Here is a 144,179-nt window from a genome sequence, read left to right as displayed (position 1 = left end):
CTATAAAACTTCAAGTTCTAAAACTTGGGGACACTCAATATACTGTCATTCCATCAGGAAATAATTCCGGGAAGTCCTATGACCTGTGTTGTTCAGGAGCTCTGACTAGATGGTTGCTGTAGTCTCTTCTAGCCTTATAATCTTTGCATTTAGAGCTTTACAAAGAAAAGGTTGCCAGAATTTTTAACACGGGCAAAACAATATTTTTTTTTCTAGCTTAGCTCTCAAACAGCTGAACTATTTTCACTGAAATTTAAAAAAAAAATCACCCTGAAGAAGACAATGGCATGGAAAATTTCAAGCCCAATGTTAAGTTTGGCAAAGATCTGAACAACTGGGAAATGTCAGGAAACCTTAATTATGGGTGATGCTACCAGTCCTGCCTACAATGTTCGCTTTGTCGGATGGCATAGCCAGTCAGGCTCCACAGCATCCTGCAAATTCACCAACTAGTGCTGTGTGGGCTGGCCCAAAGGCCTAGCTCTTCCTCCAAACACAGGCACACATCACATTCTGCTGCCAGGTGCAGAAATGGCCTACCCCACACAAACCGGGAGCATCTCATTGATGGGAGAACACCAGGCCATAAGGCAGTGTCTCTTCATGTCTCGCTTCATCTAAGCCCCACCTCAGTTACCAGGGGTTGGCATTTCCATCTGCTCTTTCCAACTAGAAATATGAGGCTGACTAGCAAAAAAGGGAAGAGTGGTTCAGGAAGGTTCAGGATAAATCCAAACAGATTGGACAAATGCAAATAAATAGCACATTCTTTTATTGTGAGGCATTGTAGAAGTGCAACAAGAGAAGAGTTGACGCCAACAGTATGGTTTATTGCTATCTATACTTTACTATATAGATTGATGACACTGTAAGGACAGGAAATGGAAATAATTGATGTCTGTTCCTAAAAAAGTGAGATGCTGGTAGTGGGCAGACTGACAGATTGGGAGATGCGTCTGGAATCATCACTATATGCATCAATTTAGATTGAATTCCTCTTTAGTGGTATCAGTCAACTGCAATTGTGGATCTGTTGCCTACAGCTGAGGCACAAGGCAAGATACTATTTCTTGTAATGACCTTTCTTATTTCCTTCTATACATTTCCATTAGTCATCTGAATCCTGTTAATGTGTGTATATGTTAAATGGCTTTGTGTAAACTAATATTACTTTGTCAGTATTTTCTAAGCAGTATGAAAGTTTGACAGCCGTTGCTTTTCAAATCAAAGAGTAGTATTTATTATTCAGCATACAAACTGGTAGGGGCAAGAACACGTAGCTTTCAAGTTCCATGCTGATTTCAGATGAGATTCAGTTGTTTTTTAGTTGCTAACTTCAAATGCCAGTTTTTAAGTGAGACATACTGAAGGTTCAATACTTGTCTCCTAGTAGCAATCTGAAATTGGATGAGGAAAGTAATAGCATCATATGTTCTCCTTTGGCCCCTTTGAAACACATTTTCTAAAAAGATGTTTCACATACCCTTGACTTCAAATGAAATATTCAATTGTCCCAAGCTTTACCACTAAGTTTAAGAATATAAAGAATAATTAAGGTCTTCTGTTTCATTATCTAAGGTCACCAGTTAGGTGCTTGATGTGCAAGTTTTTCTGCACTGGCTTGCCACGGATCTTGGTTGATGCTGACTTAAAATGACTGCACTGTAAAGGATATGATGAATGGTAGTTCAGTTATCACACTAGCTTTGTCTAGGCTATTCCTTTGGTTAAAAATTGACAATTGTACTGAGTTATGACAGAGATTATGTGAACTTGACCGGTGCATGGTACTGAAGGTGGATTCAGCAGAAACCATTAAATTCATTTTATGAAGGAAACTAGGTTGGCTAGGTTTAGGAACCAAAGTTCCAATGTCTAGCTCATGTAGAAATAGAAAAATACAATATACTAACAGATAAATTCTGCCTTTGCTGGTCTGACTGACTTCAGTGAGAGCTGCATTAGCCTGCATATGGGTTCAGGGCCTACATAAGTAAATAATATGATTAGCAATTAATTTGACTGACTCCATTGAGAAGTACAAATGGTTTAGAATTTTAAAGGCAGGTGATTTAAGATTTGTGGAATAATTTTATGAAATAAGTCAGGGAAACGTCAGTAATATTATTTAATCAAAACATGATATTAAAAGTATTTTGATGACGTGTTTCAATTTTTAAAACATAATTTGTTAAATGTCTACACATTAAGGTCTAATTTTCCAAAAGTGCACAGCTCCCAGCAGCACCAATTGCTCTCTATTGAGCACTCTTTAGTAGTGGGTGCTTCTAGGTGCTGACACTCTTAGAAAACTTAGCCAGTTAGGTGCCTAAATTTGAGCTGCTGGTTGCTATCCTCTTTTGAAAATTGAGAGCCAATTTTATATATGTATATTTTTACATCTACAGACTTACTATACATTTTTCTGTAACATTTATCTTTGCAAATGGGTAGAAATCTGACAACCCACATCTATCCTCAATAGTTATAACTGAGCTTAAACATCATACAAGTTTGTTGGACATTTTAATTTTTAAAACAAATTTTCTAAGATTTTCATATTTTTAAGTTAACTTCAGGGACTTCTGTCTTGTCCTTTTTTAAAAAGATATGATTTAGGGGAGTTTGCTTTAGGTGTTCTTTTGGTTGTGATGGGGTTTACAACTCAATATTGTTGATATTATTTCTGTCAGTTTTAAGGATGTGTGAAAGGCTGATTAATTGTTCAAAACATTCATGATTCTAATTGAGAATTTTCTATGATTGACAAATTCACATGAATCATATGCTATCAACTTTAGGGAAACCAAAACCAGCAGTTTTCAACTGGGTGACTCAGGTAGATTGATTAATTTAACCAAATACATTTAATTCCACTGAAATCAATTTAAAAACTAACACACACACTCTTACCCTAAATTTTAAAGGAAAGAAGATTTGTTTTTAGAGACTGACAGAATACCAATTATATTTTGACATATCCTACTGTGAGTGGCTATACTATGTACACAATAAATAGTGATTTAATAGTATCATATACTGTGCAACCCACAATCTCAATACTAACATAAACAGTGAGTTTTGGTATCTAACCCCAGCTGATACATTCAAAGCCTCATTCTTTCTGCCCTCCAGCAAGCACAGGGGGAAGCTGTGCATGAGAAGCCTTCCAGTCTTAAACCAAATTTTAATGAACCACAGCCAGTATCCCTAGAATTGCAGTTACTTGTCTCTATGATGTACAGGCATTCAATGACCCACAACAGTAAGTAATTTCTTACTACTTTATACTTCAGAGACTGCCTCTGTATGTCCCTGGTTTAGGGAACTAAGAGCCTGGGTGTGTGCTGTAGCATTCAATCTTGACAGTTTCCCTGGCGATGGGTATGATTGTTGTCTCTCCTTTTTTTTTTCTTCTTACAATTGCATCCTTGATTTCAAATTAACCCAATTCCTGCAGTTAGTTGGGAGGTTACATCTTCTAATGACACCATTATAAACTTTTTCAGAACCTGAGGTGTAATGAGTTATCCCAAGTCTTCCTGAATTTAGGTGACTCCCTTCTTAGGATTAGCCATATTGGCATAAACTTGCTTAGTGTCACTACTAGACCCTGATTTGCCAGCCGATGGGGAAAGAGGGCAATGGCCTTAATCCCAATAGTATGGGAGCATTGACATTTGCCTGCAAAGGGCAGGCCTATTCATTCCATCTGGCACTGTCCTGCTGACTCCCCTGGCTGCACAAAATAAAAAAAACCCTGGGAGAACCTGCTGCAGGACTCTGAACTGTGCTCAAAGCAGAAGAATGATTCTGTGAATTTGACCAAAGTAGTCCTAGAAGCTTCCAGACTGATTTGAGGTCATGGAAATGTAACTATGTCTTTTGTACTGAGAGTTGATCTCGTGGCAATAGACAGGGGCAAAAAAAAAATCTGTTATTTCTCAGTCTTTTTGCCTGCTGATGAGATATTTGGTTCAAAGATAGGGGTGTCTGGTGTCTAGAGGCCCCAGTGTGTATTAGATCACATTGTACTAGTTGCTGTACAGTGTGATCTAATAATGCTGAGGAGTTTACAATCTAATATTTCAGTCCTGCAAAAATTTACATGCACACTCATCTGAGTAGTGCCATGTGCACAATGAGCAATTCCATTGCTTCAAGACCAAATTATAAGCTTCAGCGCAACTGAATACATATCAATATTGTACTTATGATCCTGAATTACAGGCAGGATAGGACCAGGCCATCTCAGAGACTGGCTTTTTAAAGGACCCATCATCGCAGCTGAATTCATCTGCTGGCACATTAAGATTAATGGAGCTCAGATATAAACTTGAGGAGACTGAGGTTAAAGCCTTCTCTGCAGTAGGTCCTAGGTTCTGAAATACCAGCAAAAATAAATCAGAGTCCCATCCATGCCATCTTAATGTCCTGTGTTAAGACTCAGTACTGTGCCATCCCATTCCCCAAAGAATCTGAGCAGAAGAAAATACAGCAGTACACTCAAAGATAGAAGGCTACATTTAAATGAAAAACAAAACTGCCTCTGGTGACAGATGCTCTAGAAATGCTTACAGATATAGGGAAGACAAAAATGTGGAAGGTGTATAATGGGTACAAGTAATGAAGACCGGATTTTGACATTAGACTTACTCAAAAAAGCTTTAAAATCAACCATCTTAAATATCTTCTCAACCACAGCAATTCTCCATCTTCAGACATAAATGTATTTCCATGTTTGTGTTTGTGTTAGTGAGCTTTTTAAAAAGGAAGCCTATTTTCTGGGAAATATGGGTTTGTACAGAGTTCTCCCTAGTGTGGGAGCACAAACGGAACAGAGGTCACAAGGAACCTTCATCCCCAAAGTGACAGGGAAAGGACAGAACTATGTCCTTTGCTTCTCTCTGCACCAGCCAGCAGAGAGAAGAAGTCTCTGCACCCTCTACAGGGGTGATGCAGTGTCCATGTTCCCTGGAGGTACTCTTGGGATAGTTCAAGTCATACCATCTACAATATGGGACTGTGCCTTAAAGGTTAAGTAAAAGTACATTCATGTGGTATCATATTCCATCATGGCAAGTTTTAGTCCTGGATGCTTAAATTATAGTGTAACTAAGGGTACATCTGCACTGTAGCGGCACACCTATGGCACTGCAGCACTGTAGTGTAGACTCTTCCTACGTCAACAGAAAGGGTTTTTCCATCAATATAGATAATCCACATCTGAGAGGCAGTAGCTAGGTTGATGGGAGAATCCACAGGACCCCTGCCTCATTCAGTGCACAGGATGGACGGTGCTTACTTAATGAGCAACTATTCTTAGCCTCATTCTCAGACACTGCTGAACTATTTTGGCTGAAATTATCTTGTAAAAACCCAGAAAGCCTGTGACAGACACCTAGCATGGAAAATTTCAACCCAAACAGTTGAAGTTTGGCAAAATTATAAACAATTAAAAACAGGGTCTTATAATGGGAAGTGTTGGGTAATCTTAATGGGCAGTGCTATCAGCCCCATCTATAAAATGTAAAGCATCTACATATAATAAGGGTCATTTCTGTAGTTATAGATATTATTTCCAGTAATTTGCTTTCTAGAAATATATGTTGTGTCAGTCTGACCAATTCTTACAAAAAGAGGAGATGCTTTTGGTTGTGACTTTTATCATGGAATCCCATAAAAACTTGTCAATGCCTATTGACATCTAGCCATTTTATTTTTGTGCCTTCAGTCTCTGGAAGGATCCAAGTTCATAGTGTCAGCTTTGTATTATGTACTACCTTTATACATAATACAAGTCAATCTGTGAATTGACAGTTGAGCCACCTGATGAGTTGAGCCACCTGATGAGAATAGATGAGATGTTTTTCAAAACATCATCCACAGTAATTGCATTTGGTACCTCTTTGTTGATTATGATACATTCTATTTCTCCATGAATATTATTCTTACTGTTTCATTAACAGATATCACATAAGTAGAAAACATAGTACAAATCTGGGCCCGTAAACCTGAATATATCCAAAGAAAGAAGGGAAAAAATCCAAGTTTTGAAATAGACAAAGCAATTAGTTAATGTTAAGATTCGATGGACTTAAAAATTGTGCTGTAAAAAAACAAATCCTCTGAATTATTGTCAGGGAAACATAATCTTAAACTCAAAATCTATTGCATTATAACCCAGCTCACTCCCCAGAATAGATTTTGTACATAGGGTGATTTCTTTTTTAGAGAAACAGTCAAAAATTCAGTTATTGATGATTTTACTGCATTACCTTAACTGTTGCATTGTAAGTTTCATGCTGTATAGTACAGTAGACTCAGCAGACTAAATTTCAGGCAAAGCCTTTAAATATATAACAACAAAGATACTTACAATGAAATACAACATGGACATACAGAAGTGTACAAAAGCACAGGAGAGCTTTACAGTGTGCTTCTAACCTAATAGACTACTGTAGACTTCCAAGGATTGAGTCAAGGGCTTCAGGTCAAAAGAATAAAGATTTACCAGAGCACTTTTGGCAGAAGAAATGATATACATGGTTGTACTTGAACTTCCTAAATTATAATTACCAGTCAGGGGAATACATTGCATGCATGAAAAATAGATTTTCAATATATGGAGTTAAAGTGAAAAAATTTCCCTTTGCCTCTGTATTGAATCATGACACATTTAAACATATTTATGAGAATACGTAAAAAAACCCCACAGATATTCTAGTGTACAAAGTTCTTACCTGCTTAAGTTACCCTTTTTTAATTAAACAAAATGAGTTCCTATTATTAAAAATAATTATATAGCACCCATTGTGACTCCATCAAAGGCTACACCTACAAGCTAGGGCTGTAATTCCCACTCATGTACACATACTAATGCTAGCTCTCATGTGAGCTAGCATGCTATAACTAGTTGTTTAGGCAGGGGCAGCGGCAGCAGGGGGTACCTGGCCCAAGTACAAACCCTCGTGAACCTTGTGGTACATACTCAAGGAGGCTAGCAGGTGACCCTGCTGCCCATGGTATTGCAGCTATACTGTTATTTTTAGCATGCTAGATCGATGAGAGCTAGCACAAGTATGTCTACATGAGCTGGGAATTGTCCCTTGCTTGCAGTGTAAACAGACTAATAAAAAATAAATCTGTGCCCTGAAGAGGTTGCAGCCTAAACAGAAACAAGGGCACAGCAGCTTAAAAAAAAAGGGGGGGGGGGTGCGGGGGATGGATAGGAGAAGAGAATGATGCTATAACAGAAAAATGTTTTTGTTTTTCATATGCCTTTAAGGGATACCTTGGGTCAAAGTTTTACTTTGTTCGTGTTTAATATTATTGTTGGGGACTTTTTGTGGGTATCACAGGAAAAATAGTTTTTGGAAGGGATTTGAAAAGAAAAAGGGGGGAAAGCTTGATGGACTGGAATTGGTGGCATGGAAAAAGGCAGCCTACAAAACCAAGAGAATTGTAAGTAAAGAGTCTGACAGAATTCTTAAACCATCTCCTTATTCCTGGGTTTTCCCAGTTGAAGGTATTCCTAGTGTCTCCTAATGCTTGAGGAATATTCCTCACCCTTGTTTGTGCTTCACAAATAAAACAGGAATATAGTACAAAAATATATATCAGAATTTTTTCTTCATCATTTAAATTCCAAATTTTGTATAATTTAAGGAGCTCAGCAAAATTCTGCACCTTCACCATTTGTTTTCATCCCAAAATGGGATAAAAACTTTGAAATTTTAAAAATTTTCTTGGAATGGAAATTTGGGAAAAAATTATTTGGAAATGTCATAATGTTTTCTTTAAACATTTTTTATCAAAATTAAACAGTTCAACATTCACAAAATTGAAATGTTTAATTTTCCTTTGTTGAAATGAACCAAAATGCCTTGAGCCAAATCATTTACTGTAAAGTGGGCACATAACTTTTTGAAAGACCATGTTCAGAACAGTTCTCAATAGTTTGCTGTCAAACTGGGAGGATGTAGCTAGAGGAGCCCCACAGGGGCCAGTCGTGGGTCCAGTACTAGTCAATATTTTCATTAATGACTTGGATAGCAAAGTGGAGTGTGTCCTTATAAAATCTGTGAAAGACACCAAGCTGGAAGGAACTGCAAACACTTTGGAGGACAATTAGAGAATCAGTATGAAATCAACAAGATGAAATTCAACAAAAACAAGTACAAAGCACTACCTATAGGAAGGAACAACTAAAGGTACAAATACAAAATTGAGAATAACTGACTAGACAGTAGTACTGAAGAAAAAAGGATCTGGGGGTTATCGTGAATCAGAAAGTGGATATGAGCTAATAACGTGACGTGGTTGTGAAAAAGGTGGATATTCTGGGGTGTACTAACAGGATTGTCATATGTAAGACATGAGAGTTAATTATTCCACTCTACTTGGCACTGGTGAGGCCTCAGCTGGGTTACTGTGTCCTGTTCTGTGCGCCAAACTTTAAACAAGATGCAGAAAAATTAGAGAGTCCAGAGCAGAGGGGAAAAACTGGTAAAAGATTTAGAAAACACAACTTGTGCGGAAGGGTTAAAAAACAAACAAACCTGGGTATATTCAGCTTGCAAAAAGAAGATTGAGAGGGCACTGGATAACAGTCTTCAATTATGCGAAGGACTGTTATAAAGAGGAGAGTGATCAATTATTCTCCATGTCCCATGAAAATGGGACAAGAAGTAATGGGCCTAATCTGCTGCAAGGGAGATTTAGGTTAGATATTAGGAAAAACTTTCTAACTATAAGATATATGATATAAATATAGAAGGGCTTCCAAGGGAAGTTGTGGAGTCCTCATCACTGGAGGTTTTTAAGAACAGGTTAAACATCTGACAGGGATGGTCTAGGTATACTTGGTCCTGCCTTAGAGTGTGGGGATGGACGTAGATGACCTCTTGAAGTCCCTTCCAACCCTTCATGTCTATGATTTCAACATTAAACAATATATCCCTATGGTGCATTTTTTTATGGGAGTTGTAGTTCTGGCCCCCATTTTCTCCTATAGGCCAGGTTCCCTGGTTGAACTACATTTCCCATAATGCACCCAGTCATGTGACTCACATGCAGCACCACACAACTTGCATGAAGGAAATTGGTCTTTGTGGGAGGTAGTCTTCCTGTAAGCCTGACCTATAGAAAAGCATTCTGATAGAAAATTCCTGTCCAGATCTAATAAATTACATGATTTTTTTTTAATGATAGGGTCACACGAATTGGTCACTTTGGACCTAAGAGTCTGTTGAAGAAGGAAGAGCCACAGGAAATTACAACAGAAAAACCTTTAATAAGGTGGTTGGAATGGTGCCTTTGTAATATAACCTTACATTTATTAGCTGGAAGCCTCCGAATTTTGCTGTCTATTTCCAGCCTGGAGAGGAAATAGACAACAGCTTTTACAACTCAATTAAGACATAATTCCCAAATAATTCATGAACATTTCAATGACACTGTATTTGTAATCCATGAAAAAATATGTCCTTCAAGATGCTTCATGCTCTGTTCATTTTAATCCCTTGGCACTAGAAAGGTAAGCATTAAAAACTATGCGGTGAAATCCTATCCCTATTGAAGTCAATGACAATATTCCGACTTACTTCAATGGGGCCAGTATTTCACACATCCAGGCCATACCCACTAATCTCAGATCCCACCCCAGAACATGCGTTCTATGATTCTGGTCATAGAGGACCTGAAGCTGCCCTGTGGAACATGTACATCACCATTTTTCGTGGAGAGCAGAGCACTGAATTTTCCCTTTGGATTGTCTCTTTTGGATGTATTTTTTTTTTAGCCAAGGGCTAAATTGAATACTTTGTTTTAGTGTTTTGTCTCCTTCATGGGAGAGTGAGGATACTGAAGTATGTTGGAGATGAAACAATTAAAACTGAAAATTCTATTATCTTTTTTCCAGCATGTATTCCCTTCTTTATTTAAAAGATTGAAAATCTCTTATTCTCCTTTCTGCCCTTTCAAAGAACTTGTCTAGTGGAAAGAGCGAAGGATAAATAAAGCACTGCCTCTTAACTTGGAAGGTTTTTTCGTTTAAGCTTCTGTGTCACAGATATATTATGAACAGTATTGATTTTTCTGACCGCAGTCAAGCAACATGAAGACTTCGCCTAGATTCATCCTTGCCTTATACTTGTCATAAATCTCAGCTGTGCCAATACTGTATATTTGAATGCTTTGTGCACATTAGCAATATTGTAAAATCATATTGTATTAAGTGACAAGCCACAACATTTATTACACAATGGGTTCATCTTAGCACTGCATGCATTATGAATAATAAAACAGTTATGGATTCTAATGACAGATTATTATAACATTATTTTTAGTTTAGGCAGGGCATTTGCCCAGTTATTATTGAACAGATATTTGCTAAAACAGCAGAGCCACAGGAAGCTTTCCTTTTGCTATAATGTTGTTTATCATAATTATGTTGTGTCAGCGCACACATATAGGTCAACTTGAGTTCAGAAACATAGTTATATTTTCTTTGTGTGTGTGTGTGTGTGTGTGTGTGTTTGTGTGTTTAAATGCTTGACTCCCTTTAAAACGAACAGTAGTTACTGTAAATAATCTCTGTTGAATGAGACGAAAATATAGTTTTGCCTTTATAATTTAGAAAATAGAGTTGCCACAGAAAACACTGACAGTCCCAACTAGAGTACCAGCATTGTTAAAATGAAATGGGAAGGTGCTCTGCTGTAGTATTTTAGTAATTAAATGTATCTGCAATTTGTTGTTGCCTTGATTTATGAGGAATAGTAGTAAATGCATGTTGAAGTCATAAAAGGATTCTTAGGAGAACTGCAGTGAAATAGTCTACAAATTTCGGGACTTATGTTCCAATTTCCTGCTGGTTTTGAAATTCTGCAGGAGAAAACATGACATTTTTACGATGTATGGCTTACTAGTAATGAGTTTGGATAGTTGCAACTTCTTTCAAAATATGCCAAGAATAATCCTCCTGCTGGCTAAACGATAAAAGGGTCCATCTTCAATTCAACAGACATGATATTTGTGCATATAATTAACAAGACTAAATATAAATTGTCTGGCTTCCATGCTGTGGAGCCAAATTTCCAGGGCATGCATACGCTTTCTTTGTTGAATTTTGTCCTGAGTATTCTGGACAGTGTGTTTCCTGGCAAAACCTAGATTTCACAGGTAGTGAGAACATTTGGCACTTCAGACTGATCTATATACTCTATATAATTCAAACTCAGATTTAAAAAAAAAAAAGAATTATGGAAAATTAGCTTGAAAATGATTGTCATTTCTGACCTGTGCTGCAGTACAATTTATGTTTGGAATCACAGAAAGAGGGAGTAGAAACAATGTAAGAAGGCTTTAAACTTGCTGCTATGATAATAATGGAAATGGATGCTTTTTAAACCATGAAACTGTCTTTGCATTGCTTTGAAACAGCCAATTAATTTACATTCTACCTTGGCTTAAGTGAGCTGATCAAACAGTGAATCACTCCATGAATTCTTAGTTCCTTGGTTCTCTAAAGGTTAATGCACCATCATCTTTCATTGATTTGAATAGTTCAATTGTTAATATGGTAAAAGAAAATATATACTTTAACTAGATTTCAATTTAGTTTTCACTTCTTCAAAATGTGATTAGCACAATTCTGTTCAGCAAACAAAACTGAGTAATAATTATGTATTAATCTTTTTTTCTTCAGATACCTTCTCCCCCTCCCCCACCGCCTCCCCACAAAACAAACAAAAACAACCCACCACAGCAACCCAAAAACTCGAGAAGGCTGTGTTCTTGGCTAGAAATTACAGACACTATACACATTGTCTTTCAATTATTTTATTTTACCTTTTGCTCAGTAAGATTTAATATGTACATTTCTTAGCACTCAGCTCATTATAAAAGATCAGGCTTCTTTCAAATGGCAAAAATCCATGCAGCGGAGACTTTGTATAAATTGCAGTCTAAGTCCTCCACCAGCACTGCTTCTAATTCAGACTGGCCCTTTGTTGCTACAGGAGCTTGTACATTCCACACTTATTTTGGTGAAGCCCTGCAATTACCTTAACAGGAGTCAGAGTTGGGGAATCTTATACATATAGATATCATATAGTCATCTATAGTGATAAATATCAATTTGAATGACATGTTGCAGCTCTCAAATTGATTGGACATGTGCCCAAGGGCATAGGTGTCAGGCAAAGATGATTTTACTAGGACAATTTGCATAACAAGCAATTGTCATCTCATTAGCAAGCATAGTCATTTTTGCCACATGCTATTTAACACATCATCACACCTCTTCACACTTCATTGTCTTCAGGATTCCTCTAGGTGGCTTTCTGTTGACTTTATATGTTCATTCCTCACTGATGCTGGTCATCCTGTGTCAAATTCAGAGGTGTGCAATTGTTGCTTTAGTAAGTGGGTGAGAGTTACATGCTGAGTGGGTGAAAGGCAGGGTTATGGCTGGAACAACAACCAGTAGCAGTGGCTTGCGTTGCTGTTCTTGCCATAACTGCATCATCTGTTCCCATAGCATAGAAATTATACGAGTATATAGGGACATAGTCGTATGTATGAGCAGGTGCCTTTCCCAATCTGCAGCAAAACAGTCCACAGCCTCTTCTGACATTTGGCTTTATTAAAAGAAAATTAATAGACTAACATCAAGTTCAGCTCCAGACTTCTCCATTGGCTTGGCTGCTCCTTGAATTTCTGCCTAATGATAGGTCAGCCCACACCCTGTGTCCTACAATTCAAATGCTACTCACGCTTCTCTTATTCCTAGCTTGGATATTCAGTGAGTCAGCTGAACCCAATTAATCCTTTCCCAGAAAAATCAACATTGGCTAACTGGGTGTGGTTTTCCAGCAAATATTGCCGGTCTGTTAAATTATCTGAAACATTTCTCACCTCTGATTTTGGCCCTCTGAGAGTATCAAAAAGGCAAACTATTCTGTGTGTGTGCCTTATGGGTCCATCAAGCTGCAGACATGTTGTTTAGTATATACATGCTTTCCTATTAAAAAGAAAAGGAGTACTTGTGGCACGTTAGAGACTAACAAATTTATTTGAGCATAAGTTTTCGTGAGCTACAGCTCACTTTCAAATAAATTTGTTAGTCTCTGAGGTGCCACAAGTACTCCTTTTCTTTTTGTGGATACAGACTAACGCGGCTGCTACTCTGAATGCTTTCTATTGTATCTTGTAGGTAGAGTACGTAGTTGTTCTGCATTTTGTCAGCTGTTTGCTACAGACACTTCTTATCCTGCTCCTAGACCTTTTACAAACAGAAATGGATAAGCAATACAAACTGGATGCATTGTATAAAATACATTACTTTTCCACTATGTGAGTGTGATGCACGGATACATGCTATATTAACTTTAACAGCATCTATGTACATTGTCATACTTCAATGGAAAATTGAACTGAATGGTGATTAGAGTACATTTGATCCAAAGTCGGTAATTTAGGAAGACTTTGCCCACATAACACCTTCTTTCTTTTCTAAAATAACTCTTGAAAAACAGGGAGTCATTTGCTGCTGTTGGCTGTACATTTGTAATATTGCCATGAATTCTGTGTCAAAACCTGGGACTTTTAGGCTACTTCTTACAGAGTCATTTACTTTTTTCACCCTCATTGCTGAACAACTCTTCATTATGAATCTTTGCATATTTGGCCCTTTTTGTACCTAGAATAAAGGGGTTTTAATAATGCAATATCATTAAATTATCTTAAACCATTGGTATTGTAAAAGGAAACTTATTTGACTTTTTTCATAATTTCTTTTGACAAACAACTAAGACCTGACGGTAAAACCCTTACTCATGGTATGAATGAGCACTTACGAGTAGTTCCATTGATTTAATGGGGCTACTCCCATAAGTGCTCACCAACTTGAGTAAGGGTGGCACCACTCAGCTCTAAGATACTGTGCCCCAGGACTATTTAAAAGTAAAGGAATGGTATTTGCATTTTTTACCATGACTATTCCCTTTTTTTTTTTTTTTTTTTGACAAACAATGAAACTTAACTGTTGCCTATTGTAAACAGGATGGTACTAAGCCCTCTGTAATATCTTGCATCCTCAGTCAAAAAGAGCAAGTAAGAGAGCACAGTATTCACAGAGAAGGTAAAGATACCCTCTTCTTTGACTTGTAATTGCCTTTCACTGTTTTTTTCCTCCAAAGGGTCACATATGGCAACAGCTAAACACAAGATAGAAGCTTACTATCTGATTTAGATACTGTACTTATAAAGACTACAGAACGTATATTCTTCAGTACATTTCTGAGATGGCAGATAGTTTTCTCTCTTTTGCTTGAGGACAACTTACTGTCTAGGGTAGGAAATACATACCATTAATCCTAATTTCTTTCACAGCAACACAAAGGGAATGTAGGGAATTATAATTGTCACCCTCAACTTGCTGAGTATGTTCAGCCTCCAGGTCATATTTCTTGGACCTATGAGAAACATCGCTGCTCTGAACATGCACTCAGAGTTTGGGAAACAAGTGGATTTCATTTCCATGTGAGGAAGACTATGCAATCTCAGACGTCCCACATAAGGTATGGATGTCTGAATCTGAACCATTCTTCTTCCCATTCATAATGAGAAACCTCGTAAGTGAATGGGAACACTGGCATTTAAAACAAAGTATCCTGGGCATCAGTCCAACAGACCTGCTTCTGTCATTCCTAAAGGAAATAGTGTCGTCATCAGCAGTCAAGTAATATTCTGTGCGTAGAGACAGATTTCAGAGTAGCAGCCGTGTTAGTTTGTATTCGCAAAAAGAAAAGGATTACTTGTGGCACCTTAGAGACTAACAAATTTATTTGAGCATAAGCTTTCGTTAGAGCTGTAGCTCACAAAAGCTTATGCTCAAATAAATTTGTTTGTCTCTAAGGTGCCACAAGTACTCCTTTTCTTTTTGTGTGTAGAGAGATGATCATCTTTGCATTTCATTATCCTTCCACCTCTTCCTCATCCTTGCCTTCCTTACACGTGCTGATATGAAATGAATGTCCTTTTTTAGAGGAGAGATTCCTGTGGTCCATGTGTGGCTGTCAAAAATGTGGCACTTGTTAGGACTAATACTACATCATTCTCTAATGTGTTAAGTCATCATCTATGCCACTGGGAATTGTGCATCTCTCTTGATTCTTGAAGTTCCTCTTATTCCTTAGATAATTCTCTTCATTGTCTAATCCTTTCTATTCCCTTCCAGCCAGCTCCTTCCCCACCAAAAAACCCCACAAATTATATAATTCATAGTTCAAACATCACTGTGCAAATGCTGTTTGGCTTAGAGGGGAGAAATAATGTTCCAGTGAAAGAGGAAGAGGTGGCACTGAGTTAAAATATTTGTTAATATTTAGTATATAATGCTTTAAAAAATATAATACCGAGGCCTATGTGAGTGTGAGAGGTTTTGTTGTGCTAGGCACAATCTCTGCTCCAAAGACCTTACAATGTAAGGGTTCAATCATGGCTTTGCCTTGAGGTCTCTGTAGGTTTTTGCTTTATGTGTATAGAAATACCATACCGTATAGAAATACTTCCTCCAACTGTCCCTCAACCTAGCCATCACACACTGTCTAGCTCTCTGTCAGCTCTGGCAAGAGGGGATCTACATTGTTCCCTCTCACTCACCTTATGTCCATATCTCTAGAAAGCATCTTACTTTCAATCCATCAGTCCCTGGATCTAATTTTGCACCTGTTAACCATCTTCATCCATCTCAGAAGCATATTCATGGTTCTCTGCTGGAGAACTGGAACAGGGGGGTCAAAGGGCAAAGCCCCATCACTTTTAAAAGTGCCCCCCCCCACACAGACACTTCTAGTGAACTTCCAGCGCTCCTAGCACAGCCTTACCACTGCACTGTGAGGAAGCAATAAGAGTATAATCCTATGAAGCTCAGAATGATCAGTAAAGGGATTGACTATAACTGAGAAAAATAAATTGTAATTGAAGGAAAGTGTGCTCTTTTTGTAGAGGCTAGGGTCAGAAACTGAGGGATATGGATAGAGACATTTCTGTTTAAAGTGCATTATAATTCTGTGCATGTGTGAGAGAGAAGATTTTTGAAGAAACAGAATAAATGGGGGGGCAGTAGCATTTAAGGAAAAATTCTACATATAAAGGTATAAGTGCTGAATTGAATGTGCATTTTCCCTAAGTAAGGACTTCAAGATTTGTCCCACAGAGCAGGAACTTAGATTTCCCCATCATCTCATAGGGGGCAAGGTATTTGTCTGGCATGATGGAGGCACAGACAGACAGGATGCCCTCATGCTGTGGAGTTTGTGTAGCTGTTCAACATACAAAATCAGCATGTGAGAATATCTTACCCAAACTATGAAATGAAAAACTGACACTTGAAAACTGCAAGAACATGATTTGAATGCCATTAGAGGCTATCCCTACTCATTTTGTGTGTATAACCCAGGAACATCAATTGTATTATGTTTGCTTCAGTAAACTGAATATAGATCCCTCAAGCACATTATTTGCAGGCAATCCCATATGAGACACAAGCAGCAGGGGAGAAACTGAAGCAAAGAGATCTGATGGCAGAGGACCTTCAAACAAGTTTTTTTGATTGATGAGAGAAATGGGCAACTTACTTCTAACCTCTAAGCCAAAATCAGATTACTCTGTAGTTTTCCAACTGTTTGGCCAGGTTGTTTTCTTTTCCATTGAGAGACACTCAGAACTTGTGTGGCTTAGTTGAAGATTAGTGCAGAAAACATAGAATCTCTCTCCCCTAACTCCTAAAAGGCTGTTTCAAAAAAGCTGATTGCAAAACTCATGTTTTCAAGTTCAGTCCATTTGCACTGCTTATATGTGTACAAGGAGGCATAGGTCTGAAACCTGAGTAGTTTTCTTTTTGAATGATCTTGGTGTTTTTATTTAGCTTTCGAGAGCCTTTCCCTATGTGTTGACATCCGTACTCTTTCCCAACATATCTAAAGGAGAGGAAGGGTTAGGGATTATACAGCGTTGTGGGGAGACACACATTTGAGTTGAAAAACTCGACAAAGATGAAATCAAGGACAGCCTGTGGGGGCTTCCCTGAAAAAACAGCAAAATTCCTAATTTTGAATAAAAATCTTCTTTTCCTAGACACACATGCTCAGTGTTTATAAATTATTTAACTACAGAGTGACTCTCCACTGTAACCTTGTCCTTTCCCCTACATTTGTCTGTTATTCACGTGTTGGTGCTTGTGTAAATGCCAGATTATAGTATTGCCAAGACCAAATGTTCAAAAACATGAGTCAGGCTCCAAAATATCATGAATTTGATTTAACAATCACAACACTTTTTTTAATGGTAAAGGGAATTGGGGCTTGAAGAAAACATCAGATATTGTGATTGGCATTGTGTTATTGACACCACTGGGAACTCTTTGGGGCAGAAACTCTTTCCATTGTTTTGCATAGACATTATCTAATACAACCCTAATCCCTTTTTGGAGCCCTCAAATGCTACTGTAACCAAAATAATACATTACAGCAATTGCACATGTAAATTGATGTCACCAGGACAAATCCAGACATCCTCACTCAGTTTCTATTTAGGCTTTACATTGAAGACAATGGCGCTCTGCCTGAATGACCACTTCAGGATTTGGCCCAGTAGTTGGTTTTGACCACACTATTTTTAATTGGTTGCAATTTGTTGTAAAGTTCCATTTTCATTACAAATTTAATGTCTTTGTCCTGCTGATGACTTGTTCGAGTTAAGGGCTTTAACAGCAGGTCTAGATGGTGTGTTAATGTCACTTTGGGGTCATATATTCCCTTTTCAATTCACAGAACTGTGCCTCTGTAGTGGATATCCTCCTGTCAAGGTTCCTTCCCCACTCTGAATTCTAGGGTACAGCTGTGGGGACCTGCATGAAAACCCCCTAAGCTTATTTTTACCAGCTTAGGTTAAAACTTCCCCAAGGTACAAACTATTTTACCTTTTGTCCCTGGACCTTATTGCTGCCACCACCAAGCGTCTAACAAATATATAACAGGGAAAGAGCCCGCTTGGAAACGTCTTTCCCCCCAAAATCCTCCCCAAACCCTACACCCCTTTTCCTGCGGAAGGCTTGATAAAAATCCTCACCAATTTGCATAGGTGAACACAGACCCAAACCCTTGGATCTTAAGAACAATGAAAAAGCAATCAGGTTCTTAAAAGAAGAATTTTAACTGAAGAAAAAGTAAAAGAATTACCTCTGTAAAATCAGGATGGTAAATACCTTACAGGGTAATCAGATTCAAAACACAGATAATCCCTATAGGCAAAACCTTAAGTTACAAAAAGACACAAACACAGGAATATACACTCCATTCAGCACAACTTATTTTATCAGCCATTTAAACAAAACAGAATCTAACGCATATCTAACTAGATTACTTACTAAGTTCTAAGACTCTATTCCTTTTCTGTTCCCAGCAAAAGCATCACACAGACAGAGAGAACCTTTGTTTCTCCCCTCCCCCCCACTCCAGCTTTGAAAGTATCTTGTCTCCTCATTGGTCATTTTGGTCAGGTGCCAGCGAGGTTATCCTAGCTTCTTAACCCTTTACAGGTGAAAGGGTTTTTCCTCTGGCCAGGAGGGATTTAAAGGTGTTTACCCTTCCCTTTATATTTATGACACGCCCCCCAAATCACAGATAGGGTGAAACGCTGACTGTGATTTCTTCCTGGAGCTCTAGGGGAAAATAGAGTTAATAAGACACATGCATCTCTAAATATACTACCAAGTATATAAAGACTAACAATATTTTCCACATCTCAAGGATGATTTTAACAAGTTGATTCTGGGAAACTTTCACGAGAGAGTGCATCAGCCACTTTGTTAGACGCTCCTGAGATGTATTGGATGTCGAAATCAAAATCTTGGAGAGCTAAACTCCACCTAGTAAGTTTTTCATTATTTCCCGTGGTGGTATGAAGCCACTGTAGTGCATCATGGTCGGTTTGCAGGTGTAGCTTTTGTATGGGCGTAGCTTTTCCAGAGCGTAGACAATGGCATAACATTCTTTTTCACTGACTGACCCGTTGCTTTCCCTCTCAGACAACTTCTTGCCGAGAAACACTACAGGGTGGAATTCTTGATCCGGTCCTTCCTGCATTAAAATTGCTCCCACACCACGCGCGGATGCATCTGTGGTTACTAGGAACGGTTTGTCAAAGTCTGGGGCCCTCAGCACAGGGTCAGACATGAGTGTTGCTTTAAGCTGGTTAAAGGCCTTCTGACACTCTTTGGTCCACTGAACGGCATTTGGCTGTTTCTTTTTGGTTAGGTCTGTCAGTGGGGCGGCGATTTGGCTGTATTGCGGTACAAATCGCCTGTAATATCCGGCCAAACCTAAGAAGGATTGGACCTGTTTCTTTGACTTTGGGACAGGCCACTTTTGGATAGCATCCACTTTGGCCTGTAGGGGGTTGATAGTTCCTTTACCCACCTGGTGTCCAAGGTAAGTCACTCTGTTTAGGCCTATTTGACACTTCTTAGCCTTAACAGTTAGTCCGGCTGCCCTTATGCGCTCAAAGACTTTTTGTGGATGTTCCAGGTGTTCTGCCCAGAAAATCCGGCCACATCGTCAAGGTAGGCGACTGCATATTCTCCTAATCCCGCTAGAAGACCATCTACAAGTCTTTGGAAGGTGGCAGGTGCATTCCGCAGCCCGAAAGGGGTACATTAAATTCATACAGCCCAACATGTGTGGTGAAGGCTGACCTTTCCTTGGCGGATTCATCTAGCAGTACCTGCCAGTACCCCTTGGTTAAGTCCAAGGTAGAGATGAACTGGGCCCATCCCAGTTTCTCTAATAGTTCATCTGTGCATGGCATTGGATAGTTGTCTGGGCGAGTTACAGCATTTAGCTTACGGTAGTCCACGCAAAAACATATCTCCCCATCTGATTTGGGAACTAGAACCACTGGAGATGCCCATGAACTGCCAGAGGGGCGGATTACCCCCATCTGTAGCATATCCTGGATCTCCCGTTCTATAGCAGTTTTAGCTTGAGGAGACACCCAGTAAGGTTGGACTTTAATTGGGTGAGCATTATCTGTGTCAATGGAGTGGTATACCCGTTCAGTCAGTCCTGGGATGGCTGAGAACGTCGGTGCGTAGCTAGTGCACAGCTCCTTGATCTGCTGTCGCTGCATACGCCCAAGGGTCATGGAGAGGTTCACCTTTTCCACTCCACTAGCACTTTTCCCTTCGTAGTAGACACCTTCAGGCCACTAGCATCATCTCCTCCCTGGGCTGTAAATTGACAAACCTTTAATTCTCTGGAATAAAAGGGCTTTAGAGAATTAATATGGTACACCTTAGGCTTTCGGTTGGAGGTGGGGAATGCTATGAGATAATTAACAGCTCCCAGGCGCTCCTGGACCGTGAATGTCCCTTCCCACGATGCTTCCATTTTATGGGCCTGGAGCGCCTTTAAGACCATGACCTCATCCCCTACTTTAAAGGAACGCTCTCTGGCATGTTTATCACACCAGGCTTTTTGCTTTTTTTGAGCATCCTGGAGGTTTTCTTTAGCAAGGGCTAAAGAGGTTCGGAGGGTGTTTTGTAGGTTGGTTACAAAGTCCAGAATGTTAGTTCCTGGAAAAGGTGTAAACCCCTCCCATTGCTGCTTCACCAACTGTAATGGCCCCTTAACCTCGTGACCAAAAACTGTAAAAATGACACGCACATATAGACAGCATAATCATAACCAGCAAACCATAACCTTGTCTTAGACACCTCATTTGACTCCCTTTATTCAAGATTTGGTGCCACTACAGGACTTTGGTTGCAACAATGATCTATACGGTCCCAGCTTATGCCAATAACGTCACACCCCCAACGCAAAATTGATGCAGGAAGGGATGACACAAATACAGGAATATACATTCCATTCAGCACAACTTATTTTATTAGCCATTTAAACAAAACAGAATCTAACGCATATCTAACTAGATTACTTACTAAGTTCTAAGACTCCATTCCTTTTCAGTTCCCAGCAAAAGCATCACACAGACAGAGAGAACCTTTGTTTCTGCCCCCCTCCAGCTTTGAAAGTATCTTGTCCCCTCATTGGTCATTTTGGTCAGGTGCCAGCGAGGTCGTCTTAGCTTCTTAACCCTTTACAGGTGAAAGGGTTTTTCCTCTGGCCAGGAGGGATTTAAAGGTGTTTACCCTTCCCTTTATATTTATGACACCTCCACTGCTGCACTCATCCTCTGTCAGGGAGGCAAAACATCCTCTGTCATTGAGGCAGTTGCGAGTATTGCTCTTTAATCCAATATCAAGAACCACTACTTGCATAGATTCTTCTCCACAATGTGCCTGTCTGTCCGTTGGTAATTTATATTACATTCAACAATTGTATCCATTTTTTTGTAATGATCTGATCTTTTTGGCAAAGTATCCATGAACTTGGGATTTTTATATTTTTTTAAAATTATTTGATTAAAGTTTTTATGGAAACAAATTTCAAACCATGGTTTGTTTCTGAACAATTTGCTGCCACTGTTGCTTCTAGCATTAGCCATTGATAACTCATCATTTATCCTGTATTAATGTTCATCTAAATCATGCAGTATTGCTTCTGCAACATAATTGGATGACTGGGAACTAGAGGAAGGCTTGAATTAAATCGCTGGGGCTGTCTGTCACTGAATGTGCAGCTTTTATTCAAAGGAGTGTTTGTGACCATTTATTAGCCCTTGTGGTTGGTAAGTCACTGAACTGGCTTGTGTTGCAGTTCATTGATGCATTTTAAGTACTAAATTAGAAATAATTTACATAAATTCTCCTATTTAAAGCTTTGTGAGGCTGTATGGAATGATCTCTTATCTAAGGTTCCACAAGGACTCCTCATTGTTTTAGCTTATAGTATGTAGATCCAATTCCTGTTTTGTTTCTTTGGGTTTAAATGATACCTAGTGAAGAGCCTGATCATTTTTGAAAGTTTATGGTCCACTCTTGCAGACAAAGTGCACTTCCCTTAGTTAAGTGGGCCTGTTGCACTCCAGGAAAGATTCAGGCCCAGTGGGCAGCAGGTGGCATTTTCATGTACTATAACTAAACCTAAAGAGTGCATAAGGTGCATCCTCAGCTGTCCTAGACATCTCCCCTCTCCAGGAAGCCCTGTCCACTTTTGTGTGTTAGCTGACCATATCTGGACCCCATGGGGGAGATAAAGTTGCTGCCACCTTTCATAACCTCCCCCTCTCCCTCTAACTGACTTTCTGCCTGACCCTCAGCAAGAGTGAATCTCAGGCCCAGGGTAAGTACAGCTCAGAGTTTTCATGTATACCAAAAGGTGAGATTTTGAGACAGGAATGAGTATACCAATGTAGGGGTGTAGAAAATATCCCCTTTCAATAATATTGTAGGATTATTGCTGATTTCGGTGGTTGAAGAATACTGTTCCTTTGGAAAGAATGTCAATATATTAAGATAGACTATCAAGAAAAAAGGGAAAATTGTAAAGTTTTTTAAAATCTAGAATTTTGCTTTCTATTTCTCAGCTATTTCTATTTCTATTTTCTTATGGCCAGAATCTTCAGAAGAAATTCTAATGGTGGCTTCAATTTTGTGCATTAAAACAGCTGACAGTTAACTTTAGCCATAATTACTAGCTTTTTACCAGTATTTAGAGATGTATTATAGAGATCAGTGCTTTGAGCTGCCTTGTTTTAGGTTTATCTACATTGTACCATTACTTTCCTAGAGACCTTTTCATCACCTTTATTTAGATCTTGCAAAAGCCTATAATTACTTGAAACTAAAAATTCCCTATGGATTGATTTCTGAAAACTATAAATATGTCATGCATTATGTTACCACATAAAAGATCAGCAAGCCAGTTTGTTACTCTACTAGTATATTTGCCAAGGATAAGACAATGATCCTTTGTAGGACGCTGAGTGGTGTAATTCTTGTTGTTAACTCTATCTAGGATCATCATTTAAAGCTGGTTGTGGAGTAGAATTCAAAATCTCTCTAAAACTTAGGATGTTCAAATATCTTACCAGCTCCAGGTGAATATACTTAGATTAGTAACTGTTAGGGGGCTTATTCCTTCACCCACTTACTTCCCTGGTCCTTCTCGCATGAACAGAGAGCAACAATACCCAAAGTCCAAAGGTGCAAACAATTCGATGTTTATTGGGGTGAACTTCCAGCAAGCATGATTCCAGTTTCCTTCCTTAGTGTCCCCCTTCCCAACTCTGACACCACAGAGCCTTACCTGTGTCCCTGTTCCCATTCCTGCCGTTAGCTAAACGTGATTCCAATTTCCCCACCCCCATTCCCATTTCCCCCCGCCCTCACTTCCTGATTGACTGCAGACTATATAGTAAAACTTGAGTTAAGAGTTAAGAGATTGCTTAACCAATCATTTTACTGAAATTTAACAAACCAATCCTAACATATTGTAACATGATTATGTAACCAATTATATCCCACCACCTTAATTAGTTTACACCCAGCAAAATTAATTATACAGCAGACAGAAACAATCACAGAACCAGACAGAGATTATACAGACAAACAATAGGGAAATAGGGACTACAGTGATAGAACAACACAGAAATGAGGATTTCATATCCCAGCTATTCATAAGTGAGTTCTTGCCAGACAGGATGCTATCAAACTAAGTTTTCTTTTACATCTTCTAGGCACGTCCCTTTCTCTGGAGGTGCTAGGCATTATCAGGACAGGATTGTATTCCTAACAGCACAATAGCACCTTCTTTCAATGTGACTAGTTTGGAATGTGAGGAGGTGACCAGTCGCTTCCCAGTTTATGGCTGCCTCTGCTGCTTAGCCAAAAATCTTAGCCTAAGCACAGAGCCTCAGACTGTCACAGTAAGAGAAGGCCCTTACACTGGCAGACAGTGATTTTGATTCTTTCTTTTATATCTCTATAACTAGCTAAGTGATAAGAATACACCTAAATTCTTAGAGTATAGGCCTTTACAGACAGGCCTGAATATCTATATCCTAACAGTAACATCGAGCATCACCAAAATGTGAGTCTGTTAAAATTTGTTTCTCTCTATAGAGATGTAGTAGCACAGAGTGGTAGTCTCTTTTAAAAAAAAATGCTGCATCTATCCATTTATTATTCCAACTCTGATATACATTCCAACTCTTCTTGGAAAAACTTGGTTTAATTAAAATGAATGGGATCTCTTGGGTGAGTGAGGACTGTAAAATATGGAGAGGTGGTGGGTTTATCTGATTTACCCATCAGCTAACTAAAATATCTTTAAACATACGAATTGTGAGTGTCCCCTGTATGGACACAGAAAGAATGGACTTGTGGTAAAGGATGTTTTTTCAGTTTCCCACTCTGCCACAGACTTCCTGCTTGTCTTTGGAGAGACCAGGTGGATGAGGTAATATCTTTTATTGGACCAACTTCTGTTGGTAAGAGAGACAAGCTTTTGACCTTATAGAGTTCTTCTTCAGGTCTTTGGACAGTCAGACAACTCCTTTGTTCCTAAGTTCATCATTGGTAAAATGAAGATATTTACTTTCCCCCACACTTAGCCTATGTTTGTACAGTGCTAAGCTCAGTGTGCCCCTGACCTTGGTTGTGGCTTGTATTCACGGCAGAAGTACAAATAATAATAGGAACAGAAGAACAAGCAAGAAGTAAGAGGCCCCTGATCTCTTAGGGGACTACAAGAGCAGTCCCTGTGTAGAGAAAGGAGGGGATAGGGAGAGCAGGATGCTGGAAATCAGTGAGAGGGTCTGAGAGGAGGCCTAACAGCAGGTGTAAGGTGCAAATCCTGATGCACAGCAAACAGCTCCAATACAGATTTGTCTCTGCCCCTTATACTGGGCTATGATATTATAGCCACGCTCTCTAGTCCTGTGCTGTCAACAGATAAAATATTTCATGCAGCTACATAACTGAACTACCAGAGTCACCTTACTTCTAGTGTTAAGATTAATTTTTTATAAGTAGGTTTGAAAATAAATTGCATATTAAACTATATAGCATTGCCTACTGAAAAAGCACTATAATGGGATTTCCTCTCTCTTTCAAATGTGCAGATATTGATGGATAATTGCAATATTTATTGGTGTAATGGTCTGGTGATGGCTGTAAAATTGACAGTCTTTCCTTTGTGGCTAGAATTCTGAGCTCTAGCTCCCTGAGAGCAGATCAAAGGGCCAGGCATTGGAATGGAGCTGTTGATAGTCTGAGTGCTTTAAAAACCTTGTTCTACTCTGAGTGACAACTGATAAAATATTTTGTAATGCTCCAGTACCCTAGTGCTGTCAGAAGGTTAAAGGACAGTACTGTGTTCGCCATATAGAATTTAGCACTGCCTTAGAATTACTGATGTAACAATCAAGCTGTGAGGCTGTTTCAGATACCTCTTTGTCTTCCCTGCAATTGTGAACCTTTCATGCGCTTTTTTTTCCCCAGCGATTTCCCTCCCTGCTCTCTGCTTTACTAATTAAAATTCTAATCACTCTGACAGCCAGAGCTATGGAAAAAAATCATTCTTCCATGCTGGAGAAGGTAATTTCAAGGTGTTTTAGCTGCCAAAGAAACAAATGGAATTTAGACAAAGAAGCTAGTTGTCATAAGAGGATGAGCTAGTTGTGCTGTCCCATTTCACAATAATAAAATATTAAACTTTAAGGAAAAAAAGAGAGTTTCCCTCTTGCTTTACATTATTGCCAGAGAGACAATGCAGCTTGATTTAGCTTTTTGTGTACGTACAGATTTTGTGTACATTTGTTAACATCAGTATGATTTACCTTTCTTGTAGTGAATTGTGGTGCAATGAGATGTTAAACATTTAACTTGGTTTGATATGTGATTTGCAGATGATACATATTCCTTGCTTGTCTGAGTTGTGGTCTGGAGCATTCATTTAAATGTACAGGAGCATGCAGACATGTATTTAAAATAATAAACAGTTCTTGATGCAGTGATATAGGTTTGCACATATTGGAATATTTAAATCTTATAAAACATAAAATATAACAATATTCAAATCTCACTAGGTAATTGTATTAATGAAGGATGACCTAGTACAGCAAATTTCAAAACTTAGTCTTTCTTTATTAACAATAATGATGAGGCATATAAAACTGTTCTTATGCATGCTTGTGTGATGCAGGCTAATAGTGACTTACCATCATACCACAACATCCTGGTACACATCTATTTTTTATGTTATATTAATATACATACACATAGGTTATCTACAAACAAACATATTTACACATAGCAAAGTGGACACACACAGCACCAGTCCGGCCCTCAGATCTGTACCATGTATTTTTCATAAATGGAATAAATTAGGTGATTAAGGGGTTTACATCCATCTCCATGCTTAAAAACTAGGCATGAATGAACCTATTTAGATATAATAAAAAAATGACTCCATCTTTCAAACCCACCGAGAATTTGACTGAGATTTTGAAAATATTTGCCAAATTTCCATTGCTGTTTTATTAAACTGAATGGCCTTGTACTTCCTATGCTCTGGCCCAAATGAAGAATAATTTGACTGAGAGGTTTTTGGAGCAAGTCCAGTCTCAGGGATTTTGCAGCCTGATTTTTCTACTATGTTTGGCCATTTGTCTCTTATCTCAGGTAGTGAAAGGGGGAGAGAGGGGAGGAAATTCTCTGGGAATTGCAGGTTGTCAATAGCACTGTGTTGTATTGGTTTGCTTCAGGACTACTTTTAGGTAGCATATAGAGGGGCTACACACCCCCAACTCTACAAACAAAAGAGTGAGAGAATTCAATTGTACTGCACATCAGTAATGGTTTCTGAAGGTGACAGCAGGCACAGAAAGCACATGCTTCTTCTCCTCCCCCTCACTTCCTATTCACCCTCCTCAACCTTTTATTATTGAAGAACAGAATTAGTTATTTCAATTATTCTGACAACTCCTCAGCTACTCTGCTAGGGCCATCATTCATTTGCTATTGACTGTACATGTTCTGCATGTGATTCCCACAGCACATTCTTCACTTACGTGAGGCTCAAGAGCAACAGGGGATCTGAGCTTTACCTTGAAAATGCCGGACTTCTGGACCTTTGCTTGCAGGAACAGATACTAACTGGCTGAGGTAACATACACTTGCTATAATCACTTTACCAAGGTTCATGAGACTCTTGCCGAAATTCATCTCCTTCCGCTTCAACAGCTCATTCAGCCAGATGAAACTCTAACTGCTATTACATGACTGAACATGTTCTTTATACAAAAGTAGTAATCACTGAATATTTAATTTGAGAGGGAATTTGAGAATTCCGTGCTAAAAAGCGTTCATCACTAAGTGAAGTTATCCTTCTCACCCAATTTCTGGAGAATGAAAAATGGACCAAAATGAAGGAAAACCAAGATCTCAGCCAGGCCTCCTTACATTAATTTACAGTCCAGTTTTCTCCTCTTCGACACAATAATGGACAATTAAGCTAAATTTTCAAACCCAGGAACTTTAAGAGAAAACACAAAATTCTGTGTTCAAAAGGGGTAATTGGGAAAGCAAAACATGTGGTTTATCATGGACCATGGGTGTGGGAGGTCAGGTCTAGTAGTCAGAATAGTGGTGGTCATGCCTAATTATTGGTGCTGGAGTCAGGAACTGAGCAAGGATGGAGTGAACTAGAGCAAGGCAGGTAGAGGAGCAATTGCAGCCGAGGCCTGAGCAAGGAGCAGCCATGGGCCTAAAGCTGGGCTTAAGAGCATATCTGTTGGTTCCGCTGGCCAATCAGGTGAAAGCCAACTGTGATTCAGCTGCAAGTCCTCAGTTGCTCACCAGGCAGGTGGAGCTAGCTGGTCCCAGGCTCAGCTGCAGGCTTTAATTCCTGATATGGTTGCACAAACAAGCATCTATTTTACATGAAATTATTCATGGCAGTAGAACTTCATATTTTACTTGTGAAATTACTTGATTGCACCTGTCTGTGCATATTTTACAGGTTCAGTGATGTTACAATAATCGAGGTGACATTTTCAAAACTAAACATGTTAAATATCTGTATTTTTTTTTAGCTCATTACATTTATATAGACCTTAAAATTTTAGATAAGTTGGTGAGCTTCTGACTACAAGGTTCTGGTGGGTCCTTAGCTGAACATTATAAACATTTTTTAAACAGTTTGGTTTACAGAATGAACAAATGTTCAGGAAGATTCTTCTTTTCTCTGAATTAATGCATAATGAGTAAAACCCAGCATTTACATCTTAACGAAAAAGCAGGTTTCTAGAAAGCAAGCATAATAGCTACTGAGTATCAGTCAATTAAGTTACCTCCAGTGTCACAGTCCCTCTATCTAACAATCAATTGCTCCATATATATGGCCTTTGAAATCAAAGTGTAAAACCCATCTAAATAGTTTTTGTCCTGGAAGAGTAAAAACTTTAAGTAAATAACTTCCAGAACTCTCTGTTGGATGCCACAGAGATTAATTTGACACCAATCATCAATATAATATCAAATGTTGATGCCAAATACATAATTTAAATTATACCAGTTCAGATTCTCAGCCAGTGTAAATGAGTGTAGTTGGAGCTACGCTTGTTTATGCCTACTGAGGATCAGGCCATTATATTGGCCATTAAAGGCCTGAAACAGGTTGTGCATTGGCTCTTGACTTTAAGGACAGCTACAGATTGATCATGGCCAAGTTCCAGTTCAGCTCAGAACAAGGAAATTCTGGGAGATGTAATTGTCATGCTGTCTAGAGTGGCTCGAGACCATGAGTGCCAACCTCAGGGAAGACACCCCAAACTGGTGGTGTGTTCTATACTTAAATTTCACCAATCCAGTAACAAATTTGAACTGCTGTAACAGTCCTACCATGGAGTCACAGACAGCCCCTTATACCCTTCAGTCTATCTTGCCACCCAGACAAACTGAGCTTAGTGATAAATGATCACTTACACCAAAAATCACACCACATTCAAGTTGCTTCCAGTCTCAAGAGACCAGTCATGTACTCTAGAGATTTTACATCAAAGACCACGCCAATAGCCAATCCTGTAATAAACTATCTGAAAGTTTATTAACTAGGGAAAAATGAGTTATTTACAGGTTAAAGCAACCAAACATATACACACAGATGAGTTACCATCTAAATCCTAAGAGTCACAGAGTTGTTGTGATCTGTCAGTTCAAGGTATCTGTCAGGGCAGACCCAGGGGTAACTCCTGAGGATCTCTGCCTCAGTTTAGGGTCTCTGTCAAAGTTCAAATAGCGAAGAGAGCTGGAAATTTTTCCTGTCATTGTTTTATTTCCTTTATTCCACTTCCAAGTCCACAGGAAGAACTTCCTGGCACGTAACTTCCCAGGTGCGTTAGGGCTATTAACCAATCCTTTGCATTGCGATGTTCCTTGTGGCCCATCTGATTCTGATAGTCCTTTTGAATGCGGGGGGAGGAGTGGAACGATTCCTGTGCCTGGATTCACAAGTTCAGAGCAAATATTTTCAAAGTTATAAATGAAAATGTACATATTTCCTTATAGCATGGACTACAGACATTACAAGTGAGATTAGTGCATGCAGCAACTTACAAATATCTAAACACAAAATACTTTCTTATAAGACTAACACCTACTTTGAGCAAAACGAACATACAGGTGACCTGGTCTGGTCTCTAGCTATGAGTCTGTCAGTTCTTAGTGCCTGCAGCCTGGGCAAGAGCTGGCATCTGGCCTGCCAGCCTCACAGTAATTCCCAAAGGAATCCTGGGAATTGTAGACTGCTACAAAGCATGGGGAGGAGTATAGAGCGCAGCCTTCTCTCACAAGAGGAGAACCAAGAACTGGTGTAGTGCTTTCCACCAAGAGAAGTGGGGAAATAACCCAGGAAAGGTTGTGGGAAAGGGATTGTAAAGAGGCCTGGAGATAAACAGTAGAAAGGAAAGAAATCTTGGGGAGGATTAAACCTAGTCAAGGAAGAGGCCCAGGACAACAAAAGTAATAGCATGGACTTCAAATCTGATTGTTTCACTTGTCCTTGTTTAGAAGCCCCAGGCTGCCATTTCCAGTGAGGGGTGGAAGAAGCCCTGCTTCACTTCACTGTGTCAAGTGAGGATGACTACTTTGGCCTGGAGCTGGCAAAGAAGAACTTTAGACTTGGGAGAGTTAATTATTATTGAGTAACCCTTCCTCAACGAGAGCTGAAGGATTTTTCTGTATTTGCTTCTAAAGGGAGGGCTTTAGTTTGGCCCACAGCCACACTGTACTCTACCAAAAGGGAAACTGAATCACAAATTATCCTACCATCAAAAGACTGTCTCCAGAAGGAAAACCAAGGAGCACCAGTGGAGAAAGGGAAGTTGCCATGCTGGTAAATTCAGGTCCCCTAATCCCCTTTGATCCATGCTTCAGCTACTGTTGTTTTAGAAATGCATTTTTCCCTTTTCCTCCTCCTCTTTCACTGCCAACTTATCCCTGAGTTGCTGGGTCATTCTTCAGTCTTCCATCATTAAGGGGAAGGCTTTAGTGAACGGATGCATCTTGCCTCATGCACTGAAAAATTGTTGTTGCAGCCATGTCGGTCCCATGATATGAGAGAGACAAGGTGGGTGAGGGCATATCTTTTATTGGACCAACTTCTGCTGGTGAGAGAGAGAGAAGCTTTTGAGCTTTCACAGAACTCTTCTTCAGGCTGACCTGAAAAGTCAGGCTTGGGCTCATTCTGGTCTCTTGTGCTTAGGAGTAGTGACATTACCTTCCATCAAGAATGCTCTGCTCTTTACATCTGAGGGTCAGCTTGGGCTTCCTCAGCATTTTTGTTGAACACAGTGGTTGATGGGTGGAGAGGGAGAGTCTAAGGAAACCAGGCCATAGTCCATTGAGGACTGAAGTACTAGAACTAGGATGGGTGCTAGTACAATCACATACAGGGCCATATTTTGGGCTTTTAAAAGGCTTTGCATTTTCTAAATCCTGCAGTTGGGGGTACGGCTACCTGTTTTGCATATACGTTCCAAAGTGTACAAAAATGCAGATTTTTGCAAGCACAGATAGGTGCACCTGCAGTTTTTTTGGGTGCATTTCAGAAGCTCATTAAATATATAGCTCATACTATGCCTGCTTGTGTGTGTGGGGAAAAACTCTATACAGTACACTTCAAAATACTCTATCATAAAATTACTTAGATATCTGTATCCTCCTCAAAAATATGCAGTGATATAATGAACATTTTAAATCCACTTTTTGCATATTTTTGTAAGCTCCTCTCAGTATCTGAACGAAATCTGTATGTTTATGTTGTTTGGAGATTCGAGGTGATGAAATAGGGTTTTGGCAACTCTTCACATAACAGTTTGAGCTCTCATTCTCTTCATTTCCTCTCTCAGCAGCCAGCAAAATGAGCTGATGTGAGGAAAATGTCTGCCAAGGAACTTTAACAGGAGGCAGTTTTTAATTAACAGAGGCCAAAGAAGGTGATAACCCCCAGGGTAGTGAAGAGAAATTAACATGGAAAAGCAGTTCCTCGCTTCTGTGGGTCCCAAAAGGCCAGTCGTATTAGTGGTGTCTGTTCTGATTGAACCTTTGCTGTGTCTTTTTATTGATTCACTTGTCAGAATCTGACAAAAACACTGCTGGCCGTCAGTTGTTTGTTCACAGTGGCAGCTTATGGCTAGAAATGGCTTCGTTGTAAAACATTCAGCATAGCGAGGTCTGTCACTGTGGTTAGCATTTCCCAGAAATGATTAATGTTGTTAGACTTAAAACTAAACTAAACTAGACTAAAAGCCTACTGAAATGAATGCAAATACAATCCACAAATTCTCTCTAAGTAACCATTTCATCCTATTAACTATTTGCCTGAGCTTAGAGTAAAATGTTTTAATTATTAACCTATTTTAAAGTGAGATTTCAGGGAAGATAATCACACTGGCTGTTTCAGAGAGATTTTAGCCATTTAATATATCTGGCAATTGTGAAAAGCATTTTTTAAAATATCCTACGAATAAATATTTCAAGTTTCTCTTCCTAAGATGAAAATGAATAATAAATAAAGCTTGTAAGTGCTTGAGGAAAAACCTGCCTAGAAAGCTAAAATAAAAAATTAGTAAATAAATAAATAAGTAAATAAATAATGTTTCCACATTTATGAGCTTTCGGAGCCTGATCCAAAACCAGCTGAAACCAGTTGGCTAGAAGAGCTCCTGGATGAACTCATGCTCTTACTTTGAATATTTCTTCTTCACAGTTGATTCCAGACAAGAATGAGCACAGTTCAAATATATTTGAACAGCTTTAAAATATAGTGCCCAATGTTTGCCTTCTCCCTTCCTGCTTCTTAAAGCCAGGGAATGCAATTGCCTCTGTTTCAAAAGTACTTTTCACACATTCCCATCCATAATGCGAGACCCTAGCTATAATCTTTAGTTAACTAATTGGTTTATTCAGAAGAAAGTGTGCTCCTCCAACTCTAATCTGAGGAATACAAAGCACTGGTCCATATTTTGTATTTAGCTCCTGTTTTTGGATAGCCAATCATTCACAACATGATTGATTTAAGTTGTATTTGCTATTTGTAAATATTGGCTAAATAGTTTGGAGTAGTAATTCTCAGACTATCAGTTGTCAGTGATCTGTTTGCTTTGCTCTTTATTATTTCTCTAGTCTGGTTGGTCATCTAAGTTGTCCAGTGTTTTTGTTTCATGATTTGATGACTGAAACATTTTTAACAGCAGACTACAGTTCATAGCTAATAGTGAATACTAGATAATTAATTTCTAGCGTGACTTTTTTTGTAAAACTTGTGAAAACTTAGGGACTCACAAACAATGGCAATATTTATAAATCAGTTGGCTTCCTATTCGACAAGCTCTAGTGTTAAAGTAGCTTCTGTGCTTATGAAGACTTTCCTGTTCAGAATTCATACTCTGAAATATTTTAAACCCTTTAAAAATTCACCAGTCCATAGTGAAATAAGTACGAAAAAAGCAGGGTTGGGTTTTGTGAACAATACATTTTAGTGTCAGTGAAAAATGCCAGGTGGAAAATCCTCAGCACTGTGTGCATCCTCAGTTTATCCCCAGGGCAGGCACAGAACGGGCAGCCATAATGCTTTTTCCATGTTAATTTATGAGTGTACACTAGTGCCATTCTGGAAGGGCTAGCTCCAAAGGTGAGGTGTTAATTCCAGGTGTTCAGCCTTGCTCTCTGTCTTCCACCAGTGGTGCTGATTAATTGTCACTGAAATCTTTTTGTAGTATGGTCGGTCACTTGTTCACCGCTAGAAAGTGGACTTATTTCATGTTCAACAAACAGCCATCAGATATTTGTTTTTGTTTTAAAGGTGGCTTTAAAAGCATTTTTAAGAAACTTTTTTTTCCTGAATATAAGCTCATCTGTCCATGATAACTTGCTTACAAAGATTTAGCTAAATATGATGGAAAGTGGCTAAGATACAATCCACTAAAATAAAGGGTGGTTGTTTTAATGGAAATGGCAAAGGACATTTAATAATAGAAGCATTGGTAACATTAGGCATAATACAACTAGGGAGACATGACAGATATTTGTCCAAATTTACTTCTGAGCCCATAAGACTTTACATATTATTTGGTGATTCATATCTGTAATGATCACACTTTCTGAGCACAGAATGCAGACTGGACCCGAATGCAGTAGACATATTAAGGGAAACTGCCAGAAGATAACTTTGGGTCACAATCCTTTCCAGTTCCAAAACAAAACCTTATATTAGTTTCCAGCTGAAAAATGTACTGTATCTGGTCATGGTGGAGGTTGTTTTTTATTCTTAATTCTGCATGTCACCATTTAAGTCAAGACAATGGATGCTGAGAACATTTATCCCCCTGAAAACAAATGCTAAAGAAAGGATTGACAGATGATATTTTAATTGGTTTGACCTCTAAAGTGATTAAATAATAATGAAAACTCTTCTGTTTAACAACTGCTTGAGGTACTTTATATTCTTGCCTCAAAGTGTAGCAATTTCTAGCTAGTAACAGGGTGATTGATTTTTCCATATCAAATACAATGTTATAGTCTATTGTTTCCATAGCAAGCATATAGCATCTGTCTTCAAACTCAGACTGCAGTCCTGCACTATCCAGTAATACTTTATCTGACCACATCCTTCCATTACAAGTATGAGTGGATTAATATTGATTTTTTTCCTCTTGTCCAAGACTTCAGGTCCATCTTAACAGCAATAAATTACACAGCTGAAACATGAGGATGTTCTTGCTCCTCCTTGCTCTTCATAGTGTGGATTATTATTCTGGCTGAAAAACAATTTCTGATGTTCTTAACCCATTGCAAGACTATAAAGGAAAGGCTGTGCACAAGTTTAAACACTTTTGTTTGGATTATGTTGCCAATAACAATTCAGAGTTTCCAATAAACCCAGAGCCCTGGGTTGCAGTAAAAAGCTCCTGACTCTATCCTGTCAAGAGCAAATCACTACAGTTTGCACATGTCAAGAATTGGAAATAATGCAGGTTATGAGAAGCCAGAGAGTAGGATTCCAAGTTGTGAGAATTTACTACTCTGATTATAGGAAAAGGGAGGGAGATATAGGGCAAAGGGTAGAGAGGGTGATAGGTTTGTTATTGCAAATCAGTATTTATTCTTTCTCCCTTGATTTAGAGGTGTAAGTACTTATTGGCTTAAAAGGATGTGTCTATTGATAGTGAGGCTCAAATGAATGCCATTCTTGGCACTGCTGCTTTAGGTGTACAACAATATGAATTAAATGTCCCTAAGCTGAAGCAGTCTTCAGCCATCTCTTTTGCCTGCCACGATCGTCTGTCTCTCTGTTCAGGCCAACAAGAGACCTGAGGCAGAACCCTGGATCTGAACACTCTTGGCCAGAAGAACAGTGTTCAAAGTTCATATTTAGATCTAAATTTTGCATGTGGGCTGTAACGGGTTGTGCTCACTACCATGGCACCTCCTACTGGTTGCTCCTGGAATTAGCTCTGTCCGAGCCATGGAGCGCCCTCTGCGGCTGGTGTCCCGCCCGTTGCCCGCTCGGCTGTGCTGCGTGAGACCCATGTTGCTCCCTGGCTTGCGGCATCCTCTTCTGGCCACAGTCTTCTGGCTGTGCCCCTGCTCTATTCTCCCCCATTCTGGGAATCAGCAGTCCTTAGTCCACACTTGCCTTCATGGCCACCTGCCGCCCCAAAAGTCTAGTCCCTTGCCTCAGGGACAAGGCACAGTCAATCGGCCACGCTCCTCCTTGGTAAGGTAAGGTGAGGTGTAAGGGGGGAGGGGAGGACAAGGTCCGCTCACTATTCTGGGTCCCGACCCAGGGACCCTCTAGCGGCAGCCTCCCACTGCCCTCCTTCAATCCCCTTTTCTCCCTGTGTACCCTGGGCCACTTCCCCTTGGGCCTTGCACCTTCTTGGCCCTTTTCGTCAGGGGCTGCCACCTGGCAGGTAGCAGGCCGGAGCTCTCTCTCTCTGTTCCCCTGAGCCTTCCCAGCACTGCTGTAGTCTAGGTGCTCTGTCTGCAGAGAGCCAGTCCTTCTCCCTTGCTTGTCAGGAAGAGACTCCTGTCTCCTGTGCTTTGCAGCCTTTATATAGGGCCTACCTCGCCCTGATTGGCTGCCTTTCTGCCCTTCTCTGATTGGCCGGGTTCTGCACAGGCTTCCTCCAGCCTGCTTTAACAGCCTGCCCCACTACATGGGCCCATATCTACATGAAACCACTTGCTACATATAGGAACCTTATTATATCATGTTCTTTGGAAATGATTAATTAGATTTTTCTACCATTTAACATAACCCTCACTGTGACCTGTGTACACAATAATGCATTGATAGCAGTGTGTGGCTGCACTGCAGTCTTGCTTCCACAGTAGTTTTAACAAATGCTTAATTCAGAACAGTAATGCTTTTATGCAGCTGGAGACAAATTTGCAACAAATTGATCACCATTATGGGTTTTTGAATGCTGAATACATATTTTTTACACTAAAAGTGCTACCATATGTAGGCCAACTATTGCACCTGTTAAAGGGGGCTTAAGAGCCCTGGAAACTAAGATGAACCTTGCAGAGCTTCTTAAAACTCCCTCCTCATGGTGCAGGATTCGGGGGGCTTTGGCTCTCAATCTTGTGGTTCCATGGGAACAATAGTCCGCCATTCCCAAATAGAACTGCTCCTTGGGCTTTATGTTTGGCCCTTTATGCTTTGCCTCCTCTAAAAAGGAAGCTCCTATTGGGCAGCAGACCTATGCCCATACAAAACCTCACTCAGAAGAGGGGTGCAGCTGCCGAACGTGAGTTTTGATTACTTCAAACAGCAACAAATTAGATGCAGATGTCTTCTGACTAGGGAAGAAAAATACTATGGAAAGTGTTTCCTCATACTCCTAGCCTCCATGCCAAAAGCCATGAAACGCCACCAGAGAAGATTCCATGGTCCAGGTACCCAGGGAAGTGAATACTGAGAAGCTGGGATTCCATATACCCGTTAAGCTGAGATCTACTGATTTCTGCTACTTTCCTTCATACAGGTGATGTGAACCCAGTTTGAACAACTCAGGAGAATCCAGGGCAGGTAGCATTCATTCAGACTTTTATATTCTGTAAATATGTTTCTAACCAAGCAGCCCATCTATAAATGTATCTAAGAAACACATAACTGCCTTTCAAAAAGAGCTAGAAAGCATTATTGGTTTTGTTAGTTTACAATAAATGTCAGAGATGTAGAAAAATGCTATTATTGAGTTAAAGAAAAAGAATCCTAACAACTCAAACCAGAAAATACATATATGGTAAACACTGTTTTCCGTGTTTCAGAGTAGCAGCCGTGTTAGTCTGTATTCGCAAAAACAAATTTGTTAGTCTCTAAGGTGCCACAAGTACTCCTTTTCTTTTTACTGTTTTCCATAGATCTTTTTTCTTAAATGAGTACAAATTACTATTTTTCAACTGCCATTCACATGTGATCAGCACTATAAAAATACATCATGTAGCAACAGCAGACTTGAAGTTGTTCTAACAGAAACTCTGATCCTTCTGTTTACCACAGATATCTCATCCACTCTAACAACCCTGCACCTGTTTATGCCAACATTTTTCTGCTGGTATGTGCTTTGTGCAATATGTAGCGTATTAACTAAGCAGGGATTTGCCAGGGATTTCTTAACTGAAAGTCTTGTGGTTAAAATGGCTATTGAAATATCCAAATAAAGATCTCCTTGCCAGTTATGTTCTTTTACAGAGCTGTAACTGTACCTTACAGACTGTCTTATAATGAAGCTTCTGTTACAGCTAATAAAACCTCAGCTATAAAGTCATTTAATAAAATGCAATCAACTTAATTGAAAAGATTAATGCTGAATACAGTTTTTTGAAAAAATATCACATGCTAAAAAAGAGGTTTACGTATAATATCTTGTTCTGACTTGTACACAAAACTAGAAGCAGCAACAGAATAATATTCTCAAGTTTTAAAAAATGACAGAATAGTCTCAGGGAAAAAAAGATTTGAGATATTACGAATATCCTATTCCATCCATTTCTGAATTAATTGGTGGATGCTATCTCTCAGGAGAAAAGCAGAAACTAAACTGCAGGAAAGGGAAAACAACTACGAAACTGGATCATTTACATATGTAAATCTGCAAGGTTAAAGGGAATCTGAAAATGCCCTTTTCCAATGTTTGTATTAGTACCAATTAAAATGTTTGGTAGATGAGGTTATCCTAGGTTAAATGGCTGTAGCTTGTATGTTACTGATGGATATATGAATAACTTGTAGTCACAGGGAAATAATTCTCAACAGATGGTTTAACTGATATATTTAACCTCTTTCGCTTCACAAATTGTTTGCAAATAGACTGTTTCTTTGTTTGCTACTTGCAGTTGCTCTACTCAGTACTTTATATAAACAAACTTCTGTGAATAGATTTCTTGCAAACTTTTCATCGCAAGTATTTTGAGTATTTAATTGAGAAATTTGACAGTCATACTCTGCAACTGACCATTTAAGACACATGGTATGATTTCTATTTGCTGATTGGATGACCTAAGCTTTGTAGTGAGGTAGATGTCTCTGGGACTTTAATTTCCTCAGAGTTGGTGGGAAGTATGTTCTGTTATCAGAGTAACAGCCGTGTTAGTCTGTATTCGTAAAAAGAAAAGGAGTACTTGTGGCACCTTAGAGACTAACCAGTTTATTTGAGCATGAGGAAATGGCTCTACTTGATGATCACTTTAGATAAGCTGTTGCCAGCGGGGGAGTGAGGTGGGAGGAAGTTTTGTTTCATGGTCTCTGTGTGTATATAATGTCTTCTGCAGTTTCCACGATATGCTATGCATCCGATGAAGTGAGCTGTAGCTCACGAAAGCTCATGCTCAAATAAACTGGTTAGTCTCTAAGGTGCCACAAGTACTCCTTTTCTTTTTATGTTCTGTTATATTCAGGTTATTGAATCACACTCCTCACCATGATATCTGAGTTCCTCTACTGCAAAAGAGTTAGCTGATAAGCTGGCCAAAGGAATTTAAATGGGACATTGTAAAATATTTTCATATTCTTTTTTCTGTCAGGGTAAAAAAAAAAACATTGAATTTGGCTACATATGCAGCTGCAAGATTTTAAAATACCTGTAGCTTTCTGATTGAGGGGGAAAAACATTTTAAGAAGAAATCAGGATTGGTTCATAAAACATTTCAAAAAATGCTTTTGTTAAAAGTGGGGGCTAAATTTATAATTAATATTTATTAGTAATCAATAGGTTCATCACCTCGAAATCTATCCTAGAGTAGCTGTCATTAGTGTTGGTACCTAATGCTTGTGCAGGGAGAAGTGTAATGCTATTGAGGTACCTCAGGGTAAGATCCACAAAGGGGACTTAAGGCATCTCTACGTTGCCTCATAGTTTGAACTACGAGAGTGGGAATAGCAGTGGGCACCAAAGTAGTGTGACCACTGACGTATCCCCAGAATACAGGACACCCCCAACCCGCCAGTGTCAGCCTGTCTGGGTGGCTCCACCTCTTCATGTGTTGGCCTGCCTGGGTGGAACTGCCACCGCCTGGGTGAGCCCACTTGCTGCCTGCATCAGTCTGCACAGAGGCACTATCCCCAGCCCAGCCCCCTTGGCATCCTCCTGCATTCACGGTCTCTGCCTCCTTTCATTTTCACCAGGCAAAGCCACGTCCAGTACCAGACAGGGACAATTCTGCACAAATCTAGGACTGTCTGGCTTTAAACTGGATGAATGGCCTCCCTATCCCAAACTGTTGCTGCTCTGTCACTTCCCCAGGTGGATGCTGCAGGCATGAACTGAAAAATTCCCAGTTTTCATTAATGTAGTCCCCTTCAAACAGGATGACATTAATGTGAAGTAGGAACCTTTCAGTTCATGACCCTAATGACCACGTGGGGGAGTTACAGTGTAGCACTTTGGTGCGTACAGCTACTCACACTCCCATAGTTCAAACTGCGGGGCAGTGTGTACATGCCTTCAGACTCAGAATTGCCAGGCGTAATGTTTAGGTGCTTGCTGCCTAATGAAAACCAGAGCCTCGAGTTAGGAGAGCAGGCTCCCTATACAAATCACGTGAGATAGGTGGGGCAGCACCTAACTTGAGACTCGCTTGGCACTTAAGCACAATCTATGCACCTGGGTGCCTTGACTGAGGTGGCTGTGTGTATGCCATGCAACAAATTTTTACTAGGGAACTTCACCAGTAGAAACTTAGGTTCCTAGTGAGAGTAAATGCCTACAGGGTTAGGAGACAAATAAGTGGGGGGTTTGAAGGATCTAAATTTTGGATTTAAGCCCCTAAAATGGCAGTTAGCCACCTAATCTCTTTGAGGGCCTAGCCCTAACTGTCTGTTTTACTTGTTCTGTTTTTCTCTGTTATTGATCAAAGTTTTTTCCCATCATTATTACAGTATGACTGTTTGGTTAAGCAACTGATATCAAACCTTATTTTTAAACAAATTATTCTGTGAATTCTGTTTGAAAAGTTACTGAGCAATGATAGCATTGAACATTTATTAACAGATGATTAGAAGAACAGAGGTTGTATGTCTTCAATTCGATTATACTGTGTAATATATTTTTTTCTTAACAGAGTTAAATGTTTTACCCATGCTTTTTATCATGGAATGTAAACTACCAATATCAAAACTATAATTTAGGAAATTAAATGTGAAAACCATACTATTATCAAAACCATCTTATCCACATAACTATATCACAGTTTCATAATATGACCACCTACTTTATTCGTATTATAGTTCCATTTAAAATGTTTAAAACAAAATATGTCACACACAGTTGTAGTCATCTTCTCATTAGCTCTTTGAGTGTCAGATCCAGTAAAAATAACCACAGGACTCTCAGTGGCCAGATTGTATAACGTACACTCCTTTGTTGAGAGCAATGTTCCAACCTCATCACCCCAAGAAGAGCATGGTAGATTGTACCCACCACGATGGCAGGGAGAAGCAGGCCATGTGTGGCCTTCACACAATTCTCAGCTGGGGTGGGGAAGACTTATTATTCCTCATTCCTTGCCTCCGTGTACTTGGGCATCAACTAAGCACAATCTAGCTGATAGTCGTGCAAAAGTATTCTGTGCAAAAGTTTTGCAAAAGAATATATGCTGCTGGTTTTATAATTTGTGGGGCTCTGCTTTGCTGGAGAGGAACTTGCATGTACAGTGACCTGGCTGACACTGTAAGTCTCGGTGATTGTGTGGAGCAAGCTGGAATGCAGGGCACAAACAGTTGCTTGTGGTGGTTTGTTCATTGGCCTGGCCCTGGGTATATAGGAGTGTTCCCAGTGCTTCTCATACAAGATCTAAACTTCCCACTCTGGTACACATGGGACTTAGTCCATATATTTTTTATTACTAAAAGTATTATCAACCTCTGAAAAATGAATATGATGAGTTTTTTTCATATTGATAGATTTTATGGCCAGAAGGAATCATTAGATTCTTTAGACTTTCTGTAGAACACGGGTCATAGAATTTTACCCATTACCCATATAATCAGCTCAGTAACGTGAAGGTTATTGAAAAATATTCTTTTTGTAAAGAAATAATTCACACAGATATGACTTCCAGCTCCCTCATGTGCTATTTGATGTTGTGGTGCTCATGATTGGGCTTTGCATGACTTCCTCATACTTCTGTGAAACCTGGGGATAAAATCTGACATTCTCAGTTTTTGCAACTTCTGGGGAAAAAGTAGATCTGTGGGAATTTTACATTATGAAGCTCCAAAACATGGAAAACTTGCCACTTGCACTTCCAAATTCAAAACTCAGTATATGGTAATCAAAGGATTCCGTAGAAATTGTAAACATTTGAAGAGAGCTTGACCCAATGAGTGGTGTTGATTCAAAACACTTGAACAAGCTGGGCGTGAACAAGCATATAGTTACATTTGTTTGTAACTCTCCTGAGTTTTGAAGGGTATTTGGGATTGTTTCAGGACAATGTGTTAAATGATGAAGCAGGGTGGTTTTGACTGAATTTTGCTTAGTTTTAGAGTTGTTTTGATCTGTAACATAAAGTGAAACCCATAGGGCTCCAAACTTATATGATCCAGAGCATAGCCTAGCTGATCATTAACTACATAAAAATATCCAACCTGGAGGTCATTCTTGTATTCACATTGCAAAGTTATGGAAAATACATAATCAGGTGACTATTTTTTCATGGCAGAGAAGTAACAGTTGAATTGCACATTGCCATGGATATATAGTATGCTGTTTACAATACCATTTTCTTTCTAGCAGTTAAATAGGACAGCAGAACTGCATTATAAAAGCAGGACTGCTTTCATTATTGGGTTTATAATATGTACTATATTGTGTATTCTTGGAATAAAGTAATTAGATTAGAAGTGTTATGTGTGTGCTTGTTTACCAAAAAATAAAATAAATGTGACTGTATCCAACCAACCCAATATCAGTATTACCTGCATTATATATATTACACACAAAAAACTACGTTCAAAAACCAAAAACAAACAAAGTAAGGTTTCGTAGATTCCAAGGACAGAAGGAACCATTATCATCTGATCTACTGTGCAACACAGGCCATAGAACTTCACTAAAATAATTTCTAAAGCATATTTCTCAGAAAAGTGTCCCATCTTGATTTAAAAATTGCCAATGATAGAGAATCCACCACAACCCTTGGTAAATTGCTCCAATGGTTAATTACCCTCACTGTTAAAAATCTAAATTTTATTTCCAGTCTGAATTTGTCTAGTTTCAACTCCCAACCATTGTATTAATCTTTGTCTGTCAGATTAAAGAGTCCTCCATTATCAAATATTTGTTCCCCACCTAGGTTCTTAGAGACTGTGATCAAGTCTTCCCTTACTCTTCTCTTTGTTAGTCTCAAAAAACTCAATCTATTTAGTTTATCACTGTACATCATGTTTTCTAATCCTTCATTCATTCTCGTGGGTCTTCAGAACCCTCTCCAATTTATCCATATCTTTCTTGGACTGTGGACAACAGAACTGGACACAGTATTCCAACAGGTTTCAGAGTAGCAGCTGTGTTAGTCTGTATCCACAAACAGAAAAGGAGTACTTGTGGCACCTTAGAGACTAACCAATTTATTTGAGCATAAAGCTTTCGTGAGCTACCGCAGTGGTTGCACCAGTACCAAATGCAGAAGTAAAATAATGTCTTTATTCCTCCTAGATTCCTTTGCTTGTGCATCCAAGAATTACATTAGCTCTTTTGGCCACAGCATTGCACCAGGAGTTCATGTTGGTTTGATTACCTACTGTGGCCCAAATCTTTTTTCAGAATCTCTGCTTCCCAGGATAGCATCCTCCATCAGTAAGTATGGCCTGAATTCCTTGTTCCTAGAGGTATATATTTACACTTAGCCATATTACAACCTAGTGTTTGCTTGAACCCAGCGTACCAAGTGATCCAGATTGCTCTGTATGATTGACCTGTCCTCTTCATTATTTACCACTCCCCAAATCTTTGTCATCTGCAAACTTAATCAGTGATGAGTTTGTTTTTTTTCAGGTCATTGATAAAAATATTAAATAGGATAGGCCAAGAACCTATCCCTGTGGGACCCCACTAAAATCACACCTACTCAATGATTATTCCCCAAAGGCAACTGCTCAAAATTAGGAAATGCTAGAATTATGGTTGCCTATGTCACCATAAGTCAGCTGCTTTGTACATGTACAATATGATAATCTTTAATTACACAGTTGATCGCTACTTTTTCCATAGCACCCTAGGCTCATTCTGTGCACAGGATAGATCTTCAAGGGGGAGGGAAGTGGATTGTATGGTGAAGGAAACTGTTGCCTGTAGGATCCCTGCTTTATTTGTTGCAGGAGTTGGAAGGCAAGTAGTGAAAATGAGGCAGGAGTTCTCAGGAAGAAAAAAAGGTGCTCTCATGGTGCAAGCAGTTGAATTTTGCCCTGGAAAAGTGGATTCTATCCCTGCCTCTTCTAAAAACATCCTACTAAGCAAGTTATTTAAACAGACTTTTCAACCCCACTCCCAGTCCTCCCTGTCCCAGTATCCAGTCTCAGATCACCTTCTTCAACTTATGCTAGCTTCCAGCCCCAATCCAGACTCCACCCCTAGGCTCCTTTCCCAGTCTACTCCCTCTCCCCCGCCCCGAGCTCCTCTTTCCTCTGCATTCAAGCTGAGTGAGGCACCTTCCTTTTACATGTTGCCTGGACACCAGCAGTGGGATCACTGAGAGTACAGGAGAGACAGTCTCTCTGTTCCAATGCAAGCCCCATCCCAACCTGCAGCAGCACCTGCAGCCTACATGTAGTCACATGTAGGAGTGGTGAGGCCAAATTTGGGTGGATTTTCCTGGGGACAGTAAAAGACACATCCCTGACACACAAGTCATTCCCGTCTGCTCAAAAAAATTGGGATGCTAGTGTTTCTCAATGAAAAGTAATTTTTGTTTAAACACATCAAAACTATGTATTTTCCCCTAATTTCATTCTTAGAAAAATCTAAACTGTTTTGGATGAAACTTTCCAAAAGCCAGCCTGATACAGACACCAGGCACAGAAAATTTCATTGAAGTTTGGCAAATGTATAAACAACTGAAAGCAGGACTCTTATCATGGGAAGTGTCAGGCAACCATAATAGGTGTCGTTGCCAGTAATAAGAATAATTTCTGCTATGTATGCATGCTTATAAAATGCATATTTTCCTGTTTTGAGCTTTGTATTTAAAGGGCATTAGACAATAACAAAGTACTCTTAAACATGGATTATAGATTAATTAGCCCTACAATAGACATGTATACAAGTAGTCTGGGAAATGAGTACTTCTTCATGATATTGTCTATTTAAGTAGCCATATATGTTACAACAAGAATAAAGATCAGCCAAGATTTTCAAAAGTGACTAATGATTTTGGGTGCCCAACATGAAACCCTTTGAAGGGACCTGTTTTTTAAGAAAGTGTTTAGAAAATTAAGCTCTTTCAAAGTGTCTCAGGTTGGGCGCCCAAAATCATTAGTCACTTCTGAATATTTTTACTATTTTTTATTATAGGTTAATAACAGAAATTGAATGTTTTTTTGACTCATTGATAGGTGGTTATTATGTCAAAGTACCCATCTTATATAAAAATAAATATCTGCATATGTAAGAAGGGTGTTGTATATCTGATTGATGGATTGGGTTACACTGACACACACACACACACACAATCTGGGGGATGCTGCTCTAACAGAACTGTCATATTGCTGTTTTCTCTGGCAGGGTTAAAGGGTATACAAGTTTCTTCTGTTTTGTAAACTGAAGTGATTTTACAGTTTGGAATTTTGGACCAGTCTAACAATGTCATCCGTATTTGTTTATATTATGTGGAGTTCTCTCTATTTATAAAGTGACCCATAAAAACCTACTTTGGCTCAAACCATATGAGTATCCGGCTGTAACTGTGGCATTTGCTTGATGGCTGTCCAACTTAAGCAAAACTGAACTTGCTTTATGGGGGAGCTGGGCACCATGCATAAAACTTTGCCTGTATATTTTTAGTAATAAATACGGAGAAAGTTGTGCTCTACTAAATTTGGTACATTATAGACACAGAGACAAATGACCCTAGGGCCTGACCAAACCCATAGGAGTAAATAGATTCCCATTTACTTAATTGGGCTTTGGAATGGGCCCCTACTGGGCATTCAGCAACAATTACATAAGGGAATGACTTGAACTACAGGAAAAAAGGAAACTCTTCTGACAAGACTTCCTGTATACTCAAGAAAAAAAGTACATAGAGCAACTCTGGAATGTATTTAATTCTCAAGTTGCTCTTACAGGAGACAGGTTGTTTATTTCTGTCTTTTGAGGATACTCAGGGCATAGTGGGTAAAATGTCAGCAATAAATAAGAAAAATGGTAGCTGTAAATGCTAACAAAAGACATCTGTCTTTAATACTGACAATAGAAACTGTGGAACATTTGTAAACGCAAAAATATTGCAGACAAGAGGAGCCTTTGTGTTCAGTCATTTTCTTACTTTATTTTACTGCATATGCAACAAGATTTCTATTTTAAGAAAAATATTTATTCTTTTCTTAATGTACCTAACGGGTGAAATCTTGGCTCCCCTGAAGTCAATTACTGAACTCCCACTGATTTCAGTGGGGTCCAGACTTCGCCCAAAATAGCCTCTGACAAACATCCAGTGGTTAATGGCAGAGTGAAATAGATTGTTGTAGTAGAAAATAAAAACACCAAAGATGCTATAATTATCTCTCATATTTAATTCAGTTTAAACCATCCAATTTTATAGTTTCCTTGAAGCTGTTACCGAGTCTCCAATCTGCAGCTCTGGTGTGTCATAGAAACCATGGGAGCTGGACACAGAACTTAGGTCCCGCTTGCTATAGAGCACAGGGCCCTTGAAACTAATGCATAAGTAGCCCATCCATATACCATGCTGAAAAATCTTACTTCATTTCACTATCCACTGGTGGGAGCTCCACTGGTGTTAGCAACAGAGAGATCACTCTTGTATACAAGGTCCATTTGTTTTTACTACTGTTTGGTAAAATCACTTGGTTTTCCCTCCATACCATCTAACCCTACTGAGAGTAGGTCTAGGTGACTGTGACATACATAGGGTAAAATCCAGACTTGTGTATAGCTGTGTCACCCCTGCCCTCGAACTTGGGGTGCCCTTTACACTGCTCTACTGCTGTGGCCTCCAGTCTGAACTGCTCACAGCCTCCACTATGCAAGTCACTCCCAGCTATGTCTGTGTGTGCTGCAGCCAGTCAGCCACACCTTGGCTCTTACCAGCGTTGGTTATATTGAAGGGTGACCCCAACACACCCATAGTCCTAGATTTCCCCCCAGAAATGTCCTGTACTGTCCAGCATTCTATATGAATTTGTATTGTCCAGGGAAGTCTGCATTTCTTTAATAGAAATAAATCCGATGAAGTGAGCTGTAGCTCACGAAAGCTTATGCTCAAATAAATTGGTTAGTCTCTAAGGTGCCACTAGTACTCCTTTTCTTTTTGCGAATAGAGACTAACACAGCTGCTACTCTGAAACCTATACACACTTTGTTACCCCAAATGGAGTTTCCCAGACACTTCAATGTAAACACATTGGATTAGATCAAACAATAAAATAAGTTTATTAACTACAAGGAGATAGATTTTGAGTACAAGTAATGAGGTTTAGAAGTCAGAAATGGTTATAAGAAAAATAATGATAAATGGTTGTTAGTGCCTAACTTAACAAACTATGTTTCATTCAAAGCAAAGTTTTTCTCACCCCATGCTCTCAACAATCTTACTGGCCACATTCCTTAGGCTAGAACCCCTTCTTCTGTTTAATGGCTGCTTCCTTTGTCCCTTGTCATTCAGTGAATTGATGGGCAGAAAGAGAGGAGGGGGTGCCTTCTTTTTATAGTCCTGTCACCTCTCTGAGAGGCATTTCCTGTTGGGAAGAAGACGACAGACAGCCTGTAGTAAAGGGAACTCCATGCTGTTTCTTTGCTAAGGTGTTGATTTTTTTTTTTTGCCACTGCCCCCTTTCCAGCCAGAAAATAGCCACTTAACAGGTAAGGCCCATCAGCCTTGTTTACACCTGGATGAGGCATCAGCTTTCCCTTAGTCTCTGAGGAACCAAGTTGGGCACTACCCAGACTTCTCTGGAAAACCTACTTTTGCTCATGATCTCTGCTTATGTTTATAACTTTACATATAATGCTGCCAAATGCATTTTGGCTTGATATTATTAATCAGCAAGTTGAGTTTTTAAATGATACCTTAAAAGGCACACTTTGTGTGATGTTGCACTCCATATGTTTATGGAAATATGCTTATGAGTGTGAATATAATGTAACTGGAATATGCTTCCTGCAAAAGGTCTCTTTACATTACAAAGCTTATAATCTACTGAGTGTGTACATCCTATTTGTATGAATTATCATTCTTGTATCTAAAGCTAGAAATATGGAGTATTACTCTGAAGTGCTGTTGTAACTATGCAAAGTGTGGGCCATTAATGGTGGCTTGGAATCTTGATGGCTCCCATTAACTAGGACAGTTGGTTGTAAATGGCTCTGTTTACTTGCAGCCTTACTGTGTTCCCGTGAGTCAGCCCAGGAAGAATGGAGGCTTGGGGGTCTCACAGGACGTGAACATGTCACATGATACTGGATTCCATCTTAAACCTGGTCCTTTTCCTTTTAGAAGGAGGGGTGGGGACCCAGAGAGACAAAAGATTCCCACCTTGTACTAAACATATAAAAGGGGGTGGAACAGAATAAAGGGAGCTTCCAGCCATCAGAAAACCCCTAGTTACCACCTGATCTGGGACTAACAAGGACTATACCAGGGGAAAGGATTGGACCCAGACTAGGAAAGAGTCTAGTCTGTGAAAGAAGCTTATTAGAACATCTCTTGAGGGTGAGATTTACCTGTATTCAATTTCTGAATGTATTAGGCTTAGACTTGCAAGTTTTGTGTTATTTTGCTTGGTAACTTACTTTGTTCTGTCTGTTATCACTTGAAACCACTTAGATTCTACTTTTTATACTTAATAAAATCACTTTTGTTTATTAACAAACCCAGAGTAAGTGATTAATACCTGAGGGAGCAAACAGCTGTGTATAGCTCTCTATCAGTGTTATACAGGGCAGACAATTTATGAATTTACCCTGTATAAGCTTTATACAGAGTAAAATGGATTTATTTGGGGTTGGATCCCATTGGGAACTGCGTGTCTGGGTGCTGGAGATAGGAGTACTTGCTGAGCCATTTTCAGTTAATTCTGCAGCTTTGGGGGTGTGGTTCAAACCCTCAGTCTGTGTTGCAGCAGGCTTGTGTGTCTGGCTCAATAAGACAGGGTTCTGGAGTCCCAAGCCGTCAGAGAAAACGGGCTCAGAGGTAATTTCAGCACATCAGGGGACAGTCCCAAACCGGTCTCTGTGACCGAACCCGTCACACTTTGTACAAATATTACAATAGTGTGTAGGTCTGGGCATGGATACATTCTGTCACAGTGACCACAAGTTTGCACTTGTGAGTCCACCATTGCTTCTGCTAGTGAAGATATTGGGGTTGGAGATTTTGTGAAAATTGGCTGTGTAGATAAAGCCAATAGGGCAAATAATCCTAACATCATGAATGTCCATGTGTACACAAAGTAATTACACCAAATATGGAACCATACTCAACATACAAGATAGAAATAATCTGAGTTTAAATTAGTGTACCTTCCCCAACCCCTGGGTCTGGGCAATGGACTAGCTACTCCAGTGAACAAGATAGTTGCTAAGTGCAGACAGTAGTAAATCACTTCATACACTTGCATGTATTACAGTTAAGGAGGGACAGAAAAGTTTATTAAAGGTGCAATCAGACAGAACCAGTATGAAACTGAGAAACACTCAATAACTATTAAGTCACCTGAAAGCATCCCAGCTAATTAAGATTACTGTTCAAAACTGAGCAGTAGCCATTACCATGAAAAATCAGAGGTTCCAAATGTAAGCATATTTCCCAATTAAGTGTGCTTGGTTGAAATGTAATCTTCTGGAATAGCATATCCTGACCCTTATACCAGTCAGTGTCTCTTTCTATTGGAACATTTTATAATATCTACATATGCAAAGTTAAAATCAAATCAGGAGAAATGTCTTCAATGTCGGTAGAAAAAGAGCAAAGTTTTCCACACTGACAGCAACATAATTTCTACAAATATGGAAAGGAAGCCGTATGTATCTGGATTTTACTGTCAACCATTTGTTTCTCTTCTCAAATACTAATCCGCACCAAACAAATCATAGAGAGGGGCAGTGTTGACTTTTTACTCCTTAGGAGTCAATCATGTTTTTAAACAAATGAAAGAATTATACTAGAATCTTTTCTTCCCATCTTGTAGTCATTAGGGCAAAGTTCCTGGCTCAAGTTTTAGTAAAAATTTCAGTTGTTGTCATTGGATTTTACTTGACTGTGGGCTGTGTTTGAGGACCAGTGCTCAAGTGCAGAGGTCACGTGTGAATTTGTTATGCTTCCTGGTTAACTCAACAAAATAAATGAATCTGATGAAGTTCTCATGAAGTGTTTATTTTTTAGTGTTTCTCTAATATACAATAAATTGTAATTTATGAGGCATAATTGAAGAAAATTCTGGAGGAAGTTGTGTATAAGATTAGAGGATTATTAAATCAACTTTATTGTGTTTTCAAAACTTAAAAAATGCTTTATAGCTGTAATAAATTGTTCGAGAATGCTATCAACCCATAAATTTTAATAATTTAATAAGCATTCTGCTATAAGGTTGGGCACATTGCCAAATCCCATAGCTGTTTGTGCATAGTGTATAGTCATCGTAATGCACTGCTTTTAGTTTACCTGCCTAATGCAAGAATGATCTGTTCTCATGCATAACGTGTAGTGGTTGGTCATTAATTTTAATGAACTGCAACTAGGAACTCGAAAAATTCAGGAGGGTATCTCAAGCCTCCCTCCTCCTTCCCCATCTGTTGCAGGCTGTTAAATATATTCAGGGAGTGCTGTTCATTGCCTCTCTCCTAATGTGTTGACTTTTTAGGCTATTTGCAAAGTGACCACTGATTCAGCTGAGGGACAGCAATTGTTGTTTTTCTCTCCCTACTTTCCCAGAAGTGCACAAATACAGGAAATATAAATTTATTTTTCAAAACTAAGGAAATGAGTTGTGTGCTTCAAGAATAAAATAAGGTAGGGAGAAGGAGAACAGTAACTGCTGCAGTTGTTTCAAATGTATTCTTTAATATGCTTCTGATTAATGTGTTTTAGTGTGAGGGGGGAGTTAATTATGATCAAGTGTAGTACAATTTTAATTTCTTACACATGCAGTGTTGGTAAACTGCATCATGCCATTACGGCAGAGTAGACTTGATGAGTTAGTAGGTCTTTCCTGTTAGACTACTATTATCCAATATGGAATAATATTGTGTGCAGTTCTATATGTATCTATATATAACAGCATTTATGCGTTATTTTCACTAGCTATTTCTGTAATATGCGGTATGGTGCTTAGAAACAATAAATCAGCTGTTTGAAAATCTACATAAACATTCATTAATTTTAATTAAAACATATTTTCCTTTTATTCTCTTGTGCCAAGCTGCAAATAAAAACAAGTTACATGTGAGTTAATCTACCGGTCTACTCTTAAGTGGAGTTACTGTGGATTCACAGTGGTGTAACTGAGAGAAGAACTGGGCCATTATTTTCAGGCTACATGCACTCTGCTTCTTGTATAAACATAATTGCAAAACCATTGTGAAAAGATAAGTATGATGGTTTTTAACAAAGAAGGAACCCGCTTTTCCTCTGATTGTACTGATCTCTGGTGAAGGTTTCCTCATTTACTAAAGGGATTGAAAACAATGTATCAGTTGATTGTTTCCACCTCAAAAGTAATTTCATTTTGAGGCAATTTTTATATATATATAATATATATCTTCGACTACATTTTGACTTAATGAAGAGCTTAATAAAAATCAGCATTCATAGCTCCTGTTTAGTCAGATAAATTAGCTAATGCGCACACTGAGCTCTTATGTATTATGCAAAAGATTAGTTTTAACATTTACATAATGTGCTACAAATGACCTACTGTTTCAAGCCGTAGAAACTCAGCTAAATGTGGGTTGAAAGCTGAAATAACGTCAATAAAATAATTACTCCTGGCTTGACATGTCTCATTCATTCATTCATTGTCAGCAGTTCAAGACTCCCTGTCTGCTCTGCAGCACTGAGGGAACAGTTGAAAGGCATTGAAGGTGGGTCAAAGGAGACCCCCCCCCCAAACAGCACTAATAAGAGAAGCAAATGCTCAGTATGTTTGGATAGTGGGGATATCTAGCTTTCTAAGGATCTGATCCAAAGTTCATTGAACTTAAAGGAGTCTTTCCCATTATTTCATAATGAACATCAGGTTGGCCACAAAGGTATAAAAGCATGTATTTCTCGTCCAGATGTATCATGAGATATCAGATCTTACAAATGCTACTGGTCTAGAACTAAGAATCTTTAGTCCTGAATATTAGGGCAGTGTAATTTTAGGAGAAATTTGCTTCTTTCTCACATATTTGTAGACAGTTAGTTGGTAGGTTTGTTTTATTGAACCAACAGCAGTTATCTGAAACTTGCAAACCTGTAACTCCAAATATGAGCTTTTTAAAATTTGAGGGTTGGAAGGAAGCCTATGGTCTTGATTTCTGATAGGATACATACTGAAAACAACCCTATTATTTGTCCCAAGTTCTGTGTAGCCAGGACCTCATGAAAGTCATATTTGCACAATATTTTGGCCCAACATGGCAAACTGCTAACAAGAAAACTGATCTTGTGAAGTTTCCACTATTTTAGATGTCTTAACCAGATCAATATTGACTCAAAGTTTTTGTGTGCCATCTGACTGCTGTTTGGTGTCACAGATCCTAGTGAGCACCCCTCCTGGCCACCCACTGGGACTGCTGTGAGAGGAATCCAAGCCTCTGCTGCTTTGGATCCCCTGGCTGTTCCAACCTTCTGGAGCCTCAGCAGGATGCAGCAGTGGTTCCTCCCCTTGGCTTCTCTGGCCTATTTCCTGGGCACTGACTCTGTCTTCTATCTCTTCTCAGAAATGGAGCTCCTCAGTCCATACACCCTAGCCCCCCAGGACTAGCACTGATCCCCAATATCCTCCAGTGACTTAAACACACCCCTTCTCCCAGAACTTGACCCAGAGATATGAAGGTTCTGGTTACAGTTTAACTGTCTCAGGAGCATACACTAGTTGTGTAACGCTCCTGTGCACGCACATGCACACACTTTGTGTCTTAACATATTTATATTTTACTTAATCATTCAAAGCACAGGAGAGTACATATTATATCATATGTTATATGTACTCTCCTGTGCTTTGAATGAAACATTAAATCTCTTAAACCTCAATGTCCTGCCCTATCTCAACCTTGTTGAGAGTCCTTGAGGGACCATCTGGGCCCAGGAGGGCATGCATGGAGTCCTCTGCCTTTTTAGGTATTACATGCTGGATTGCTTATCCCTCATGGACTAGAGAAAATGGCCACTGCAGAACAGCTCCTGACCTTTTTAAAACCTTCAGTCCCCCGTGTCAGGAGACATCCTTGCCAGATTCTCTACATGAGCACAAACCCGTGCCAGGTGACTTCATTGCCAAGGTGACTTCTACGTGGTTAAACCTGTTTTTCCAGGCAGGGACCAGTCTTTTGTCTGAAGTGAATAGATTTCCTAAGATTGGGTCCTTCGAATGAACTACCTTGAGAATGTATGGCACCCCCAAGAAAACATCTACAGAAAATTGATGAATGTGGTGAGAGTAGATAAAAAGCTGATGGAATGCTATCGCCAGATTTGTTTTACTTTGTACTGGAAGCAGTAATGACTATAGCACTGAGAGATAAAATAAGAGATGCCATGTTATGTGGGAGAACTGTGAATAACCTTAGATTTGCAGGCAACGTTGACATCATCATAATGGCCAAGGAAAGCAGAAAATTTAGACTGAAGATCAGCACAGAAAGGACAAAAATGGCAATTGGAAGACAAAAGGGAGAGGTAAAGAACTAGAAGAAGTGGAAAAAATATATATCTTGGAAGTCTTTCAAAAGCTGTCCCACAATGCCCCACATTGACAGTTAAATCAGTACAAATGCTCCTAATGAGGACACGCACCACTGACACAAGGAACGTAGTGTGGATATGCAAAAGTGGTGTAATGATTGTAGTGGCTGTACGTAGACATTACTTAAGTTGACTTAATTTTATAGTGTAGACTTGCCCCCAGAGTACATGGAACTAGAAATAGAGGAAGACCAACGATAGAAACGTTGAAGAATAAAAAGGTTTAAAAGAAGAATTAAGCCATGAAGCTGGTAGAGGACAAAGTGGTGGAAAGACTTCATTTGGCTCCATCATCACTGTTGAGCTGACAGATGGGAATCAAAGAAAGGAGGACTCCCCTCTATTGTTACTCTTTTGACACAGCCTTTCGTGTCTCAACCCAGCATGGAGGCAAACAGATCACAGAGATGGCAAAAGGCTGCACATTCAAAAGGGAGATTGCAGCCTGACACAGACACACAGGGTTCATAATCTAACACCGAATTCATAAGTTGTACAGACATATTCCCAAATCATCACAGTTGGCTTATGCTGAATGAGTTTGGTGGTTTTTACTGTGGTTTCTAGGGGCAAGTGTCTGATTACAAAGCAGCCTGCGCAGATAGTACTAACAGACATCCTTCCTCGCATTCTCTCCACAGAGGGGAAAAGGATTAAATCAACTTTTGAGATACTAGGCATAGTAACTCCAGATGGGGTTGAGGCACACAGGTGTGGAGGATAAAGGAAACTTGCAGTGCCACTTCTGTATAATGTTTTCTGCAGACAATTACAATACTTCATTTTCCAGGTCTATCAGTCAGGCAGCTTTCGATGCTAGCATAATAATAGGAGTGTGGTTTTTAACTTCTGCAACTTGGTTTTGTGTAGAGGTCTTAATATCTATCTATTAATATCGTAGCAGAAACATATCTAGGTATTTTGTATTAGGGAACGTATATTTATATTTGCACTTGTAAATGCCATCTTCATTGGATATCTTTTTATTGTTCTTAAGGTGAAAAATTCCTAAAATTAAGGAGAGAAAATCTGTTTTTCCAAATATTATTGCTGCTGCTACCTCTGTTTTTTATTTCTTCTTATTACAGGTAGGCTTTTACCAAGGGCCTGGATATAAAAACAGTTTTACACTATAGGAGCAGGGAGGATTCAAAATCCAAATCAAAATTTTGTGGCTTGGACTTATAATGCTACCAAAATGTTTAGCTACTTCCTTCCTCCTTTCCTTTAGTATCCCACTGGAAGTTGTGGAAGCCCAATTACAATGTTGCCAACTCCTGAAATTTCACCATGAATCTCCTAATTGATGTTTTACTTGTAGCCCCAGTTTCTGGAGACAAGTGATCATATGAAGATCTCAGCTTTTTTTTTTTTTTTTAACAGAGTGACTACATTTTTTAGCCCTCATGGTTGCAAAGACAAACTTGAAAACATGACCAGCATGCACTTTAAAAGCTCAAAAGTGAGAAGGCAAAGGAGGGGAAAAAACCCACAAACCCTCAAATGAACTCAAAATATCATGATTTTTTAAGCCCGTCTCATTTTGGTGGGCCTCAGCCTGCCCATAGAGAAGTGGTGGAACCGTAACACCAGTAGTGACTCACATCACTATTCTTGCAAGCACAGTGAGGCAGGGGCACCAAGTAGGCATTTTTCTAGGCTCCAGATTGCTTTAATTTGGCTCTGTTTGATACGTGTATGGGACTGAATGACCTAGAGTGTATTTCACACTCTAATTTCTCTGATGTTATGGTTCTTTACAGCATTGGACAATATCTGATTTCTGTCTAAACAAAAGTCTATTGTCAGACGTCACAAATGAGGAACAAGAATCCCCTCATTACAAACTACACAAGCTTTTCCATTTCCAGATGAAGTAAATTTACTAACTGGGCTGCTGATCTGGGGGAGTTCTGCCTTCCCTCTACCCTTCAGTAGAACTACATCAGTGTAAGAAATAGTAAATACAAATGGTATAATTTCAATTCCTTTGAAAGAATAAGAGTTTTAACAAGGCAGGGCATGAAATTATGGTTGAATAAGTTTGCTATCAGCCACGGGTGCCTCTGTTTTCAAGTCGGTACTACTTTATCAATACAGAATTCATAATAATTCACTAGTATGCAGTGTTTGCAGCTATCTTTATGACAGCCAGTACTCTGTCTTAATTAGTAATATTATTTCTAGTTCACCTAAAGTAACTGAAGGGTTCTCCTGGGATCTATTCTTGGGTACAATTTTGTTTAATCTTATTATTAATGATAATAAATTTTACTTGCTTGGATTATCATCTGTACGCCAATGATTCCATTATTTAAACAAATAATTATTAGACATTACAATTCCATTTACTGCATGACAATAACAAATCATAGTTATGGCTTATTCAAAGCAAATTAGTTCTAAAACACTAATAAAATTAATTGCAAGATGTTTGATTGGAAACCAGAGCTAGTTAAAATAGGAGCTCTTTATCATGGCCTTGATAATGCATTACTTACTAGAATAAAGCTACCAGCATTAAATATCTTGGTGCTTGTTAGCAAACAAAGAGTAATTGAAACTTGGTTGCTAAGAGATATTATTTCTCATTGTTGACAATCATGATGTTCTTTGATTGCTGCTGCTATTGTTCATTACACAAACTGAATGTTTTTATATAACACTATGAATACATGCTTTGGATTCCAATTGCTGTGTGTGTGTGATACCATTGTGATTTACTTAAAGAACCTTCATTCAAAATAGTATACTTTGTGAATATCACTTGGTTAGTATTTTTGTTGTATTTTTTTTAATGCCTTGTGAAATGTAATTGCATTCCAAGGTTATAGATTCTGATAGTTTTGCATATTCTGCAAAAGCAAAAAGTTTGTAACAACTGTGTTTGGCTTTGTAGCTTCTTAGCAGCACCAGTCAAATTTTTCATAAGTGAAGGGTGATTTTTGAGTGCTCAACTTCAGTTCTCTTAAAGGGTCCTAGTTTTAAAAGGTGAGTGCTCAGCACTCCGTGAAAATCAATCATTAGTCACTTTTGAAAATCATAGCCATCATGTGCTGTGTCACTGCATTGACAAATAGAGATGGTCAAAATTATTTGACTATTGTTGTAAAAACCTGTCAAGCAGTTTATATAGTTGGTCAAATGTGTAACATTATTTAGTGAACAATTAAGGGATGAAAAATATGAAAACCCATCATATAAACTGCTGGACTACTAATTGACCAGCTCTATCGGCAGATACTAGATAAGGGCCAAGATTCTTCCCTCCTAATGGAAACTACTTCAAAAATTGGAAGAGGAGAAAATGTCTCCAAAAACTGCAGTCAAATTTAGAGTAACATTCAAGTTATATTCTCTACTTTGAAAAGGGATATCAAGTAAGACCTAACTACATAATTTAAAGGCTCTGTGGGGAATCTTCATTCCCAGCTCCTGATATTTTAAGAGACCCCATGCACTGTCTAGTTTCCCTTTTCTCTGGCAGAATGGCTGGTTGCGTGGCAGTCCTGCCATTGGTTTCTCCAAAGAGGCAAGTATTACTTGCCCTTTTGAGAGAAAAGAACCCAGAAAGGAAGGAAATAAATGCTCCAAGAAGCTGCATTGATTTACATTTCAATTTACAATGTGAGTTATGGGTTTTTTTATAGGAGTGTGTTTTATGCCATTGCTGTGGAGAGATACCGACAGCTACACAGGGGTTGGAGCATACTACATAATTTTAGTTAGACTATAAGATCTTCAGGGCTGCAACTTTCTTTCTGGGTGTTTGTACAACACAATGAGGTCATGATCCTGATTGGAGCCCCAGGGCCCTACTGCAACATAAATATCTAATAATAATACATCAGTCCTCAAAGACATAAATAATAATCCAAATAGTTTTAATTCCCCTTTATTGCATGCACCATGGCAGATTCTGATTCTAAGTTAATTGTTTCCAATATCTAAGAGCTTTAACTTGTTATATATGTGACTTAGATTTAATTTGGGCTAAGGAATAAAGTGGCAAGTTGTGGAAGTAAGCCTATGGCTTCTAAACGTTACAAAGTTCCCACTTACATTCCCACTTTATATTCTTTCTCCTGTTTTCAATCTCTTTCTTCATGCCAGCTTCTTAAGATGCCAAGCTGGTTTTTTTCATCCAGCCATGAAGAAAGAAGGGTACTCTGATTCAAGACGAGGTCTCTAGCTAATGGGTACAATACTATGAGAGGAATATTATAAAAGTGTAGCTGATCCTGGAAAAGAAGCACATGCAGTGCCTTTTCAATACACTATGCCTATTGGCCACAAGAAAAACATACATAGTTGGCAATATATTATGTTGCTACTGCATTCAGTTTTTCCAACCACAAAATCTTTTATTTTTGTATTTCATTTGCTCTAGCATGCCTTTGCCTCTCTCCATATTGACCAGATATTGATTTGCTTACTGCATAGGTACTGTGGCTAAAAATGACTAATTCTTGGTTTCCTATCCATAATGTGTATATATTTTCTCTCATTTTTCTTGTGCTTTAGTGTGATGGCAACAATTTTGTAAGCAGGTTGCAGGAATCTGTGATGCAGCTACTTTTGAATGCTATTGAAAAAGGCCTATTGAGTATCAGTCAGATTCTTAGTGAAACATTTTAAGGGAGGAGTGATAAAATCATTGTCACTAGCCAGTGCAGGAAGCAAATTTAATTCAGCTAGCAGGATAAAATTTTAATGGGGTCAGGTGCCATTTATGTGATCTGAATCAGTTTGCTACATATTTAAAAGAACCTTCTCTGACGGAATCAAGTCATACTGGCATTCTCATAAGAAATTTTGTTCTCACAAGGATTCCAGCCCAATTCTTTATGCTCCATGCAACAGAGTACCCTCCAAGAATCGAGTTACAAATGCTGAAAAACTGTCATCTGGAGGGAATTACTGAGTGTGTAAAATCAGACTACCAGACCCCATAGGGACTTCATTCTTACAAGAAAAAAGAAAGAATGCATAAAATCCAGTAGCACAGGAACATTGAGAACATTATCTATGTATGGAGAGTAGATTCTGGTCAGGGTTGGTGACTTCATGACAACTGTTTCAGTGCTTTTTATTCAAATAAAAAAATGCCAGGAGTTCAGCACTCTGGAAATATCAAGCTGGTATGTGACTACAATAGAGGAGTAAAAGTGTCAGGAAGGAAAGATTTAGATTTAATTCTATGCTATATAGGTTCTTATACTGCAGTTATTACCATAGTACCTGAGCTGCTTCTATTAATTGCATTAAGTGATGTGAGTAACATCTGTCACATGTGGTTTGTTCAGTCTCTTATCTACTTCCTAGAAGGAGAATTGTGTGCAGTGTAATCAGTAAGGCAGTACTGGCTGGTCTGGTAAACAGAAGCTAACTTTAAAGGGCTTTAACGTTGTTGCCCCTTTTGCCCCCCCGCCACCACCGGGCCACCGATGGCGTGGGGCAAAGGGAGCAGCTGCCCTGGGGCCAGAGATTTAAAAGGGATCAGGGCTTTAAATCACTGCTGGAGCCCCGGGCGGCACGGGCCAGGCAGCGCGGATGGGCTGGCTGGGGGATGCTGACCCCCCCAGCCCTGCCCCCTTCCAGCTAAGGCCCCGCCCCTTCCAGGGGGGCTAGAGTCAGCCCTCATACCGGTAAGAGTTTAATTTTACTTTCACCCCTGAGTGTAATGTTTTCTTTTTGGTATTTTTTTTTAATGTACATGGTGCATTTTGGAGGAAGCAAGATGGAAGGACTTAGAGTGGAACGTATAAGGTTTGTGATTTCTTTAGGTTGCCATACCACCAGTATAGCTCCATCAATAATAGTAGAAGTGTGAGGAGCATATATGTAGACTGGACACAGTCATTTTTACTATTTCTGTCACCTATGCCTAGTCTGTATCCTGTGTCTTCCTTGTACTCTCACTGTTGCTACCAATGGAAGTGCCTGCGTGGGGACATTTTCTGGAAAAATCCTAATATAATCACAGACTTCGGTCCCAGTCTTGTCAGCACTTAGACATGTGCTTAATTTAATACAGCCAAGTAGTTCCACTGATGTCAATGGACTACTCACAAGTATAAAATTAAATGTGAGAGAGATGATGACAATAGTCTCATGGTCTCCCTGTTATGAGCTATGGCACAACCCATGTCATCAAACTGGCATCCAAACATTGCTTCCACAAAGTCCCCGATCAAACAGCAATGGAAATAATTACTCTGCAAAAAGTGAATCCCTCCAGAGCTCCTTTAGGAGAACTGTAGGCCCAGCTCTATGAATTTAACAATTGAACATTGAAGGTATGTCTCAATCTAAAAGCGACTTCCTCGCTCACATAATGTGAGACTGTATGATTGATGTCATCGCCCAGAAAAAAACCCATATCATAGATGACAGCTAAGAATCATGCTGTCCTTATTGCTGGCTACAATCTCATTGTCTCCCTCTATCACCAGAAGCGTGGTCTTGAGACATACATCAGGAAGAATATTGAGGATTATGAGATGATAGATGCCAGGAGCAACTCCAGAACCTTCACCATCTCAATAAAAATCAGCAAGATAATAGTGTTGTCATGTATAAACCACCAAATACAGACTAGCCTTCTCTCCCATTACCCATAGCCTATCACCTGATTATATATACCCCATGTTGGAAACCAGAAACAGGTTATTAATGGAGTACCAAACATCTGGTGACCTGAACACTGCAACATCACTCCTAGAATAATTGAATTTAGGATGTCATCAAAGATAGAGATGCTTGAAGCTCTGGACTTCACTCATTCCAGCCACAACACTTGGCTATGTTGTGTGGATCTTAGGGCTGAAAACCCAGCAAAATATTGAAACCCTGAAGTTTCAGCTGATGTGATAGCAAGAATGTTCATTATGAACTCAGAAGCATTAGGGGGCCAGTCTAATAAGCACAGAGTGCACAGAAAGCTTTGACAAATAGTTCACTATCTGACTTTCCCACCCCATCATTGCCCCTTCACTGTTCAGGAGATAAATAAGGCCCTGTCACTTATGAAAGCTGGGAAAGCTGAAGGACTTGATGGTGTCTTTCCAGAATTTCTTAAAAACATGAGAGCAAACATTGGATGACAACATTGTTCTCCAAAATCCATTCCTCGGGACTTGTCTCAAGGATCTAGCATAAGGCTACAGTCATTGCTATCATTGAGTCTGGGAAGCCAACTACAATTCTTTATTGTACTGACCCATATCACCCCTCTGCACATTGTACAAGCTAATGGAGAGAATATTATTGGCATGGATTATGTAGCAGCAATGCTACCAAATGAAAAAGTAGGTTTTCAATCAGGCTGTGGCTGCAGCAACAAAGCATTAGCTTTAACAACGCACACTGAAGTGAGACTCAGCAAAAACTCCAGATTAGGGCAGGTTTTCAGACTTATCTGCTGCTTGCAACATGCTATAGAGGAGGATCTTCTCTTGAAAGCCAGTAAAACTATCCCATGCAGTGCAACGATAAAATTCTTCCAAGAAGTTTTGACTAGTGGTAGGTTTTGCATACTTCTTGGTGACAAGTCAGCAGGCCACACACTCTCAATGATGGGGGATCAGGCCTACCACCACAGGGATCGGTCCTACCACCAATCCTGTTTAATAACAACACCAGTGACCTTCCTCAAACATCATCATAGAAATTTGCCTATGCTGATGACATTGCTCTTACTACACAGGCACAAGATTTACTTATCATAGAAAGAAAAGGAGGACTTGTGGCACCTTAGAGACTAACAAATTTGCAGATACAGACTAACACGGCTGCTACTCTGAAACTTATCATAGAACAAATCCTAACCAAGGATTTATAAACCATGGAAGAAGAAAAGGAGTACTTGTGGCACCTTAGAGACTAACCAGTTTATTTGAGCATGAGCTTTCGTGAGCTACAGCTCACTTCATGCTATGCATCTGATGAAGTGAGCTGTAGCTCACGAAAGCTCATGCTCAAATAAACTGGTTAGTCTCTAAGGTGCCACAAGTACTCCTTTTCTTTTTACGAATACAGACTAACACGGCTGTTACTCTGAAACCATGGAAGAATATTTCTGATATTGGAGGCTAAAACCAAACTGCACTGAGACTATGGTATCAGTATTTCATCTAAACAATCAACAGGCTAAGGCAGAACTGCACATGGACTTCTGTGGCCAGCAGATAAGACATGATTCCACTGTGAAATATCTTGATGTGACCTTAGACTGAAGCCTCACATACCACCAGCACCTGGAAAATATCTAGGACAAAATAAAGATGTACACAATTGTCTTTCAGAAACTGACAGGAGCCTGAGGACCCAATGAAAAACTCTACAGACCACTGCACTGGCCATTGTCTACACTACCACAGAATACTACTCACCCTTCTAGACACACAGGTCCCACACATCGCTTGTTGACTCCCAGTGTAACCCCATAATGCAGATCTCCACAGGGACAGAAAAATCAATGATGAACTGTGGCTTCCCATACTGGCACATATCTAATCACCCAAAATTTGTTGCAGCATGAGAATCCATTGGGAGTTCCATCATATTTGAATGAACAAAAATCTTCCAGTGTATGAAAACTCAAACAATATACAACGATTCTGACTCAAATCCAAAAATATTTTTGGCTTGTAGTACAAGGGCGTGAAAGCTCAGGGTTCTCCCCCAGAGATCAATGAGGAGCAAAGTGGAAGTATGCTAATGTGCCAAACAAACACTTCATCAAGGACCCAATCAATGAACCCAGTGGCTTTTTACATCTATAGAAAATATGGTCCATTTGAACCATATCTACCAATCACATGGCAGAGGTGTCTAACCATGTCCATAAGTGAGGGCTGAGACCAGGGATTTCCCCTACACCCCCCCTGAATTTCCCCAACTCCCCCTCTCCCCCAGGTTTGTGAACTAGTTACATGCAGTATTGCCAATTTAGTGATTGTTTGAAAATTTGAATTGAAATTGAAACATTAATAACCACGTTAAAAGCATATAAAGTGTATGAATAAAATACATGTATCTGAAAAAGTGTAATAGATTTGAAAAGTGTGAACATAGGCTAGCTTCCTTATACAGCTGTTGTTCTTTATGACAATGTCAGTGCATACATTTTGGTGTTGTTGGCCAACCTAATAATTTCAAATTATGATTTGTAAGCAAAGGCTAAATGAGCTCTCCCTGACATCTAGTGATGAGCTGGGGGTTGGGGGGGAAGGCTTTAGGACCAGATTGTATTTACCTAGGTATCCAGCAAACAGCTGTGTTGCCCAAGTGATAGATTTTGGCCGGTGTTGGGTTACAAATCACTTGAATGCAGGGGTGGGGGAGGGTAAATGAAATGTTGTTGTTCTTATTGTAGGAGTAAAGGGCAGTAGAACTGTACTTAGACTTTCTGTTTGAGGGCATCAAGAGAGAGGGTGGGGACAGGTGTTTTGCTTGATGGTCTGCCTGAGTCACAAGTACTGTTGGACCTGCCCCTCTCCGCTGTTTTAAGACAGAGCTGATTAGGGTCCATAGAGTGTCTTTTGTTTTGTTAAGTGACCACTACAGCTGAAATCACTGATAATCAGGTCTACGGGCTTAGACCTACTGTGGGACAGTGTTTCTGTGGAAGAGACGGCCCAGTCTGCACTAGCAGCGAGGTTCCCCCACTGAGAGCTCAGCTGAAATCACTGAGAGCTGGGTGGAACCTCAAGAGACCAACTTGCAGAGGTCACAGTGGCAGGTGGGAGTAGAAGGTGATGGCGCAGGGCCATTGGCAACAGAGCAATGGAGTGAACAATGGCACAACGAACAACAGTGGCCAGAGGGAACAGTGAGCAGCTCGAGGAACGAGCAAGGTACCTTCTTGCCCCCAGCCTGGAAGGTGAATTTATGTGAAAGCACCTTTGAACTCTGAGTCTCCACTGACCAGTGAGTGTTAATGAGGCTGTTAAGAATGCTGGAGACACAACACAGTTCATGCAAACAAACGTGGCTGTGGCATTATACTTTCTATTTAAGCAAGAGATACCACAGACTACAAACTGGAGGCCAATGTTAAGTGCACTGTCACTTGTTCATACTGAAGTTGAACGCTGGTTCTGGAAAAAGACCAGAAAATGCTCACTATCTTTCTGCAAGAAACTCAACTGACTGGCTAGAAGCATGTGGTGCAACAGTGAAAGACTCAACAGTTGAAAAAGTGAAGAACTCTCTCACCACATTCAAAAAATTTGCATACATGGCAGATGAATGCACTGATATAAACAGGCATCAAGTATTAAGTCATTGTGTATGTTATCTTGATGTCAGTGGTAGGCCAGTAGATGCATTTCTAGATGTTCAAGTTATAGAAGACACATCGGCTGCATTTGTGACAACCCATATCTTAGAAGAGTTAAATGCTTGTCAATTGGACCCCAAACAGATGGCTGCTTGTGCATTTGATGGAGCTGCAAACTTCTCTGGAAGACATGGTGGAGTACAAGCTTTGCTCAGAGAAAAGTGCAACCCTAATCTCTCCTGTACACACTGCAGAGGCCATCTACTCCAACTAGCGCTATTACGAGCTGCAGATTCTTCAAAAGACATTAAAAAAGCTATAAATGTAATGTCTTTATTATATTCTTTTTTCAGCAAGAGTTCAAAAAGACTGAATATCTTGGAAAATATAGAAGATACACTGGGACTGAAGTTCAAATTAGTCCAACCTGGGAAAACCCTCTGGCTTTCTCATGAGTGATCCTTTGCTGTTGTCTTAAAATTACTCCAGCCATTATTATTGGCTTTGGAAAGTATCTACCAAGATGGGATGGATCTGAATAGTGAGGCTGGTGGATAACTTTTGCTACTACGTTCAAAGAAGACTACTGCCATTCTCTCTCTTGTAAGTCTACTGTTGAAACCACTTGGGTCATTAAGCAATGCCGTCCAGGCATCTGCTACAACAGCAATAGAAGCTACATTTGGATCAATCAGAGAGCTATCCATTGAAAAAGTACTGGAAGAATCAAAGACTCAGTCCAGAAGTTGACTAATGAAGGCATTTATATTGAATCCTTAAGTGAACAGGACAAGAAGTGTTTGTTAAGACAACTGAAAAAGTACACAGACTTGATTCTTAAAAATCTACAACAGCGACTTCTAGATTCTACTCAACCTCTAGGTAGCTTTTTACAGATCCCTGTCCTATAAAACACTGACAGTTGAGTGGAGGGAAGCACTACCAGCAATGGGGCTGCCATGTGCTCAGGACAGATTAGAGAATTTGAACACAGAGTGGAATATCATATGATGAATGAATGAAGATTTGACTTCAACTTTTTTTTTATCATCACTATTGGCTCGACCCGATCTTTATGCTATGTTTCCTGGGATGAAAGAAGTAGGAATTCATCTCTTGCTACTCCCAATCACAACAGCTGCAGTTGAGTGTTCTTCTTCATCATTGAATAGAAGTTTGTATTCTGAAAGAAGTTGCCTTCTGCCTGATCATGTGAATGAACTAATGAGCATATCAACTGAAGGAATGGAAGTACCGGACACATGAGAAGCGACCAAAGATGAACGCCTTGCATTCAAGAAGTTCATTAACAGAGTTGTGCAAAATTATAACAAGAAACCAAGAAGGATGTAGATGTAGTGCTTCATAGAAGGCTTGAGTAGCCAACTTTAATTTGTGTGATGATTTTAAAACATGAGTTAAATCTATTAAAATGGTCATGAAACATTTTTCAGTTTTTACTATGGTGCCATACAGCCCACCTTCACCCTCAGAGTCTCACCCCTCATTGGCCCTGACCCCTACCCTGTAAATTCGAACACCCCCCCCCCAATTTCAATTCCTGTGGGAAACACTGGCTGAGACACAATCTTATTTGTGACTATGAAAATAGACTTTGAACTATGGAACACTTTGTCAACCAGTATCCCAAATGATCACATCTTGGTGGTACCGCTGCCATCCATTCCACATTACCTGAAGCAATCAGTTGGGTTGCCAACCTAGACCCAGACATCTAACATTGCTGTATTTAAGCAATATTAAAGAAGAAGTTAAACATATGTGTTTGTGGGGATCACAGCCTTAGTTTGTCCCTCCGAAACCTGATTCCAGTATAACCAACCCAAACATTCAAATATCATATGTCAAGCCTAAAAATATCATGAGATTGGCTTAAAAATAAATAATGTGTTATTTTTATTTGACATCTGTTTTGGTGGTGGTGTTTTTTTGTTTTTTGGGCGGGGTTGGGTTTTTTTTTTTTTTTTTTTTTTAGCACTCTTGTTACATGACTCCAGGAACTGTGATTTTAAGGAGTTAAAAAGAAACCAATAAACCATGATGCTTGTGCTAAAAATCACAAGACTTTGCAACTCTTCAATTTCTTCTTTATCATCCACTTTGCATGGTCATTTACACCCATTTTGCACAGGTATAAAACATTTACCATTCTGATCCAATAGCATGGTACAGCTACTTTGCCCTCACTGTGCAGAGGTGTAAATGTCTATACCACGTGGAAAGCAAAGAAATATCAGGCCCTTTGTCTCATTTTTCATAACTCTTAGATTGCTCATTTCCTTAAGGCAAATGATATTTGATGCACATATAGAGTAAAATATACTTAAATATTACAGTTTTGTATTGTTCTATCCAACCCATACCCTAAGTAACCTCAAGCCTGAACAGTAGCATAGAATCTAAACCAAATGTGAACACAACCTCCTGAGTCATTTATATAGATGCATATAGTACTCCCTCATCTAACCATACGATTAATTTAAGATTAATAGTTTGTTGAATGGTCAAAATGCGTCATTAGATTTTTTTCATGAAGTTTATACTGCATAGTATATGAGAGCCTTTGGCTATTTTTGTAAATGTAATATAATTATAGGAATGTTTCCTTTTATAGATTATTTTACTTTACATCAGACTCTGCTGCACCTTGACTAATAAAACCCATTTAAATCACACAGTAAGGCTCCAGTCCTGCAAACACTTATGCATGTGTTTAGCTTTCAAATTAAAACATGTGCCTGTTTAGATGATGATCCTGTAGGTACTACTTATTGTGAGTAAGGATGGCAGAATCTGGCCTTCTGTTTGCAGATTACATAATACATTATTTTACAGCATAAATTGGTTACCTAACCATCACAAATTATTAATGTATATTAAAATCAGAAGCTCCTGCTCCTTCAAACAAGGATTTCTATGGAACTATAGAACACATTTGGCCATCTATAGTGTTTTTATAGTTCTCTAGTTTCTACCTTAATATAAATCCTTGTTTGGGGATTTTCTTTCTTTCTTTCTTTCTTTCTTTCTTTCTTTCTTTCTTTCTTTCTTTCTTTCTTTCTTTCTTTCTTTCTTTCTTTCTTTCTTTCTTTCTTTCTTTCTTTCTTTTCACCTGTGGTTTATCATTTAAACAACATGATTTTCGAAAAGAATGTTATTTGTACTTTTTTCATCTCATGTTCTAATTTATATTCACTTCAACTCTTTTGTTTGTCAAATTCTTTATTCAAAATTGTTTTCTTATGAGCCTTGATTTATTGTTTTTCTTTTAAATAAATCTTCAAAAAAGATAATTGATGCTGGAAAGGCAGGCCAGGCAGCTTGCAGCTTACATTATTTCGATCTAATAAAATGACATTAAGTTTGAGTGAACATGTGACTTAAATCAGGAAGCCAGTCATTCTATTTTTCTGTTTTAAAAAATATGTTAAATTGCCCTATATGGTATTCTATCAATTGATATTGTGAAAGCTTTATTAGCTGAGGGCTTTTTCCTTTAGTGAATAAATGCCTCAAGACTAAGAGGTCAAGGACAAAGACCTCCCGCAGCTGTCAATATTCAGGCAATTGATCTTCTCATTTTATTTAATCTCACCAGCCACTTCTCTTCCTCCTCCCTTCCCCCCAGTCTACTTAGAGAAACTAAATGTCCCCACTGCCAGCAGTGCTTAGTGTAAGTGTAATATTACATGAATCAAAGAACCTTTAGGCCATAATATAGACTTGTAATTTATTACTGAAGAACAGAGGCTTTTTTGAAATTTCCCTTAGTTCAAGGAGATCACTGTGAATTAACTAGGCAAGAGGGCAGCAGGTGCTCTCATTAAATTTACAGTCACTGGCACCAGATAGGAAAGTATTAAAATATATAGATATAAATATATATGCAGCTGTACTGACAAATGTAATACCAACCATCCACTGACATACAAGATGCAGTGGTGTAGCAACGCAGTCTTTAGATGGCTGCCGTTGAGCCATGTGGAACATTCACACAACATGACTAATACACTATAACGGAGTCATTTCTTGAAATGCTGTCTTTTTGCTTAGAGTCCCATTCCCTAAGCCATGTGAGAAACATGTCACCTACCTATGGAGAGGGGCTCAATCAAAACCCTTAAATACAAGTGACCTTGAATTTCAGGGAAGTTCAGAATAAGAGATGAACTCTGTCTTAGCACATCTGCTTACCAGACTGTGTGAGTGTGAAGTCACAAGCTCGACAAATCTCTCCTCACCTTGTCTGCAGGACCCAATTGATTTTTTTCAATCGAATAAGGTTTTGTCTATAACTCTATCCCTTTATACTGGTTAAATGCCAATTTCTTAAAATCTGAACTTCTATTTCCATTAACGGAAGGGAAATCCCATTAAATGTCCCTTTAAATCTTCCCTTTCATTAATCCTTATTTTTCCTTTCTGGTCAGTATTATTAGAAAAAAAAATAATTTGGAAATGCTTATCTTTCACTCTGAATTTGAGTACCACTTGGAAAAACATTTACAAAGTAAGTTCTCAGGGCTTGATCCAAAGCCCATTGAAGCCAAGACTCCCATTGACTTCAGTGGGCTTTCGATCTGGCCCTTAAAATCTAGTTTGAGCTTCAGGTGTTCATGTTTTGTTTTTATTAATTTCTATGGGAGCTGAATATGTGAGTCCAAAGCTAGACTATGATCCAGAGTATTATTCTGTGGTATCTGAGTGGAATAAAGCCACATACATAAGTGATGGCATACCTATTAAAGAGGTATTATTTTTCTTTCCTTTAAATTAAGTTTAAGAAAAGGAGAGAGCAGTATGCTGTATAAATTATATATCAATACATTACTATAAAATGCCAATTGAGATTGTGGTACTTGTACACTTGTTTCCTTTTTCTTTTCCCCTTAGAAATGTCAAGATTCTGTTGGATTATATGAATTCATTAGAGAAAATCTAGATTATGCCATTTTTATGAGTTACTGTAGATAAATAATATTTGGTCATTTATAGATATGTTAGTATTGCTGAAAAAGTCATAACCAGAAACTAATATGCTGGAAAATCACTTGCTTTTGTTCATTTTTTCAAAATAACCAAAATTTAAACAAATAAATTTAGATTCACGTTTCTTCTCTTTAATCTCAGAAATTAGAAGAGCTTCATATTGCACTTGTTTGAAATCCCATACCTTGGAAGGGAAAAAATTATTGCCACAATTCCACACCATTTTGGATTACAAATCACCAAAGACAAATATAGTCATCTATACATGGTAAGAGGAAGATGTTTCCCCTCTCCTGTTTCCTATTTACAATTCCACTGGGTTCAAATGGTCAGATGCTACAGAGCCATGAACAAGCTACAATGCTTTTAAAAGAGCCATTCATCTGCTCCTTGAGAAGGTTAGTGTTCAATCCCAAGAGACATATCTCACAATAAGAGTAAAATGAGTGTCATTTGAGCACCTGTAATCAAATTCTTCTATCTTTCCTAAACTCGTGTCAGACTCTGAACTTTTCTTATGGTTTCTTAGGAGGGCATTTTATAGACCTCCATGATATAGTACTGTTAGTTTGCATACCGTCCCTCCCCCCTTATCCTTTCCCCCATCTACTTTCCATCATTGCTGGATAAAGGCTGTCAGAGTGGAAATCCCAGCATCTCAAAAGGATTAAATGTCCTGCCAGCCATGTCTCTCCACCTGTCAATACCCAGTCTTCAGTATAGGAGGACCAAGCACCAAACATTCTTTAGCCTGGCAGGATATGCCTGGTTGATGAGTCATATTGTTGAAGACTTGGTTACAGGCAGAGGTGCTGAGAAAATCATGAAGATTAAATTAAGAAAAACATGAGGCAATATGAATCCATTATGTAGTTTTGAATATCTCTCACAAAGTGCAACTGCATACAAGTAAGATAAAAGCACTGGCCAAAATTTATACGGATGTAATTTAATTCGTTTAACTGTGCAAAATTCAACAGTGTTAGTTCTCAGGGGCTTGTGCAGACTTTTTTTGTAGGTTTGTTTTGTGTGAATTCCCAATGGAGTTGGGCCCATGCTGCAAACTTAGATCCACGTTCACATACATATTTGGACACGTGCCTTTCCCTCCCCTCTCCAAATGTTGGGAATGTTTGGATTTGGGGCTCTGTTTTTTTCCCATCATACAAAGAAGAATCTATCATCCCTGAACTTCATGGGTGTCTTGATTGGGGACCAGAGACCTTAGAGACCTTGACTGGAGATCAGAGTCTTCTCTTAGGCTGAATTTTACCCTCAAAGAATATTCCTGCCAGTAAATTCATTCACTAGAATATTTCCAGAAAGCCAATACAACAGAGGCCTGAATACAGTTGTATCAAATTTTAGATATTTGGGAAAATACTGCAATAAAAATGCAGTAAGTATTTGCTCATTTCTAGTTATAAGTAGTAGCTGAAAGATTAATGGCTATAACCACACAAGAAGTGCTGATCAGAAAATCTGTGGTGCCAGCCCCATGCCACAGTGGTCTGAAGAAGCCCAGAAGAAGATGGAGCTAATAAGGAAAAAAGTTGATGATAATCTTGGACCCTACTCCAATCTGCCGGCTTCTGGATCCAAACCGTCTGCTACTTCCACAGAGAACAAAACACACTCTCCCCTCAGGTGAAATACATGAAAGCAACTTTGAGTCAGAACATATTGAGTCTGCTCTCCATTGTGTGGTAGCAGTCTTTTAGGGATATAGCCCATTAGCACCTTTGAATTCAGTGTCGATGGAGTTTTGGAATCCACTCTGCCTCTCTGTGTAGGGAATGGGATGCATGTCCTGATGTAAGCCATTTTATTAAGCACAAGTAGGCTGGTGTCTTGTGTGCTAAATTCCATTCAGATCAAATGGAACATGACATGGAACTCTTTCCTTGAAAAATCATAGTGTAGAATAGAAACACTGAACACCGTGTAAAATTCTTCATAGAAAAATTCTCAATGGATAATCTTTGTGTTGCAATCTTTTTATAATCAGTTTATTTGATTTAATTGTTTTAGGGCATATACTGTAACTCAAAAAGAACAACTTTTATGACAGGAAACTACATTCTAAATATGCCAGAATACTTCTTGATATTTTTTAATAAGGAATTCATAAAGCAATTTTTAAAATCCACGATGAACTATATAAATCAATCGGGAGCGAGAAAAAATTGCCAGCAATTAGTTCATTTCCATTAGAATGGGCTCATCAGCTTGGCTGCAGAAAATATTAAACCAGCTTCATGACAAAAGCAAATGGGGTGCCTGCAGGCAGGGTCCTTGTGCTGGAAAGCAGCAAACCTTTGTTTGTTTTTAAAAGGAAAACATTTTAAATTTCTTCTTACTGCTTTGGGCTGACTTTGGTTGGGTTCACTTTCCTGATGTACTGGATGCTGCAGAGTAACTCAAAATTGAGAGGTTAAATAGAGAGGCAAGGCTTAGTGGTATAATCATTGAAATACCAAGACTCCTTGGAAGTACATGCTCAATCCTCGAATGCCTTCTAATGTTCTATGACATATAGTCATTTTCTAGTAATTTCTGAAGAAGAAAATGTCATTTCACAGTATTGATTTAAATGCAAGTATTTATTTTACTCAAATTAATTCAAATCTTAAAGTGTTAGATTTTAAAGTGCTGAAGTGGGCTCTCAGTTACATTCATGAAAATCTGGCTTATTCCAAATTTACACTGAATGTATTAGAATCTGGCACCATTTTCACTGTTGTTTCACTGATCTTCCACAGAGTAAACAGCAGTATGAGATTAACTACTGCTACTTTTTATACTAGTAAACGAAAGCTCAGTTGCTGATCAGGAGACCCATCTCTGTAATAGCAGCAAAAAAAGCCCATTGCCCCATGATCTTATGTGGCTACAATGTAAAAATCTACTCTCAACAACATCCTGTAACGTACTGACTTAAACAGACCATTTATCTTTGCAAACTGTATATAAAATATGTGAATTTAATGCATCTTTACAGCAGAAGAAATCAGAATCTCAGTACTTATGTGTCTAAGTGAATAGCTGGTTTATCATCAGTTTAGTTATTTTACTAGCGGACATTGCAACATGCTTGTTTTCAATTATAAGCTTTTCAGATAAATCTTAGCATGTTATAAATGACCCGAGTATTTATTCATGGTAACTACAAGCTAAATCTTTCCACTTGGGGCCAGAGCCTTTCCATGTTGTGTTTTTTTTTTAATAAATCCAGTTTAATTAATTTTTATATAAAAGGGTTCTTCTGTAGTCATGTGAGGCATCTTGTTTTCTGTGAGCCAAATATGTTTCAGAATGGCATGCTTTCATCTCTAGTTTTTAATGTTTTGCTAAGGAAAACAGGGAATAGATACATCATTAACGAGTTTTGATGTGACTCAGCCAAGAGTATAAATTACCAGGTGTTCTCATATCAGTCCACATCTAGAATGAATATACTGTAGTTCAACACCTTTAAGCTTCTTTGATTGACAGTTTCTTAACACTTTGCCACCTGACTGACCTCTAATAAGGTTCTACTCCACTAATCAGAAGTCACGGTGTAACTTCTTCATTTTAACCATTGTTATCTTACATACACCACCTCTGTTCCCCTACCTCACTTTTCTCAGTTTATGGAATGTAGTTTCTCTTCTCACATTAATCATCTAGAACTTGTATTCAATTTATTTCCCTATTTGTATTTTCACTACCATATCCATCCCATTGCTGTTTATCAAAGACTGGCAGTATTTTACTTGGATCCACGTTTTTCAGTTTCCTGAACACCCTCAGGATTAGGAGAGGGGAGGTAATGATGTCATAGTTTAATAAAGTTGCAACCAAAAATCACCTAACTGAAGTCATTTTAAAAGTTCTTTTTCAATTATTGTCAGTTCAGCTGAGAAGAAAACTTTTTGATTTTAGTAAATATTTTTTAAACCACCCCTCTTTTCCCCCCAAAAGAAGCAATTTTCTGGTGGAATTTCTCTAAGTATATTAATGATGTAAGCAGAGTCCGGATGAGCTCCACCCTGACATGTGGTGGCAAGTTGTGGAAAAGAACTTCAGGGGCTGATCTCATTTGCATAGGCACACCCACCCCGCCTAGCATGAGCCCATAGCTGCCCAAATGGTCACTTTGGCTGCTGTGGGATCCCCAGTTTCTCTGTTATTGGGGCAGGAAGAATAAATTGTTATTATCCTGATTATGTGAATCAAGGACAATGGAACTGTACTTGGCCTTTTGTTATGATGGACGGACTTGCCATCAACTAAGTAGCACTTGCTACGCAAGGGACATGGGTTCCAAAACTCAGGGAATTGAGAGAGGCTGGGGACAGGTATTAATACCTGATGAGGGCCCTACATGTCAATTGCACCTCATCTTCTCTCCACTGTGGAATATCAAAGCTAATTTTGATTCCATTAGGAGTCTAGTTACAGGCTGCTGAGCTGAATTTGCTTTGGGCCAATGGAGCACCAGTGCTGAGGCCTACTACAAGCTGAAATCATTGAGTGTTGTGTTAATTAGTGGGGGGGGGGGGGGGGGGCTGAAGATATATTGTGGAGCAGTTCGTGGGACAACTGGAGCGGCTCATGGGACAGCTGGCAGAGCAGAGCGATTCGTGAGACGGCTGGTAGAGTGCAACGGAGCCCCATGGAGAGGTGGGGCAATTGGCTTTGGACCATGTAAGGTTCCCCTTAACTCCTCATCTCCACCCAGGTTGGGAGGTAAAACTCTGCAGATAAACTTTCAAACTCTGGGGCTGCCCTGACCAGGGGCAGAGACTTTTGGGTCGCTGGACTTTTGGGACTTTGAATGACTTTTGGGTTGCTAGACTCAAGAACCAAAGGGAAAGGACACGGCCCAATTTGCTTGGGATGGGTTTTTGCTCATGGGTTGTGTTATGAATCCTGTTGGAGGGGTGTCCCCAACATAATGCCACATTGTTTCTCTCTGTTATTAAAAGGCTTTTGCTACATTCAGACTCTGTGCTTACTAGAGGGGAAGTATTGCCTCTTAGAGGCGCCCAGCGGGGGTGGTATATTTGTCCCAGGTCACTGGGTGGGGGCTCGAGCCAGTTTTGCATAGTGTATTGGAATGGAACCCCTAGATACTGAACCCGGCCCTTGTTGCTGCCAACTCTGACGGGCAGAAGGGTTACAACTACAATAATTTCTTATGCTGTATTTACACATCAGTTTTCATGCAAAAGGGTGCTGAAACATTTGAGAAATTCTGTGTGGGCATAAATGGATAACTCAGTCACCACCGAAATGCAGCTGCTTCTGAAGTGAAATATGGCAGAAATGTTATGACATCAGAGGAAATGAAGAATAACTCCTCCAGTTAAAACTAGAGGGGGGGGGGGTTCAGCCTCACTCCTGCAACCTTAACTCCTGAAAGCAGTCCTTATTCATAAATGGTTAAGTAAGTGGAACTACTTGGTGTCAAGTGAGTGAGAATTGCAGGATATGGCTCTTAGTGAGGCAGAAATATCAAATTAACTTTGGTCAAATCACTAGCAATAAAACCCACATTCTTTGGAGTGGGGAAGCCATGGGATCTCTAAAAACTACAGTTGGTCAATGTAATGTCTCCTCTTAGACAGATGCAGCATCAATTTTCCAAGGATGACAGAATTTTTTTAAAACAATGAATAGCAAACTTTTTTTATCAGTTTTGTGATAGTATATTTTCCTAAAATTGGTGAAACTTTAAAAATACAAATATATTTTGATAACCAGGAGTCAATAAGACAGTTGGAGACATACTAGCAATTCCAAGGAAGTTTAGATAGTAGGAGCTTAGCTATACTAGACTTTGCTATACTTGTATTTTTGCAGGGAATTTTAAAATGGCTAGTATATCACCTCAAAGTGATATGCAGTCTATGAACCAACCCAAATGTGACTTTGGCTGTATTATACAGTATAATATTCTGTATTTAATTTAGGATAGATGTCTGAGAAGCTGCTGCCTAAAATAAATAATCAATAGTGCCTCCCTGCTGCTTCCATTTCCCAAGTGACATATCTGATGGCATATTCTTTTCTGCAAAATCTCGCATGATAAATGTCTTTGCTGAATTTACAGTTAAGTAAAAAACTCATCGCAATGCTTTCTCCCAAGGGATTATAATGAAAGGAAAATGGCAGCCCCCGCATTCTTACTGGGACTTCTGTTGGAAATTCTGTAACTAAAGAAAAGAAAGAGAAGGCAAATTATTGTAATAGTTGGTGTTTTTACTTGCCTAATGTTGGTTCTTGGTGATAGCAAATTGATTGTCTAGTGACCTAATGACCACAACTGTTTATATCTGGGCATCAAATCACCCTTTTACTCCATACAAATGGTGAACATCTCCCTGGTTCACTGACAAACTATGTCTAATGGAGCACATAGGTAGATGACTAGAACACCGTTAATACAAATCCTGCTGCTAATCCATATGATAAGGGCATAAGGGATTATATAACTCTTCACTAAGGGAAGCACAGCAAACCTCATACTCTTCTGTAACCAAATCTGCTAAATCACAGGCAGCAGAACCATTCTGCTTAGTGAACCAGGATAATCCAGACATCAGAAGTAACTGTTGAGCAGGATTTCTTATCTGACTTTGGAGAAGAGATCAACTATGCATGGTCAGAACTCAGTGAGGGAGAGCACTTTAATCTAATTTAATGGACAGTAATAATCCACCCCTCCATCCCTAGCCGAGTTTGACCCATCAGACAAGATCTGTTTGTAGATGTTGTTCAGTATTCAATCATATGAAGAGCCAAGACAGTGCAACATTCATACTTTATATTTTCTTCCAGATATTCTGTCTTTTCTCACCATTTCCTGAAAGTAAAGTTCTTTGAATTACACTTCCTAGCTATTACCTATACATAAGTAACGCCCCCTTTTGGGAAGCCATCTTTTGCAACATCCCTTTTGTCACATTTATTTAAGACAGAAAAATTAAACTTGAATATCATATCCTGCTTACATATTTACCATTCTATAACACTAATGCTATGTTATCACATATATATTAACACCAATTTGTTTTTTTAATCTTACTAACTCAACTTGCTTGATAATGAAGGTATTTTCCCCTGGGCTTGGGAGGGTTGTTCTTTCCCACAACTCTACAAAGTTGTGTATATGTCTTGCAGGTGATTTGATGTTGGAACTAGCACCTGCCTTGAAACTGGCACATAACTGGCTGGGTTGATGCTTTCTATTAGACTGAGGAGCTCAATTCTTGTTCAATTGCATTTTCATGGGAAGTTTATTTTAGACCTCATCTTGATGGATAAAGAGCAATTGATCACAGTAGTAAAAATCAGTAGTTGTTTAGGTGCAAGTGATCATGACTTAACTACGTTTGTTATGTGCAGACAGAATGAGGTCCAAACCAGTAATATATATATATGCCTGGTGCTTTAGAAAGGCCAATTTCACAGAGCTGAAAACAATTATGAACCAAATATGAACATAAGAATGACCATATTGGGTCAGACCAAAGGTCCATCCAGCCCAGTATCCTGTCTACCGACAGTGGCCAATGCCAGGTGCCAGAGAGGGAATGGCACCTAACAGGTAAATCAGTTGGGAGAGAGAATTTAAATAGAAAAATGTGAATGATAATTGGGAACTGCTTAAGAACATTTTACTAGATACTCAGAAGGCCACAACTGAGAGAGAAGGCTACACAGTTAAAACCAGCCTGGTTTTAGAGTAAAAGACAAGTGTGTGTATGCATGCGCATACACACACTCCCTTTCACTTCCACTTTCCGTTTAAAGCCAGGTTGGGTTTAATCTTGTGGCCTTCCTTCTCAGTTGTGGCCTTTTGAGTAAGTGTGTGTGCGCACGCGTGTGTGTGTGTGTGTGTGTACACACACATACAAACATAAACACACACACACACACACTTACTCAAAAGGCCACAACTGAGAAGGAAGGCTACATGATTAACAATATTTGTGTCATAACAATATGAAAAAGAAGAAGCAATGGATATCAGTTAGAGCTAGGAATTATAGAAAATTGATAAGGAAAGTAAAAGGACACAAGGAAAAAATCTATAGTCAGCAGAGTTAATGACAGTAAGGAGGACATTTTTCTAAGTATATTAGGAACAAAAGGAAACCTAACAATAGTATAGGTCCATTACTAGATGAAAATAGTAGAATTGTCAATAATACAGAAAAAGCAGATTTGTTCAATAAATACTTTTGTTCTGTATTTGGGAAAAAAACGGATGATGTATTCATATCATATGATGATGAAATACTTTCCATTTCAACGATAACAGGCTGTTGAAGAGCAACTAGTAAAGTTTAGACATTTTTAATTCAGCAGGTCCAGGTAACTTGCACGCAAGAGTGTCAAAAGAACAGACTGAGGAGCCCTTTGGATGGTGTCTTTAGCCTCTGTTTACCAGAAGCCGGGAATGTGCGACAGGGGATGGATCACTTGCTGATTACCTGTTCTGTTCATTCCCTCTGGGGCACCCAGCATTGGCCGCTTTCGGAAGACAGGATACAGATCTAGATGAACCTTTGGTCTGACCCAGTATGGCCGTTCTTATGTTCTTGTTAAGGTTGTCTTGCAAGATGTTTTGGAACACTGGGGAAGTTCCAGAGGACTGGAAGAAAGCTAATGTTTTTCCAATGTTTAAAAAGAATAAACAGGGTGCCCCTGATAACTATAAACCTTTCAACCTAAAACCAATCCTGGGTAAAAATAATGGGATGGCTGTTTAAGAATTCAATTAATAAAGAATTTAAGGAGGGTAATATAAAATACATGAATCATTGTCAAGCAGATTTGTTTCCAGTGGGGTTCTGCAGTAATTGGTTCTCGGCCCTATGCTATTTAACAGTTTTATCAATGACTTTGGGGAAAAAACACGAAACTATTACTCAAAATTTTCAGAGGACACAGATTGGGGTAATGGCAAATAATGAACAGGACAGAGTGATCTGGGTCACTTGATAAAGCTGGTTACAAGAAACAATGTGTATTTCAGTATAGCTAAATACATCTAAGAACAAAGAATGCAGGCCGTAATTACATGATAGGGGACTCTATCATGGGAAGTAGTGATTGAAAAAAATTGGGGGTTGTGTTGGATAATCAGCTGAACATGATGCAATGGTGCGGCCAAAAGAGCTAATGTGATCCTTGGATGTATAAACAGGGGAATAGTAATAAAGAGGTTATACTGGTGTGACTGCTAGTGGAATACTGTGGCCAGCTGTGGTGTGCATAAATCAATAAGGAAGGTGAGCTATCAGAGAAGGTTCAGAGAAGAGTCCCCAAAATGATGAAAAAGTATCAGAAAACATGTCTTGTAGTGTTAAACTCAAGGAGCTTAGTCTATTTAGCTTAACAAAGAGAAGGTTAAGGGGTAACTTGATCATATAAGTACCTAGATGAGGAGCAGAAATTTGATGATAGAGGATTCTTCAGTCTAGCAGGCAAGCTTTCCAATGACTGGAAGTAGAAGCTAGACAAACTGAGACTAGAAATAAGGTGCAAACTTTTAACAGTGATGGTAGTTAACCACTGGAACAATTTACCAAGGATTGTAGTGGATTCTTCATCACTCATAATTTTTTAATCAAGTTTGGGTGTTTTTTTAAAAAGATATGCCCTAATTTAAACAGGAATTAATTCAGGGAAGTCCTGTGGCCTGTGTTATGCAGGAGGTCATACTAGATGATCACAATGGTCCTTTCTGATCTATAATCTATGAATCTTTCATTCATATTACTAATCTGTCATGAACCGGTTCATCTTTTAAAATCTGAGAGTTGTTTGAGTCAGCCATTTTACACAGTTCCACAGTATACCAATCCATTGTTTCTCCAGATTCCTGATTACACTTGTTGAACAGATGCCTTTTTGTATATGTCATTTTTTGTGAGCTGAAAATGCTTTTGGAGCATTTCTAAGATTTTACTGGAGTCCTCAAAATCTGCTGCTGTCATTGGGAGGCTACTCAACCCATATTAAACTGGACAGTCCTCTTTTTGAGGGGTTGGCCATCCAGTACTGGGGAAAAAATAGATGTTGTTTTGTCCGGTATTGGATGGGAGATGCCACTCTTCCCCCTCTGGATCTTAAACATAGCATCCCTGAGGTGGCATGACCTCACACACACAGTGCATATGAGGGAGGCCCATGCCACTCCCAGAAGGCCTGGAATGTCCGGTATTCCAGGAACGTGTGAGTTGCCACCTTAGCTGCTGATATATCCAGATGCTGTTGGAGCATGTATGCCCACTGGAGTTAATAGTAGGGATTCTCTTATTTTATTTTCCTTTTTATCCAGCCCTATTGCCATTATGTAGTTTTCCCACTGTGATCTAAAGAATACCCAATTGCTAAACGCATCCCCTTTCATGTCCACATGTTCATGGACAGGAATCTTATATGCCTCCATGATTCTTGAGAGAGATAATAATAAGACAATAGTATAATAAGAGGAAATATCTTTTATTGGACCAACTGCTGTTGGTAGAAGGTCAACGTTTTTGAGCTACACAGAGCTCTCTTTGTTGTCTCTCTGGTGTTTTGTTTTGTTGTGTTTTATTGATTGATTGCAATATTCTTAGGTTTTGATTTCACGTAGCTGCAAGAGCCGACTTGCTTCTGACACCATTTTCAGTGTTCAAACATTAGCGAGAGAGCGCTAAGGCACTCCAACATTCAGACATCATTCCTTCCTCCACATACACTGTCCTCTCTCATTTCTAAGCACTTCCTGAAAGTAAAGTCCTACAAGTGCTTATCTGTACTAAGAGATGTGACTATTGTTATACTAATTAGCTTCTTTTTAAAAAAAAATTCTTTATTCAGGTGCTTTGCAAACAGGTGGATTTTGTTTGTTAAAGGAAAAAAATTATTTCCAACGAAGCCTTTGTTTCCTCAATTCTGTCTTCTAATAGTTGGCCCATTTTTGTCCTTAGAAACAGCAGGAGGTATTTCAAATTGGCTGACTGTGAATGGCACTTTTTTTCAGATTAAAGGCTATGTGACTTTTTTCCTTTAAACAAGATTTCATGTGTCAGAACAAGATTTCAGTGGAGCATCTCCCCACACTCCATCCTGCCAGACATTTGGAAGCCTAGCTTAAAAGAGGCTTAACTTTTCAGACTTGCTGTTTTGTTTCCTTTGGAGGAGTTTGGAAAGATATTGTCAGCAGATTTGTAGGAAACAAAGCAGCATGAACAAGTGAGGGGATAGCTTCAAGTGTTGCCAAGATCTAGTGCAGCATCTTAGATCCCACTTCAAAATAATTCAGGAGACATTTGAATACAACATTCATAATTAACATTAAAAATCCCTTTTTATATTATTTCTGTTGCTCTTTCTCCACTCATTTGTCACAGTCATTCAGCTTGCTAGAAAAAAACTCACAAACTTATGCCAGGAGCCACTGAAGGTCTTAAGAATTCAGCACTCATCTTAGAAGCATTAGTAATTATGAATTTATATACTTAAGGAAAAAACCCAGAATTACATTGCAGAATAGCTGTGTTTATAAATTCTTATCCTTCCCAAACTGCTAGTTTTTCAAGAACTATTTAACTTGAAAAGATTTAAAAAAAAAAACAAGCTAGTAACTTAATTACTAATTAACTAGAATATAAATGTTATTTCAAATGTCTTTCATTCCGCCACATAGTCAAGGTCTGCCCAGCCTCAGGCACGTTGCAGAGCTCATGCATTTGAATGACGGTGGTGTATAATGTGCTGTGGGACCATGGAGTGCACATGTAAAAATGTGGAATGAAGAACCTTTTGTAATTAAGCACGGTGAAGAAAATTCCCAAACTATTTTTTTTTCAAATTGAAAAGATAGAAATATTGGTGGGTGGGAGCAGCCATTTAATTGTGTTCAGTTTTTATGCAGATAAACTCACTTGGTGAATTTCGGCATGCGTGCGTGTGTGTGTGTTTGTTCCATTTCCTATGCCTTTCTTATTATTATGGTGTTTGCTGTTTTGTAAACAAGATTTTTTTTTCCAATTGTTGCTCTAGGCTAGATTGTGACTAGGCAAGAAAAATCTTTCCTCTGACCCCTTGCATCTCTGTATAGAGGCTAATCACAGTCAATGGCTTCATGAGCACAGGAGGACTGCTTGAGGCTAGGACTGACAGGAGTGCTAACCTCCCTTTAGATAGAAAGGCAGGACCAGTACAGATGGCTAACACTGGCAAAGGTGCATCTGCTGCAGTCCTTTCAAGGATGTTGTAGGGGTCACTGTGGAGGCAATTCTAGAGGCACTGGTGCTGAGACCTGCACAATGGGTGAAATCCTGACACCATTAACATGAGTGGGAATTTTGCAATTGACTTCAATGAGTGCAGGATTTCACCCAATGCTGCTAGTAGCTCCTGCTAGGGTGGTGCTCCTCTGTACCCACCTATCCCTACAGCAGGGTTGTGGCTTTACAGCCACTGCCACACTCTAACCCTTAATCACAGCCCATCACAAGCCAAAATGTGCTATACGCTAATAACACTTGTTAGAATGCCCCCTAAATTTCCTCTACATAGTCAGACTCCTATTGTATGGTGTCATTACATAAATAATCCCTAGAAGACTATTTTCACTTACAGACCTGTAGCAGAAGGCTAAATGTGAGAGGCCCAGCAGCGTGCAATTTCAGACTATTTTTTCTCTCTACATTATAGCAGACTAAATATTGAGGGTAATTTGGGGGCTACAAGGCTTCAATCAAAAACATTCTTTGCAATAAATTATTTCCGTTTTTTCACTTATAGAGACTTGGAGGGTATTTTTTAAATTCCTGTGTGTCTGCTCCTGCATCAGTTTCCCATATGTTAGAGGCATCTCAGGGTTTACTAGTCAGCCCAGGTCAATTGAGATTTGCTCTGTTTGCTTTCATAATAGCTGTGTGTACTATATACTTCTTGAACTGGAAATCACACAATGCTCCTTATTTGTCTTCAATCATTTGCAGATGCAGAATGGTCAGATGATTTCCCTTTAAATTGACCTAAGGGATTAAAGGAATTCAAAGGAATTTCCAACTAACTAGTGCCTCTGCTTTCCCTGACTTCACTTCTTGAGCCTTCAGGATCATAATCTCTAGTAACTTAATCTGACTCTCCCTCCATCTGATTTGTTCACATCCTTTCCTTAGCTTGCCTTCAGAGCAGTCACTGAATAACCAGGCTCTACTCTTGTGTTTTTTGTCTTTTCAATTTTTTAAGCAAATATTTGTGTGAATTTAGTGCCAGTGAAAGATGCTGGACTGATAGCCCCGAGACACTCTGTTAACGTAACTGGTATAGTACAGGGAGCTAAACCATGACCCGAGGAGAGAATATTAAATGGGACCACTTGCAAAATACAGCACTACTCAGTGTGAGCAATAGAATCACGCCCTCAGAAATTATTGTCCAAATCCAACAGGAAGGTGGGGCACAGTCTACTTCCAAGCATAGATGTAAAATGGCAGTTGGGCACCCATTACAATTTGAATACCCAGGATGGGCAGGGATGGTGTCCCTAGCCTCTGTTTGCCAGAAGCTGGGAATGGGCATCAGGGAATGGATCACTTGATGATTACCTGGCTGTCCATTCCCTCTGGGGTACCTGGCATTGGCCACTGTTGGAAGACAGGATACTGGGCTAGATGGACCTTTGGTCTGACCCAGTATGGTCATTCTTACGTTCTTATGATATCAAAAACAGTGAAGTGCCCAGCTGAATACTAAGTTTGCATTCAGTCTTAACAATCTGAGACAGATGCTAATGAGGAAGGATGTGGTTTGAAGAATTCATCTCTTCCATAAGTGCATCTCTCTCTCTCTCTCTCTCTCTCTCTGCTGGTATCACTTGGGTCTTTCTAGGAGTTAGTTTCAGTCCGTTGCTCTTCATCCAGTTGCTGATCTTGGCCTTGCAGTTGTAGGGCTTGATCTGGTCTTGTTCCCAGTGACTCCATTAGCCATTGCAGTTTTTTCTTCTTTGAGAGTGCCATCATGTTCTCCAGAATTTTAACTTCCATTTTAAAAAGTGAAGAGTGCTGGTTGAAAAATGCAGAAAATAAATTTCTCTGTTTTTTTGTCTGCAAAAAAAAATTGTGGATACTTAAAATTTTGAGCACTCTAAACTGTTTGAAAACAGCACAAAATGTTTGTGAATTTCTAAAAAATCTCTAAAAACCTCCAAAGCTGTTGAAATTTTGAAAATTCAAAAATGATCAACTAGCTGTAGTTGTGAAGACTCTTCAAAATGTGAATCAAGTGCAACTAAGTGACACAGTGATTTCTGCATGTGTTTTCAGAGAACCCTAAAAATAGCTCTCATAGGTGTGAATTGCTCTGTTTGTGTCAATCAAGCAATGTCAGATGCCCAATGATGATCACTTAAATGTATCTATTAGTTATGTTATTGCTCATTCAAAACATGTAAGATAATGAGGACATCATTCACAATCTATTCTGAATGACCTTTCATTTTGGTCCTATGAGTGGATGGCTGCTGGTTACCATAATTTATTCCCTCAATTTGACCTGTGAAACAAACAAACAAACCAGAAAGAAGGAACAGAGCCTGAGGTACTTTTGATCCCTACCAAGAGGAGCCAAACCCTCAGAGCCCAACAGAACTGACTAAGTGCGGGATCCAAGTCCAAAGATCCCAATAGAAACCAGCTCAGGAGCTAAGCTTGAGCCATAAACCCATTGAGCCATTGAAGCTCCGCAGAGCCCATAAATCCCAACAAGAAGGAATCAAAGCCCAGATGCTTGGCAGATCCACAGCAGTATCCAAACCCCACTGAAGGGGAGCTAAGCCTGAAAACCAGCAGAGGATTGTGGTAGTTGTGATGTTACTTGTTTGTGGCAATCAGTCCTACCTCGGCTTGTTATCGCTGGAAAGTAGAAAGGGGGAAATGAAATTGCAAAGCCTACACAGCAGTCTTTAAGTTTCAATTCCCTGTTTACTTACAATTTCCCTGTAATGATGTGTCCTGTCCTTCATTTGTTGCTGCTGGGAGGAACCGAGGGGAGAAATTATCTAAGTAATTATCTGAATTTAATCAGAACTTTACTGGAAAAAAAAGTGGGGAAAAAAAGGCATCTCTTGCCTTTCCACACAACCACCTTCTCCAGCAATGAAACTGCAAGTTAGGACTATTACATCATTGCATTAAACTCAAATGCCTGAATTACCCTGAGGGCATGAGACAACTTCTAGTAGTTTATGGAAGTCTATATTTCCAGTTTAACCTTTTCAAGAACGGTGCATACTCTCAAAGTTTTTCAGCCCCAAATTTGCTCATTCTTGATATTGATTTTATTTGGAATTTCTCACACTCTAAACTTTCAAAAGGCTCAATTGTCAGAGCCCTTACTCTGCCATGCAGGGAGAAAGGCCATTGTTACTCCCTTGCTCGGTCCTACTCAAATTGTGACTTCAGTTCAAGGTGGAAGTGCAAAAGCTTACTCCTTGCCCTGGTGCTACCTTCTGTGAGGATTAGGAGGAGCGTTTGCCTGGTAACTCATAGAAGAAGAAATTGGCTGCATCATGAGAAGGGCTGAATTAATTTACTCACTCCCTCCTCAGAGCAAGAGAAAGAGAAAGAGCAGGGAAAACTGAAACTAAGCTAGAACCCATTCTCTGTTCTGGGGGATTGTGCAGCTGTGCACCGGCTTTACTTGGAGCAGATTGGAAATTTACAATCTAATCCAAAGGATTTTCTTTTCCCCCTTCATGTAGTTCTTGATAAAAAAGATAACTTTAACAGTAATAATAAAAATTCCAACAGAAAAGGTTCAGTGCCATTCACAATCATGCATTCATCGGCGAGACACATTACCTAGTCTATCCTCCTGCTGATGAAAGATTGGTCTCTATACCATATTCTGCTCTTTTCTTTAAAATGACTCAACAGGTGGTGGTAGTTTCCATGAGTTCCTCTGGGAGACTATTCAATAGCCTTAAACCTCAGTGTTAGAATATTTTTTCTGATACATTTATTTTGGCTTTTTGCCATTCTATTACTCATATTTATACCCTCTTGGACCAAGCAGTTCCCCAAATGTTCATTCTGCAGACATCTGCGCAAAGGAGAAATCCTCTCATAGACTAACCCCTCTCCCAGTTAGCCATTGCATATTTCTTCCTGTGGATGATCAGGAAGATCTCCAAGAATCACTGATGGATTTTCATAGATTTGTAGATTCCAGGGCCAGAAGGGATCATCTAGTCTAACACAGGCCATATAACTTCTCCAATTCCTTTTGAACTAGAGCATATCTTTACAAATCCAATTTTAATTTAAAAATTGCCAGTGAGAGACTCCACTAGGACCCATGATAAGTTGTTCCAGTAGTTAGTTACGCACTGCTCTCCTCCCAGCCAGAGATCCAGAGGGATGAGACCCTTGGACCACTGGCATTGGAAGTAATAGCAATGCCCCTAGGCCATCAAACCACTTAACAGAGTCAAACCCTCCTCTAAATAATGCTGCTCCCTTCTTGGTGGTTGCTTCCTGTACTTAATCATATTGACCATTATTTGTCATTTAGCTAATCTGCACTTATTTATGTTCCACTCCTGCCTCATTTAAGTCTATGGGAACATTGCCATTGATTTCAATAGGGATAGGATCCGGTGCTTGCTTTTTAATCTTATTCCACCACCCTTTATTTATGGAATTGTTGCTCTTCTCTGTATTCCCTTTAATATTTCAACATCTTCCTGTTGTTGATGAGGTGCCCAGAAATGAATGCAGAAGTCTAAGTTTGATTTCAAAAGTGCTATCCACCTCTCTAGTTGGAGAAACGATGGCTTTTTGTGTGTGGTTCTGATAAATGCACTGGCTTATTTTGGTCACCACTATTCCATTGCAAGTTCATGGCCAGTTTGCAGTTTACTATCTCTCTTCACTGTTGGTCTTTTTCAGCATTACTACTTTGTAAGTGTCCCCCTCCTACTGAATATCTGTGTTTCAGTTTATTTTTCCCCAGACACATTAGCTTGCATTTTTCCAGGTTGAATCTCATTTTGTTACTTCCTGCCCATATTTCTGAACCCTCTGGTCTCTTTGTTTTATTATTAAACAAACCTGTTCATGGGCGCTATGAAAGGAGAAATTGTGCGTGTGTAGGCTTGTTTTTATTGAATCACAGTGAAAGCTGCACCTTGAGGGGAGGGCTTTATTACATTTAACTACTTAGCCAGGATTTATTAAAATAAACAGCATAGGAGTCAAGATGGGTAAGACTTTCCATTTGGGATTATTCTGTAAAATAGTGCTCAGAATATTTATGGATTCTTGGGTTATCAACTTGTGGTTAATGTGATTTGTGCTTTTGTTTTTTTCTCAGCTTAGGTTCATGTTACTGTCAAAACTCAATTAAAGTTGTAATGCTGGAAGCTTGTTTGTGAACTCTCAGTCAGAGATTTACCATGTGATCCCATGTTTAACACCCACTGGATCCTTTCTTCCAAAAAGCTAATATTGAGGCTTTTGTTATTTGTCCTTGATTTCAGTTCTGGTCGGGCCCTTTCTTTCTTCTGCATGATCTGTATGAGGTCAAAGCTCAAGCAATAATATCACGACCTAGAATGCTGCTATTTCCTGGAGCTGGGGTGAACAGCAAAGCCAAATCCAACCACCTAACTTCCCTCTTCCAAATGTTTTTGGAGAACATTTCTGATTTCTATTCTCAAGGAGATCAGACTTAGTGATCTGGTCACTGGTCCCTTCTGGCCTTCCTAGGCATTTCCCGTGGCCCCCAACCTATTCCCAGCATGCCATCTCTGCTCCCACCAGCTGTCTTTTAAGTGCATGTGCATGCACACATGCACACGCACACACACACACACACACACACAATGGCTCTACAACTACAACCCAGAAACTGTGCAGCAAGCTTACGAATGTTTCCTATTCCTTAGGTTGGCTAGCAACTGAGGGAGAAGATTTTCCTTTCCCATAGTATCTTGTGTGCAGGGGACAGTCAGACCATTACCTATGTCTCTCAAAAGTCTATGGGGTTTGAGGAGGCAGCAACACTGACTGTGAAAATGGAGGTAGTGGCTAGCCATTTCACTGCACAGATTCAGGGAAAGGAAAACAAAACCCAAGATGAACCTAGAAGGATGATGGTCAAGCCAGGAGCACTGGCGCTGGAACTGTGGCCCTGCTCCCCCTCTTCCCCCTGGGACCCTGCTCCCTGACCCGGCTGGAAGCTGGAGCCGGGCTGTGGTAAGAGCTGCCCAGGGAGCGTGGGGTTGCTGTGGGGAGCCCTGGACCTCCACCTGCCCTGGGCTGGCATGGCCTTCCCACTTTTAAAAGTGGGGGGACATGGCCACCCAGGACCTCCCAGTTCCAGCATCCCTGGGTCAGGCCACTGCTCCCCCTAGAAGAAAACAAGATAAAGGTTGTGGGACTGCGGGGGGTCGGGCGGGGGGGTGAGTTTAGGGTCTCAGAGCTTGTGGAGTGTGCATATCCATGAGGGACGAGGAGGGTAGGAGCCCTGGCATTTGAGGGGCATTTTCTTAGCGCTCAAAGGTCACTTCTGAAGATGATGTATGCCTCACACTATTGTACCTATGCACCAACCATTGTTATTAACTTGCTTTTGAAGGCAACATCCAGATATTTTGAAGCATTACACTTGTAGCTCCACAAAGTACTCTGCAGCAGTTCTATGTAGTCTCTGTAGAAACCATCCTAAATAACCTATAGCCAGATAACCTGAACTTATGTTTAATTTTTTTTACTCATTTGTTATAGCCTCTAAAAGTGGCAGAGCCAGAGGATATGTGATAGGAACATAAGAGCTGCCGTACTGGGTCAGACCATGGTCCCTCTTGCCCAGTATCCTCTCTCTGACAATGGCCCTTACCAGGCCTCATGGGGAGTATACAGAACAAGTCAGTTATGGAGTGTTCCACCCTTGTCTGCCACTCTCAGATTTTGGCAGTCAGAGCTTTAGGATTGTCCAAAGTATGCATCTCTGACCATCTTGACTAATAGCCATTGATGGACCTATCCTCCATGAAATTATCGCATTCTTTTTAAACTCAATTATACTCTTGTCCATCAAAACATCCCATGACAATGACTTCCACAGGTTAGTTGTGGGTGTAAAAAAGTACTTCCTCTTATTTGTATTAAACCTGCTGTCTATTAATTTCATCAAGTGACCCCTGATTTTTGTATTTTGTGAAACAGTAAATAACACTTTTTCCCCAACACCAGTCATAATTTTATAGACCTCTATCATATCCTCCCTTAATCATCTCTTTTCTAAGATGAATAGTCCTAATTTTTAGTCTCTCTTCATATGGAAGCCAGTTCATGCTCTTGAATATCTTTGTTGCCCTTCTCTGAGCCTTTTCTAGTTCCACTATATCCTTTCTGAGATGGGAAGACGAGAATTGGACACATTATTCAAGGTGGGGGCACACCATGGACTTATAGTGGCATTATGATATTTTCAGTCTTATTATGTGTCTCAACACAATAAAGACAAACAACATAAAAATAAATAACAGTTTCTGCTGGGCCACATATCACCTCATACTCTGTTTACAAGCAGTGAAATATGACATAGTTTGGAGAAACAATTAAAATACATTATAAAATAGATTGGAGAAATCAGCATAACTTGTTAGGCTTGTGTAACTACAAACAAAGATAGATTTACAGCCCAGTCTTCAATGGGAGAAAGTTCATGAAAGGTTATTTTTCATAAAATATTATTTTTGAGTCACAGAAAAAAGTGACAGCATAAAATATGCAATGAATATCAAAAAATGCAACAGCAGCATTGCTCGGAAGTTAAGGGGAGTAAGGCGTTTACAGTGTTGAGCATAATCAATTAATGCAATAAAGAGAAATTAAGTTACTAGCTGAATTTTTCAGAGGTGCTAAACACCCATAATTCTCTATGACTGTTGATTCTCAGCAGTCATGAAAATCAGCCCAGATATGAAAACAGTATGGTACAAAGGATAACAAACTGCATATCTGAATCAACAATAAAAGAATTAACATCAACGAGGGCAAGACTGGACCCTGAGTTTCTTGTGAGGGTTAACAGGGTCTGCTTTCTGTTTTGATGCTATTTATTTTTTCTGGAACTATGCTTTATTCAACAAGTTCTCATTTGTGTCCTGCTGAACTCCAGAGAGCAACTCCAGTTTTAAGCATATTAGAGATGGGGGAAAACTGGATTTCTTTACTGAAAATGTGTCTTCTTATCAGATCAGAATACTCAACATTGTTTAAGAAAATCACAGGGAATCAGCCCCATATTTTTGTCAGTTCTTTGAGTCCAAAACCTACCTCAAGTTTCGACCAGTTAGATCAGCGGTGGTCAAACTACAGCCTGGGGGCCGCATCCAGTGCTTCAGACATTTCAATCCAGCCCTTGAGCTCCAGCCGTGGAGCGGGGTTCGGGGCTTGCCCCACTCCATGCATGCTGGGGCTCTACGTGGTTCCTGGAAGCAGTGGCATGTCCCCGCTCTGCCTCCTATGCATAGGGGCAGTTAGGGGGCTCTGCCATGGCCAATGGGAGCTGCAGAGGCAGAGCCTGTGGATGGGGCAGCATGCAGAGCCTCCTTGCTGTGCCTCCACATAGGAGCTGGAGGGAGGACATGCCGCTGCTTCTGGGAACGACTTGAGGTAAGCACCACGTGGAGCCTGCACCCCTGAGCTCCTCCTGTGCCCCAACCCCCTTCCCCAGCCCTGATCCCCCTCCCACTCTCCGAACCCCTTGGTCACAGCCCGGAGCACCCTCCTGCACCCCCAACCCTTCATCCCGAGCCCCACCCCAAACCCACATCCCCAGCCGAAGCCCTCACCCCTATCCCCAATTTCGTGAGCATTCATGGCCCGCCATATAATTTCCATACCCAGATGTGGCCCTCGGGCCAAAAAGTTTGCCCACCCCTGAGTTTATAATACAAAGTTAAAAATAAGTGCTTTGCCCTATATATAGAAAGGGTGCAGTAGGCAATAATTTTAATCTCCATTATAACAGTGTAAGGGTAAAGGAATTCCTCTGTTTTTCTGGATTCAGACTGGTGTAACTGATATCAGAGTCCAGGTCCAGGGTTTTTTTCATAGCCCAAGGGAAAGTATTAAGAATACTTGAGAGTTTTCTGCAATATACAGTGCCTTTTGAGTTTGAAATGTAGTTTTGTGTGTATACATAGGGCTAGAGCTGGGTGAATAATGTATATTCTGGTGTGTTAAATGTGTTAAAATATTGTTGTACTTAAACAAAACATTTAATTTCAAAAACGCTGACATGTTTGTTTTTTTTATTTAGACATTTATTTAATTTTTTATTTTTAAACTTTTTTTATTTTTTTTTTAAATAAAATTCAAGGAAACTTTAAAACAAAATTCATGTCAAACCAAAAAATTGAAATGAAACATTTTTGGGAGTTTGCATATAAGGGTTCTCTTTGATTGCCAAATATGCATTTTTGCTGAAAAAAAGTTTTAGCCTCTACATGGGACAACTTTATAGAAACAATAGCAAATAAATAAATTAATTAAATCTTGACTGCAAAGAACTGCAGACAAAATAATGTTTTACTACCACAGTAGTGGTGGAGTGAGTTTTAAATGGGCTTGTTGCACAGGTATGAAAAATTAAAAGTCACAACTATATTACATCAAAATTGGAGCGCAAGCAAACTAAAATCAAAATCTGTGTTAGGGATATCAAGATCCACCATCAGGCTTTGCCTGCCTGCTCAAAGAGCTTACTCTTGATAAAGGAAAGAAAAACAAAAGTTGGGAGGGAGGGATATAAGGTTTGCGCTCAACTCACATTCCATGTTACTAAACAGCTGCTCTAGGCTTTGTCTCATATTTTAACTCTACTCTTCTTTATTGAGAAATAAAAGAATGAAATGAGAAATCCAGGCTTGTATTAAAGGAGATGTGGGGTATATGTCTGGAGAAACTTACAATGCTGACAATCAGCTTGCTGTAATGCCATTTAAATGTAACCACCACTAGCGAAAGGAAATAGGAATTATGGTATTCTGTTATGTGTGGCTTTCCCCTTCCCCCTACACACTTGTGCTCATTACAGCTCTTTCTTTAAACTGCTGGCTAGACAGCTGGCAGTGCCTCAGAGGAGCATTGACTAAGGGAGCATATAAATTACTGTTGCATTTTACAGCCAAGATAAACTCAAACTGCAGGGTTATAGCCTGTACTGACACCGAAAAAAAGAGAACCTATCAGTCCTCCAGAAAGCAAGGGAAAGAGAATAAAAGAAAATGTATTTCGGTGAATCCAACAGTCATGAAAGTGGGGAGGGAGAACCCAACCACCCAAACCAAAAAGAACCCCCACCACTTACGTGAAATTTTCCCCTTCGGCAGATTCCCTTCTGAAGTGTTATATTACACAGCTACAAAGTATTAAGATAATTTATATCTGTGCTTTTTATTTATTTATTTATTTATCGTTAAGTAGGTTTAGGCTTCCCTGTACTGTTCTATCCCTTGGGACTGCCAAAGTTGGCAATAGACATTAATGTTTATTTTATCATTTTAAACTTCATTAGGTTTTTATTTGATGTATAATATATTTAATGGTTTAATTTTAAAACATGCAATACAGATAGTTTACTGCTGAATATTATACAGTCTACCACATGACTATCTGGATAAAAGATGTTTTGTTTGTAGCTACTTCTTCACCTACTCTCCTTTCTCTCATCCATTCTACACCCACTTCTGTTGTAGTGCCTACATGAAATCAGTCAACCGTGGCAAGTTAGTATTTGGGGACTGGGGACTGTTGATGTTAAAAATAAATAAATAGGTTAGCACTACAGAGTTATGTTCACAGCATATATGAAGAGAAGCTAGATAAAAATATAAATATTCTTGCTGGAAGGTTGCAATGTAACGCTGCTTTATTTCTTAGAATATAACACATAGCACAAAAAAACACAGAGAGAGAGAAACAGCCTGGCTGTTCCCTAAGAAAGCGAAGGGCAACTCAGCCCACTTTTAAACTGGCATGTACCAGGCTGATTATGCTGGCATGCTTTGCTACAGACTAGAGTCCCCTACCTAGTCTGCAAGCAGGACCAGGAAATCCATCCACCCTTGAAATAATAGTTTGCAATTCCAACACAGTTCTCCATACACCCCCAACAGGTACATCAGTAGCTGCCTATGAAACTTCATGTTCTTATCTCAATTACCCTCATCCTCTTCTCCTTCCCCCTTTTCCTTCCTTCTTGGGCTTTATGCAAAGCCTGTTGAGGTTAATGGGCATTCAGTTTGTTCCTGTCTCTTGTGTCTTGTATCAAAGTAGGTTGTAAGGTCATCAGAGTAGAAACTGTCCCTTCCTATGATTGTACAGTGACTAGCACAATGGGACATTGACTGTGACTTCTAGGTCCTAACTCGGTATAAACAGTAAATAATAAGTGTGGCAATATCTCTAATGGAGAAAAAAATTCTGCAAACATCTTCAGTGTAAATTTGAGTTTCTTGTATGGGTAAGGTCAAACCCTTCAGCCCATTATTTGCAGAAAATGCAAGTGATGTATTTAGAATACACTGGACTTTGAGATAGTCCTCAGAGCTCGTAAACTTCTAGGGCTCAAATATTATTTCAAACATGCTCAATTTAATTATATTTAATTGATTAGCTATTGCCTTTTTATAGGAAAAACAATGTATGGTTTCTTATTTGGGTTGTTGCATTTAATTCAGCATTCAGTCAATAAGTATTGTGTGTATTTTGTTTATGGTACAGAACACAAGTTATTTTAATTAAAATATGGTTCTTTATTGTAGCCAGCAATGCCAGATGGACTATATTAAGATATTTCTATAGCCCTTCAGTCCATTACTTCCTCTCCTCATGCCAGAACCAATTTTCCTTGAGAGGTGTGTGTAGTTGAAGAAACAATAAGAATCTGAGAAAATATGCTGCAGCCGGGTTCATTCCCTCAGGAAACACTACTTGAGTGGCAAAAGACCCACAAAATAGGAATTGGACTTACTTTCACAAATCCAAGCATTTAAGCACAGTGTGGGGTATGTATTACTGCTATGCTGCAAGGAAACATAAAGAGCAAGGCTTTATCTTTCAGCCTGAAACCGTGGCACCTCTGGGAGTGCACATTCTAAATCAAGACTCAAAACATTGTCACAGCACAACTGCAAATTGAAAATAAGGACTGTACTATGTAGACAAAGATGAAGGAGAAGAGCAAATCTGAAAAGATTAAAGCATACCCAGATCGACCTTGTGCCTTTTCTAAGTGAGAACCATATTTATTTATGGGACTATTTTTTTCTGTGGTGACTTTATTTGGGGTGGAAAGGACAGCTTCTTTTATTTATTTTTTTACAAAAAGCAATTATCTGCTTATTGCTTTAATGTAACATCGATACACTGGTATATGCTTCAGAATCATTACAGTGAGCAGAGTGTCTTGGCAAAGGGAAGTGAAGCAAAACATTTTGCACTACATCTCATCATTGCAACACACTTTTAATAATTGCACTGTATATTGTAATAAAAATATTACAGAAATGAGGATGGAGGTGGTTTATGGTTTGGTCTGAAAAACCAAAAGGAGCCTTGTTCAGATCAAAGTCCTAATATATCCAAACTTGAGAGGTGGCATTAGGCTAAAATCTGAAGCTTTTTCTATCTTTAAAAATGCAAGGATCCCTGTACCTTTAGATCTTCGGTGGGGACAAAGGAAAATAAGTGCTGTGCGGACAAGTAAATATGGCAAGGGGTTGTTCCGGCAAGTTTCAGAATGCAGGGTCCTCAGCGTAAGCTAAGTGTGCTCAGCACCTTGCAGGATCAGCCCCATGTTTTTTTTCCTTCAATAAGAATTTCCATCTTCCAGTACAAGATTGTTCAATCATAACTAAATTATCAGAAGTGGTTCCAACACCAAACTGAGTTTGAAGCAAGATCCAAATATTAATAGTAAAACATGCCCTGCAATCCATTCCATAGCAGTGGACCACAACACTGAAGGCTTTTGTTTCAGAGTCTGGTTGTAGGCTTTCCCCTTTAACTCTTTTACAGTTGTCAGTCTGCCAAGATGAGCCTGGGGAGCTCCAGGCTAGGGTGGGTGCACTTTGAAAAAGTCCTGCCTTTACAACTTAGCTTTTACTTTTGACATCTCCTTTGGATTGAACACTTCTGTATTTCTGCCTTGCAGCCAGAGGTGTTAAGTTTTCACAGAGAAAGGTGTATATTTAATTGGTTATTTGGGTTACAGCTACAGGACTCTCAAAGAACATGTTTTGCCTTATAGTGTGGTGTGTTGGTTCTGCCCTCCTCAGTCACATCGAGGGAGGGTGCCCTATAATACTCTGGAAATAATATACAGCAGACTCACGTATAATGACTGTTTTCAGTAACTGAAGTGGCATTATTGGACCCTAGTTCTATATCTGTTCATACCCATAACAGAAAGGGCCCTCTTGTGCAACTGAAACTAAAACTGATGTTTGTGGGAATTACACTTGATTGGGACCTGACAGTTCACTGAAGTCAATGGACTCCCAGTGAGTATGGGGTCAGGCCCATCTTTTGCCTAAATGTACCACTTATGCTAACAATAGTTTATTTTTACCTGGATTATCAACTTCAGGAGTTCTAGTGTAGATGGGACACAATCCCAACTATACATATAAAATGATGGGATCTAAATTAACTGTTACCACGCAAGAAAGATCTTGGAGTCTCTGAAAACATCCACTCAATGTGCAGCAGCCGTCACAAAAGCAAACAGAATGTTGGGAATCATTAAGAAAGGGAAGATAAGATATATAGATATCTTATTGCCTCTGTATAAATCCATGGTACACCCACATCTTGAATACTGCGTGCAGATGTGGTTGCCCCAACTCAAAAAAGATATATTGGAATTGGAAAAGGTTCAGAAAAGGGCAACAAAAATGGAACAGCTTCTATATGAGGAGAGATTAATAAGACTGGAACTTTTCAGCTTGGAAAAAAGCTGACTAAGGGGGATATGATAGAGGTTTATAAAATCATGACTGGTGTGGAGAAAGTAAATAAGGAAGTGTTATTTACTCCTCTTCATAATACAAGAAGTAGGGGTCACCAAATGAAATTAATAGGCAACAGGTTTAAAACAAGCAAAAGGAAATATTTCTTCATACAACGCATAGTCAACCTGTGGAACTCCTTGCCAGAGGATGTTGTGAAGGCCAAGACTATAACAGGGTTCAAAAAAGAACTAGATAAATTCCTGGAGGATAGGTCCATCAATGGCTATTAGCCGGGATAGGCAGGGATTGTGTCCCTAGCCTCTGCTTGCCAGAAGCTGGGAATGGGTGGCAGGGGATGGATCACTTGATGATTAGAATCATAGAATCATAGAATCATAGAATATCAGGGTTGGAAGGGACCCCAGAAGGTCATCTAGTCCAACCCCCTGCTCAAAGCAGGACCAAGTCCCAGTTAAATCATCCCAGCCAGGGCTTTGTCAAGCCTGACCTTAAAAACCTCTAAGGAAGGAGATTCTACCACCTCCCTAGGTAACGCATTCCAGTGTTTCACCACCCTCTTAGTGAAAAAGTTTTTCCTAATATCCAATCTAAACCTCCCCCATTGCAACTTGAGACCATTACTCCTCGTTCTGTCATCTGCTACCATTGAGAACAGTCTAGAGCCATCCTCTTTGGAACCCCCTTTCAGGTAGTTGAAAGCAGCTATCAAATCCCCCCTCGTTCTTCTCTTCTGCAGACTAAACAATCCCAGCTCCCTCAGCCTCTCCTCATAAGTCATGTGCTCTAGACCCCTAATCATTTTTGTTGCCCTTCGCTGGACTCTTTCCAATTTATCCACATCCTTCTTGTAGTGTGGGGCCCAAAACTGGACACAGTACTCCAGATGAGGCCTCACCAGTGTCGAATAGAGGGGAACGATCACATCCCTCGATCTGCTCGCTATGCCCCTACTTATACATCCCAAAATGCCATTGGCCTTCTTGGCAACAAGGGCACACTGCTGACTCATATCCAGCTTCTCGTCTACTGTCACCCCTAGGTCCTTTTCCGCAGAACTGCTGCCTAGCCATTCGGTCCCTAGTCTGTAGCGGTGCATTGGATTCTTCCATCCTAAGTGCAGGACCCTGCACTTATCCTTATTGAACCTCATCAGATTTCTTTTGGCCCAATCCTCCAATTTGTCTAGGTCCTTCTGTATCCTATCCCTCCCCTCCAGCGTATCTACCACTCCTCCCAGTTTAGTATCATCCGCAAATTTGCTGAGAGAGCAATCCACACCATCCTCCAGATCATTTATGAAGATATTGAACAAAACCGGCCCCAGGACCGACCCCTGGGGCACTCCACTTGACACCGGCTGCCAACTAGACATGGAGCCATTGATCACTACCCGTTGAGCCCGACAATCTAGCCAGCTTTCTACCCACCTTATAGTGCATTCATCCAGCCCATACTTCCTTAACTTGCTGACAAGAATGCTGTGGGAGACCGTGTCAAAAGCTTTGCTAAAGTCGAGAAACAATACATCCACTGCTTTCCCTTCATCCACAGAACCAGTAATCTCATCATAAAAGGCGATTAGATTAGTCAGGCATGACCTTCCCTTGGTGAATCCATGCTGACTGTTCCTGATCACTTTCCTCTCCTCTAAGTGCTTCAGGATTGATTCTTTGAGGACCTGCTCCATGATTTTTCCAGGGACTGAGGTGAGGCTGACTGGCCTGTAGTTCCCAGGATCCTCCTTCTTCCCTTTTTTAAAGATGGGCACTACATTAGCCTTTTTCCAGTCATCCGGGACTTCCCCCGTTCGCCACGAGTTTTCAAAGATAATGGCCAAGGGCTCTGCAATCACAGCCGCCAATTCCTTCAGCACTCTCGGATGCAATTCGTCCGGCCCCATGGACTTGTGCACGTCCAGCTTTTCTAAATAGTCCCTAACCACCTCTATCTCTACAGAGGGCTGGCCATCTCTTCCCCATTTTGTGATGCCCAGCACAGCAGTCTGGGAGCTGACCTTGTTAGTGAAAACAGAGGCAAAAAAAGCATTGAGTACATTAGCTTTTTCCACATCCTCTGTCACTAGGTTGCCTCCCTCATTCAGTAAGGGGCCCACACTTTCCTTGGCTTTCTTCTTGTTGCCAACATACCTGAAGAAACCCTTCTTGTTACTCTTGACATCTCTTGCTAGCTGCAGCTCCAGGTGCGATTTGGCCCTCCTGATATCTTTCCTACATGCCCGAGCAATATTTTTATACTCTTCCCTGGTCATATGTCCAACCTTCCACTTCTTGTAAGCTTCTTTTTTATGTTTAAGATCCGCTAGGATTTCACCATTAAGCCAAGCTGGTCGCCTGCCATATTTACTATTCTTTCGACTCATCGGGATGGTTTGTCCCTGTAACCTCAACAGGGATTCCTTGAAATACAGCCAGCTCTCCTGGACTCCCTTCCCCTTCATGTTAGTCCCCCAGGGGATCCTGGCCATCTGTTCCCTGAGGGAGTCAAAGTCTGCTTTCCTGAAGTCCAGGGTCCGTATCCTGCTGCTTACCTTTCTTCCCTGCGTCAGGATCCTGAACTCAACCAACTCATGGTCACTGCCTCCCAGATTCCCATCCACTTTTGCTTCCCCCACTAATTCTACCTGGTTTGTGAGCAGCAGGTCAAGAAAAGCGCCCCCCCTAGTTGGCTCCCCTAGCACTTGCACCAGGAAATTGTCCCCTACGCTTTCCAAAAACTTCCTGGATTGTCTATGCACCGCTGTATTGCTCTCCCAGCAGATATCAGGAAAATTAAAGTCACCCATGAGAATCAGGGCATGCGATCTAGTAGCTTCCGTGAGTTGCCGGAAGAAAGCCTCATCCACCTCATCCCCCTGGTCCGGTGGTCTATAGCAGACTCCGACCACTACATCACTCTTGTTGCACACACTTCTAAACTTAATCCAGAGACACTCAGGTTTTTCCACAGTTTCGTACTGGATTACCTGCTCGGCTCATTCTCTCTGGGGCACCTGGCATTGGCCACTGTTGGAAGACAGCATACTGGGCTAGATGGACCTTTGGCCTGACCCAATATGGCCGTTTTTATGGGCTACTAGCATTTTAAGCATCATGTCAAATAAGACCTGAACTCATTGGCATGGTTCTTAAAACTCCAGCAGTTTATCTATACTAGGGCTGCCAAAGGTATGAGTACATGGAAAAAACAATAACCACACAGCAAAGAGTCTCAAACCTAGGTCTACAGACTAGGTCTCATGCTATAGCACTAAAAATAGCCACATAGACAATCTGGCTTGGGCTCTGAAGCTGGGCGGGGTGGGGTGGGGGAGGGAGAGGAGGCGTTTCAGAGCTTGAGCTCCAGTCTAAGCTGAAATGTCTACACAGCTATTTTTAGTTCCAGACCAGGAGCCACTTGAGGCCAAATCTTTACACCCAAGCTCTGCTCCTCACTGCCGAAGGTTGGGGTTTTTTTGGGTGGGGGGAGGGTTTTCCCCCCATGCAGACATACCCCAAGATAACTAACAGTAGTGGTGCTATACCAGTGTCAGAAATGGTAGAAAATTTTTGCAATGTTTCCTTGGTAAAAGTTCTGCAGGAGTGTCCCCAAAATTCTGTATATTATAACAACACAGAAAATGGTTTTTAAATCTTTGCATACATTCTCCTCTTGATGTGCATGTAGTGTTAACTGCAGCTGCCCTATATGTTTTAAAGGAGGAGGAGTGGAGAAAGAATGAAAATATTGGAGTTGTCTATTCTGCCTGAAGTTTTTATCTGTCACATTCACATCTTTATAGAAATAATGCTCTATCTCTGGAGTATTCTCTCGGAGTCCAGTACACCTCTAACATTTTCTAAAGCTGTCATTAATGTGCTGGGTTGCCAATATGTGACTAGGCATAAAAACTACCTAAATACTGTAATCTATTCTCAATCCCCAATAACAAAGCTCATATGCTTGCTTTCTGTCATGAATCATGATGTTGACCAGTACAGGTAAAGTCAGAGTCATTACACTAAACGGAAGCAACTAAGAGTAACTTTCCTTTATCCTCTAAGGGCATGTCTACACTGCAGGCACTATAGTGGCACAGTTGCCGTGCCATAGCTATGCCACTGTAGTGACATAGTGTAAATGCTTCCTACACTGATGGCAGAGGTTCTTCTGTCAGTATAAGTAATCTACCTCCTCAAGCTCTGGGAACTAGGTTGACAGAAGAAATCTTCCCTTGACCTAACTGTGTCTATAGAGGAAGTTAGGTTGGCTTAACTACAGCACTCAGGGTGTACCTCTTTTACACCAATGTAGCTAGATTGAACTAAATTTTCAGTGTAGACCACGGCTAGGGAACTATGTGCTTGTACTTCTGTGGATGTGAGCTCTCATCCTTCCAGTCAAATGGAAATGTAGACTGAAAAATCTAATTTCTGTTTTTTTAAAACCATATCTGATTCCCATTTTCTCTTGTCAGGGTTCTTTTATTTGAATCAACCTTTTGCTTTTCTCGGGAATTTGTTTTGAGCTCTTCATATGAAGCAAAGTCCATAACCATAATAAAAGTTACCAGTTTGGTTGTCAATAAGATATACAAAGCCCATACCTTTTGAAGCTAATATCGAGCCTTACTTACCTGATAGGTTTCCTAATGATAAAATAACTTATTTTTGGTCAGTAAAGAATAAATTTCTGTTAAATGGTTAAGCTTTAGCAGCAACAAATCATACACACTGTACTCTTCACTATTTTATTAGTGGGGGAAATTAGAATATTTATTGAAAATCTCAGGAATTACATGATGTGTTGTCTCAAAATAGAATTTTGTACTCAAAGTGGTTTTCAAAAATTACTCTATATTATATTAGACTTGTGCTGTAACTTTTAAAAAAAAATGGAATTGAAACCAGATATTTCCTTGTCTTCCCCCAACTGTCGTTACTTGTCTTGAGTGCCCTAATCACCGCTCTAGGAGTATTTTAGGGCAGGTCTCTCTCTGTTTCTCTTGTTGACGATGTTCCATTTTTTATGAAATACTTAGCTATTCTTTGGGCCACAGAGAGAAAGAGAGAGAGTCTATAACGTGGTAGTTAGGGCACTCACTTGGGGTGTGGTAGACTGAGGTCCTAGTCCCTCTGCTCCACAGTGCATATTTATTTATACACAATGTTAACAGCTTTACAGGAGAGAGATTGAGAGCTCTCCCCTAGAAAACCCTATACTCCAATGGTTAGGGTACTCTCCTGGAAAGTCCAAGTCCTGCCTCTGTATCAGGCAGAGGCTGGAATTGAACCTGGATCTCCCTATATGCTGGGTCAACCACTGGTTGACCATACGGTTAGCCACTGATCTAAAGGGGAGCAGTTCCTCCTTTGCATTGTTTTGTGTGTGGCCTGATCCTGTAGGTGGCTTCTGATCATACCTACCAGACCAGTTCCTGCAGGTGAGATAGGTGTGTGAATGGTGGATCCTCCTGGGACTTTAATGTGAGCCAGGTGCTTTGGTGCCTAGATTGAGGCAGCTGTGTACATGCTCTCTGATAGGGTAACCATGTTTCAGGTTTCCAAAAAAAGGAAACTGAAAGAGGGGGAGGGGAAGGGAGAGCTGGAGGTGGGTACGGTTCAGGGATGCTGAGGAGTCTGCGTGTACTGGGAGGGAGTACCTGGATGATGCTGGAAATAGTACCTGGGGCCTCACTCTTGAGGTAGTGTGGACAGTTGTTGCTCCCTGTCACGATGGCAGGGAGGCTGATGCAGACCTGAGATGCAGTGCCAGCCTATCAGTCAGCACCTCCCGGTAGGGCTCTCCCCCTACCCTGGGCTGGGAGTCTGGGCCTGGGTGCGTGGGATCCAACACTGCTAGGGACCAATCAGGTGCAAGGGAGGGACTATCAGGGCTCTTTCTGAGCTGCAACATCTGCTCTGCAAAATAAATAAATAAATGGACAATGTGTCTGATTTGAACAATTCTCTCAGACAAAGGGCAGAGGATCAAAAAAGAGGCAATGTCTGGGAAAACCCAGACGTATGGTAACCCTAATCACTGACAGGTTTTTAGGCACCTAGGGGACTTTACCCTACAGAAATTTAGACACCTACAGAGTTAAGCAGCTGCTAAGTGGGGTTTTTGGACACCTGTTTGGATTTAGACCCCTAAAGTGGTAGTCAAATGCCTAAATTCCTATTGGAATTTAGCCCTGAGTTATCCTCCTTTCACTGTTTCCATAGAACTTGGCTTTACCAAGATGCCTACAAAGCACTCCGTGGCAGCTAGTCAAGTCATGTACTTTTAACCTTGCTTATTAGCCAAATCATTATGATCTCACCGTTACCTTGTGTCTTCCCCATCTGTCTGTATTCTTCACCCAGGATGGCAGGGGAGGGGGAGAAAAGGGAGGGTCACCATCTATTTAAATTGTAGGCTCTTTGAAGCAAGGACTCTCTTTTCAGTGTGTGTGTATGTACCCTGCCTGGCCCAATAGGACCCTGCTCGCTAATTGGGGCTTTTCAGTGCTACCCCAATACAAATAATAATAATATGAAAAAACCTCCAAGTCTCTCTCTATATGTATCTTACTAAACTGAGTAACGCTGATAATTATATGATGGCTATTTTCTCCCATATACTGAGATAAAGTTTAGAGGTAGACCAAAGAGACTGGATTTTAGTTTTTCCAAACTTCATCAGTTTGTGTTTGCAAAGCCAACACAGGTTTGGTTCTGGGTTTAAATTTTTCTGCATCACCTAAACTTATCTTATAATTCTTAATTTAATATATTCATTAGAGTAACAGGATATCTATGTTGGCCTTGCCCCGACCTTTACTCTGTGTTCAGTGTATTAGGTGAATTTGAGTTACTGGAGTGAATGCAGATGCAGTTGCAAGTTTAGCCTTGAGACAGAAGGGGTTCTGAGTAGGGTTAATAAGAATTAATACCCTCAAACCTAGTCTTATTAATCTAAACAGCCATTTTTGCTATTTTTATGTGAGAAGCAAGAAATAGATATGGATGTATAATTACCCAGCATAAATACAACATTTACTATACCACGTGAGATATCACAGTCATTTCTTGTTGTAAGTAGAAGGATAAACAGTTGTATCAGGTATTATTGTGTGGCAATTATTAATAAATGATGATAATATGTATAAAAAAGGACTTTTAATTTCAAGATAATGCCATATATGTGGTGAGGATATGGCCTTTTAAAACAGAGTCTTTAAGATAGATCTAAGATAAAACAGCAAGTGGCTAGAGCCGATGACTGTCAATCAATTCCTTGCTGATTTTCCTTTGAAAAGGAAATAGGATAGCAAGTACATAGAATGTGGAACAAATTACTGGAAGCATGGAGATAAATCAGTTATTCACCATTTATTATAAAATAGCTCAAAATTTATAAATTTAAGGTATAATAAATTCCTTTACTCTAAATATTACAGACAGTTTTATTTTTGCCATTTTTGGTTTCTGCTGTTAACACAACTGGGGGTTGGGGGGATATTTTTGTTTAGAAAATTTAGTAGGGAAAATAATTCAATTCCATTTTAGATGACTTCATGCTCCCCGGATTTCTGCAAAATTCTCTTCTTCTCTTCTGCAAAATTCTACCAGGATAGTGGATATTTTTAACATCAAATAACATGAAAGTTTGAAAAAAGCCAGTTTTGTGTGAAGTGTCTTGCTTGTGCAGTTCTGATCAGACACTGTATTTGTCTTTTGTTAGGAGCTATTAATTAAAGTGGAGAAAGGGTCCTTATCCAGATCAGCTGGCTGCTGAAAAGCATCTATGTACTTCTAATTTGTTACAGGAATAAAGCAAATCATTCTTACTTTGAGAGAAAAATGGAAATATTGTGTCTGATACTCCAAATAAACCTAAATGCATGACATATTTGAGAATAGTGTGGGCTTGTTTCAGAGAGTCTTGTCTAGTGATAGGTCATCTGCCACAGTACTAAATGCTGATAAACTTCACTGCTTGGAGAAAGATAGGGGTGCATTGTGAGTTGGAGAGTTTCTGAATATTTATACAAGAAAAGGGAAATCTTTTCCATTTCTAAGGACTTTGCTTTCCAGAAATTAATCAAGAAAGGGTTTGCTGTTCTTGATCCCTATATCAGAAGTTAGCTTTTGACCCAGAAAGTTCTGTAATGATTAGAACAGGGGCAGAGAGCCAGAACTCCGGGTAAGGTCCTCACTCCCATTCTGGCCCTTTTACACTGGGCTAGAATAGTGTACAAGGGTCCCAAAAGCCTTGGTTCTTGCTAGGGGATGATTCCTCCAAAACAGGCTCTGCTGAGGACATCCATAAACCTACTTTTGGAGAGCTTCCTTGTGAGTCCTGGTGTCGGGGACATGCGAGCAGGATCCAGAGGGTCCTGTTGGTGGAGGGTTAGCAGCATGCAGTGCGGTAGAGATCGCAGGCAGCACTGCAGCTCAAAGAACAGTATGGTTCTCAGGAGTCTGCTGTAAATCAGGCCATCGGGGCTATTTAATTGACTGTGTTATGCTGGGTTCCTCTCCAGCCCCCAGAGCAGCCCTAGATCATAAGGGTACAAACGCTGCTTAAAGACACCATAGTCTCCTACTGCCCCCTGGGTACAAGTTCTACAGTACATCTACACTTGAGCTAGATTATAATTTCCATCTCAGGTAGATGCAAGGGCATTAGCTTTGACTGTACTTGTGTGCTAAAAACAGAAGTGTAGCCCGATTGGAATGGATAGTAAGCCATGTGAGTAAGTATCATGTCATCATATTGAAATGGGTTGCTTGGGAATATACTGAGGACTAAACTGCTGGATGAAAAACAATAAGGATGGTGTTCGATACAGACTCTCGGCAATGCTCATATGTCTTGGGTGGGATTGCACTCACGACAGCTATGCTGCCCACACCACCGTGGGCACGCTTTGATTTTTAGTGTGCTAGCTGGAGCAAAGCTAGTAGCGCCCATATGTCTGCCAGCTCGAGTGTAGATGTACACTGAGAGGTGCAGCACAGAAGCTCACTCCTGGGCTCTAAGTGTAACTCCATCACTGACTCGCTGCATTGACTTCAATGGGAAGCTTAAAGCACTTAAGTGCTTACCTGTTAAGGGGCCAGAGGGGGGATGCATAGTCTTAAAATGAAGGACAAAAAAATCTTTAATGTGAGACACTTAGTGATGCTGCAGGATTCATTCCTTTGGCACAAATAATTTCTGTTATCTCAGGACCATGATTCTTTGTGTCTGATCTGAATAATTCTTAACTGTCAACATCAGGGGACACCGGGTACTTGGAAGCTGAAATGACAAATAACTAACTGATAAATAACAAATGACCTTGGGCAAGTCAGTTAATCCTTTCTGTTCCTCAGTTTCCCCATCTCTTTTGAGGCTTAGCTAATGTTTATAAAGTGCTTTGAGTCATTGAGTTTAAAGCAGTATTTCCAAGAAATTACCCTTGCTGTTATGTAACCCAAGCAATTCAATGAAGAAGGAAGAAAATGAAAGGGAAGAAGTAAGCCGAAAGAGTAGTGAAATTGAACAATCATTTATTGGATTTCATTTAAACCACATCACTTTTCCATAGGTCTTATTGAATCAGCTTGACTATTCCTCTGAAGGATAGATGGGTTTGGAAAGAGTTGTGGACTTATTTCGTTTCACGTTTTGAGAAGCCTTTTAAATCATAGTCTCTGTTCTCTACAGACATCTAGAAATTCTTGTCTAGATGGTGTCAGCATTGATTTCTCAGTGTTCATCTGAAATCCGTGGTAGCACACAAGTGAACAATAGGCAATGACATAGAAGTGAGAAGCTTTCCAACTCTTTGGTGCATGTATTGTTATTCCTTGGGATGTTGAATAGACAGCAAAACCAATCGGATAAGCATGGGGATGATGCCTGAATATGTGAAAAGAAAACAATACTGGGACATGAAAGCAAGAAATAAACTGTAAAGGGATCTTAAGAGATGTAATTAAACTTTTTCCTCAAAGAATTCCTCTGATTTATGATCAAATAAGAAAATGTCAAACAATGGCACAGTAAAAAGGGCAGGTGATTGTCAATGCAGAAATTATATTTGCATTTGCAGTGAGCTCTCCCAGTAAGTCATTAAAGGAAGAGCTTTATGTGGAAATAAGACTTTGTTAAAAGTATGTGTTAAGCACTTCCTCTTTTCATGTGATCCATTCCTCAGTAGATGTCATCATATTGAAATGGGTTGCTTACTGTTCACACAGCTTGGGAATATACTGAGTACTAAACTGCTGGATGAAAAACAATAAGGATGGTGTTCGATACAGACTCTCGGCAATGCTCATATGTCTTCAATAGATCTTTGTCAGGCACAAGATCACACAGTCCCCACAGTAATAATAAAGACAGCATGCCTCTTTTTGCGCACTCCTCCTTCTTTGAAGAATTATGTTTAGGAGCCAAGACTTTTGACAGGTTTGACAAATGTTTATTAGTGCTTGTCCAGGACAAATAGTCATTCTGAATATACTTAGAGCACTGCAAAAATACTTTTGAAAATCACAGAGGTGCATTCAGCTCCCATCAAGTGAGGATAGCCAATTTATCCTGCTGCATGGTTGCACCCACTAAGTGAGAGCCGAAGGATATCTTGTATAAAATGTCTTCTTGCCAATATAAATAGATAGCCCACAAGTCTTGTTAAACAGCCTAATATAAAGAAAAAATGTCACCTAATTTTGCTTTTGAATAACTGTTGGTCGCTGGCTCTAGACAAAAGGCCTGATTGTCCCTCTCACTTACATCTGTAAAAGTCAGGAGAAACCCCACTGAAGTCGATGGAATCTACGATGACTTAAAAATGTTATAGCTGATAAGCTAAACAGGAACTAAAAGCTTATGCACACACAATGCCTGATAGCCTCAGTATTGCTATCCTTTTGCATTCCTTCTCTACCTAGTCACAAGGTTTCAAATTTCTGTTTTCTTTTGTCTAAGCTATCAAAATATATTCTAGAGATTTTTGAAGGAATCGGGGAAAAGTTGCCTTCAAAGATGCAAATAAAATAACTGACTGAAAACACTGTGAACATTTCTGTTGTGCTTTAAACAGCTTGAGCCAGGATAAATCCAGGATTAACTTTTCTGCTGAGGGTCATTTCAGAATGAAAATATGTTAGCCAAACCAGGTTACATGAGACCAACAAAACTTAAAAGAGAAAAGGAAATACATTTTTCCTTCTAAGAAAAGACAGATGGACTTTAGAAATAGAAAGGAACTATCTATAATCTCTCAAACAAATTTTGAGTGCAATTCATTTACAAACTTGGAAACTGAAAGCCAGGGTGAGCTTTCTAACTTAGTGTTCACAAAAGGATCTTTTTCACAGCATGCAATTCATACAGAGCTAAGAAATTTTGCATAATGCAAGTGACACTTCTTGATCCATTTTCCTCTCCTTTCCCTTTCTTGCAAATTGCAGATGTTACATCTGTAGCAGTTTCCATAGAAACAGTCAATTTTGGACTCTTATAAGAGGAAGGTGGGGAAGTAGCTTGGAAACGATTGACCAGGAAATGGATTTAAAATGAATAATTATTCAACATTTTAATGTTACTAAAAAAACCCCACGAGTCATTAAAGTTGTGGCCTGAGTTTTGGCAACTTGATTAGGTGAAGTTTTCCACTGTGAAGATTCTGGTGAAGGAGCTGGGTACTAAATTTTAACACTAAAGGATCCTGGCATTTCTATAGCTGTTTTTCTTTCCCTCAAGAAGTAAATTTCCCACAGCACAATCACATGCTTGAATTACCTGTGTAAGCACAGCTGAAGCGAACTGGGCATTGATAATTAATAATATTCATCCATCTTTGTCTTGAAAATGTTGAGACTTTGAGATGATCTTTAACAAAGCAGGACTATTTGGACCCAATCAGTGTTTCAGCCATCAACAGCAGTCTTTAAATGGGGAAGTGTACGAATCAACTAAAGGTAAAAAGAAGAATGGCAACATTGTGAAACTTTATAGAATGCTAAAGAAGGTAGTGGACTGTTTCACAGTGCCTTCCAGTGCTGCTTGCATAAGCTCTCCCAACAGAGTGAATACTCACTAAAAATAACTATAGCAAACAATTTCAAAAGAAAAGAAAAAAACAATAGGGGAAGAGGCAGGGACTTGATGGCTTAGCAGCTAAAACTCTGAACCTTTCACCTTCAGAGACATACTGAATGTCCAACTTGAAGTTCTCAGGGAAAGTATTTTCTACTTGCAAATGGAAAGACCTTACCAAACATAATTGGAAGTGATTTAAGATAAGGAGTTTTATATGAGCATGCCCCTTCTAACCTGAACATTTTGTCATGGGGCTTTTTATTGCTGGAAACATTTACTCCAGGCAACAATTTGTCTTTTTTTTTTTTTTGGTAGCATTTTTTCTCACACTGATATTTCATGAGGTTAAATATTTAACTTTTCTATAATTAAATTATTACACGAGCTCTGCTGTGAAGATAATATAGTGAATCATTAAATAAATTTATTATAATATACTTATGTATATAATGGACAAAATATTCAAGAGCAACAAGATGCTTATATGATCAAACTGATGTGGAACAAACGTCACAAGCAAACTAAACACAGGAAGCAAACTGTGTGGTATAACAGTAGCCATTAGAGTCAGTGAAGTCCCTGTCATGTGACTAAAGTATTTGCCTTTAGAGCCCTGGAGCAAGTCATGTGACTGAGGCTAGGAAATAGATTTTCAGGTTCTTGTCAGCACTCCCATTTATCAGATCCTAATTACATGCAGGATGAAATGGCAGTTTCTGAAATTGCACCACCAGTGTATTCTATCACAGTTGGGTTTATAGTACCATATACTATACTTAAGGGTACTTAGCTTCTGTTTGCACCATATCCACTGAACTGTGGATAGAGGGTTACAGTTACTAACTAAGCCAGTGCTTTAATCTTCACTTGAACGAACATTCCCCTAAACACAAGATTTAAAAAGTTATAAATAAAAGCTACAGATTACAGCTTGAAAAGGTATTTAGGCCTTAACCTGATATGACCTAGCTAAAATTCTTCAGAACAACTAGGTTGAGAAGAAAAATAAAATAATATAAAAAGCTCATTTTGAGCAGAAAGAGAGATCTAAAAGGCTTTAACAGTTAGGAAAAATGGGGGAAAGAGAAATACCATAAATGCAAATGATAACCACATTAGACTTGCTGGTAAAAAAGAGTTAAGTGCTTAAGGTCATATGCAGCTTAGCAAATACATGAGCACAAATCAGTGCAGGGATAAAAAATATGCTTGGAAATCCCTAGAGACTGACTTCACATTGCTAATTTACAACCACATGCTGCATCTGTCACTTTTACAAATCAATGAGAGTGCCTACCCTTTAACAGCACAGGGTCACTAGTAAAGGTTGCTAGTGTCAGCCATACAGACAAGACCTTTCAGGATGTCAAAAAAGAACCTTGGTGACGCACATTATCACCCACACGCTCCTCTATGTCACTTCCAATTTACTTTATCTTAAATTGTCAGCTAGCAAAACTCACTCCCATATTAATAACTAGAGGTTTGCATCCAAGCCAGAAAAAATAAACCCTGCTGATAGCTCCATGAGGCAGCTGGCTTGCTCTAAGGAAAGCCAAAAGGGAAAGATACAGCTCTCAGTCTTAGAGGAGATTCTGCAACATCAAGAGAAACAGAGATGATGTAACTTGCAGATGGCATATGTATAGCAGATAGAAAAGCTTTTATCTTCTGTACTTTCAGTAGATGCTGTTCAGTAAGAAAGCGACCCAGTTCATTTACAGAGTTAGACTACAAAAGAAGACATTCAAGACCAAAGAATTTGGCCCAACGCTCATCCCTCCTACCCCCTTTCCAATTTGGAATTCCAGCCAGCCTATATGAATGCAGATTTTCAAGTATGGAAGTGCAGGAGACTCTCTCTTCCTATCAGTTACTTAACGTGAGAGAAACCTGTTACTTTGGAGCAAAGCTTCCCATTGTCCTTCAAAACTGGAATTATATTGTATCTCCAACTCTCTGCCACTAGCACTACTTTTTGAATACTACAGATTTTATATAAACCCTTAAGAGATGTAGAACAAACCTTTTATAACTAAGGAACTTTATAACTAAGTTGTACTCAGTTTTACACATAAATACATGTTGGCATGGGGAAAAGACTGAAATAAAGGCCTTTCCATGAAACACTGAGAAATACCTAAACACACTTCTATAGTGATAGTGCTGCAATATATTGACTCATTCGCTACAGAATACAAATTTGTGCGTTCGACCTTGGTTCTAATCTTGTAGTGCTATTGAGTTCATTGGGAGTTTTGCCTGGGAAATGATGGCAGGATTGGGTTCCACATAGCTTAAGTTATATAAATTTAATAGCAACATATCTCAAGTCTGATGGAGAGAATGTTTAAAAGAAGTGGATTGTAACCACATCTGGCAGAGATGCCCCAAAATAATGCTGTTATGAAAATGATTTATAAAATTACTATGGAAGTTCTCCCTGTGGATATGTTTCTGAGTTTAGTAGGCTGGGGCAGTTTGTCTTCCTGAGCTGATAGCAGAGTAGGAAAAAACTTGCACAGTTCCTTTAGCTGACAGCCAAAAAAACCCAACACTTTAGCTGCTCTCTAAAAAATGTTATGCCTCATCGCTATAGAAGTGGTTTGCAAGGGAAAGGGATGTTGTAGAAATGTATGGCTGTGAAGAACTATCTATCATGCGGATTCTTTTCCAGACTTTGCTGCAGAGATGGGTTGGACACAAGAGACTATATCTCTTCATTCCATCTTTTCTTTAACTATTTCTTTAAGATTCTGTTATCTTCAATGGTCTAAATTCTAGTCTGAGTTTCAGTGGTGTAAATCAGAGCTATTCCAGTTTTACAAAGCAGAGATTTTGTCTAATGAATAGTTACAGAATACAACGTATACATTTGGGGGGTCTGTTATGGTTCCTGCACCATTGCCTATGTCAAGGTTCCTTCCCCACTCTGAACTCTAGGGTACAGATGTGGGGTCCTGCATGAAAGTCCCCATAAGCTTAGGTTAAACGCTGCCACAACCAAAGTATTACACAGAGAACAGGGGAAGTGCCCACTTGGAAACGTCTCTCACCCCCCAAAATATCTCCCCAAGCACTACACCTCTATTCCTGGGGAAGGCTTGATAAAAATCCTCACTAATTTGCATAGTTGAACACAGACCCAAACCCTTGGATCTTAAGAACAATGAAAAAGCAATCAGGTTCTTAAAAGAGAATTTTAATTGAAGAAAAAGTAAAAGAATCACCTCTGTAAAATCAGAATGGTAAACACCTTACAGGGTAATCAGATTCAAAACATACAGAATCCCTCTAGGCAAAATCTTAAGTTACAAAAAGACACAAAAACAGGAATCTACATTCCATTCAGCACAACTTATTTTATCAGCCATTTAAACAACACAGAATCTAACGCATATCTAACTAGATTGCTTACTAACTCTTTACAGGAGTTCTGACCTGCATTCCTGCTCTGGACCCGGCAAAAGCATCACACAGACGAAGGGAATCCTTTGTTCCCCCCCCTCCAGCTTTGAAAATATCTTGTCTCCTCATTGGTCATTTTGGTCAGGTGCCAGCAAGGTTATCTTAGCTTCTTAACCCTTTACAGGTGAAAAGGTTTTTCCTCTGGCCAGGAGGGATTTAAAGGTGTTTTCCCTTCCCTTTATATTTATGACAGCCTATAAACTACTTCAGTGGCATATAGGAAGCATAAGGGGACCACAATGAGCCTAGTGATAATTCTTTCAGCACAGAAATAGCAGAGGGCCAATGTACATGGTCCTAGGCTGTTCTTCTCAGGCTGAAGTAGAGGGAATGCAAGGGGCAGGGTCCATAATGCTCAGCAGTACGGCATAGTCAATAGGCAGCTATTGTAGGAGGTTACTATGAGTTAGAGAAGCCTCCTGTGCTGTTCTAAATTTACCTGGAGCCCATATTGGTCCCTATAGCAGCCCAGAATCAGAGTGTTTGTTTGAAAGTTAATCTAAAGTTACCCTTTCCCCCTCCATTCAGGCTACATCTTCTGTGCTGTTCGTCTGAGGAATTCAGCACAGAATCATTCCCTGGATAGTGTACTATCCAGGATACATTCCCTGGATAGTGTAGTTTGGGTGAGGGATAGCTCAGAGGTTTGAGCATTGGCCTGCTAAACCCAGGGTTGTGAGTTCAATCCTTGAGGGGGCCACTGAGGGATCTGGGGAAAAAATTGGGAATTGGTCCTGCTTTGAGCAGGGGGTTGGACTAGATGACCTCCTGAGGTCCCTTCCAACCCTGATATTCTATGATTGTATGATCTAGTATAGTATGTTAATGACTTTCATTTCATGTTTCATCTATCTATTATTATTTTAGTGTTAGTTCATTTGTTTTATAAGTAGTGTGGTAGGTGCTATGATGTGCTAAGGCATTTCACACATATTTCCTGCCTTGAGGAGCTTACAGTTTAAGAAGACAAGTAAGCAAATGCAGTTTAAGAAAGAAAAACACCAACTGGCCAAATGCAGATCCTCCTGCATCTCTACTCAGCCATTTTCTGATGATGATTATTTTTACTCATTTAGGACACATTTTTCCACCCTTACTCATGTCCTGCTGACTTCAGTTGGAATACTTTCACAGTAAGGTCCTACTCAACATGGGTAAGGGTGGCAGAATCTGGCCTTATAATGCAAACTGCACTGCTCTTTCTCTTTTGTGTGTTAAATAATACTTTTTGCAATAAAAATAAATGAGGACATTTTCTCCCACAGGAAATCTATACATCATCTCAAGTCACATTGAGCTACATCCAGTATGTTAGGAAACAAATACTAAAGGTAAGAAGTTAAATATTTGGTTATGGCCAAGCGGCACTCAATGCAAATTGAGAGTGGGTTTGCACCATGTTAGAACAGCCTAAAGGTTGCTCTAACTCTCTTTGCTGGCCTAATGGATCCCAGGGTTCAAAACTATAGCCGTGAATTGGTATGGCATAGGAACATCTGGCCACATCTCTTGTACTCCATCGATTTCCCATTTTTCCTGTTACACCAGCAGGAGGGAGGCAGCAATAAGAAACTCAATACCAGTACAGTTTCCTTCTTACAGTGGGATCACCCTCCCAGAGCCCGACATCCCAGGTTTGCACCACACAGAAGAGTCAGGTTCAGAGAAGCAAGCATATGAAGTGCCCCTTCAGGTTACAATCTGCAAAGATGCTGTTTTCAGTAACACTTCCCTTTGAATTAACTTTGTTAGCGCCAAGAGTTTAAGGAAATTCTGGCTTTTGTATTTTGGTTGCAGATTTCTTTTAATTCAGCACCTAACAAAAAAGGGACATGATCTGTATTTCTTAGATCTCTTGCCTAGAGAGAATTGTACTTTATTGTTTTAGAACAGCAAGAACTGGGCCTGTCTTTTTACTTAATTCAAAGAGCTCCAAGCGTTCTCCCTGTTCCCCCTCCTCCACCTTCTCTCTCTAGTTTTTGATGTTCTCTAGAGAATATAAGTGAGTGAATAATACCAAGTTTTTATCTGGGCTTCACCCCCGCTCAGCATGATACCACAGAAGAAAACGGAAAGAATAATCCACACTGGTCAAGGAGCTAAAGGCTGAACTTGATCCATAATTAAACAATACTTTTACATGGCTGAGCAAAGAGCAAGCAGCTATCGCTACTCTCTGATGTTCTTTTAGAAGTCTCATCTCCATTTGAAAGCTTGCCTTAGAAACCGTTTCCCCCGCTAGCTTCTTGGGCAAGTATTTTAAATAATGCCCCAGCTATCAAAATTATTTTTCTTCCTTTACATGTCTTGGACTTTTTCACACGGTATTATAGCATAAATAGAGTGAGAATACTCTTAATTAAAACTAGCAAAGATACTGCATTAATAATAAGGCAAATCCTGGATTCAGGGCTGAATTGTCCTCCCTTCACCCGCCTCACCCCCAAGGGAGGGGCTGAAGAAAAGGAAATGTGAATGAGGAATTCTCCATTGAGGCTGAGGTTGGATTGGCTGGTCCTCCTAGAACAGGCCATAGGGCTCACCCAGAAACCATGAAGATCTCCAGGGATCTGTGGGACTCCAGAGCCATCGTTGCAGAAGCCTCTTACTTCCACCACATCTGTGCCCCCTGGATCCAAATTTCCAGCCCTAACATCTGGCTGCTTAGCTCCATTTGAGCTATGTTAGCAAGTATCACTATATGACTTCCCCTAGGATTCACCGTAACATGAGATTCCTGCTACAGAGGTGACTCAGAAGATCATTCAACCTCAGGCTTTTCTGTTAAGTTCTGTGGGGCTAGCAGGGGATTTTGTATGCCCTGGCCCTTCCATCTATCTTAGACCAAGTCTATGCTAGAAAAGGTTTGTCAGGCTTCCTAGTGTAGATGCATCTTATACCAGCCTCCCCACCAAAAAGAGCTTTTGCCAGGATAGCTTATACTGGTACGGTGAGCACAATAAGCTATACCAGAAGAAGCATTTTTATGCCAGTATAAATGCATATATCTTTAGGCTTTTTGAAAAACATTTTTTAAAAATTCACATCATTCACTGTCATTGCTATACCAGCAAAAGTTTCTAGTGTAGAGCTGGATTTAGCTGGCCTCCATTACTGTAGTATATGAGTGCCTCACAGTCTTTGGTATATTTGTCCTCACAACACCACTGTGAAGTAGGAAAGTCCATTTCCTGACTGCTCTCCAGCTGGATCCCCGTACTCCCAGAGCATCCTCAGCAAAGTGTGGGCAAGTCTGTGGGATTGACAATGTTGCAGAGTGGCTAGCCACTCGTAGACCTGTGTGTGTGTAAATCCATTGATTGGGGAGCGAATCCACCCCAGTTTTTACCCATTTATCAGCCAGGCAAGTCCACCTCAAATCAATGAGAGTTTTTGCTAGAGTAAAGTCTAAGTAAAGTCTTTTGGATTTGGTCTATAAATAGTTCACGCCCTGTGTAGCTCTGGCTCATTACACAGTATACCAGATAGCGGTTAAATCATCATTTCTCTGAACATTTTGTTTAATTATGTTCCTTTATACTATGTGTAATATTGATTGTGTGTGGGGGTGGCGGGGCTGTATTAAAAATATAAAGATGTGTAATTCTGGTAATTATGATTTTGTACCATCTCGTTCTTGAATATTTCATTTGGAGGTATGTGAATCAATGAAAAAATATGAGGTAGAAAAAGCTGTGGGCATGAATAAACACTTCATTTTTTAATAATCCCTGCGGATATTCAATGCTACTGATGTATTAGCATACTGTCATTTCTGTCTGTTTCGTTTTTACTTTTAAAAAAATCTATTTGCATAATTATGTAGAGTGCTATCTTTCAGGTTATTCTTGGGTGTCAACCACTTAGTACTGCATATTACTAAAGGAGATAAGCTTCAGTATAGTCATGATTTCCTGTATGTGGAAACCAAAAAAAAAAAAAAAGGAACTGGTAGCATTTTCTATGCTGTTTCTTGGGTATTTGTAAAGACTATAGCTTTAGGTTAAAATGATTTTGGGTATCATAGTAACACTGGGGCTAAGCTGGAATTGTCTTATTTAACTTCTGAAACATATAAAAATGCATAAGCAGGGCCTCTGTTATTATATCTGTGATGAAGAAAACTTGAATGAAATTTTGACCTTTGGGGACCTTTGGTTTCCATTCTGAAAATAAATGAAGTATTATAATAACTATTTCCAAGCTGATCAGAACCTGAGCATGAAAGCAAAGGAATAAGAATCAAATAGATAATTCTCCTGAAACCTTGACTCAATTGAAAATACTCCTAGGAAATCCATGTATTTGCATTGAGATACTGCCCCTTTGAAGGTCCAATTAATATTTCCTGACAGTGGTTTGCACATGAATACCTTTTATGTAAAATAAATATGTGACACACTATACCTTGGGGGAGCACCCTGTAACCCCTTTATTCCTCATTTATATATAATTGTGATATTGCATATAAAACAGACCATGTGAGGTATCAGGGGAAAGGTTATGATCTGCTGAAAGTCACTGTTCTATCTAAATATATATATCATTAATGCATATGAAGTTATGAGAATTGTGTTGTATAGTTGTCACTAAAATATGCTGTGGGTTTGGGAAGCACCAAGATTCTAGCTCTCCAGAAACAGTGCCGAGGAAAGTAACCAACACCCGGGGGGGGGGGGGGGGTCAAACAACTATTAACAGCCATTGTCCAGCAAGGGAGCTACAATTGAATGACTCACCTGCATGAGGCCACACCAGGGGAATTGCTCAACCTTGCCTAGAGACTCAGACATGCCTGGACTTGTGTTCTCCAAGCACATGGGACTGAGGGTATAAAACAAAACATAGGGGCCTCATGCTTGGCCTTTCTCCTGCCCCCACCTATGTTGCAAGCAACAAAGATACTCAGAAGACTGAAGACTCCAAAAGAGGAGACTGGCCCAGGCTTATGGGACAAACCTGTATATTGTATCCACATGTTTGTTGACCCCCCTCAAAGAACTCTACTAGATTAGTAAGACATGATCTCCCTCAACATGGTTTCTGTAAAGGGAGATCATGTCTTACTAAGCTGTTAGAGTTCTTTGAGGGGGTCAACCAACATGTGGACAGGGGGAATCCAGTGGATATAGTGTACTTAGATTTCCAGAAAGCCTTTGACAAGGTCCCTCATCAAAGGCTCTTATGTAAATTAAGTTGTCATGGGACAAGAGGGAAGATCCTTTCATGGATTGAGGACTGCTTAAAAGACAGGGAAGAAAGGGTAGGAATAAATGGTAAATTTTCAGAATGGAGAGGGGTAACTAGTGGTGTTCCCCAAGAGTCAGTCCTAGGACCAATCCTATTCAACCTATTCATAAATGATCTGGAGAAAGGAGTAAACTGTGAGGTGGCAAAGTTTGCAGATGATACTAAACTGCTCAAGATAGTTAAGACCAAAGCAGACTGTGAAGAACTTCAAAAAGATCTCACAAAACTAAGTGATTGGGCAACAAAATGGCAAATGAAATTTAATGTGGATAAATGTAAAGTAATGCACACTGGAAAAAATAACCCCAACTATACATAGGATACGATGGGGGCTAATTTAGCTACAACTAATCAGTAGAAAAATTTTGGAGTCATCATGGATAGTTGTCTAAAGACGTCCACGCAGTGTGCAGCGGCTGTCAAAAAAGCAAACGGGATGTTAGGAATCATTAAAAAAGGGATAGAGGATAAGACTGAGAATACCTTATTGCCCTTATATAAATTCATGGTACGCCCACATCTTAAATACTGTGTACAGATGTGGTCCCCCCATCTCAAAAAAGATATACTGGCATTAAAAAAGGTTCAGAGAAGGACAACTAAAATTATTAGGGGTTTGGAACAGGTTCCATATGAGGAGAGATTAAAGAGGCTAGGACTTTTCATCTTGGAAAAGAGGAGATTAAGAGGGGATATGATAGAGGTAAATAAAATCATGAGTGGTGTGGAGAAAGTGAATAAGGAAAAGTTATTTACTTGTCCCCATAATATAAGAACTATGGGCCACCAAATGAAATTAATGGGTAGCAGGTTTAAAAAAAATAAAAGGAAGTTCTTCTTCACTCAGCACACAGTCAACCTGTGGAACTCCTTGCCTGAGGAGGTTTTGAAGGCTAGGACTATAACAGGGTTTAAAAGAGAACTGGATAAATTCATGGAGGTTGAGTCCATTAATGGCTCTTTGGCAGGATGGGTAAGGAATGGTGTCCCTAGCCTCTATTTGTCAGAGGGTGGAGCTGGATGGCAGGAGAGAGATCACTAGATTATTACCTGTTAGGTTCACTCTCTCTGGGGCACCTGGCATTGGCCACGGTAGGTAGACAGGATACTGCGCTGGATGGACCTTTGGTCTGACCCCATATGGCCGTTCTTATTATGTGCAATATCCTGATATGTGCAATATCCAGTAGGGTGAGAAAAGCTGCTTAATCTAGCTGTTACCCAGTCTAGTAGTGTTGTGAGTTTAGACTGCATGCTTACATTTTATTTTCTTTTGGTAACTAACTTTGACTTTTTGCCTATCACTTATAATCACTTAAAATCTATCTTTTGTAGTAAATAAATTTGTTTTACTGTTTATCTTTACCAGTGAGTTTGCCTAAAGTATGTGGTAAATCTGCTCACGTTAACAAAGGCTTGTGTATATCCACTTTCCATTGATGAAGTGGGGAACCAATTAATAAATTTGCACTGCTCGTCTTAAGCAGTGAAAGACGGTATATTCCTGAGGTACAGTTCTGGGAGGATTTGGCTCTGATGCCTTTCTCTGTGCGATTTGTGAGTGGCTCTGAGAGCATTCATGCAATCTAGCTGCGTGTGGGACTCCACATGCTGTTGTGCTGAGTGATCACAGCACCTGGAGGGGCTTGCTTCTTGTCACTAGCAAAGCAGTTTAGACCCCTATCTTTGAGTATCTTGATGGATACTTTTGCTGAAATGTAACTAATCAAACCACCTTACAAGAAGGCTGAAATGCATAACAAAAAAAAACTGAGATAAGTGTAGAGTGGGCCCATTTAAAACATTCAGTCCTATTTCAGAGAGATTATGGCTTTCAGAGATATACCTTTTACTTAAAATGTGGAATACCACAAGCATTTGGAACTCTCTCAAGGACCAGAATTAACAGTGTGCCCACTGTAGCTAGGTAGATCCTAAAGTTTGGCCCTTTCCATGCTCCAGACAGAACCATGATTTTGAGACCAATTAAGGGCCTGGTCATCTTCACCTTGTTACAAGTTTTGTGGTTTGGTTTGTTTCTACCATGGCAGCTTTTTTTCCAACACAACCATATTTTCTATCTAAACGGCACTCTATGTTTTGGTCTAGCTGGGCTTTATTCTCCTCTGACTGGCTTTAGATTAGTCCAACTCTAACGTCAGAGGTCACCTAATTTACAGTGGTGTTGGAGTGAGGAGACTGAGGCTCACTGTGTATAAAGTTCCACATAAAATTTAATTTGTTTGTGATTTTTTCTAATAAACTTTAAGTATGACAACTTGGACTGGATGTGGTGCTTGGATAAGCACCGCTGAACACCCCAGAGAGGGAGAAACTTACCTTTGATTGAGACCTCTGAAGTTAGACTTAAGAGAACCAAGGAGCCTTTCATCAACAGATACTCTAAGAAAGTTGTATGTGGAGAGTGGCACATGGGGAGAGTATAAAGGACTGTGGTGCAAGGCTTCTGTGTAGTGAGACTGAAAATATGCAGATTTTTCTCCCTAAAAAAAATTACCATGTTTATTTTCACACACAAACTCAAATGACTGCACTGTGAAACTACAATTTAGCATATAAAATTAGGCCAAAACCCACTAATGTCAATGGGAAAAACTCATCTTGATATCAGCGGGCATGAAATTTGTCCCTTAGTACTCACTGCACAGTACTTCTACAAACACATTTGAAAAAAATAAGATTGGTTAATAATAAAGTTACAATAGATGTAAGTACTTTTGGAGCCTACAGAACAACATCGTGATGGTTTTCCCAGCCTAATTTGACAGAAGCTATTCTCAAGCTGCTGCTGTAATGAATTGAATGAGAGACATGCTAAGGCCCTTATCCTGCCAATACCTATGCATGTGCTTAACTTTACACAGTGAGTAGTCCTTTTGAAGTTAATGACACTGCTCATGGTGCATAAAGTTATACATGTGCTTTCTTTGCAGGACCACGACCTTGGTGTTTCATCATCAGATAGTAAAAGTCCCCCCACCCAAAGCTGACTGCCCAGCATCAATGTACATATATTTTCTGGTGGAAAGGAGAAATTAGTACCCATTGTATCTTACATTTAAAACATTTGTTATATATTACACAGAAGAATTAGCTCTGATATTAATAGATAAAGACCAGGCACAATATTTTACTGTAACCTCACTCGATGATCAAAAGAATGTAGTCACTGAGCTGAGACCAAAAAGCCACACAAAAAGCAAATAACTGACCAAAGCTAACTATTTCAGATGCAATTTTGTCCTAATAATATCAGGTTTCTGGGGAAATAATACTTTGATACTCATTTAGGTGTCACAGCTTGTACTGATTTTCTTAATGTATTCATATCTTCAATGAACTTCTTCACCCGGTAGTAGCCATTAGCTAGTTTAAGTCATTATATCATAATCACTAGAAATATTCATTGCAGATTGAACAGTCACTTATGAAATTTGCAATTCATAACTAAGGTCTGAGGTTTTTTATCTTTTTCATGATTTGTGAACTTCTAGGTAAATCTCATGAGTTAACTGGTTTTTTGTTGTGTTTTTTTGAAAATAACCAAATTCAGAATCATAGTTGTTTGTATTAGAATTGGGAAATCTTCAGATATATGTTTTTTTTTGAGGAAGAGGGGGGTAATTATTAATTTTTTGCTGAAGGGTTTAAGCTGGCTACTGCTGGTAAATTTCTCAGACTCTTTCAAGCTTAAAATCATCAGCTGACATGTGGTGGAGTTTGCTGCTACTTTTGGTTATCTTTTGAGATTTGTTTTTAAATAAATGTGTGTGGAACCTGAGAAAAAGTGCCTTTTTCTGGTACTGATCTTATAAATCAAGTTAAATAAATCAAATGTGTAAGAAATGTATTTAAATATTGTCTTACTGATTGGGAAAGCTGCCATCTGAAAACTAACAACTAGAATTTATAACCAATTGGAATTGAGTTCAAAGATTATTTTAGCTCTTTTGAGCAAAGTTCTTAAACTTGCAAGGTGATATATCTGGGTGGACTCTATGCCTACACAACTTCCCACTGGAGCCAGTGGGGTTCCATGCCGGCTCAGGAGCCCATCCACATGCATCATGTAGAATCAAACTGCCTATATGTTCAAAATTCCATAGTAGAGGCAAGCATTTTAGGGCCTAATCCTGCCCCCATTGAATTCAGTAGAAGCAGTATCAGGCCCTTAGTCTGCTCCTTTAGTTTTCAGAAACTAAATCTCATTCTGTTTTCCCATCTCAGTTTGTTATTTTACAAAATAACATAGTAAAAAAGAAAAAGTACAATGGTGTGCATGTGTGTGAGTATATGCGTGAGAGAGAACTGGCTGTAGCAATTTATAAGGCATTTACATTAAAGAATTCATGGCAAAAGTGGGAAATCTGAATTGTATCTCTTTACTGAAGAACACCTATAATCTTCAATATACTGCACAAATTCAGGCATCTGTTCAGTTAAACTTTTGATTGCTTGAAAATTGTCGTCACACACAAAAAAGCCCTGTGACTAAAGTCTTTGGATATCTTTAGTGCTACAGTTGTCAGCTCTAGTTAGAAATAATAAAGACTGACTGTAATGTAGTTCAGAGAACCTTAAATGAGGAAGTCAATGCTGAGTTGAAAAATAGAAAATGTAAGCGTGTCTGCTGGGATGTGCTAGTGGGTATAATTGAACTTCATCAGATAATTCTATGTCATGCTATATCCCATTTTGCAAAACTGCATGTATAAAACATCTAAAGCTCTTATTCTTATTTCAGTATCTTGAAATTGCATAATGAATCTTTTGAAGTCATCACCATAGAAAAAACAGTAAACGGTTGAGGCCACGATTTTCAAAAGTGGCTAAAGTCTTGTGTGTCCATTTGTGACCTATTAAAAGGACCTAATTTTCAGATGGCAAGTGCTCAGGGCTTTCTGAAAATCAGCCCCCCCCCTTCAAAAATATACTGTCTGGCTCCCAGAAAAACAAATGCTAAGAGCATCTTCCTTGGGTATTGATCTGCCCATATCACCCTCACCACTGAATTCCTTCCTTTTTCCATGGCATCACATTCCAGCTTAACATCAACTGCCAAGTCTTAACTAAGGCTACCCTTTCTTTTCTTTTTGCATTGCCTGTACACCCCAATCTGCTCTCTCAATGATGCCAGCCTTGATATCCATTGCCTGCTTCTACTACAACATTTTCACATGCCACACCTTACATATAAAATGCCTGATTCTGAGCTGGTCCACAAACCCACAACCTTCCTTCTTTTAAATACTTGCTCAAGACCCAAGTCTTGCACAGTGCTTATCAGACTCTTGCCAGCTTAACTCTTCATTTATCTCTTTCTTTAAAAAAGAAAACAAAACAAGAGCAACATTCTGCTCCTGTGGATTAGCTTCACTGAATAACCAATTAATCTTATTGATGTTGTTCCTATCCTTCTTACTCTATAATCTCTGTGTATTAGAGAAATAGATTCCCAATGAATGAATATTCATCAATCCTGTATCTATACCTTTTGAAAGTCTCCAGAGAGATTCATAGGGTTCATACCAGTGTATGTTGGCTTCCTTCTTACATTGGTGACTCACCAGGGACACTTTTTCTTTTTCAGCACCAGTCCATAGTTTTTTGACCTACTGTTAGATTGCTCTCTATGTAGATTCACTGCATGTTTTGTAAATTATCATTCCACATTTCTTATCTCTATAAACAAATATAGATACAAGTCATACACCAGGAAACTGTACTATGTGTAGACATTCAATACAGAATTTCCCTGAATAGGTAAAAAAAGAAAATGAAGCTAGAAAGTGAGATTTGCAAATCATGCCTGTATGTCCTTAGATTTGTGTGCATATGTAAAGCTTTGAACAGAACAAAATTACATTTACTGACAATGAAATGTCCATTACATATCATTAAGTGAATTTCCTGCTGAGTACATTGTTCAGTTTGAATAGTGTCTTCTCTCGCCCAGTTTGCAGTATAGTCACTGTAAAACTGTTTAGATCTCAGAATGTTGTACTCAGTGTTGTTGTAGCCATTTTGGTCCTAGGATATTAGCGATATAGCCAATTAGTTCATTTTATCATCCATTTATAATTGTGTTAGGTGGAGTTATGGTCAATTCATTTGCTATTTCATATATAATCAATGTATGCTAGATAGATTTAAGTTGTAGAATTATAGAAGTATAAGGAATGATGAGTATGTATTAGGTATATAAGTAAAGCATGGCTGGAATGCAAGGCCTACAGGCTGAGGCCTGTAAGATTTTAGCTTAGCCTGAGTAGGCCGTAGGCTTAAGAACACTTGACATGAGTGGGTGACCTAGGAATAACCCTATGCCAATAAAGTCACAAGATTACTGTAAAAGATGTGCCAATAGGTAATGTTACAGAAAACTAGATTACAATAAACTGCAATGTATTGTCCAAGATCACAAGATACCTGATTGTAACATGGAATGTCCTTTCCTGACCGCAAAGTATATGTTGAGCATATATATTAATGAGACAAACAGGAACTAAGAAACAACCTATGGAAAATGGGGCACCCCAATATTCATCGCGTTTGGAAGTACAGATAAGGAAAAGAGGGTTGAAAGTGTAGCCCAATCTATAGATTATGTATTAATTATCTTGATTACTTAAGAAACCCCAGTTATCACTTTGAGGGTTGATAGGTTCTTGTCCTAAGATCAGGCCCAGTACTATTCAAATTATTACATAACTGGGAAGCTCGATGTGCACAGTTGCAACACTCACACTATAGGGACTCTTCTATATTTACAAATAGTCTATTAATACATTTAGCACAGTCACAGACACTGCCACTCAGTAAGGTAGATAGAGATACTACAGCACATCCATATACTCACACCATCCCTTGTAGAACAACCTGAAATGTTAGCCATCATCTCCTTCATCATCAGCACCGTCCCCATCAGCACCAGTGGCCATCATTCTTGCACCTCCCAAGGGCTACATCTCCTTCTCCTACTGCCCGTAGGCTGAGATGCAACTTTTAAATTGGTTATGCTGATGCCACTACATTTGCATATTCAGTAGGGGATTTTCATCTTTTCCTTATTTCTATTTTCTCACCTTACTAATGTTGGAGTGTCTTTCTCCTATAGGTTAGTATATCAGTGATCTCAACATATTATCATGTATGTCAATTCATTACCATGGCCCTCTTGTGGTTAAGTATCTGCAAATATAGCTCATGTACCTGTTATATACATCAGTTTGTTGCCAGGACACTCTTGTGGTTATATCATGTACCTGTGATCAGTAATTCCCCTTAAACACTCTATTTCCAGCTCCCCAATACTTGGGGTTTCCATTGGGCCATTTATCTGTTCAAAGTTTATCTGTTCAAAGTTCATAGGCATTAAGCCTTATGCTAACTTGCTGAAGCTAATGTCTTACAGGCCTGTAGGTTCCTTGCATCACTGCTGAATATAATAAAAGCAAAACATAATGCAAAGCGGTGAATATAATAAAGACAAGCTAGCCCACTGGACTACAAAATCCTCATGTATATGCAGAAGGTGGTGGGTGTGGTCAGAACAACAATATAAAAGAGGTTCCTGGTTGGGTAAAAGCTGGAAGGCCCCCAGGGGACAACCCTATGTGATGACCTCACAGGAAACCCCAGCAGGAACCATCCCTCTAGTCACGATCGTCTGTTGAGAGATCCATCAGACCCTAGACATCTTCGAGAATGTGAGTATGACTGCAATCTTAGTCATTGCATGGGTTTTTGTAGGATTTCTGTATGTACAGGTAATTGTAACTTTACTTATTGCTTTAATAAAACTTGTAATACAGATAAGCCTTTGTACTTGTGATTGTGTCCGTGGTCACTCTCCTTGGACTTTTTGTGTTCCTAGAGTCTCCAAACTTGAGAAAAGCACCAGAGGTTATTTTCCTTCTGTTGAGCTTGAAACTGTAGCAACAGGAGTTGAACCCTGGTAGTTTAATACAAAATTCAGCTCAATTTAAAAAGACAAAGTGGGTTGGTCCAATAAAAGATATTACTTCACCCACCTTTTCCCTCTAGATCTGACTGTAACATTCAGTTACGAAATGAGAAAATATCTTTTGGGTGGTTGCTCATTGATCTGACCATATCACTCTCCTTCTTATCTTTATATAGTACACTTTTTTTATTTACTTAACTCCCCCGATAATGTAAATTAGGAGGAAAAGATGTTAAAAGCAAAAACAAATCAAATGCAAATGTGGGGACTGATATTTTAATCAGATCCTTAACCAGATGGACTTATGTAGCCACGAAGAGACTCATTGACTTCAGTGGGTCTATGAAACAATCATCCTTTGTGATATACCTTTTAGCGATAGACTCAGAGTTCCATCTATTTAGCTTAACAGTGAGAAGGTTTGGGGGTAACTTGATTACAGCCGATAAGTACCTATATGGGAGCTAAATGTTTGGTAATGGGCTTTTTAGTCTATCAGAGATATTTGTAAACCAATTCAATGGCTGAAAGTTTAAGTTAGACAAATTCGGAGTAGAAATAAGGCATAATTTTTTAACAGTGAGGGTAATTAGTCATTGGAACAATTTATCAAAGGTCATTGGGGGAGGGATAGCTCAGTGGCTTGCACATTGGCCTGCTTAAACCCAGGGTTGTGAGTTCAATCCCTGAGGGGGCCATTTGGGGTCTGGGGCAAAAATTGGGGATTGGTCCTGCTTTGAGCAGGGGGTTGGACTAGATGATCTACCTGAGGTCCCTTCCAACCCTATGATTCTTTGGTGGATTTTCCATCACTGGCAATTTTTAAATCAAGATGGGATTCTTTTTCTAAAAGTACTGGGAATTATTTTGGGGAAGTTCTATGGCCTGTGTTATGCAGGATGTCAGACTAAATGATCACAGTAATGCCTTTTGGCCTTGGAATCTATTAATGTAAACATGTGCAAGTGTGTGCACATATGTAGATGGATACATAGCAAGATGTAGCAAAGAGATAACAGATATTTTAGTCAAATCTATTAAATGGCAATTCTCATTTACCTTTAATAGAAATTCTAATGATGATCACCTGATCTCCTTATATTTAGATGTATGCAGTGTTAGCTGTGTTGGTCCCAGGATATTAAAGAGAGAGACACCTTATGTCACAGATGTAGAAAATGATGGAATTGAATAATGTGCCAATTCTGTATATATAATGCATATATTATAATGCATGTATAATACATTTGTGTTTTCATAAATGCATACTAATTTGGGCCAGATTCTCAGCTGGCATCATTCCATTTTGGCCCCCACATGTTTATTATTGAATTAATTATTAAGACCTCTCAGGCAGAAGAACAAATAGTAATAAGAACAACCAGGAATTTCATTTATTTATTAACATTATTTACTCATTACATATTAGTATTTGTTTTGATCACAATTTTCAAACCAAAAGTTTCACTTATAAATCCATATCCTAATAGGTTCCTAAGTTTAGCCACGTGCATTAGAAAATTTTGACCAGTGTGTACCACTTAGGGGCATCTGTTGTTAAAAACTGATATTAAAAATTAACCATCAATTTTAAATCTGATCTGTTTACTTGGTAGGGTTGCCAGGTGTCCAGGTTTCGACCGGGAATGCCCAATCAAAAAGGGACCCTGGCGGCTCTACTCAGCACCACTGACTCGGCTGTTAAAAGTCTGGTTGGCTCGGGGCTGGCAGGCTCCGCGCAGCTCCCCGGAAGGACTGACATGTCCCTTGGGTCCTAGGTGGAGGGACGGCCATGGGGGCTCTGTGCACTGCCCCTGCCACACCTCGAGCGCCAGCTCTGCAGCTTCCATTGGCCAGGAACTGCAGCTAGAGCCCCCTCCCACACTCCAAACCCCTCGACCCCAGCCTGGAGCCCCCTCCTACTCCCAAAACCCCTCATCCCCGGCCCCTCCTCAGAGCCTGCACCCCCAGCCGGAGCCCTCACACCTTCCAGCACCCCAACCCCCTGCCCCAGCCCGGATCCCCCTCCCACACCCAGAACACCTCATGTCTGGCCCCAGCCTGGATCCCATGTCTGAGCCTGGAGCCGTACCCCCTCCCACACCCCAACCCCCTGTCCATAGGTGAGGACTCCATGGGTGCTCTGGGACTGGTGCTGAGCACCTACCAGCAGCCCCCCTATCAGCTTCCCCCCCCCCCCAGCACCTCCCGCCCACCGTCAGGCCCTGTGTATCAGTGCCTCCCCTTCCTCCCCGTGCATCCCGCCCATCGCAATCAGCTGTTTTGCAGTGTTCAGGAGACTGGGGGGGAGGAGCAAGGACGTGACATGCTCGGAGGAGAGGGTGAACTGGGCAGGAAGAGGCGAGGTGGGGGTGTAGCAGAGGTGGGAAGGGCAGGTGTGGGGCCTTGGGGAAAAGGGATGGGGTTGGGGTCTGGGGCAGAGCTGGAAATCAAGCACTCCCCCAGCACTTCGCAAAATCAGTGCCTGTGCCCCTACCTCAGCCTCAGTCAAGAGCCCTCTCCCACACACCAAACCCCTCACCCCCAGCCCAGAGCCCATATCCGCAGCCCAGAGTCTGTACCCCATCCCATAACCTAACCCCCTCCCCCCTCTCACATGCCATACCCCTCAGCCCCACCCTACAGAACCCCTCACCGCACCTGAGAGCCCGCACACCCAGCCGAGAGCCTCACCCCCTCCACACCCCAGCCTCAGCCCAGTGAAAATGAGTGAGTGAGTGAGGGTGGGTGAGAGCAAGCAACAGAGGGAGGAGGATGGACTGAGCAGGGGCAGGTCAAGGGTGTTTGGTTTTGTGTAGTTAGAAAGTTGGTAACCCTATTACTTGGTCCTACTCAGGCCAGATTCCACTCAGCATCAGAGGATTTCTCTGTGTGAGGGCAGGATTTGGCCCTATATATTTTCCAATAGCAAATTATAACAAGAAATTATTATTATTTCATTCCTACATTCTGGGAGAACATTTTAAAACCTGGCAACTCATATTTATACACTTGATCTGCACACTGATCTCATCCAAAGGTGATCTCAGTTCTACCTCTAGCCTAGTTGTCTCCCCTCCCCCGCAGATCTCCCTCCCCTGATTAGCCCCTCACTCCATGCACCCATGCCCCCTCCCATGCGCTTGTGACCCTCCTGTTTTAGTTGACCCCTGTATCACTGCACCCCCCATGCTATTGTAACCCCCCCACCTCTCCCCTAGTGCAGCTAGAGGAGCTAGAATCCCATCCTGAGTTGGTGTCTGAACACCCTCCGCCCTCCTGCAAAGTCCTTGCCTTCATAGGCTGAACCTATCCAGCCCCCCTGCTTCCGGCGCCCTCCTCCTCTGCCTGCAACCTAGCGGAGAGGAGTGGTCACCCCCTTGCCCTACCCCCCCTCCGGTGTTTGTCCCCCATCCCCTTTCACTATGACAGGGAACAGGGGGGTGGGACCCCTTGGGCAGACACCACTGCCCCTCCTCCCCGTCATCCCTTGTGGATCCCGCCTTGGCTGCAGATGACGAACCACCTGCTCCCACCCCCGCTCGGGCACCGGCAGTGGCGAGTGCAGGGGGGAGCTCTACTGCTGCCACGTCCCTTGCCCCCTCTGATTCTGGGCCCCACCCCCGCCCCCAGCTGGTGGGAAAGGCCAAGGGAAAAAGAAGGGCAAAGGCCCCGCCAAGAAGGCAAAGCCCTCCATGGTAGGGGCTGCCCCCTCTGCCGTGCACCGCCAGTGGCCGCGGCGTCCCTCCCCGCTGCTCCCTCCACTGGCTCTGCGGGTACCTCTCTCCGACCCCCACGGCGTTCGCCCAGGTGGCAGCGTCTCCCCCGCCTGCTGCTACGTTATCTCTCCCAGCCACCGCCTCTGCTGCCATCTCTGGCGGCCGGGGCCCCTTCCCCACCTTGACCAGGAAGCACGGCATCCGTTGCCTCCTGGTGCCCGCCTTGCCCCACGTGGAGACCTACGTGCGGCTGTTGGCAAGGGTGGTGGGGCCCATGGCCATAGTGACAGCCTCCAAAATATATGGGAAGGTCATCTTCTTCCTGGCATCAGAGGCCATCACCCAGGAGGCAGTGGAGAAGGGCCTGGCGGTGTGGGGCATGTTCGTCCCCCTGGAGCCGCTTGAAGACCTGGGCATCTGGTTGGTCCTGATCTCTGTCCCTCCGTTCCTCCCTAATGCCACCCTGCTACCTTGCCTCTCTACCATGGGGAAACCCCTCGCTAAAGGCGATCTCAGCCAGTTAGGGCATTAATGGCTAAGGTTTCTTTTGGTTGCAATTTGATATTTGCAATGTGCCTGAGACCATTTCAGTTTCCCATTGTTTTGATAATTGTATTTTTTTATAATTCTGTAAGGCGCTACCTGCACGCAGTTTTGAGTGTAGTTTCATGTCAGTAATACTCCATATATGTGGGATTAAAATATTCCAATTTAAGCATTTTTTAAAAAATCTGTTATGTTTGTTGATCTCTCCTAGCTCATTAAGAAGTGATGCTTTTATACACAATTTTATGTTCAGCTTTTATTGCATTTGAGGCAGCTTTAATATTTAATTTGATGGGTTCTTTTAAAATGTAACCTATTTAATCTATTCTATCCCACAGTAAAGTGCACCTCCTCTTCAATCTAGATGTATTATAAAACTTATAATATGTCAAAGGGGCCTACAGTCCCAGCTACTTTTTCAGACTTCTAATAACTCAGAATTAATAAATGAACAGCATCAAGTTGCAAATTCGTCCTCATCCAATCAACCTAGCAGGGCTAATAACTCCCAAATTTACTTAATTCCCCTATTTCATCTTGCAAGACTTTGAAAGCAGATAGCCTTGCAACCTACAGGTCAGCAGAATCAGTTTCTGACCACTGGAGGAATTAAGTTCCAAAGTTGAGGGCCCCTCATACAAGGCTTGATCCTGCTCTATTAAAGTCAGCAAAACCTTCACCATTAACTTGAATGTGCACAGGATCAGGCAGTAAAATCTGGCTTTCTCCCAGGTAAACTGAGAATCTGCAATCTCAAGCTGCTGTTACAGTGCCACATAAAGTGAGAGGCAGTGTTTCACTTAGATCCCAAACCCTCAAAATCTACAGCTTGACCTGAAACTGGAAACAAATTGGAAGCCAGAGCAGATAATAGAGCACAGTTGAAATATGCTGCCTGAAAGATGCATTGCTAAGCAAGCACGCTACTACGTTCTCTCCAAGATGAAATTTTGGAATAGTCTTCGGGTGTAGACCTATGTAGTATGTAATACAGCTGTCTAATATTGACATGATTCTTAGAATTTCTGAATATGCTGAGTTTTACTGAAAAAGTACAGGTCCAACACTGTAGGCCTTAACCAAGCAAAACTCCCATTTAAATTCATGTCTGTGTAAGACCTGCATGATCAAGCCTCTGATCTCTCTTTGATGTTACTAACTTTGTATGGATCACCACAGTCTGTACTTATTTTATTTCTCTTCCACATTTTCTTAGAGTTTCTCTGTGTCTGTATCCTTTGGGGTATATGTTTCAATGCTGTATTGCTTCCTTAGCAATCTGAAAGCATGTTTGTATTGCCATTATACAGTATAAGATATATCTGAAATATGCAGTTTCATGAATATTCATTTGATTTACCTTTTGGTTTACAAGAGTCTACTTTGCCACTGATATTTGCCAGGTATTTTATTGGTCTCTTAAGATACAAAATATCTGGGACAGAGAATAAAGAGAAATTGTAAGATTAAAACTTGAGCGTGTTCAATCTGTCTGATCTTAGCAAAACTGATAATTTATTCAACCAATACCTCATCATATGTCTGTTTTATAGAGAAAAAAATACATACAATTGTTAAATTTCATATGTATTTTTTTTAAATGAATTAGAAAAAAAACAGTATTTAGCCATATTTAGAAAGTAAGTCCTGGTTTGTGGGGATTAAAATTACTGATAAATTTGGGCTTTATAAATTACCATCTGTAGCAGAGTGGTTCTTGTTTAATGATTTCTTAGCAATTAAAAATACCATAGACCCTTGCTCGTTCTCAATTCACTAATCACCAAACCAGATAATTCTTACAAAGAATTTGGCAGTCTCTCAATCCACTTCTCAGTAACAATTTAATAACATAGTGGAGTAAGATCTCCTGTTACTAAGACTTCAGTATGCGTACAATGTATACTACATACATATTAGAAATGAACTGAAACAGAAACCTCGGCTGTGAATATCCCAGGCTTTGGAGAAGATCGTCTTGCCATCTGAACTTGATGGCAGACCTGTAATTTTCAAATGAGCTTAAACAAAATTCTGACCTTTGAGGAAGTTGGATCCAGAGCCAAATTTGGCAGTTCAGCTCCTTCGCTAATAAATATAACCTAAATATATGTGCAGTTGACATCCTAATTTACTCCCTCCGTACTGTTGTTTTGTTTTTTTTCTGTGAGGATATGTATAGTTTCCTTAACACTTAAATGTAGTCAAAGCCAGACAGGAGGATCAGAGAGAGCTTCTCGGCAGAAGTTTTACAATGAAGCGTTATTCTAATAAAATTTCTTATTTAGTATTAGAACAAAGCAACTTTGACTGGTTTCAGAGTAGCAGCTGTGTTAGTCTGTATCTGCAAAAAGAAAAGGAGTACTTGTGGAACCTTAGAGACTAACACATTTATTTGAGCATAAGCTTTTGTGAGCTACAGCTCACTTCATCGGATGCATGCAGTGGAAAACTCTGACTGTGTTTCTTCACCATTGCCACATGCCTCACTTTTCACCTGTTGTAACCTCATTATCTTTTTTGAACTGCAAAAACTTGCCTCCAATTAAGCATATATAAAAACAACATGTGTTTTACGGAGGAGGATCGGCAGCCCTAAACATAAACTCCACTACCTCAGTCTTCTTCCTTGACTCTAATTTCACACCCCCCCCCCCGCTTACAAGATAATTTTTATCTATTTCTCACTATTTACCTATTGCTCACATAAGAAAACTATCAGAAGAACTCTCCTGCTGCAACTTTTATTTGTCTTCATTGCCTTTTAAGCTTGTTCAGCTGATTTTATACAATTTGTTTGCATGCGTCTTGGTTTTCTGGTTTAAGCTGATTCCCAAGGGGTGGTATCAAATTACGACAAGGAAAACTATTTTAATGATATTTCTGGCCTGGATGAAACCAGGAAAAATTCCAAGAAAGCCTGAACTAGAGGTTTTTTTGGCCTGATTTCTAGAGAAAGCAAATAAAAACCATCTAGTTGGGTTGACATCCGAAGCAAACCTTTGAACCATTTGAATGTTGTCTATCACTAGTATATAGAACTGTAAAAAATTAAATGACTTTTGCGGACAGGTGCTCTTCCAAATATTTTATTTGGCTTTGCTTCATTTAGATTTGTTTATAGCACAACTTCTGAGTTACATTTGGGGAGTTTATCACAGCTGTGTTCTTTTGAATTTTTAAATGAATTCACTTTGAATATGTTTGTGCTCCTTTGGGTTTAAGAATGATAACTAACTCTTATGTGATGCTTTTCATCAGTAGATCTCAAAGCACTTAACAATCTTTAATGTATTTATCCTTAAAACATCCCGGTGGTATAGGGAAGTGCTATTATTCCCATTTTATAGATGGGGTACTGAGGCACTGATAGGCTAAGTGACTTCCTCAAGCTCACATAAGAGGTCTGTGGCAGAGCAGGGACTCTAACACAGGTCTTTCGAGTCTTCAGCTAATGCCTGGACCATCTCGTCTAGTAAACCAGTTTACTTATAGCAATGTTTAAGAAACCGTGATTGTGAGTGTATATGCCACAAACATGATTCTAAGAATTATACTCATCCAGTCAGGGAAAATAATCATCTATGCAGACTGTATGTCCAATTACAAATGATCAATACAGCTCGGAGATTAAATATCAAATAAAATTAATAGTTCACGTGCCATCTACAAACTAATAATTATTTTCAGTAAGGGACACAGTATTATTGCTGTGAATAATGTAGGGGAACATCAATTCAAGGGAACTGTAAGCTGTTCCTGGAAATCTGTGAACAGAAAAAGAGGCAAAGTTTTTCAAACTTTTCACCAAAAATTATTTATTTAGTTTCACTTAATTCAAAGCAACAGCAAGCGTTACCTGTTTTGCTTTAAAACTATTAAGAAGAATTTTGATGCAAAATCTTAAAATTATCCAAGGTTCTCCTGAAAGCATGCCCAGGTCTGTGAACTTTAGAGAACTTTTTAAGAAGTTCTTTTCATATCTGCAACCACATCCATACCCAAATCCAGGTACCTTTCATGTTGTTTCAGATCTCATCACCTTCACTTTAGACCTGTCCGAGATTTCAAAAGATCTGCATTTCTATCACGCTATGACAACTACCCCATTTACAAGCACCTGGAAAAAGTGCCGTTTCTCTGCTACTCTGGAAGGCACCTTCATCCAATTTCTAAAATGTAAAATAAAAGTCCATTTTGTGTACAACAAAAATGTTTCCATAATCTGATGATGCTGATGATGAGAGGTGAATTATGTATCAGGTTAAATGCCACAATTCAGCCTTGTTATACTGTGCATTTGATTTGAGCAACTCTCATTTGAAATGGTGCATTACATTGTTATGCACCAAGCAATAGCTCACTAATGGTAATTACCAACATTATATTCAGCAAAAATACAACAGCAGATGTATACCGTACCTCACATCTCTTTCTCTTTAGATGACAAAAGAACAATGTTATAAAGTCTTCAAATAAATGTTCAAACACTTAAACATAAATAATTTCTTGGGCAGATCTCTGTTATTGTGCTACAGCATTTAGCCTTAATGACATTTATGTCAGGACTACAGATGATAAACAAGTTTGTTTTTATTCCATACAGATATTATTCCTATGTGGCTGGTAAGCAGGAGGAATAGAAATCAAATCTACAGAAAGCATGCTATTGCATTTAAAATGTCACACAGTTGCCTTTATTATTCTAGCTGGCTTGCAGAAAAAAGGTCCCTCTGTTAATGAGACCAACACGGTCAGTCCCATTATAATAGCTTTAAGCTAATAAATAAGATCTTTGCACATTTTTTAAAGCATTACTTTTGGCTCACAGTTCTCCTTTCCACCAAAAATAGTGTGGAATAACTAGAACTGCTGGATACTTTGGGAAAAAAGAATTGTATAGAGAATCCCGCTCCCTGATTTCACTCAGCATAGCATATGAATTGAAAATATCCCAGACGGTCTCTCCTGCCACTGATTCTTGCACATGACTCCCATTAATGTTACCATAGCATTAAGTAATGACAGCGCATATTTTAGTGGACCAGTAATAGGCACCTTGAGGGCGTTATGATGATACCTATTCTGTAAATGAGGTAGTTATAAGGCTGATGAGGGCATATACATTTGGTAAGGTATTTAAAGATGAGTGTAGAATAAGCAAAAAGAGCCAAACATCCAATTAATAATAATAAAAATAAATAGTAATAATACTTAGAACATATAGCTCTTCCATTCTCAAAGGTCTATACAAACATTATCACATTGAACCCCATCAGGTAGGTAAGTGTTATGGGCCCAATTCAGATGGCACTGAGCATGAGGCAAATAAGGAGCAGTGCCAATAAAGTAAGCAGAGAAACAGCTGTGTAAAACGGGTGTGAAAATGACCAGAATCAGACCCATTAACTACATTTTTACCAAAGGGGAAATGGAGATGCAGAGTGGTTTAGTGATTAGCGCAAGGTCACTTGGTGAGCTCATAGACCTGGAGCTCATGAATGCCTCGCTTTCAGCACAGTGCTGAATCCACTAGGACAAACTGCTGCTCTCATCAGAAAATGACTTTAAACAAATTTTCAAGTGACCTAGAAATTTGCCAGCGTAAGACACCTCTTTGCATACACAGATTAGGTAATTGTGTGTTGAAATGTATATCTAGATGTGCAGTTTCCCTATTTTTGTTGGCAAATAATTGCTTGCAATCATTAATATAGGTTTTATGTATACAAATAAGGGTGGGCATAAATCTTGGAGATGCATTTTCAGAGGCCACTTTGAAAATGATGTTCTCGGCAACCGACACTTTATTGTATCACAAGAGTTTCAAGTACACATCAGAAAAAAAATTGACGAATATGTACTCTTAGACTGAGCAGAAGAGCAGGTGCGGAAGCTGAAATTGGAAAGGAAGAATAAGTTAATCTCCCAGTGATTAGGCAGGTCAGGAGTCATAGCATGGGATGAAAATAAGTGTGCTAATCTGGGAGTAGTGGTTGGAAGCTGAGCAGTAGCTGATTTTTGGCGAATAGAGGAGGCTGAAACTGGGAAAGAAATATCAGAAATTCAGTGCTGGCCCTATTGAAGTTAAAGGGAGTTTTGCCATTGACTTCAGTAAAGCCAGTCTTTCTCCCCAGGAGCCTGTGTGAGGAAGAGGTTAACTTGACATTTAAAGGGGGATTTGAAGGCTCATAGAAGTTACTGCTGCTGCTGGGGAGCACAGACTGCATCAAAGTAACTTAGTCCAAGACAGGTCTACAGCAAATTACATTACTTCCTGGTTAGACCTGTAATAAATTGTATAGCTCCCCTTGAACCTTCATGAGCAGACTGGAACAGCATCCCCACTAGGGTTCAGTACCTGTGTCCTCAGTTTTCTCCGAACCAGACTCTGAGTTCTCTCCTCACATGGCCGCATGAAGTGGGAGCAGAAAGCCACATGCTTGGCTTCAGAAAGAGAGCAGCATGGCAGTGGAAGAGGTGACCATCTCTGGGCCAATTTATTGCTGTTTGGCACCCTTCTGCACAGTGCATAGGGCCAGCAGCATAAAGTTCTAAAGAAGTTCAGCTGATTGCTTAGAAAAGATACTTGTGAAGTCTTCCTTGTCAGTGTGATGATGCAGTTATTTAAACGCAATAGGCCAAATTCTGCACTGACTTCATGTTCATGTCAGCACTGAATTTGGCCTTTTATTATAAGTTTCTTTGTGCTTGTTAGGGACCCAGCCCTGCTCCCAGTGTAGTCTCTAGAGAGGCCTACGCTGCAGAAGAAAGGTGTGTGTCTATCTCAGATTAGCTAACCAGCATTAGTTAACTCAGGGTAAAATAGCAGTGAAGACACCAGCAACTTGGCTTTTAACTTGGGTGAGCAGCTCAACTCCAATCCCAGGCTTCTTTTATAGGCTTTAACCTGAGTTAAAAGCTAAATTGATTTGTCGTCACTGCTATTTTAAGCTGAGTTATGTAAACCAGGTTAGTTGACCCATGTTAAGAACATTCCTTTTTTGTAGAGGAATTGTGTATGCTCTGTAGACTCTCCCTTGTTGAATCATGCAGAAACTATTGATTATATTTCAAAGGATTTCCCCCCTTTTTTTAATAGATGCCAATGACTTCATCTGTCTGGAGATGTCTAAGCTTCAAACAGATTTGGGAAATAGAGTAGGAAAGGAATTTCTGAGTCATAAATTATGTCACCAAAATAGTAACAATCTTGCTCCCAAAAGAACCATTTTTGAACAGAAAGAATGAACTTTGCCTGATTTTTGATAATGAGGAAGTCTAGGAGTAAGTCATGTTTATCTTAACAGATTTCTGTTCTAAACCTAAAAAAAATCATTTTAAAAATGACATTTCTTTTTATATTGTACACATGTAACAATAAAGTAAGTTCTTTATTACTGTTCCTGAAAAAATTGTTTTGCTTTCTAATTTTAATTAGTATATTATTAACCATTGCTAATTCAGGGCTCTCCATCTTGATTCATCTCACTGCTACAAAGAACTACACCACAAACTTCACCATCATCTTTACCTACATATAACGAGAGGTGTGAAGAGCAGTCAAGAAGCAATAGCATTCAATACTACATTCTTAGATTTTAAAGGAAACTCCAACAGATTGTAACGTTCGCTTGATCAGTTTTATGCCCATTTTAGAAACGGTTATTTTAGAAAATGAGTTTTAGAAAGATTAAGGCCAGGGCAGCATGCAATTTTTGGCTTAATGTTTATCCAGAGTTAGTATGACTATACCCACCAAGAAGTTATTTGTACACTCCAAGGGCCAGGTAAACTTCTAACTAGCCCTTTGAAAGCACATTTGCATTAGTTGTGCATATAAACTTGGTGTGCAGCTGTGACACATTTTTGTATAGGGCCCTAAGCTTCTGATTAGAGCTGGCCAAATAGTGCAAAGAATACTATGAATATTCTTTTTTTAATGTGAATGGGGCTATATGGGCATGAATATGTGCGGGAAAAGTGAATATTAAGGAAATATTGGAAAATATTTGCAGAAAGTGAATGCTGTATTTTGTATAAGTAGAATTGGTACTGAAAACTACCTCATAAAAGTTTTTGCTCATCCGTTCAGGGATCATAGAGCATTGGACTAGGACTTGGGAGACCTTGGGCAAGTCATTTCACCTCTGTCTACACCATGAGCTATGGTGTGATTCCTATCTCATGTACATTTACTCGCACTAGTTGATGAATTGGAAGTGAATTAAACTAAACTGAATTAAGGCCACTTGAATTTTGAATAAAAGCATCCACATGGGTGTTTAATGCATTTTAACTAATCCACTTTAAATTCACACCTTTAGTTAATTCTGATTAACTTTCTTGTGTGTCCCTGTGTAGACAAATCCTTAGTCATCTAACTCACATAGGCACTTTAGAAAAGTTTAACCCTAATAACAGCTAGCCCATATAAATGGAATTTTGAATCCCTACAGTGCACTGCTCCTGAACAATCTATAGACTGAGAGTTATTTGCAAAAATTAGGCAAATAATTTTGAACAAATAAAGAAAATCATGACCTGCTCACCAAGATTTCTACCAGAAATAGACGTGAAATTTGTCAGATTGTTCATTATGATTTTATTTACCCAATTTTGCTTCAGAGTAAGTGACTTGCCTAGGGATACACATGAAGTCAGCGACAGAGCCGGGAGCATAACTGAGAGGTGTTAACCTAGTGGTCAACCATTAGACCACACTTCCAAACACACATGTTTATCTCTGGCCCCAGTATAACCCTATGACTATCCTTACTGGTCATGGCTATATTGCCTTCCTAGAATCTGATTAATGGTAAGATCATGGCCTGGCCTTCAGTGATAGGAAAGAATAATGTGGGAGTAGAGACAGGGCTTCAGGACTTAAACAAAAAAGAATGAATAGAGGAATGTTTATTTCTGAGTAAAAAAGGGGCCCGTTTAAAAATCTGTTGTTCTCAGGATGGGGACCACAGCTTTCTGCACCACGTGAGAGTAATGAGTTTGCTGAGCATAGCATGAGGGTGACTATCTGTAAGCTTGTACCATCCTAGCTTGAGTGGCTTTTATGTTACTAAACATCCATTTTCACGACTATTAAGTATTAAAGTAATTATTTCTTCAGCATTATATCAGACTGTCTGGTTGGATGGCGGGGTGGAGGAGGAGATGAAATATGCAGTGTAGGACACAAAGGAAAGAGAGCTGCTGCTGCTTGCAGTTAAAGAGTCTCCTGGGGCTGTTTGTCTGCCAAATGTTTCCTAAATTTCCTACTCTATCTTTTCGTCATCCAAACATAAGAACAGAGACGGGGAAAAAAGTGTGACATTCTGCTGGGGCTGCACTGCCGTGACACTGTCTATATTGGTAGTTCCACTTGTTTATTTGACATGGTTGACTTATGATGTCTTGGTCATGGCTTGTTTGTCCAGCCTGGCTCTTCATCCTGGCAGATTTGCTTTCAAGTGCCATCAACCTTTGTGAATCTACCTTTAGAACTGCTTTCAGTGAAGCGGGTTGGGGGAGCTAACAGGCAAAATTGCAGTGTTATCACAAAAGCGAGGCGCTTGTATGCTCTGTGAGAGGTAGTACTTCCAATGCAATTTTACTGACAGGTTTAAAATGTAACAGTCATTCATCCTCAGCCCATGTCAGCCTGGTTGAGCTGTTTTTCAAGCCTTTTAAAAAAAATAAAAAAAAAAAATAAGCATTGGTCTCACCTTCAGGCACATTTAAAATATAATCTGGTAAACTACTACAGTACTTCTGAATGAGTGGATTTCATGTACATTTGTTCACACAGGAAATCTGCTAGCTGCTATTGAGGGAAAATGTAGTGGAGGAAATATTCCCATGATCTAGGAATAGTTGGAAAAGTGAAAAAGTATGCTTCTGTCTTCACAGTACTCGCTGTGAGACCAGTGATGAGCCTTCGAAGGAAACAGTGACTGTGTGTGTTTGAGCACACCTGCCACAACAGTAGTGCTGGCTACTGATATCAAAGTGGTTTGGTGGGGTGCCCACACCCCCATACAAGTATGCCTCAATGAGATACCAAAGGGTAACACTAGAATCAAGTTTGCCCCTCTATGTTCAATCTGCAGAATTACTAATAGTGCTTTGGCGCCAGATATTAATTCAATGATGATCTATGTAAGGCCCAGTTGTGCAATAAAGGCACAGGCTGATGTTGTGGGAATAGCTCTGAAAGGCGCAATGCAGCATACAATGCCCTCTGTGTCCATGTATCTCTGCTGGCTGGGGAGAAGGTTTAAATAGGAGAGAACTGGTGGCAGGGCATTCTCAGTGAGATGTCCTTGGCTTTGAAATCACTTGGTCTGCCAGTCCCCAGGTTTGGATCAGAGCAGAATTCATGTTGGCACTTAATCCTGAGCTATACATTTTGACCTTTCCTGTTTGTTTAATTATAACGCTCTGCTGACAAAAAAGGCGATAGAGGCCCAGTCTTCATTCTGTTTTAGCAAAGATTTTTGGTTGCGATAGTTTATCAATTTTTGTCTTCAGTTTGGCAGTCATCTTGCTTTTTGAGTAAAAAAAGGGACCGCTTTGAAATCTTTTATTCTCAGGATCCACAGCTCTCTGTATCATGTGCGATGTTGTGACCCCTTATAATGGGTTTTCTTCCAGTTGTTTCACTAGACCCTTAAGGACTGCATTTTAATTCTTCCCTTTGTGTTTTCATTTTGGAGATTAGGGCTATTAGTATGTTACAGTAGTGAAACGAGAAAAAGCATTAGGACAGAATAGTTCTAGACTGGATCTAGAAAGGGTAGCAACTAAGCACATGAAGTGCACAAAATCTTCCTCTTCAACATACATATATTTTATATGAGTGGAGTATCAGTGCACTATATCATATAATCAATGTAATATACACTCTGTATGTAAGTTTCCTCTGCCTCCCATGGCATAAAAGTCTTTTCTATATCTCTCTATAAATGCACCTCCAATATCTTTCTGATCAAACCAATCTGACATTCTTCCCTTTCAAGCCTGACACAACATTAAATTGATGTGTAAAGATTTTTAAAGGCCCCACCAACCATCTTAATTTATACACTTCTTAACAGTGTTTTAAGGCAAAACCCGCTTTTAAAAATTCAAGACACTCCAGTCGTGTATTAAAATCCATATATTTAAGGGGTGTAGAATACAGCTTACTTGCATCCATTACAATGACTGTTTTGTTCATTAAGTGCTTTGCTTCTTGTTAGAAATGTGGTCAGTGTAGCCATGAAACCTTGCAACCAAATTACTACAGTATATATTCATTTATATGGCAGTGAGTATATATTCATTTATATGGTGAAATTTGTAGCCTTCATAATGGTGCCACAATTACATGTGCAAATCATGCAATTACCAGGTTTGTTTGCAGAAATTTCCATTTGCATATTCAAATAATTATGTACTTCAAAAAATATTCTCTAAATAAAGCCAAGGGTGATAATATAATAAAATACTCAGATTCATGTACATTCACCTGTGTCATCGGTTTAAAAAAACAAAACAAAAAACTAATCCCACCCACCTGTTTGCACACACACAAACACCCCGCCTTACTCAGGAAATTGCCTGAGAAGACAGATGGTCCTCAGACTGTAGTCTAAAGGCCTGTGAATTCTGACTCTGTCTGATTATCTGGGGGTGCAAATTTCAGACTTGCTAACCCACCGAATCCTTGCAAATAAAATCTAAGGACTGCTAGATTGAATGTCCCAGCTGACCTCAATTATCATGGCTGATCACTGGCCAAGAATCAGGACCCAAAACACATGGGGCTAGATTCTGATTCTCTTGCTCAGGTTGTATTGTCCCTTACTCCATGAATAGTCCCATTGATTTCAATGGGATTTTTCATAGAGAAAGATTCTAGTTGGTGTGAGTAAGGGGATCAGAATCTTGCCCATAAGGTAGACCAGAATAAACTTAGCAATAACTGTAGTTGCACTCCAGAAGCAAATAAGACGCCAATGCACTTGTTGAAGAGTTTGCATAATGTATTCCAATCAGTTAACCCCACTTACCAAGTGAGCAACAACATTCTGTCCCACCTATAACTTTCAAGTTGTCCTCAAGTGTATCTTCATGTAGAGGCCATTGTAATAAACAGATTTAGAAGTCACAAAAGCATGGATTATTGTGGTGAGATACAGGTTTGAAAAAAAGCCCCAATTGCCTAAGCAGAAGCAGATGAGAAAAGATGTTCTTGGCAATCAGTGCTGCCTGGGATTACAGAGGCTGTTGAGCATCCAAATAACACCCTAAAAATTTAAACCTCTAAAAATTTAAACCTCTTTGGCAGAGAGTGGCAAATTGACTTCAATAATGGGGGCATGCTATACTCTCAAGATCCTTCCCTGTACCCCGCGAGTATTACCAGAATACGTTTAGCCATGGAGTTTTACATATAAAAATAGATGTGTCCATGCATTTGGCCAAAATAGGTAAACAAAACTAATCATCATAAAGTATCCGTGACCATGGTATATAGCTTCTTCTCTTTGATCATACTGATAAAATCCAAATCTTTTCAGGAATAACTATTATAAACTATGCATATTGCATGAAATATTTCTCTCTCACTCTCTTTCTTCCTTCTCTCCCAGGCTGTAGGAAGGATAGCTTGATTAGTTTTATATGTTAAATGTTTGTTTGTGTTTGTGTGTAAGAGTGAGCAGCTGTGTTAAGAGCTCATTGAGCTAAAGCTAACTGGGAGAAATTAATTTTGCATTTATTTATTAAATTAGGCTAGTTCATGGGTTATGTTTTTCTCTTGCAGGAGTGAGCTCCATAGTCTAGGTCCAGTCCATGTGAATATTCTGTCTCTGGCACTCATGAGCTTCCGCCATTGGTTGAAAGTTTCATTGCTCCAGTGGAACATAGCTGTATTGGGGACTTATGGTCACAGGGAAAGAGGCAATATTTAAGGGAGCAAGGACCCATTCCATGGATGACTTTGAAAGTCATGATAAGAATCTTGAACTGGATTTTGTTTTTAATGGGGAGCCAGTCCATAGGGAGAGGAGCACTCACATGATGTGTTCAGTGACCTGTGTTGCTAAATAGGCAGGCTGCTGCGTTTTGGACCACCTGGAGTTTTTCAAAGTGTATAGCTTCATTCATAGATATAATGAGCTTCAGTAATCAACTCCAAAGATTATGAATGTGTGGATTACTGTCTCCACATCTGAGTCTGATAGGATAGAATGCAATTGCCTGGCCAGTTTGCACGTAGAGGAGAATTATTTTGCCAACACCGTGTGTATCTGGGCATCCAATAACATTAAGGAGTCCAGAAAGACTTAACTATCTAAGAGCAGGTGTACTTAATAGCAGGGGATGTTATGGCTGAAGGGACTTCTTCTAAGCGCTTTACTCTTTCTAGCAGGATCCCTGAATTCATGTTTAGCCAGCTGCTCTTGATACAGATGTTCTTTTGACTAGGTGTGGAGAAAGGTTGGAGATGGTACTGAATACGTTTGATAGAAAGGAAATGTAGAACTGGGTATCGTCTCTGAAGATTTGCTTCTATTATGCACTTTCTGAGCACAAAATCATTACAGATATTCCTAAAATCTCTCGTCATTTGTACTGTTGCACAGACATAATGCAACCTTCAGATGAGGGAATCAGAAAAGAAAACTGCTTATAAAATATCCTCATCCAGTGAAGGCTTTTTTCCCTGGGGAAGTCTCAAAATATCCTTTGTTTTGTGGGTGTGTGGGTGTCCCCGATTAGAGGCATTTATTCAGATTGTACTGCCCAATGCTTCAGCTGCTTGTCTCTGAATTTGTCGGATTTCTAATGTAATATATAAATCTGTTCCTGCTTGACTTCCACAGCTGGTTTTGATCAGGCTCCTATAAAAAGGAAGTTTCAGATAGCACTGATCCAAATGTATTCTGGAGATATATTTTTATGGCTCCTTGACTAATAGCACTCTTTGTTCGTAGTGGTGTGTGACTCTAAAACAAAACACAGCCAGAATTGTGAGTCATTGCTGCAAGGACTGTACTTTGTTGCAGAGGTCAGGCTCTGCCAAAACCAGAAGAATTAGCTAGCCAAATTGAATTAGCGGCTGAAACACATTAATTTATGCTACATAAATGTTATTGTGGCCCTGTGGGCAAGTACTTAGGTCATAGGCTTTATGAACTATTTGCAGGAAGACAGCTTACCAGTCATAAATCAGCACTAGACCATACCTTTGGAAAGTATTTACAGCTCTTCACTGTCCCTCCCCCAATTCTCTAACCATTGTGATGGCTCACCATTTTGCACGTGTTTTGCAATATTTAATACACAAGCAGTGAATTAATGGTTTGTGTAGGCCTATCCCAGGTCTAGTTAAGACACAGCCATCCATTATGTTTGTGGTCCTTTCCACAGGCAGCTGTGTGTTTATCATTCCAGACAGCTCTCAGTGGGTACAGAACTCTGGCTCGGCACCAGCTTTTCGAGTCAATGCAGCTGTGCAGTAAATGGAAACCTTGATGTCTCAAATATACACACAACCAAGCCCTGACAAGGCTGTTTCTCTTCTGGGGAGGAATTAGATCCACTTATGGCGAGATTATTTCTAGAGTAAAAAAGTAGAAATAAGTGTTTTCTGGCTGCAAATTGTGGCAACTGAGGAAAGATGCCAAGAAAGACTTATGCATAAATGATAGTGTTTAAACTTGTTTTTATGTGTTTGGATGAGTTTCTGCCAAAAATCTGACAGGGCCTCATTGTTGGAACTTTTTCATCGTGAGGCCACTGACTGCACACAGTGAACATTTCACAAATATTGAAATAATTGCATGGCTTTGGTGTTTAAGCAGGTGTCAACAAGTGTACACACTCTATTATACCTTGCAACAAGCCAGGTATGAACAGCATTAGTGCAAATTGTGAGGAAATGTCTTTCTCTAAGGCAGGTACACTCTTTTAACCAAATTTCCTTGACTGTGTGTTCTAACTCAACTCTCTTTGGTTAATGTGGATTATGCTTGGCTTTGTACAAAGAGGTTTTTTTAATTTTATTATTTGGTTTTGTCCAGCTTATTTGGCATTTCCATTCCCTTGCACCGCTAACACTGCAGAAGCTGCAACACTGTCATGCTGTACATGCATCTTCCCGGACATTCTGCCGCAACAAATGCTTCGTCTTGTTTTCAACTCTAGTACAGATAGCATTTTTATCAGGCATCTCTGATACTGCAGTGCCCCAGGACACTGCAACCCCATTTCAGATTCTAGACTGCAACTTCCACTTACCCAAGTTTGCAGATATAGCTTCTGTGCTGTGGTGGTTCAGGAAAGGCTGACATTGGTCATCTGATATAAATGACATTTTTATTTATGCTGAATATTTCAATTTGATCACGAGTATGCCATAGCATACAAATATTAATAAAAAACCATGCTAAAATTGTTATAGAATGTCAAGTAGATAATGTTTTAAATGTATAAATATTTTATAGTTTAATAACGTTTCACTGTACAGTTTAGCTTTTCATTAGGTTCATGATACCATGTTTTTACATTTCCAGTAAGAGAAAATGTGGAAAGCATTACTTGGTTTTTAACTATCCTTCATTATAAGTGAACACATTTCTGCCACTTAAAAACTGTGGTGTTTGTCTTAGCTTTGCATAAGGAAAAAATTAGAGTCTGATTCTGCAAACCTTATCGTTATCTTTATTGGGGCCTGCTCCTGCAAAACTCCTATTGACTTCAGTGGTGCAGAATCCAGTTCACACTCTGAAGGATTGCAGGACAGGCCTATTAAAACTGCCAGATCTTAATTTGTCTGTAAAAATATCTCTTTAAAGAAGGTAAAAACTGATTTGTCTCTCGCAGGGTTAATTTTCAGCAGTGATAAATCCATGTGTTTCGCATTATATTTGTCTTTGCAAAAAAAAAAAAGGACAGAAAGGAAAACCATTACCAGAAAAAAAAAATCATCCTGGTGTGTCTTAAATGAGTTTCTTCATTTTTAATATATCTCAGCTCACTTTATAAAATCAGAGGCAAAACTATAATATGGAATTGGAAGGGAAATTACTGTGTGTTACCTAAATGAACGTTTAATCAATAAAAGGTATTTACTACATTTCATTGACTGGTTTAAGGAAGTGGGGACATGTATGACAATTATTCAGAGAGTTGTGTAAAAAGATAGCCAGATAAAGAAACCTCCATAATGCACTTATGTCTCACAGATGCCAATGGGTTGAAAAGCCTATTAACAGGCTATATGCCTGTCTGTTTGGAGAAACGGTTAAATCATGAATCTCTGCTCAACACCTGAGGCAGTCTGTTAATAAAGACCTTTAGTAACAGATTTTTGTTCTATTAAGAATGGTCATAAAACAGAATAATTTAAAATGCATAAATAAATCAAGGCAAAAATGTCAAAACACAAGATGTGTCATCTTCATAAAATTTAGTCAAGTTTACACAGTGGTCACAGTTAGGTGGAATATTGCTGGCTGGGTTCAAAAATTGTTTTTTGATTAAAAAAAATGATTCTTTTAGCAAAGGTTAGGTGCAGTAGTTTACTACTGTGATGTCCTTTTGTTAGTCAGTAAATTGAGCGTTTT

Source organism: Chelonia mydas, chromosome 5, assembly GCF_015237465.2.
Source record: "Chelonia mydas isolate rCheMyd1 chromosome 5, rCheMyd1.pri.v2, whole genome shotgun sequence".
NCBI classification, from domain to species: Eukaryota; Metazoa; Chordata; order Testudines; family Cheloniidae; genus Chelonia; species Chelonia mydas.
The sequence above is the reverse complement of the archived record's forward strand: the minus strand, read 5'-3'. Positions refer to the sequence as shown.